The 144,179-nt window shown below is 36.7% G+C and overlaps 1 protein-coding gene and 1 long non-coding RNA gene across 2 annotated transcripts; one reads left to right on the top strand and one right to left on the bottom strand.

Annotated features, from left to right (window-relative positions):
* Nucleotides 1-1,711: 1,711 nt before the first annotated feature.
* Nucleotides 1,712-84,059, bottom strand: INTU (inturned planar cell polarity protein; the record flags this gene model as incomplete). Its single annotated transcript, XM_039224990.1, has 14 exons — nucleotides 83,866-84,059; nucleotides 60,516-61,054; nucleotides 49,505-49,590; nucleotides 41,795-41,998; nucleotides 36,712-36,830; nucleotides 29,823-29,912; nucleotides 15,926-16,003; nucleotides 12,229-12,418; nucleotides 10,718-10,771; nucleotides 10,021-10,083; nucleotides 8,996-9,217; nucleotides 7,890-8,375; nucleotides 6,238-6,335; nucleotides 1,712-1,901 (listed from the first exon to the last, which is right to left on the bottom strand). Coding segments are annotated over exons 1-14 (2,565 nt in total), but the record flags the coding sequence as incomplete, so codon positions are not given.
* Nucleotides 84,060-106,342: 22,283 nt separating this feature from the next.
* On the top strand, nucleotides 106,343-112,627 carry LOC120226820. Its single transcript, XR_005527096.1, has 3 exons — nucleotides 106,343-106,374; nucleotides 108,014-108,102; nucleotides 112,579-112,627. It is a non-coding gene; the product is annotated as an uncharacterized LOC120226820 (long non-coding RNA).
* Nucleotides 112,628-144,179: the final 31,552 nt, after the last annotated feature.

Consider the following 144,179-nt stretch of genomic DNA (forward strand, 5'->3'; position numbering starts at 1 on the left):
CAAATGGTGCTGGGAGAACTGGACAGCAACATGCAGAAGAATGAAACTAGATCATTTTCTCACACCATACACAAAAATAAACTCAAAATGGATAAAGGACCTGAATGTGAGACAGGAAACCATCAAAACCGAAGAGGAGAAAGCCGGAAGCAACCTCCTTGACCTCCACCGCAGCAATTTCTTACTTGACACAATTAAAGGCAAGGGAATCAAGAGCAAAAATGAACTACTGGGACCTCATCAAGATAAAAAGCTTCGGCAAAGGAAACAATCCATTAAACTAATAGGTAACCAACGGAATGGGAAAAGATAGTTGCAAATGACATATCAGATAAAGGGCTCTTATCCACTATCTATAAGGAACTCATCAAACTCGAAACCTGAAAAACAAATAATCCAGTGAAGACATGGGCAGAAGACATGAAGAGACACTTCTTCAAAGAGGACATCCAGATGGCCAACAGACACATGAAACAATGCTCAGTGTCCCTCATCATCATGGAAATGCAGATCAAAACCACACAGATACCACCTCATGCTCGTCAGAACGGCCAAAATGAATGAATCAGGAGACTATAGATGCTGGTGAGGATGTGGAGAAATGGGCATACTCCTACACTGCTGGTGGGAATGTAAGCTGGTGCAACCCCTCTGGAAAACAGTGTGGAGGTTCCTCAAAAAATTAACAGTTCTGCCCTATGACCCAGCAATAGCACTGTTAGGAATTTACCCAAGTGATACAGGAGTGCTGATGCATAGGGGCACGTGGACCCCAATGTTCATCGCAGCACTCTCAACAATAGCCAAAACATGGAAAGAGCCTAAGTGTCCATCAACTGATGAATTGATCAAGAAGATGTGGTGTATCTATAAATGGAATACTACATGGTAATGAGAAAGAATGAAATCTGGTCATGTGTAGCAACATGGATGGAAGTAGAGGGTGTTATGCTGAGAGAAGTAAGTCAGGTAGAGAAGGACAAATACCATATGTTTGCACATATAGGTGGATTAGGAGGAAGTTAATGGAGGATGATGTGGGAGAAGAAGGGGAAAAACAGTTGGGGGGATGGAGGGAGGCAAACCATGAGAGACTCTTGAATGCTGAGAACAAACAGGTCTGAGTGGGGTGGGAGAGAGGGGAAAGGGGGTGATGGGCATGGAGGAGGGCAGTTGTTGGGATGAGCACTGGGTGTTATATGGAAACCAACTTGACAATAAACTATTTAAGGAAAAAAAATAAAGTAAAAAGCAAGCAAGAAATGAATCAAGTGGCTGAAATATTTGCAACAGTATTGTGTCTACTGCTGTATTTTATCCTATTATATTACAAAATATATTATTGATGGAATATTTAAAGAATTATCACAATTACCAACTGGTAGATACTATTGGCAAGTAATGGCTGACTCACAAATATCAAATATGGAGGCTAATTTACATTACAAACTACCAAATTCTACTTTGCAATAGAAAAACACAGGTCCACCATTTTCTGAAATAGTAATCCTGGACATCACACTCAGTATTATCAAACAAAGACTTGAAGTTAAATATTGTGAGTATAATCCTTTGGGCACTCAAGTTAGATTGGGTGACTTAAAAAATTTTTAAATAAAAACTGTCATTATTGGAGATACTAATTAAAGAACTTTTAGGAGAATATTTAGAGATCTGGGAACAGAAAACTATATTTATGGCAGTATCCTACCTCTTCTACCAATGTCTGTTGGAAAATTGCACGAATGGAGAGACAACACTGATGGAAATTCTTTATTAGTTGAGGGTGGATAGATCCACTTAGCTGTGCCACCTCTTCATGGGTAGGAGTAATAAAGATCCCTTGCACAGTTTCTAAGGCAACATAGTGGAACAGTGTGTTCTCAGGACCAGATGTTAATCTTGAAAAGAAGAAAAAAGATATTTAAGTAAACTTAAAAATATTCTTTCATTATGAATGTTTGTAGACTTGTAAGCTTTTATCTACAATATAATATTAGGAGTGTAATTAAGGCAGGGAAACTAGTCCCATTTCTTCCCTAGCTAAAGTACAAGGTAGGATTATTATCAATTCCTTAATGGAGGCAAATACTACATGACAACTTAATTGTTCCTTTGCTAAACAACACAGATTGGCTAAACCCTTCTTTTTCCATGGCTGGTAACAAATAAGTCAGCCACTGTCTGGCCCAGATAGCTACACGTCATAAATAAGGTATGAGTCTAGAGTGGACCATATACAAGAACACCTTCCAACGAAATGAACACATTTAATTTAGTAGCATATAACAGTCAGACTGATGATCCTGAAGAAAGATAAAATTATTATTATTGACTGTAAAGCGGGGTTAATAATCTAGAATACTATGGCAATTAATGGTAGTATTCTACTACTCATCATCACAGTCTTCCTTCCCTTCCATGTTCTCTTACTATTTTCATTTCTCCATTCTTCGTCTAAATCTTTCTTCCCCTATTTCTATTTCAGACAGGCCAGTAGAATCTACAAATATGTATTTCTACCAGTGGTAAGAAGAGCTAAAGAATAACAGTGACAGCAACAACAAAATACTAATAGTTATCACATACTATACTGAATGTCCTCTCTGTGCCAGAGAGGGAGGGATGGTGTTTTAAAATACCTTAGTCTTAATTCTCATAATGGCCTTGTGAGATATTAAAGAGTATTACTCCCCTCATTTTAACCATGGGGAAACCAGTGTTCAGAGATCTCAGATTACCTTGCTTGAGGTCACACAGCTAAGTGGTTAAGCTAAGCTAACTCTGAAGCTTACTCCACTATACCTTGTTTTTTCCTTTCCACTGATGACTTCTGATTGGCAACCTTTAAACATAGAGACAGCATTTCTCCATTTGCATCTCAAACACTCAAGCTGCCCCCCCAGTTTATTTTTTTTCCAGCCATAAGCACAGAAACAGAGAAAAGGCATATTTTAGCTCTTAGCCTAGATAATGTCTTTGATCATCCATGCTAGTTAAATTCCTGTTAAACTGTTAATTAGGCAGCATGATCAGAATAATTTCTCCTTCTTATTAGTGATTTATGGCCTTGGTTCTCTTTTCAGACCAGGGATAGACAGGGAAGGAGATCATCTGCAAATTTTTCTCATAGTTTACTAGAAGGTGGCTGGCTCATTAACAACTCAACTGGTGGCTGATACTTTTCGATTAATAACTCAAATAGTCAAGAAGAAAGGAGTTATGATTATTCAAAAAGGAAAAAAATTAAAACATATATTTTAGTTTAGAGGTCTTCAAAATTAAGAAAAATACAGAAGAGAAACAATTCCTTAAAAAGAGCAATTAATAAGATTCCTTTTTTTTAGGTTTTAGAATCTTTATTTTTTAGTGATTATTTATTTTTGAGAGAGAGAGCATGAGCATGAGTGGGGTGGGGGTGGGGCAGGCACAGAGAGAGGGAGACACAGAATCTGAAGCAGGCTGTAGGCTCTGAGCTGTCAGTACAGAGCCCGATGTGGGGCTTGAACTCACAAACTGTGAGACCATGACCTGAGCCGAAGTTGGACGTTTAACTGACTGAGCCACCCAGGTGCCCCAAAGATTCCTTTTTAGGGAGGTTTACAATTAATATTTTTGTTGTCTTTTTTAACGTTCTCTCAAAAAAAAATTAAAACCCACAACACAGTGAGTAAATTTAGCTCTTGAAAATCATAAAGTCACTCAGAGTATATTAACTCAGTATATACACTGCAAGTTTAAAAATCATCAAACAATTACCCAATGTGAAGACAAGATATTTGTGAAAGCACAGATTAAGTCAGATTTATTATTGGAAAAGGTCACTGCTGCAGCAGAAAATGGATTCATGGTAGGCTGGGAGTTGAAAGACTGTTGCAGTAAAGCTGGGTAAGACAATGGGAGCCTGATCTACAGTAGGAACAACAGGGGCTGAATGGATTACATAATTATTAGAATGTAGAATAGCTAGGACTCAGTTACTAAATGAACTGTTTTGTGTATGTTATTTTTAATATGTTATACATTTTTATTTTGTAAAAGTATGCACATACAAATTAGGATAATCTATACTGTTTATGTCACACCTTTAAATTAACTACATAGTATGAACATCTTTCATGTCAATAAAGAAAATAAATATGCATCTGTAGCATCTTTTTAAAAATTTAAAAAAAATCTTTATTTATTTTGAGAGAGATACAGAATGAGAGTGAAAGCACATGAGTGGGAGAGGAGCAGGGGCAGAGGGAGAGAGAGAGAGAATACCAAGCAGGCTCCATCCTCAGCACGGAGCCCCAGGCAGGGCTTGATCTCATGACCTTGAGATCATGACCTCAGCCAATAGCAAGAAACAGATGCTTAACCCAGTAAGTCACCCAGGCACCTCTATAACATATTTTTAAATAGAGAGCCTATGATTTACATCACATATGAATTTATGTTTAAGCCTGAACTGAACTTGGAAAACATTTCCTTTTACTAGAGATAAGGCCAAAATAACACACACATTTAAAAAATAAGATGTGGAGGTAACAAAATTTCAGAGTGGTAGTTGTTAAATGGAAGACGACGGTTTGGGAAAGTATTTCATAGCTCACAAAAGGTTTGATGTAGATTTGTTTAAAAAACATTTTTAACTATTAAAAACTTAATCATGGTTTTTGAAGACATTAAATACCAAATTTAACACATTAGATTCCCACTGCATTATTTTATGCAGACAAGTTGCCATTTTTTTTCTAATGTCAGGGAAAAAAAGCTATTTCTGACAACTCTATGACATATATATATACGAACTTATAAAATGTTTTGGAGTGCCTGGACGGCTCAGTTGATTAAGTGTCTGACTTTGATTTCAGCTCAGGTCATTATCTCACGGTTTGTGAGTTTGAGACCTGCGTCCAGCTCTATGCTGATGGTGTGGGATCTCTGCTTGGGATTCTCCCTCCTTCCCTCCCCCCTCCTCCCTCCCTCCCTCCCTCCCTCTTCTGGTTCGCAGTCCTCCATGCTCACAAAGAGAACAGCTCTGAGNTTCCTTCCTTCCTTCCTTCCTTCCTTCCTTCCTTCCTCTCTCTCTTTCTCAAAGATAAATAAACATAAAAAATAAACATTCATAACCTCTAAAAAAATGTTTCATGGTTAAGAAAGTAATAGTGCCGAACTTTTTGTGTGTGATTTGTACTTCTGTGTCTGCTTGTTCAAATAAAAGTGTGCAATTGAGTTGTTATACTAACTGATCCCACACATGATATCATAATTAAACATCAGGCAGAGCTCAGAAAGACCTGTTCGTCACCACATAATAGATGCACAAGAAGTGAACATGTAACATTTTATATTTTAATAATTATAGAGTTTAATAATTATAGACATTTTATATTTTAATAAAATCTTACAGGTATGCTCCTTTCACTCAGTTCCTTTTACTTCAAAATTCCCTACTTAAGTTTGAGGTTTCATCTCTTTCCTAAAATTGGTGTGATAGGCTCAGTTCCTGCCCTTGGACTCTGAGGGAGATGCAGTGAGGAAGTTTACTAGGGAGAACTCTGGGGAACAACACCTATGGGGGGAAGTGAGAAAGAAGCAGGACTGACCAGAGGGAGAAGCTGAACCACACTGCAGTTGAAACAAGATCTCAGCAGATATGACTTGGAACTCTGAGGCTTGGATGGCCTTTTAGAGTTGTCTTAAATTTAGGCCAAGTCATTGTATTCAGCTTATCTATTAGTTGTTAGATGTGGGCTATTCCCAGGAAGAATTTGTCATCGTGGCTGAATTAATAAACTTTGAAGCAGAGCAAGGCCAGGGAGGGACTCAGCTGTGAGCAGTTAGCAGCCATTATCCCCAAACACTGGGAAGGAGTACCCTGGGCTACGGAGTATCTATGCAGCAGACCACAGCATCCACCAGAGTCTAAAAACAGTAGATCCTATAATTTAAAAATTAGACATACAAAAGGGAGGTTATCTGTGGGTAGGAGATAAAGGGGGACTTTCACATTTTGATACACTACTCTGTTTTTTTTTATCTCTTGTAATAGAAGTACAGGTTCCCTTTTGTATAATGAAAAACATTAGTGAATTAGCATAGACATTTCCTTTAATATGTAAGAAATATCATAATTACATTTTTGAATTAAATCTCTATATGTTATGGATTCATACTTTCTTTTTGTAAAATTTCCTCAGACATGATGTTCAAAAAAAAAAAAAGAATTATTATAAGGAAGTTTCTTACTTCATTGTATTATATATTTCCAGTTCTTTTTCTGAAAAGTCCTTTTTCAAGTTCCCCAAATGAAATGGATTTGGTAGAGCAGACTTCTTTTTGGTGACCTGAAAAATGCAGTTAGGTAGATCAGTTTGTATCTAAGAATGGAATCAAACAGCAAAAATAGTATGAAAACTGAAAATCCTTCTAAGAGAATTATTTGCTATTTTGCAATGCTTCCTTTAACTATGTTTGATGTTAACTTTTATATCTTCTGGCTTATTCTTTGCTAACAGAGACCTCAGGCCATGTCATAGAAGGACATGATAGTTCTTCTGAAAATCTACCAGAGCCGTTATCAAGTTTTGTTATACTTTTTTTTCCAATTTTTTTCTTTTCTTTATCTTAGAGAAAAAGGGAGTATGAGAGGGAAAGAGGGGCAGAAGGAGAAAGAGAGAAAAATCTCAAGAAGTCTCCAAGCTCAGTATGGAGCCCAATGTGGGGCTTGATCCCACAACCCTGGGGTCATGACGTGTACCAAAACCAAGAGTCAGACACTTAACCAAATGAGCCACCCACGTGCCACAAATTTGTTTACATTTTATATGTAAATGTACTTGTCTTCCTCTCTAGACTCTGCACTCCACAACAGGGGCTGTGTCTTATCCAACTTCGTATCTTCTCTGTGTAGCATGGCCCTTAGCACATAATAGGTGTTCAAATTTGTTGAATGGCTCAATCGTAGAGATTATTTAATATCTCTTCAGAGTTATTCATGGCTCCTTAAATCTATTACTTCTTAAACTATGTTTCCTACCAATTTCACCAACTGGGATAATGAATATAGAGTATGAATGCGAGTACTTTCTAAATATATCCACTTAAGACACCAAGACACACTGTTTGGAATTAGAAGATGGAATCAATGGCTATTTATGCCATGACACTCAGACTCTCACATTTTATTTGTGCCCCTTCTCAGATTCCACATTCTTCATGCCCTGCCTGACATCACCTCCATCAATCCAAATGACAAGTTTCAAAAGTGTTCTGAAAGTGGAGCATCACTAGAATAGTAGAAAACCTCCCAGGGAGATAACTTTGATGATCGTTTGGATATATTATTATATCCAAAATCATGGGAAAATGATAAAAAATGAACACTCTCTGCTTTATAATCACATTTTAAACTCTTGACACAGAGATCAGACCCTTATAGATGCAAATAAAAACAAAACAAAACAAAAAACCTATAAAAACCTATAGAGTAACATGTATACACACAAATACTTACGTAAATATTCTTTTAAGTTTCTGATTCTCTTTTTGTTTCTGTTGAATATTTTATTGGTTATTTAGTCAGATCAGCCTTCTAATCACCCCCCCCACCCCCCCACAGCTAGGATGTTCTCTGTTAACATTGTGAATACAGAAGAAAGATGAACAGGGAAAGCAGGATTAAAGAATTTCCCTACTTGTAAGTAACGTCAAGCAGCTGTCCTGGATGCTACTATTTTATTACTTAATATTCTTTTTTTGGTTCTAAGTCACTGATCTGCTAACAATAACCAAAACAACCACTAGATCAAATGAAGAATTATTTGCCATTAAAATTTTCTTGCAATCATAAGAACTTGAAAGACAGCTTAGCTTCCAAATGTACTCAGGTGAACACATACCTTAAGCAAGGCCCCACTTTCTTCTGAACCATCAGAGCCCTGAGATTCTCTTTGTTGTTTCTGTACTGCATCTGGTGTAGTGTGGGGGCTCAGGCCAACACCTTCTCCACCTTCACAACCATTGTCTGATCCTCCACTGCTTCGGGAAGGACTGGGCTTACGTGTCTTTAAGGAATAGTCACCAAAAAGAATTCTTCTGCATGTTGGAGAGGTTGCTACTTTGGAAGTACCTGGTAGCCTACTGAGGATAGGTGAGGTTGTCAAACTATCTAATTTTTCATGTGATCCAGTAAGGAACCAGTCAGCACAGGACAAACAGGGGCTTGGAGAAGATGTTAGTTGTTCATTTATGCGACAATCTATTCCTTCCAATTGGTGAAGAGTTGTTTTGACCTGATCCACATATAAACAGTCTGGTCCAGGATTCCCAATAGCTTTAGATGCACAGCCTCCAGCTTCTAATAGTACACATAACATATAATGCTTCTAAAAGAGAAAAATATTAATAGAGGTTTAGCTACATGAAAATGATTCTGTGGAATGTGAAAATATAAATTAATAAATACTAAAAACATGGTGTAATCATATGACTATTAAAAATTCCCTCCATTTCTTAGGTATTCTCAATGCTTCTTGATCATCCTTGAAAACGAATCTCATATTGCCTCTTCCTGGTATACCATCAAACACTACTTTCTGATACATGGAATTCCCTAAGGTGGCTTTCAAAGAGCCACAGTGATAGGAAGTCCTTTCATCTACAATCACATGTTTTTTCTGATTCTATATTCTTTTTATGTTTCTATATCCTAAGACAAACCAGAGGATAAAACCGCTACAGAAATGAGAACAAAAGATCTTAAGAACCTGATAAAAACTTATTATAGGCTTCATTAATATTTCTCCACAAGTATTAAATGGATATAAAAGAAAAGGAATAAGGGACATATAACATTTTCTTGAATACTGATATCTAACATGCTCATAATTTTAAATTACCATGTTTGGGTATTTATTTAGATAGTAAATGGTCAAAAAAAAAACCCCACAACACACACACACACACACACACACACACACACACACAGAAAACAAAGTAAACTTACCAAGCCAACAATTAGCAAAAAATATCTTCCTTCAGGTTCCTGAAAGACTTCAGTGTTTGAGTCTGTAGAAGGTTGGAGGTGATGTCGGGGAAACACTTCTCTCCATATAACCAACTGACCGATTCTTTGTTTTGCTGCTAATGGCAGTAGGCAGTAGTGGCGACAGTATACGGCAATATCAATAAGGTCATCCTTAGGTAAATGACTGCAGATCAAATAACCCTTGAATTTGACCACAAAGAACAAAAGTCAACTATGCCATAATATATTTCTAAGAGTTTTATAGGTACTTCAGTTAGCTTAAAATATTCCAGTTTCAAACAGAATAAAGACATAGCAAAAATAAATGGTCTTTTCCTGAGGTCAGTTAGAGAGCAAATATTTGTGATAAGTTAAGTCTACAACAGACTTTAGCACAAAGCAAGATGATCTGAGTAGTATAAGCCTGAGTGTTTGGCAAAGTTAGAAAAGAACTGAATTCTGAGGATGGGAAGTGGAAAAGAGAAGTTATGGTGAGGACAGACTTTTCACTCTGTACCACTCTGTACTGTTTGATTCTTTTTTAGATATGTTTTAAATTGTGTTTAAAAATCTTGAAGTACCAAAACTTCAAAATGAACTTAAATTCATTTGATGCTTAGTTTGCTTTGCATGGAAGTTAACAAAATGTCAGAAGATTTGCTAAAAAGATACATGGTTATGTCTGGGGATGAGAAAAAAAAGTACACTGCTGCAAAAAGAAATCAAGAAAGTGTTGCTCTTCTCTCATCTGAACTTGGTTCCTCGAGTACTGTTTCTCCTTTATACATCTGCAAATGCTTGAGAATGTAATAAAATCAGAAATATTTATTGTATTTATAAATATGTAGGTACTGGTTCTTTTTAAGACCTTAATTTTATGGTAACTATATTCAAAGGAAAAGAGATAAATGTATTTTTCATGTTTGTAGAAGTTTAAGAAAATTTACTTTAGGTCTGTTCATATAGCAGTTGGACATTTATAAAAATTTCAACTTTCAACTTACCTTGTAAAATAGTGAAGATCCTAAAATTGTATACAGCCGCCTCATGTCATAGTAGTCCTCAGACTGGAGGAGCAAAACCACAGTGGATTTATAGTCTTTGTTTTCTTTGATTAAAAAAATCCTAGTTAAGCTCTAATGACTAAAAATGGCAACTATATTCTTTAGTAACTGAACTTTTCTTAGTGCCTTCTTTAGAAATGAATATGCTAGGGTATTAAGGTGAAAGGTAATGTGCATATATTTTTGACCGAAAACAATCTTATTTTTTCTTATAAGATATTGTTTTTTAGGGACATTTAGAAGGATAGAACATAAGTGGGGCACCTGGGTGGCTCAGTCGGTTAAGCATCCAGCTATTGATTGCAGCTCAGATCATGATCTCATGGTCTATGGATTTGAGCCCCATGTCAGGCTCTGTGCCGACAGCTCAGAACCTGAAGCCTACTTCGGATTCTGTGTCTCCCTCTTTCTCTGCTCTCTCTCTTCTCAAAAATAAATAAACATTAAAATAAATAAATAAATAAAAATTAAAATAATAAATATGAGTTTTTTTTAAGGCAAGCAAAATAGAAACGTTTTATTCATGTCCAATGCTACCTATTTCAAGATTACATACCCATTGAAAAATATTTAGAATAATGGCTGATTTACAATATATGAAATCAACATTACACCTAAAAGCCACTGGTTTTCTTACCAGTTCTGCAAAATCTGCAGACTCCAAGTCACTTAATGCTGTGTCTAGTTCCATCTAGGTGGGAAAAAAAAAATAACCATTTAACTCACTTATTGTTTAGTAATGGCCTCGTAAAAGTGCTTAATAATTTCTTGAATAATTGAGTAAGTATCTTTCTCCTTTGTGATATTTAAGAAATGTTCAAAAATAGAACATGTTGTTTTAAGCTTTGCAATTACAGGGAAAAACATTATTCAACATATTGTCATTTTCCAATTAAATCTTATTACAAAATGAGCTTCACTCTGTGTTCAATGCAAAATAACTTATGAGGTTAAAAAACTGCTTTCTAGTTCCTAGTTAGAAAATTTCTGAACCTATTAAAATTCTTACAGGAAAATAATCTCAACGTACCCAATCTATTTTGAGGGTTTTACCCTCTTCTATTGCTGCATATTTCTCAACAGATCCCTGGAAAATAAACATTCTTCCCTGTTTCTTTCCTATGCTCTATATAAAAGGACTTTTAATCTTTATTTATGGATTAAAACATGAAGACAAGTGTTCCCCTGGAACCTGGCACAGTTTAGCTTCCCTACAGAGTTATTAGAAAAATCTTACTTAGGATTTAGCTTTTGTTTCTATGGAAATTGCCCAAACTCTTTTATGTGTTTGTTCTTCCATAAAACATTCAGAATTTAAGAACAGAATAAATTTAATCTGTGGTTTAATCTATAATGCTTATATATAAATTGAAAACTATTGGCAATTAAAGCTCATAGCATATACGCAATTTGTGGTAAAGAATCCTTTTTTTTTTCTTTTCCTTTTTCTTTTTAAAGGCCAAGGCACTCTCTGCAGGACTATTTCACAAACTGTGTCTTACTGAGATGACAAAAGCTTTGGAAACATTAGTCATGCCTTTCAATGCTTTTCAGTCACTATGACTTATTACTCATTTGTGACCTGCATTTTTCTGTATCTAGCAAATATTTCATGTACTCCTTTTTGTGACTGTAGTTTCTCTTGTAAAAACTAATGGACAAAAAGAAAAATACCCGCTTGTGAATTTTGATCTCACAAATATTAATGTTTATAGGCTGCTATTCCTGCTACTGCACTCTGCAGGCTAATGTACAAGGTTACTGTAATTGTTTCTTCATATTCCTTAAGAGAATAGGCAAAGTATCTGTTCTCTTAATTATTCCATTGTACCTTAAGGAAAATGACATTAAAAAAAGAACATGTGACAAATTAACAAAAGCAAGTCACACCATATAATTACGATTTCTGAGAAGTATTACAAATTTAGAAAACGCTTAAGTGTTTAAGTTAGATAAGAGAGCTAATTTCTGTTTAGAAAGAAATATTTGTCTTTCTAAGTTCACTATACTGGATCACCTACTTCATCAGTCAATGGCTTCAACTCTTACCCACAATCCTGAAAATAACAAAAAGGTTAAAAAAAAGAGAGAAGATGAAAAATTACAAGGCAACTGGTTCTGATTTTTATTCATGACACCCAGGATTACCTTGATTTCCTGTGGAAGTATGAGCCACCGAACTCCGGGGAGGCTGTCTAAAAGCATTGAACTGGAAGCATCATATTGTTGTGCATTCAAACTGGCACTGGAAGGTAGTTTAGCAGGCTGGAGTGCTCTTTGAAAGAACAAGCTGAAAAAATGATCCAAACGAGGAACATTCTCAACCTGGCAAAAGGCACTGAAGAAACAACAGCTGTAAGTCAGAAAAACATATGGAAATGGTGGTCGTCTTTTGTATGTTCCTAAGAGACTGGATCTTTCCTAAATACATAGGCTCTCTTCCTTCCTCCTTTCCCTTATGAAGAATTACTGCTATAATGTTATTGCACCGAAAACCTACTTTCAAATGCACTGAGTAGATGGTATTATGGAAGAACTACAGGGTTAACACAAGCAGTAAATCTACAATAGCATAGGCTTAAGTACCCTTTTTGTAAAAATAAGTAAGTTGCTTTTACCTTATCTCTTAATTATTAAACCTCTCAATATCTTTCAGGCAAGATGAAAAAATAAAGAGATCTTGAGCTTTGTAATAGAACATATCTGGCTTTGAATCTTATAATTGCTTTTACCAGGGAAAGTTCTTTGAACTTTTGTTTCCAACTCTAAAAATGGGGATAATACAATATGACTTGCATGCAAAGTTGCTAGTACAAAGTAAGTATTTATTATACTTATTACTTACTGAACACAGTAAACACATAATTAGTCTAAGTTATTTCTCCCCTCTTCACTAATGTAGGCAACACTACTGAAGAACTCAAAAGAGAGCAGAGGGAGAAAGAGACAGACTAAACACTTGGCTTTAGTTATGTAAAAATAATAAGAGCATTGCCTACAACCATTCACTGGAATAGCCTGCTTGATAACACAATAACTAGTACATGTACCATTAATACATCAGAATAATATTCATGGATTCATTCAACAAACTGCTTCAGTGCCAGCTATGTTCCAGGCACTATTCTCATTGCTGGAGGTACAGCAGTAAAATTATCAAGACAAAAGACAAGGTCTCTGCTCCCATGGAGTTCGTGTTCTAGTGGATAAAGACAACTAATGAACAATGAGTAAACACATGAACTTGTACAAAGCACTATACAGAGAATAAGATCATGTGAATGGGTGATGTGACTGATTGGTTACTTTAGATCAAAAGTTGGGAAAGAATCTTTGAGAATGGGCATTTAGCTGAGACCCAAGATCAAGAAGATCTGGTGAGAGAAAAGAGTGCAAAAGTCCTAGGGTGGAAAAAAGTGTGACCAGGGTGTCCACAGAACAGCACAGAGGAATAAATGTGATTTGAGATCTGAAATCAGAAAGGTATGTAGGAGCCAGATTATAATATAAAACTACTTTAACTGCATTTGGAAACTTATTAAAGTTGCAAGAATGGAGGCAATGAAAATTTATTAAAGTGGCAAGAATGGAGATTGTTGTAGTAGTGAGAGATGGTTGTAGCTGGACAAGGTGATAGTGAAGATGGAGAAGTGAATGGATTTGAGATATGTTTCGGAGACAGACTGTTTAGAGCTTGCTGATAGTTTGGCTGAGATTAGTAAGGGAAATATATCTTTAATATGATCACAACACTAAACTTTTTTTTTTGAGAGAGAGCATGAGCAGGGTAAGGGTAAAGGGCGAGGAAGAGAGAGAATCTTAGCAGGCTCCACATCTAGCCCGGAGCCCAATGCAGGGCTTGATCTCATGACCATGAGATCATGACCTGAGCAGAAATCAAGAGTCAGACACTTAATCCACTGAACCATCAAGGTGCCCCTTAACTTTGTTAATATATAGTTTAGTGATTAATACATAATCACTTTTCTGTGGCTCGCAGGAACTAACCAGTTAACAACTTAAAAAAATAAATTAGGTCTTTGAACTTTTTAGTCTCTTCATAATTTTTCATAATGGGCCTTTAATATCTTTAGTAATTAGAAAAAACCTTATTAAAAATTACTGCAAAATGACTAATAACAACACCTTGGATACATACTGCTTCTTGGTCTTAAGAACTCAACGGATCTTCATATTTACTATCTTAGTTTGCCTTTCCAATTCTCACTAGAACAAGAAGAAACTAAAAATGCTGCCATTTTGGTGATATTTTCAAGTAAATGGAAGCAAAATTTCAAAACGAAATTCACAGAAATGAAGAGTCTCTCTGCTCCCAACCTAGTCCATTGGAATTTGCAGAATAGCCCCAAATGATTGTCTTAAGGTATAGAATTCATCACAGGAATTTAATCTTTATTTATCTCTGTTTTTATGAAAACATAAAGCTTCAGTTAAGGCAAAACATAGCAAGGTTTGCTCACCCAGTGTAAATTTAAGGAAGTAGTTTACAACCATATCCTTACTGTTCATTGGTTAAAAGTTTCCGTATTAGTAAAAGGTAGAAACAATGGCTGCCTGGGCTTTTGTAGTTTACACATTTGGAAAAGGCTCATTAGTAATTGGGTTTGAGAGGGATGCGTCTCCTAAGAAGCTCTTTGAGGAGAATTCTGATGGCACAATCACAGAAAATTCTTTCAGGCTGCTTTGAGAACAGTGACAACAAAGATTCATAACAGATAAAGAGAGAGATGATACCACTATGGTTTGGAAAGATATAAACTGTTTTGGATTTTTATACTGATATAATCTTAAGGCTTTGAAAGCAAAGGTATCATTTTAGCTCTCTGAAGTGCTGGGACTCAGAAAAATCCCATAAACAGAAAAATATTTTTCATCCATAATTTTATGTATTCAAATGTTGAAGTTACCCCAAATTGCCTCCTTCAGATCAAGAAAGATGCATCATATTTTACTGTAATGTTAAAAAAGTAAGAAGCAGGAAAACAGGCATAACAATAGCCTACATATATTCTAAAAGGGAATATATATATTGTATTCATATTGAATAGGAAATATGTAACACATATGAAACAAAATAATACATTCTTTATTGTGTCATTTATTTATTTTAATAGTGCATTTTTTTACTAAAATTGTTTTTTAAGAAAGAACAATCAAATTTTAGGATACTAATTAGACAATGGTCTTATAATCAGAGAAAAACACAATTTAAAATCTTCTTACTCTTTTCTGTATTTGTTTTGAAGAAATGCCCTTACATTTGCTTCTTCCGTAATATGTCAAATCAGAATATAATTATGGTTTCATCACTATTTTACTTTATTTCACTAAACTAACATGAGACCAAAAAAGAAAAAGCAATGAATGGATCAAGTGAAAAAGTGCCCAGAACTATAAAATATAGCCAGTAATAAAAGATGAGAAAATTAAAGGAAAAAAGAAAAAAAAAACCCAAATAACTAACTTGCCAAGCAAGGAAAAGTATTAAATGCAAACGGTGATTTGGAATCATGTACTTAAAACTTAAGGTTCATTTTTTAGGAGCCCTGGTATCTTTTTTTTTTATATTACTTTTTATTAAGGTTTTATTTTAATTCCACTATAGTTAATATTCTGTTATATTAATTTCAGATATGCAATATAGTGATTCAACACCTCCCTACATCACCCAGTGCTTATCACAGCAAGTACACTCCTCAATCCCATTCACTTATTTTTCCCATCCTCCCACCACCTCCCCATAGATAACCAACAGTTTGTTCTCTATGGCTAAAAGTTTTTTTTTTAAATAAACAAAAAAACTTGTGATTCAATTCATACTTACCTATCTAAAGAACCATACATAAATGTTAAGGTTTGGACAACATCTTTTATCATACTCCTTAGCTGAGGGAGAGGAACTCTAAAAAGAGTAAAAACACATTTGTTCATTTATAACATAACCAAGTGATACATATCTAAATGAGGCAGAACATCGTTATATTTTATATGTAAAGAATGTGAAAAGTCTGTGTGTCAACTGTGAGTATAGCTGCATGAAATGGTTCACTGAATTAGCATTTGAAGACTCTGATATCTAGACTTGGAGTTCTACCATGGGTCAAGTAGGGATTTTTATATCACTACCTACATGGTAATTATTTATGCCTCCTTAGGGTTCAGTTTCCTCACGTATAAAATGGGGGAATAATCACTAAGCCCTTATCAGGTTCATTTTGAGGATTAAATTAATGCATATAAAGTACTGCAGTACCTGGGCCTATAGAAAAAAGTGCTAAGTTCCAACACTTTCCAGTATTACCCAGATCTCAACTGAATCTCCAGCTCCTGTGACAAAAGACGTCCCTAAACAAATGGGAGAAAGGAAAGAAGTAGAGGAAAGAAATGGACTTACCAGTGTTTTCATGGTAGCCTGATAGAAATTCTACAAACTAGGTCTGATTACTCCTATTATAGCAACGGGTAAACTGAGGTCCAAGAAGTTAAGTAACTTGTACAAGAACATAAAGGGAGTAGACCTGCCTGTGGACATCAATCTTCTTAGCTCTGAAGTTACTCTTTCTACTACCTCACAATGACTTCCTGGTTGGGTTCCCACTATTCACTGCAGCCATCACAGGAAGATGATCCCCCCTCTGAAAACACATATTCCTGGATTATACATCTGGCCTGATCTTCTGTGAGGTAGCACTTTTCTCATCTTGCTCGTAAAAGGCATAGTGGCAAAGAAGGAAATGCACAGACTATGGTATTTAAGACAAATGAGAGAAAAATCCCAGGCCTTCCATCAATTACAAACCACATGTACAGTGTTGGAGATACAAAGACCTGTTAACTGACACTGAGGAGGTGCTTGTGCATGATCTCTCATACTCTATTTCTCAGTTTGAACAAAGTAGAGTAATAATTCCTATCTTTGATCGCTATGTGAAACAAGGTTGGATGAGGAAAACAATCAGGTACAGAGTGGAATAAAGGGGATCTTCAAATTTATCAAGCCAAGTTCTCCAGATAGGAATAACTAATATTTAGGGAAGACAACTTCTATCCCCATCACCCAGTAATAAAGATTGTGAAATTGGCTAGAGCATTCCTTATGCAGCACAACCTTGATCCAGAGCTCAGCTCCACTGGGACAGCCTTTTATTGTTTTCTTTGTTTTGTTTTTGTTTTTGTTTTTTTAGGTTTTTTTGTTTTGTTTTGTTTTTTGTTTTTTTGTGGGTTTTTTTGGCTTCAGAGTAAAACCTTGCCTGGAAACTGTCTCAATCTGCATAATTAATTTGGGTGATAGCATCAGAATGTGGCTGAGCAGCGTCTGTTCAGTTTCTTAGCTGGGCCTTCCTTTTCACTGTCTGTCTACACTACCCTTTAGCTTACCATTGTATTACCTGTTTTCTTTCATTTGCCGTTTGGGCTACTATCAAAGTTTAAGTCTTATGTTTTATCCTAAAGTAATTTATAATGGGTGTTCTCCAATTCTTGTAAGCCCATACTTACAAAATAACTCAGTTTTTTCATAATATGACCCATTGGCATAAGGCAGTATCCTAGCAGGGTTCATCATAGTCTCTTTTGAGACAGAAAAATACAAATTAACTGGTTAATTTGAGAGTCACCATGTAGTATATGTTACAGCATCATTGTCCTGTGCAGGTTAAACATTTTGAAACACACAGGAAATACATGGAGACAAATGAAAATGAAAACACAATGGTCCAAAATCTTGGGGATGCAGCAAAAGCTGTTCTAGGAGCAAAATTTATAGCAATACAGGCCTACTTTGATAACTAAAAAAGTATCAAATAAACAACCTAACCTTACCTCCTAAAGGAGCTAGAAAAAGGAAAACAAAGCCCAAAGTCAACAGAAGGAAAACAATAATAAAGATTAGAACAGAAATCAGTGAAATTATAAAATTTTGAACCATACATTCATGACAGATTATATCACTTTTTGTCCAAAATTAGACAGCTTTAAAGCATAATCATTTTAATATTTTTTCACTGTAGCCTCTTTTGGAACTCCTGTTTGTGGTGTGAGAACATGTATAGATTGCTCAGTACTCTTCCTCTCTAGAGGTAGAGCCTAATTGCCCTCCCCTTGAGTGTGGGCTGGACTTAGTAACTTACTGCTAACAAACAGTTATGGTGGAAGTGACTGCATCATTTATAAGACTAAGTCAGCTTCCCCTCTTTTCTTTGTTTTGGAGAAATCTACTTCTCTGTCAGCTGCTTTGGAGGAAGACAGATGACATGTGAGGACACTCCAGCAGCTCTACAGAGAGATCCACTTGGCAGGGAACTAAGGCCTCCAACAAAATCTATGTGTGTAAGCTATCTTGGAAGCAGATGTTCTAGCTTCAGTTAAGCCTTCAAATAACTGTGTCCTTGGCCAACATTTTGACTGCAACATCAAGACAGGTCCTGAATCAGAACCACCCAGCTAAGTTGCTCATGAATTCCTGACTCACAAAAACATCTATGAGATAATAAATGTCTGCTGTTTTAAGTCCCTATATTTTGGAATAATTTGTTATCTAGGAATAGATAACTAATATTTTGTTATATAATGAAAGAAATCTGGTTAACAAAATCATTAATAATACAAAATAGTTATATTCATGTTTGGAGTGGCTGTATAATGCATTTTTTTTTTTTTTGAGGTCTACTTTTTTCTTCCTTGGGAAGCATAAGGCAGCAGCAAAAGAAAAGGTATTTAAACTGGTATTCTCTAAAACTATCCCAGTCAAATATTATAGTATTTATTTTGATATTTGATTACTATTTGGTAGACAATATATGATGGTTCTATGGACCAAAATGTTAAAACTAAAATGTGTTAATAGTTTAATAGAGGTTGCCCAATTTTTGTTTTAAAGCAAGGAAGACTCTAAATTACAAGTTTTTTAAAAAAATCATTGAACAGGGACATAAGACTAGTCTGACAATAATTAAAAACTTCTCCTTTGGGCAGTTATCCATATTCCTACCCCAATTCCCCCCAGCTTTTAATGTCTTATAACATTAGGGAAGCAATGTAGTTTCAGAAATAATTCAGAAAGTCTCTCCTTTAATTTCCAATTCTGCTTCTTGTTAGTTTTGTGTCTTTAGCAAGTTATTCAATCTTCTCTTGGCTTTACTTTCCTCACTTATAAAATGGGGCCAGAGATCATGAAGTATATCTGGAGCTGATTTTGAAGATTAAATGAGATAAATGAATGTAAAATACCGAAAGCAGTCCCTGGGTTCACAGTCTACTCATTATAAATGTCAATCCAGCTCTTACCTCCAAATATAAAAATAATATATATATCAAAATTAAAAGTTAAGAACGTGAAAATAATAATATGAGACATGCCATTAGAGAAGTCACTTTAAAGTTAAATATTCATTACAGTTGACTCTTGAACAATGCAGGAATTAGGAGTCACAACACCCCAGGCAATTCAAAGTCCAAGTATAAATTTTAACTCCTCCAAAACTTAAATATAATAGCTTACTGCTGACTGGAAGCTTTGTGATAATACAAACAGCTAATTAATACATATTTTGTATGTATTATATACTGTATTCTTATGATAAAGCAAGGTAGAGGAAGAAAATCTTATCAAGAAACTTGTAAGAAGAGAAATTGATACCATAAGTTTGTATCATCTCTTTATAAAATGAATCATCTGTCAGTATGTATGTCAGTAATATCTTATATAATACAAAACACTGTAGATATTACACATGTTGCTAAGACTAGACACCCAAAGTGAAAAGATGTTAAAAAAACTCATATTATTTACAGACAATTTATGTGTTGATAATGAAGAAACAGCAATATGATTGCTTTATGGTAGCCTAGTATAATTGATAGTATTACTTCATGGTGGCCTAGCCTATATACTAGAGAATGAGTCATTAAATTTCTTTAGGGAACACTGTATTATATTCATAATACAATATGGAAACACTGCTACAAAAAAGCAAGGTTATAAAGCAACAAGAAAACTAACACATTATCAATTTTATAATAAATATCAATCATCTTATGCCTCTGTAAGGATAGACTATTCCCTTCCACAGAAATCTTGCACATAATATTTTACAAGATGAGTACTTAGATGACAATGATGATGACACAGTTCTTGCTGCACAATTATTAGATTTTCACACAAAGACACACACATGCACAGTTAATAAGTTCATTAACTGTATGCCATGATGATTATCTACTATTCATTAAGTAGAAGGAGATCATCATAAAGATCTTCATCTTCCTCATCTTCATACTGAGTAGGCAGAAGAGGAAGAGGAGGGGGGGTTGGTCTTGCTGTCTCAGGGATGGCAAAAACAGATGTGGGGGTGGAAAGGGAGGAAGGAGAAGCAGGCACACATGGTATAACTTTACAAAATATAGTATAGTTTCTTTCTGACTTTTTTGCTTTTTTGTTTCTCCAAATATATTCCTATATGATATCAAAACTTCTTCCACCATTTGTTTTATTATCAGTGCCCATGTCAAGAAGGGTTCATGTCATAAAGAGGTCAAAAGCAGCCCTGAATAATTAGAACGTTTCTGTCAGATTGTCTAGTATCAATTTGTTTGCTGGCACTGGTTCAAAAGTACTCATCTCCAAGAGGGGGCAAGATGGCGGAGAAGCAGCAATCTCCGTACATTGCACTCGCCGCCATATCTCACATGGAGAAGGTCTGAAGCCAAAGGAATCCTTACAGAATCCAGGAGTTCGGGAGGAAAAGGAGACAGAGTCCGCTGAGAAAACCTTCTAGCATGAGTGCGAACTGGGGAAAATAAAATCGGGCCAGGACCAGAGACACAGAAGGATGGGAGGGATCCCCCTCTGCAGGGAGTCTAGAAGGGAAAGAGAGTGGCTGAAACTGCTCAAGACACTATCCCCGTCGCTGGAGAAGAGAAAAACCTCCACTCAGGACACAGAGGGATCCAGTTTCCTCCTCTCCAGCTGACCCTAGGCAGGACGCACTCATCCCAGGCGACCCAGGAGAAACTGCTCCCTGCTCGCCAGTTTGACCTGGAGGGGACGCATGGCGGTGGCTGTGCCTTTGTGCTTCTGGGTCGGCTGGATCCCTAGAGGGGAGGCAAAAGGCTTAAAATTGGGAGATTTGCCCGCAAGTTTGTGTTTTGGGCAACAAGACACACAGGGACCCAGTTTCCTACTCTCCAGCTGACCCTGGGCAGGACGCACTCATCCCAGGTGATCCCCGGATGAAACTGCTCCTGTCTCGCCAACCCAACCTGGAGGAGACGGGAGCAGCAGCTTCTGACTCAATCCCCAGGGGGAAGGCAAGAGGCTTGGGACTGCCCTGAAGGGCTCAACTGCGAGTTTATGTTTCTGGCAATTACAGTGGGGGGCACGGACTGGGATCTGGAAACGAGGCCTGGCCTGGGATATATAGCACAGCCTACCTTGGCTGTGCCCCCAGCACAGGGAGATTACACACCCAAAAAAGTGAGTTGCAGTGCTTGGTTCAAGAAGGGACTGGAGCACCACCACTCTTCTCCCCACAACCGCCAAGTCAGAACTCCTGCTGGACGCACTGGATCAAACCACACCCATCCCTGCTAGAGAGCTGCCCTTTTCCTTTTTTTAATTTATTTTTATATTTTTTATTTTATTTTATTATTTATTTTAATTTTAATTTTTTTACCGGAGTCGGGGCAAGACCAACATGGATGCACTGCCCTGATTAATTCTGGTCACCGCCTTGCTTAAACAGCCACATTTAATCCATTCTCTAGATGTAAATTCTACACCTACCTACCTTTTCATCTTCTCTGTGTAGTAATCAGACTATATAGTTTCTCTGGGTAACACCATCGTCGTTTCTTTCGCCTCTTCTCCAACCATATTCCACTCTTCCACTCTTTGAAAAAAGCTTCTTATTCCTTCTGACTGCTCATTTCATTTCTAATTTCGCCTCAACCCCACCCTGTCATTTCTCTCTTCCTCTATGCTCTTCAACCAGCACGGCATACACCCCAGCTATTTATTTGTAGCTGGGAAATCTGGTTATATGCTTTAAACTGTTCTTTGTCTATTGGGTTTTTTCTTTTTTCCTTTCCTTTTCTTCTTTTCTTTTTTATATATTTTTATTTCTAATTATTCGCCTTCCCTCCTCCCTCTTTTCTTTTTTCTTTTCCCTTTCAGTTTGTGTGTTTCTTGGATTTGTCTGTGCGTTTGTGTGCCTTTGTTCCCTGTGTGTTTGTCTGTTTTCTTCTCCATGGCTACCTCAAGAAACAAGCCAAAGTACACATGGTGGAGAGTCCTAAATACCACTATGAGTAGGAAAATAAAATAACCAAGGTATCAACAAGAGAGACCAAGAGATACCATCCAACGAACACTTTCTGAACGGATAGGCCCTGGACAAAGAGCCTTCTTTGGTACAGCAGCCCTCAAAGGTGCAGAGTGCATAACAACCTTTTTAAACTACCAAGAGACAGAAAGCTAACCAAAATGATGAAACGAAAGAGCTCCCTTCCAAAGAAATTCCAGGAAGAACTGACAGCTAAAGAACTGCTCAAAACAGATATAAGCAACATCACTGAGCAAGAATTTAGAACAATAATCATAAAATTAATCGCTGGGCTTGAAAAAAGCCTGGAGGACATCAGAGAAACTATGGCTACAAACACTATGGAGCTTAAAAATAGTTATGATGAATTTTAAAATGCAATAAATGAGATACATAATAAACTGGAGGCATCCAATGCATGGATTGAAGAGGCAGAAAGGAGAATAAGTGATTTAGAAGACATAATTATAGAAAAAGAAGAAACTGAGAAAAAAAGAGATAAACTGATCCAGAAACATGAATTCGAGAGCTCAGCGATACAAGCAAATGGAACAATATCCATATTTAGGAATCCCAGAAGAGAAAGAGAGAGGGAAAGGTGCTGAAGGAGTCCTGGAACAAATTATAGCAGAGAACTTCCCCAACTTGGGGAGGGAAGTAAACGTTGAAATTCAGTGGCACAGAGAACTCCCCTCAGATGTAACTTGAATCAATTTTCTGCATGACATATTATAGTGAAAATGGCAAAATATAAGGACAAAGAGAGAATTCTCAAAGCAGCTAGGGAAAAAAGGGTCCTAACATACAAAGGGAAACCTATCAGAGTGGTGACAGACCTATCTACTGATACTTGGCAGGCCAGGAAGGAATGGCAGGAAATCTTCAATGTGATGAACAGAAAAAATATGCAGACAAGAATCCTCTATCCAGCAAGCCTGGCATTCAGAATAGAAGAAAAGATAAAAGTTTTTCCAAATAAACAAAAATTGAAAGAATTTGTCACCACTAAACCAACCCTACAAGAAATCCTGAGGTGGACTCTCTGAGGAAAATGTTGCAAGGAATGCAAATGCTAGAGACACACCACAAGCATGAATCCCACAAATGACACAATGACTCTAAACCCATATATTTCAATAATAACACTGAGTGTAAATGGACTAAATGCCCAATCAAAAGACACAGAGTAGCAGAATGGATAAAAAAACAAAATCCATCTATTTGCTGTCTACAAGAAACTCATTTTAGACAGGAGGACACTCAAATTGAAAGTAAGGGGACGGAGAAATATCTATCATGCTAAAGAAGTAAAAAAAAAAGCTGGAGTAGCTATACTTATATCAGACAAACTGGACTTTAAAGTAAAGACAGTAACAAGGGATGAAGAAGGGCATTATATAATAATTACAGGGTCCATCCATCAGGAAGAGCTATCAATTATAAATGTCTACTAACCAAATATGGGAGCACCTAAATACATAAAACAATCACAAAAAGAAACAGTCTTATCGATAAGAACGTGCTAATAGCAGGGGACTTTAATACTCCACATACAGCAATGGATAGATCAACCAGACAGAAAATCAATAAAGACACAATGGATTTGAATGACACATTGGACCAGATGGATTTGACAGATATATTTAGAATTCTACATCCTGAGGCTATGGAATTCACATTCTTCTCAAGTGCGCATGGCACATTCTCAAAGAAAGATCACAAACTAAGACATAAAGAAGCCCTCAATAAATATAAAAGAATTGAAATCATACCATACACACTTTCAGATCACAATGCTATGAAACTCGAAATCAATCACAGGAAGAAGTCTGGAACACCCCCAAAAACATGGAGGCTAGAGAACACCCTACTAAAGAACGAATGGGCCAATCAGGCAATTAGAGAAGGAATTAAAAAACATATGGAAACAAATGAAAATGAGAATACAACAATCCAAACTCTATGAAGGCAGTAAAAGCAGTCCTAAGAGGAAGGTACACTGCACACCAGTGTATTTCAAGTAATTAGAAAAAGTGGAAGTTCAAAATCTAACGGCGCACCTAAAGCAACTAGAGGGAGAGCAACAAGAGCACCCCAAACCCAGTAGAAGAAAGTAATAATAAAAAAAAGGGCAGAAATAAATATAGAAACCAAAGAAACAGTTGAACAGATCAATGAAACCAAAAGTTGGCTTTTTGAAAAAATAAACGAAATTGACAAACCTCTAGCCAGGCTTCTCAAAAAGAAGAGAGAGAGCACCCAAATAGACAAAATCATGAATGAAAATGGACTTACTACAACCAACACCACGGAAATACAAGCAATTATCAGGGAATACTATGAAAAACTATAAGCCAACAAACTGGACAACTTAGAAGAAATGGACAAATTCCTAAACACACACTCACTACCAAATTCACACGAGAAGAGATAGAAAACCTGGACAGACCCATAACAAGTGAGGAAATCGAATCAGTTATCAAAAATCTCCCAACAATTAAGAGCCCTGGGCCAGATGGCTTCCCTGGAGAATTCTATCAGACATTTAAAAGAGAATTAATACCCATTCTACTCAAACTATTCCAAAAAATAGAAATAGAAGGAAAACTTCCAGACTCCTTTTATGAAGCCAGCATCACTTTGATTCTCAAGCCAGACAGAGACCCAGGAAAAAAGGAGAACTACAGGCCAATATCCTTAATGAATACAGATGCAAAAATCCTCAACAAGATACTTGAAAAATGAATTCAACAGCACATAAAAAGAATTATCCACCATGATCAAGTGGGATTCATTCCACAGTTACAGGGCTGGTTCAATATTTGCAAATCAATCAATGTGATATAATACATCAACAAAAGAAAAGATAAAAATCATACAATCCTGTCAATAGATGCAGAAAAGGCACTTGACAAAATACAGCATCCCTTTTTAATAAAGACCCTCGAGAAAGTCGAGATAGAAGGAACTTATTTAAACTTCATAAAAGCCATCTATGAGAAGCCCTCAGCTAACATCATCCTCAGCGGGGAAAAACTGAGAGCTTTTCCCCGAGATCAGGAACACGACAGGGATGTCCACTCTCACCACTATTGTTTAACATAGTGCTGGAAGTCCTATCATCAGCAATCCGACTACAAAAGGAAATAAAAGGCATCAGAATTGGCAAAGAGGAAGTCAAAACTTTTACTTTTTGCAGACGACATGATACTCTACATAGAGAACCTGACAGACTCCACCAGAAGCCTACTAGAACTGATCCAAGAATTCAGCAAAGTTGCAGGATACAAAATTAATGTACAGAAATTGGTTGCATTTTTATACACCAATAATGAAGCACCAGAAAAACAAATGAAGAAACTCATCCCATTCACAATTGCACAAAAAACCATTAGATACTTAGGAATAAACCTAACCAAGGATATAAGAGATCTGTATGATTAAAACTATAGAAAACTAATGAAGGAAATTGAAGAAGACACAAAGAAATGGAAAAACATTCCATGCTCATGGATTGGAAGAATAAACATAGTTAAAATGTCATTACTACCCAAAGCAATCTACACGTTCAATGGAATTCCAATCAAAATTACACCAGCATACTTCTCAAAACTAGAACAAACTATCCTAAAATTTGTATGGAACCACAAGAGACCCCAAATAGCCAAAGTAATATTGAAGAAGAAAACCAAAACGGGAGGCATCACCATCCCGGACTTTAGCCTCTACTACAAAGCTGTCATCATCAAGACATATGGTATTGGCACAAAAACAGACACATAGATCAAAGGAATAGAATAGAGAACTCAGATTTGGACCCAAAAGTATACAGCCAACTAATCTTTGACAAAGCAGGAAAGAATATCCAATGGAAAAAAGACAGCCTCTTTAACAGATGGTGTTGGGAGAACTGGACAGCAACATGCAGAAGAATGAAATTAGATCATTTTCTCACACCATGCACTCAAAATACACTCAAAATGGATAAAGGACCTGAACGTGAGACAGGAAACCATCAAAACCCTAGAGGAGAAAGCAGGAAACAACCTCCTTGACCTCAACCGCAACAATTTCTTACTTGACACATCCCCAAAGGCAAGGGAATCAAGAGCAAAAATAAACTATTGAGACCTCATCAAGATTAAAAGCTTCTGCACGGCAAAGGAAACAATCCATAAAATTAATAGGCAACCAATGGAATGGGAAAAGATTGTTGCAAATGACATATCAGATAAAAGGTTAGTATCCAGAATCTATAAGCAACTCACCAAACTCCACACCCGAAAAAAAAACAACCCAGTGAAGAAATGGGCAGAAGATATGAACAGACACTTCTCCAAAGAGGACTCCAGATGGCCGACAGACAAATGAAACGATGCTCAGCATCCCTCCTCATCAGGGAAATACAAATCAAAACCACACTAAGATACCACCTCACACCAGTCAGAGTGGCTAAAATGAGCAAATCAGAGAACTCTAGATGCGGGCGAGGATGCGGAGAAACGGGCACCCTCCTACACTGTTGGTGGGAATGTGAACTGGTGCAGCCCCTCTGGAAAACAGTGTGGAGGTTCCTCAAAAAATTAACAAGAGAACTCCCCTATGACCCAGCAATAGCACTGCTAGGAATTTACCCAAGGGAAACAGGAGTGCTGATGCACAGGAGCATCAGCATGGGCATGGAGGAGGGCACTTGTGGGGATGAGCACTGGGTGTTGTATGGAAACCAACTTGACAATAAACTATGTAAAAAAATAATAAATATGGCCATTAATGCAAAAACAAACAAACAAACAACCCAAAAAACAAAAGTACTCATCTCCATCAAGTCATCGTCTCTCCCTTCCTCTGGTGTGGTATCTATTAGCTCTTGAATTTCTCTCTAAGATCTCTATCTTGAAGTCCTTCACCTCCCCTGCCCTACCCCCTTTTTACCATATCCAGAATATGTTTCACGATTTCCCTGATTGGCTCTGTCTTTAATACTGTGAAGTTATGATATCTGGACACCATTTCCTTCAGCAGGAATTTATGTTTCAGGCTTGAGGGCTTTCATGGCTTTTTCTATAAGAACATTGGCATCTTCAGTAGTGTATTCCTTCCAGACTTTCATGATGTTCTCTCTGCTGGGGTCCCCTTCCATAGCAATGACAATCCTTTCCATAGAGTACCATGTGTAATGAAGTCTAAAGGCCCTTGTGACCACTGATCTAGAGGCTAAATTGGAGATATTGTGTTTGGGGGTAAGCAGGCTGACATCTTGGGTACTGAACTCATGAACTTTGGTTCTAAGTGGCATTGTCCAATATCAAATCAACTTTCAAAGGCAGTCCCTTACTGGTGAAGTACTTCCTGACTTCAGGGACAAAGCATCAATGGACCCAATCCATAAAAAGGGTTCTCATTGCCCAGGCCTTCTTGTTGTACAGTCAAAAAGACTGGCTTCTGGTATTTATCTTTTCCCTTCAAGATTTGGGATTTAGCAGCTTTATACATAAGGGCAGTCTTGATCATAAACCTGACTGTTTACACAAAACAGAATAAGCATATTCCTTCCCACCTTTAATTCCGGTGCTCACTTTTCTTCTTTATTAATACCCTATTCAACATTTTTCTTTCTCCCAGAATAGGGCACTTTTGGCTGTGTTAAAAACCTTGAGGGGCGCCTGGGTCGCTCAGTTGGTTGAGCATCTGACTTCAGTTCAGGTCATGATCTCGGTGTTCATGAGTTCGTTCAAACCCTGCATCAGGTTTGCTGCTATCAGTGCAAGACCTGCTTCAGATCCTCTGTCCCCCTTTGTCTGCCCCTCCCAATTTGCATGCTCTCAAAAATAAACAAACATTAAAAAAAAAAAAACCCAAAAACAACCTTGAGACAGATATCCTTCCTCTTCACTGCTTTTTTTAATGGCATCTGGGAAGTCATTTGCAGTCTCTTAGCAGAATCTGCTTCTCCTGTTATCTTGACATTTTTAAAGCTAAACCCCCTTCTAAAATTGTCAAACCATCGTTTGTGCTGGCATTAAATTCTCCTGCTTTAGATCCTTCACTTTTCCTTTGCCTTAAGTTGTCATATCATGACTGTTTTTTCTTAAATCATATTAATTTATAGAGATGCCTTCCTTCTAGCAATCCTGCACCTACATAAAAGCTGCATTTTTAATACAAGATAAAAAGATCTTTCACAAAAATTGTGATGTTTTTGCACCTGCTGGCCTAACTGTAGTGATGGCTTCAGGAATTTTTTTTACAATGGTTCTCATGTAGGATTTATTTATCCTGAAATTGTGGCCAACTGCAGCTGCAGATCTCAATCTACAGTACATATCAAGCAATTTTTTTTTTTTTTTCTTGTAATGTCCTAACTTTTCTCTGCTTCTTGGGAGCACTTCCAGCATTACTAGTGGCACTTCATATGGGTCCCATGGTGCTATTCAAGGTTTATGCTATTGCTGTGAAGAGCTCCATGTAAGTGTTTGTTTAAGTTTTGATAAATTTTAACTTTTAATAATAGATCTATGTATATTTTATGGTAGTAAATGATAAAACAGACTAGTATCTACACATATTTTATGCATTCATGACATCCGTAACTTTTTCTCATTTTTTAAATATTTCTAGACTTGATCTTCTAGCTTTTTCATAGTCACAAATCTCCAAAAAACTTTCCAATACATTTATTGAAAAAAAGCTGCATATAAATGAATTAGCACAATTGAAATCCATGTTGTTCAAGGATCAACTGTATTTTGTCAAAGGTGCTCAACATCAGGGCCAAGCACCTTTTTCCTTGACCTTTAATTCTCCAAAACCTCCAACAGTAAAAAGCCGAACACACAAAATCCAATCCACGATCTTGTCAAAAGTTTGAGCAGAGAAGGTAATCTCTCAGCCACCTTTGTACTGGCCACATCTCAGAAGAAAGTGTATTGAAAGCACTTCTCCTTACTAATTGGTCTAGCTGGGTGTTCCCAGCACCTTTCTAGTTTTAATATCAAATTAACATAGGTAGCTATTGCACTGGTGGAACAGATCTTTAAAACATAGACTGTTTTTTTGAATTAAACTTTTTAAAAATGCTTATTCATTTTGAGAGAGAGAGAGAGAGAGAGAGAGAAAGAGGGAGAACACAAGCAGGGGAGGGTCAGAGAGAGGGAGACACAGAATCCAAAGCAGCCTCCAGGCTCTGAGCTGTCAGCACAGAGCTCAATGTGGGGCTCGAACCCACAAACCGTGAGATCATGACTTGAGCCAAAGTTGGATGACTGAGCCACCAAGGTGCCCCAACATGACTGTTTAAAGGAGGTTGGCTTTTAACAAAAACATCATACTTTTAATGAAACAGACTTTGTTAGCAGTATGTTTGAAATGATTTTAAGATGAACAAAGATCTCAACTTACTCTTCAGCAGGCAGGCCAATTAACAATAATTTGTCAGATTCTTTCCAATAAGCCACGTGGAATTGTTTCCCATTTAAAAGAAGGGATGAGCTAATAAAAAAAAAAAGAGTTGAATAAAGTTAGAATATCTTTAAATGTCAAAAAATTATAAACACGTCACTCATAAAAGATTACACATGGTATGACTTAAGAACCACATGCTTAATAAACAAGTTTCTTGGCATATATCTGTCACACAGAGAAGGCAAGGAATTGCATAACAACAATAATGCATTCAGAAATACTTTTTAAATACCTATAAAAAGCTTTAGGTCAAACAAAAATAGACATGTCATAGTAAAAAGTATTGACATTCGTTTGCTAACATTAAGTGACAATATGCTATTTTTTTTTAGAAAGCTTCCATTACAGTGCTAATTTAACAAATCTTTTCTGATTGCCGATTTATTAGGAGAAATAGCCTATTTATTAAGAGAACAAATAGTCTATTTATTAAGAAAAATTATTAAGATAAATTACCTATTTATTAAGAAAAATTACAAAGAAAGGAAGACATGATTCCAGCTCACAAATGATAATTTAATATGGGGCATAGGTACATAACAAGTAACCAAAATATAAGTCAGATTTAAACATGTACTCAAGGAAACCTTTGGGATAATGTATATATTCACTGTGGTAATGGTTTCAGGGTCATATACCTCTGTCAAAACTGATAAAATTGTACATTTTACATATATGCAATTTATTGTACTTCAATCAAGTTAGAAAACATATTAAATGTGTTCTAAAAAGAGATATAATAAAGAACTATGAAAACAGAGTATTATGATTCCTTCTTGTAAATGAGGGTAGATGATGTGAAGAAAATATATTTAGTGTTTGTTTTTTCTTTAAAGTTTATTTATTTCTTCTTGAGAGGGAGAGAGCATGTACACGTGTGTGAGCAGGGAAGGGGCAGAGAGAGAATCTCAAGCAGGCTCCGTGCTGTCAGCACAGAACCTGACATGGGGTTTGATCTCACAAAATTACCTGAGCCGAAATCAAGAGTCAGAAGCTTAACTGACTGAGTTACCCAGATGTACCCCCTCCATTTTTTTTCTTTAAATGAAAATACACAAATCAGTTTTCATCGGGTGAATCCTTAGAATACAATGTATATTCTATGCTGCAATAGATAAGTGTGTGGAATTTTAAACATGAATTGCTAAATAGATTTCTTCAAAAGGAATATTACTTTTGCCTTAATAAAGTTTAAAAATATATATGCTTTTTGACAAACATTAGATTCTTTTTATACTCAGACATTAATATCACTATAGTTTTAAAACCGTGTATGTAAGACATACATATTGCTAAGGAACCCTGAAATAATTATCATTTTCATATTTACTGTTTCACAAAAAAGTTTTTCTACTTACATTTATTGTTTTCCACATGTTTAATCCATATCTTAACATTAATAACAAGATCTGAACATCAAGTAAAATAACATCTGTCCTTTAGAGTAAAAAGAAAAAAATCAAATCCACATGGAGAAACTTAAAATTTCTTTCCAATATGATTAAAAAGGAGGCCTGAACCTTGAAAACATTATCCTAAGAAGCCAGTCACAAATAAGCATGTATTATGATTTCATTCACATGAAATGTCCAGTATAGGTTTTTATTTGGGTGTGGTGAAAATATTCTAAAATTGACTCTGGTAATGGTTGCAAATACCTGCAAATATACAACCACTGAATTGTATACTTTAAACGGGAAAATTGTATGATATCTCAATAAAGCTGTTAAAAAATAAATAAAAGGAGGGCACCTGGGTGCCTCAGTCAGTTAAGCAACTGACTCTTGATTTCAGCTCAGGTTGTGATCTCATGGTCATGGGATTTAGCCCTGAACTAGGCGCCATGATGAACATGGAGCCTGCTTGGCTCCCTCTCTCTTTCTCTCTGTCCCTCCCTGTGTGCACTCTCTTTCTAGAAAGAAAAGAAAGAAAGAAAGAAAGAAAGAAAGAAAGAAGGAAGGAAGGAAGGAAGGAAGGAAGGAAGGAAGGAAGGAAGGAAAGAAAGAAACATTTAAAAAAATAAAAATAAAAAATAAAAGGAGGCCTGCAACATGTTTTTTCACATCATTTTAATTATTTTCTTTAATTCTTAATACAAATTGTTATTATTTTTCTTACAGTCAAATGCATACTATTTGTTATTTTTTAATCTTTTTAACATCTTCTTCAGGCATTACCATCATTATATTTTTAAAATTTTTGTTAAGTTTTATTTAAATTCCAGTTAGTTGGGGCTTCTGGGGCTCAGTTGGTTAAGTGTCTGCCTCTTGATTCAGATCAGGTCATGATCTCATTGTTCATGGGATCGAGCAATGTGTCAGGCTCTGTGCTCATAGCAGAGACTACCTAGGATTCTTGTCTCTCCCTCTCTCTCTCTGCCCCTCCCCAACTTGTGCTTTCTCTCTCTCAAAAATAAATAACTTTATTTATAAAGATATAAAATAAATTTTAAAAATCCTTTAAATTCCAGTTAAACATACAGTGTAATATTAGTTTCAGGTGTACAATATAATGATTCAATACTTCCATACATCACCCAGTGCTCATCAAAGCAAGTGCATTCCTTAATCCTGATCACCTATTTACCTATTTCCCCCACCAACTTTCCACCTGGTAGCCAACAGTTGTTCTCTATAGTTAAAAGTCTGTTTCTTAGTTTGCCTCCCTCTCTCTTTTTATTTTTTCTTTGCTAACTTGTTTTGTTTCTTAAATTCCAAATATGAGTGAAATCACTTGATATTTGTCTTTCTCTGACTTATTTAGCTTAGCAAATACTCCCTAGCTCTATCTGTGTCATTACAAAGGTAAAGACTCCACTAAAAAAGAGAACATTAGGCCAATATCCCTGATGAACATATATGCAAAAATTCTCTACACACTACTAACAAACTGAATCCAACAACACATTTAAAAAAAATCATTCATGGCATGCTTGGGTGGCTCTGTTGGTTGAGAGTATGACTTTGGCTGAGATCATGATATCCTGGTTCATCAGTTCGAGAGCCATATTGGGCTTACCAATGTCAGCATGGAGCCCACTTGGGATCCTCTGTCTCCCTGTTTCTTTCTGCCCCTCCCCCCACACCCCCCAAAATAAATTAACATTACAAAATACTCATTTACCACAATCAAGTGGGATTTATTCCTGAGTTGCAAGGGAGGTTCAATATTTGCAAATCAATGTCATAACATCATATTAATAAAAATTTTAAAATATCATTTCAATAGAGAAGGAAAAAGCATTTGACAAAGTACACATTCACTCATGATAAAAACCCTCAACAAAGGTTTAGAGAGAACATACCTCAACATAATTAAGGCCTTATATGAAAAACCCACAGATAATATTAGCCTCAATGGGGAAAAACTGAGAGCTTTGCCTCTATCATCAGGATAAGATAAGGATGTCCACTCTCACCATTGTTATTTAACATAGTACTGGAAGTCCTAGCCTCAGTAATCAGACAACGAAAAGAAATTTAAGACATCCATATCGACAAGTGAGAAGTAAAACTTTATTTGCAAATGACATGATACGCTGTACAGAAACCTCCCCCCCAAATACCAAAAAACCTGCTAGAAGTGACACACAAATTGAGTAAAGTCACAGGATACAAAATCAATGTACAGAAACCTGTTGCATTTCTATACACCAAAAATGAAGCAGCAGAAAAATTAAGAGGAATATCCCATTTATAATTGCACCAAAAATAAAAAGATATCTAGGTATAAACCTAACCAAAAAGCTGAAAGTCCTGTATTCTGAAAACCATAAAACACTGATGAAAGAAATTGAAGACACAAAATAATGGAAAGGCATTCCATGCTCATGGGTTGGAAGAACAAATATTGTTAAAATGTCTATACCATCCAAAGCAATCTATACATTTAATGCAATTCTTATCAAAATACCACCTGCATTTTTCAGAGGTACAACAAATCCTAAAATCTGTATGGAACCACCAAAGACTCTGAATAGCCAAAATAATCTTGAAAAAGAAAAACAAAGCTAGAGACATCACAATTCTAGACTTTACGTTTTATTACAAAGCTGTAGTGATCAAGACAGTTTGATACAGGCACAAAACAGACACAGACCGATGGAACAGAACAGAAAACCCAGAAATGAACTTGTACCTATATGGTCAATTAATCTTCAACAAAGAGGAAAGAAAGAATATCCAATGAGAAAAAAGACCATCTCTTCAACAAATGGTATTGGGAAAACTGGACAGCAACACAGAGAAGAATGAAACTGGACCACTTTCTTATACCATACACAAAAATAAACTCAAGATGGATGAAAGATCTAAATGTGAGACAGGAGACCATTGAAATCCTAAAAGGGAACACACAGGCAGTAACTTCTTTGCCATTGGCTGTAGCAACTTACTTCTAGATATGTCTCCCAATTGGGATGCCTGGGTGGCTCAGTCGGTTAAGTGTCTGACTTCGGCTCAGGTCATGATCTCACGGTTTGTGGGCTCGAGCCCCAGGTTGGGCTCTGTGCTGACAGCCAGCTCAGAGCCTGGAGCCTGTTTCAGATTCTGTGTCTCCCTCTCTCTCTGACCCTCCCCTGCTCATGCTGTCTTTCTTTCTCTCAGAAATAAATAAAACATTTTTAAAAAGTAGATATGTCTCCTAAGGCAAGGGAAACAAAAGCAAAAATAAACTACTGGAACATCATCAAAATAAGCTTCTGCACAGTGCAGGAAAACAGTCAACAAAACTAAAAGGCAATCTATGGAATGGGAGGAGATACTTGCAAATGACATATCTGATAAAGGGTTAGTATCCAAAATATATAAAGAACTTGTAAAACTCAACACCCAAAATCCAAATAATCCAACTAAAAAATGGGCAGAAGACAGAATAGATATTTTCCCAAATAAGACATAAAGATGGCTAACAGACACATGAAAAGATGTTCAACATCACTTATTATCAGGGAAGTGCAAATTAATATTACAATGAGCTATTACCTCATACCTGTCAGAATGGCTAAAATCAATAGTACAAGACACAATAGGTGCTGGTAGAGAAAAGGGAACCCTCTTGCATTGTTGGGAGGATGGCAAACTGGTGGAGGTGCTCTGGAAAACAGTATGAAAGTTCCTCAACAAGTTAAAAATGGAACTACCCTACCATCTAGCAATTGCACTACTATTTTCCCAAAGATTATAAAAACACTAGTTCAAAGGGATATATACACCTCAATGTTTATAATAATGTTATCTACAAGCAACATTATCCACAATAATTAAATTATGGTAAAAGCCTAAATGTCCACTTACTGATGAATGGATAAAGAGGTGGTATGTATATACAATGGAATATTACTCAGCCATAAAAAAGCAATCTTGCCATTTGCAATGACATGTATGGAGCTAGAGTATTATGATAAGTGAAATAAGCCAGAGAAAGACAAATGCCATATGATTTCTCTCAACACATTTTTTTGAATGAAAATTTACACTAAATATAGCCTCAGTTACTAGTGTCTGGAAATGAGTCCCAGAGTTAAACCCAACTTTTATTTAGAAAACAAGGAAATTCTTCTTGTTATTGTCTTGCAGATCTTATCTTTTAGAATCTTAGAGGTGTTATTTTTATCAAAAGATGGGAAAAGTTAAAGCCTTAGAAAATCCAACTTTATATTTCTAAAACTTTTGAAATATTAAGGAAGAAAAATGGTTTGTAATCCCTAGATTTATTTTATTAAAAAAACAAACTGCAACTCAACAAAGTTTTGAGCCTACTCCTCCCATAAGTCAACTGTGGCATTTCAAAGTCAGGGCTTACTAAATTGACACTGAATGGGATATATGGCTCTATAACTGAGTATATGCTATATTTTATTTTTCAAAAAATTAGTTCGTATCAGTCTTGTTTATCCATCGAGTGAACTTGCACAGATGATACAAGGAGCGTTCTGGCTCTTCTTCTCAAAGTGTATGTGGATTGTGTTTTTTTCTGTCATTGCTGTAGAAAAGACTATTTTGAACTACATGAAAAATTCAGTGTTCAGTCATTCTTATTAACCACAGGAGTATTGGCTAGCAAGTTAATGATCAAGACAAAAACATGAAAAAGCCCAGACGCAAAATAATGCCATGCTTAAGAAATACCACCTTCATGAATAAATGCTAAATTACAGGTCATTAGTTCAAATTTGTTATTTAAAGTTTGCCAAACACCCAGACTTAACAGTGTATTGAGAACCTACACCTTATAGGTGACCTTTAGAAATAACTTAGGCAATAAGTGTCCATCAACGGACGAATGGATCAAGAAGATGTGGTTTATCTATACCATGGAATACTACATGGCAATGAGAAACAATGAAATCTGGCCATGTGTAGCAACATGGATGGACCCTGAGGGTGTTATGTCAGGCAGAGAAGGACAAATATCATATGTTTGCACATATAGGAGGATTAGGAGGAACTTAACGGAGGAACAAGGGGGGAAATGGTGGGGGAAAGGGAGAGAGGCAAACCATGAGAGACTCTTGAATGCTGACAAAAACTGAGGACTGATGGATGTAGGGGGGGAGGGGGGATGGGCATGGAGGAGGACACTTGTGGGGATGAGCACTGGGTGTTATGTGGAAACTAATTTGACAATAAACTATTTGTAAAAAAAAAAAAAAGAAATAACTTAGGCAAGAAACAAAATATCTGCAGGCATCATAACTGCTATATAGATTTCTACATTAGAGATACAAATATATTTGTATAATAGATACTTGTAGTAGTATTTTGTCAGAACCAAGGTACAGAACTTGAAAGAAACAGAAAAAAGCTAAATAAAAATCAATTCTTACCTAGTAACTTGTGTCCCAGTTACATTTTCCAACATGTCACAGAGTGTGAGAAATATCCCTCTCACACTTTTCAGTTTCTGAGATGCATCAGAAACTGGACAATGATAAAGAATTTCTTGCTGTTAAATGAAAAGAAATGGAAGTGATCAACCCTCCAAATTTCCCAACCATTACTTTTGTCATGGAAAGTTCAGACTTTGTACTATTAAGAAAAGAACAAAAAATGAATCCTTTCAGCTTCAGGGGAGGTTTTATTCAAACAAACACAAGGAGGGAAGTATGTCTGGAATTTTAACACATTACCTAGTATTTAAAACACTACATTTGAAAGTCAATTACAAACTGTCAAAATTGGTCATAATACCAAAATGTATACTGAGTAGGACACTGAATAGTGTTAGAATAATTTTAATTAATTTCATTGTTTTAAACTTTAACCTCCTTTACAATAAATTCTAAGAATAATATTTTATTATATTTCATTACTCAAATTTTCTTATCTCCTGGAGTAGCATATTTGTACAGATACCACATGTAACTTCTAAGAGTCTTTAAATTTAATTATTTGTATTACTGACATTTAAATGATAATCATCATCTTTGGTGAAATCATTAAATCTCTATTTAAACATAAGACAGTACTACAATTAAATTTACAAAGTAAGAATACAAAATCAAAGTAGTGCAGATAAAGAGAAAGTAGTATTATGATATAATATCTTATCTATCTTAAATTTAAAAGGGTTTTGCTCACCACAAATTAATCTGAATTCAAACCTTAAAAGGAAGCACATTTAAATTATGGAAAAAACTAGATCTATAAGGTAATTCACAAAATGCTTAATACTTTTTTTGTTTTCAAGAAAAGCATGTTCCCAGGAAACAAATAGTTTTTATAAAATAAAATAAATTTCAAAATCCGGATATGCATTGTACTAGACCTTTTACACAAAGGGATGAATCATTCTGTATCTCTCTTTTTTGCTGTTAAAGTAACATGCTGCTTTTCTCACAAGGAAAATTAAAAGCAGGAAAAATTTAAAATAAAAATTTTGGATGGAAACCATAGAGAATTCAAAGTAGCTCCCAGTTATGCTATTTAATATTTAATACCTCTATTAATCCAGTCACTATTGAAAGCCCAAATTCCTAACATAGATCTTTTCCTTGGCTCTCTCTCTAAAGAGTGTTCTATATCTTGTTTTGATCTCTCTTTATAAGAAATAATTGTGTGACTTAGAGTCCATGTGTTGGCAACTTTTACGTCAAGACAAATATAATGACAAACTGGACACATCTTTTTTAATACTTACTGAGCACATTCAATATATGCAAATTGCTATAGAATATGTTGGTCAAATACACTCTGCCTAACCCTCAAATTTTCTTGCAACATTTCTAGTGTAAAACAGTTACAAAAATCCTATCTTTAGAAATTAAGCCAAACATAGTTAAGATCTTCTGTTATGCTTACTAAGTAAAGTTTAACCTTGACTAGTAAAAATACTTATTCCATTCGGCCAAATACCAAACACCACTTTAAACAAAAATCCATATACTCCTTGATTAGGTTTTTGAAATTTTCTAATCTTATAGCTTGGAGAAGACAAGTTATTAAACATGTAATTCACATGAAAACTAAATGATCCTATGACATTTTATTGTAAACGAAGTCATACTAGTAAAAAAGGTCATTTGAAAAAGTCTCTATTCCAACCTCTGTAGCAACCAGCCTAGAAGGCCTCACTATTAAGGACCTGGCAAACTCAACAGTTTCTAACCAGTTTAATTAGCTGTATTTTAGGCACTTGTTAGCGGCATGCATTTGCAGCAGCTTCCACTCTGATCAGTAAGAATAAAAAGCCTCTCCTAATTACAGTGTTGATAAAGGGCTGTCAACAGACAGAAACCTGTTCATTTGAGAAACATCTACACACTTTCCCATGGAAAGAAAAGCAAAGATGACAAAAGGCCTCAGCGGTATTCTACTCCAAGATGACCTAGAAAGTTTCAGGGTGTTACCATCCCAGGATTTTGTTGTGTGTTTTATATGATACATGGTTAAATTTCTCATTTGTTTTAAAAGTATAACAGATAGCAATACATGTAAGAAATCAGAATAATTAACTTTGGATCTGTTTTCAGAACATAGAAAATTACAAAAAATACACGTAGGTAAATCCTTTTTCATTTCAGTTATTAAGTTTTGATATACAAAGAAGCAACATTTTTGAAAAAAATTAAAACAAATAAAGAAGCAAGACGAGGAAACACACTCCTTGGATAAAATGGCTTTGGCAGTGAGAATATAGGTTGCAAGGACTTCAAAAGCAAAGAAATGTAAATTAGGTGAAACCTTTTTAGATCTCACTTGTGCTTGAAAAATGGTAAACTAGATGCTTTGAGAGGTCCTTATGTTGTAAAACAAGTAGGGTTATTGCTAGAACATAACTTGTATAACTGCTAGATATGTAAGAAGGACATCTCCATATACTTTCATTCCTCTTCCCCAGAACTGCAAAGAAATTGGGAGTGGTGAGTGGTTAGCCAAAGGACAGAGGCAAGGTTGTTTTGAGGGTTGATACCTACAATACTGTCAGTGAGAACACTGAATATTGGGCCAGTGGCTAGGTAGGTAAGCTGAACCTAGTACCATTGTGTTAAACCTGGATTCATGAGTAAGGCTGAAGTACCCTTGGTCAGTGGCAGAATCAGAAGCAGCAAATTCTCTCTGGAGGAAGGCATTCCCACTTTTAAACCACAGGACTCCCAGAGATAAAATCAGACAGTAAGTTTAGTCAGTGATCACCAAGGACACAAGAAAGCAAACCACCACAAGTATGAGGACTTAGGGTTGGTAGAATGGGCAGATAAAGGATACAGAAGAACACAGAATATGCATGAAATACTTAGAGAAATAAAGTATGGAATCACTAAGACAAGCAAACAACAAAAGACTACCAGGAATACCATGGCAGATTTGAAATAATACATTAAAAGAGTTTTCAGGACCTCTTGAAAATAAAAATATGATTATTTAAATAGAAAACACAATAGAGAAATTAAAAACAGTCCGGACACTGTAGAAGCAAGAAATTGAACAAATAAGATTCCTTAGAAAGGAATGACTGACAGCAGACTTCTTAATAGCAGTTATTGAAGTCAGAAGCCAAAGGAATACTATCTTCAAACAGATTAAATAACTTTCTACCTGAATGACATAAGCAATAGCACATGTTAACTTCATCTTCTTCTCGGCCACACAGTAAAACTACATTTCCTTACCTCATTGCATTGGGAGAGACCATATAACTAGTTCTGGACACTGGAATATGGGCAAAAGTGATGTTCCAATTATTAACCTAAGACTCTGAAATGTCCCATGAGATATTAAATGTTTTTTCTCTTTTCTTATTGGTGAACTAGGTGTAAGTGATCTAGGGCTCTGAAGCCTTTGGAAATCATGAAACCACTAGAGGAAGGGCTCTGACCACTGAGCAACATGAGCAGGAGCATTATATTGAAGAAATAAACTATTATGTTAAGACACTAAGACATCAGGGTTGTTAATGGCAATTGGCCTCTTTTGACTAACACAATGTAGAATTATAAAGTACCTTTCAAGAAGAGGTTAAAGCAACATCATCAGATAAATAACAAAAAGAATTTATCATCAAGAGACTTTCACTAAAAAAAAAAAAATGCCTTGGGGCGCCTGAGTGGCTTAGTAGGTTAAGCGTCGGACTTTCACTTAGGTCATGATCTCGAGGTTCGTGGGTTCGAGCCCTGCGTGGGGCTCTGTGCTGACTGCCAGCTCAGAGCCTGGAGCCTGTTTCAGAGTCTGTGACTCCCTCTCTCTCTGACCCTCCCCTGCTCACGCTGTCTCTCTCTCTCTCTCTCTCCTAGAAATAAATAAAACTTTAAAAAACAAATAAAAAATAAGTGCCTAAAATATATGTCTTAAGAAGAAGAAAAATGATCAAATAAGGACAGTCAGAGATAAGAAAGATAGTAAAGAAAGTGGTAAGCATTTAGGTAAATTTAAAGAAGGTTCATTTGTATGAAGTGTAATGTATAAAATATGCATTTTATAATGTATTGCTTATATATTTTATAATGTATACAATGTAATAAATAATTAATAGTAGTAACATTAGTATATTTACACCCAATTTCTGGAATTTTAAAAAAGTGATAGCACTGAAATACTGAGGAAAATAGCATGTATGTGAAGAGGAGAAATTGGAATTAAGGTGTACCAAGGGCCTTGAGTTATTTAAAAAATTTTTTTTAATTTTTTTTTATTTTTGAGAGAGAGACAGAGAAGACACCATGAGTAGGGAGGGTCAGAGAGAAAGGGAAATACAGAATCTGAAGCAGGTTCCAGGCTCTGAGATGTCAGCACAGAGCCTGACGCAGGGCTCAAACCCACAAACTGTGAGATCATGTCCTGAGCTGAAGTAGGACGCTTAACTGAGCCACTCAAGAACCCCTTGAATTATTTTAAAAAAGAGTTAAGATACTGTTTTAGAGTCTGCTAAGATAAATATGATAAAAATTTAAGAGCGATCACTAAAAATAAATAAAGACTACCGCAACCAACAATAGGTAAGAAAAATGTTTTGGAAAAAGTAGTTCAAATAGAAATTTTTAAAGAAGATGGAAGAGGGGTGCCGGGGTGGCTCAGTTGGTTAAGCGTCCGACTTCAATCATGATCTCACAGTTCTTGGGTTCAAGCCCTGCATCAGGCTATTTGCTGACAGCAAGCTCAAAGCCTGGAACCTGTCTTTGGAGTCTGTGCCTTCCTCTCTCTCTGACCCTCCCCTGCTCAAGCTGTCTCTCTCTCTATCTCTCTCTCAAATAAAGCATTTACAAAAAAATAAAGAAGATGGAAGAAACAAATTTAAATATTTCAGTAATCTGTATAAATGGATTCATTAGGCTTGACAATTAGACTTATGTCTTGTGTAAGAGACATACCAAAACCATAAAGACACAGAATGACTGAAAAAAGTGCTTAGTATTCACTTGGAAGATTATAATAGGTCCTTCTTTCCCTTTGCGCTTTTGAGAAGGCACTCACCTCTTCCTTTGATGTTTCCGAGTCAAGCTGTAGTGTGAGATACATAACAATATGAGGAGTGTTGAGGATATTTTGCTGGATACCTTCAACCTCTTCTCCCCATAGAAGTTTGACTAAATCACTTGTGTTTGACTGTGCCTTTTTCTGTTTTGGTTGAGTCGCTTCCTTTTTCACAGCGTATGCATTCTCAAATGTCAATTTTACCTTTAACAATTAAAACAATGTGTTTATTTTTTCAACAAGGAAAAGTCAGCTGTAGTTTTCACAAAAAAGGGCCTGCACATGCATATATATTCAGGTACACACAGTATATCTAAAAATCATCCTAGAATGTGAGCTCTTTATGGCAGGGACTATGTAGTTTATTTATATTTCTATCTCTGGATGGTAGCCTAGCACATAGTATTACAAATATTTATTGAATAAGAATTTATGTGTACAAAAATTCATTTATTTAATTACTGTATTCTAAGTTACTGACAACAAAAGAAAATGCGATGGAAAAACAAGAATTTGTATGATCTCATAATTTCAAAAAGAGCAACACTATTACAATGAATGCTGATAGCACTGATTCATCTGGGGAAGGGAAAAGGAAGATTCAGGATTAAAAGGAACTTCATAAAGCCAGATTAGCTTTCCTTTCAAGTGAGGTGATATTCAAACATTTTCTTAGACATTCTTTGAGGTCCTTTAAAATAAAGACCAAGGAAAACTATCAATGTGCGGGACCTTGAATCATGACCTTGAGGAGATTATCAGTTTTATCAAGATAGTTTTTTTTTTCATGGTTGACAAGACTGGTAAGAGTCCAGAATGTGGCATTTTCCAGTTGTTGAAAGGAAGCTTCCACTTCTCAATTAGCTTTCCTTGAAAAAGATGTATGTAGACGCTTAATTGGCCAAAGATAACTCATTCATTTTAAATATTTTTTAATGTTTTATTTCTGAGAGAGAGAGAGAGAGAGAGAGAGAGAGCATGAGCGGGGGAGGGTCAGAGAGAGAGGGAGACACAGAATCTGAAGCAGGCCCCAGGCTCTGAGCTGGCTGTCAGCACAGAGCCCGACGCGGGGCTCGAACCCACGAACCGTGAGATCATGACCCAAGCGAAAGTCGGACGCTTAACCGACTAAGCCACCCAGGCGCCCCTGTTTTATCATTCCTTGTTGTGGGTCTCTCCCGAAACATTTTTTGGTGTGTGTGTGCAATTTGCCCATCCTTCCTTCCTTTCCCTCCAGTTCAGGAGATGATGTGCCTTTCCTCAGGGTCTGGCAAGCTTTCTATAACTCATCACTTCCAATATCTTGTTTTCTTAATTACCACCTCTCTACTTCTATCTCCAACCCGGAATGTAACCAGCAATGTCTCTTCAACCTCTGTCAAATAGCCAAATTCTTTCTCTCCATGCCATCCTCTTCGCAGATGGGAACCAGGGAGGTTGTCAGAATCTGAAGCAGCTCCAAGAGCTGACCAGTCTCTCACCTCTACCTCATGGCCCTCGCAGTCTCTCTCACAACATCTGGCTACTATCTGCATGTCTGATCCTTTCTGCTTTGTCTGACAGATGCTTTGAAAATTCCTCCATCAAAATTCTGAAGGCATTGAGTCTATTTGAGTCAGCAAATTCTCTCTCCTTGATCCTCTTCTCTTTTGGGCAATTTCACTGAGTTACTCAAGACAAAACCTGGAAGGCACCTTGGACTTTCCTTCAGTCTGCAGGAAGTACAGTCTTCTTCGATTCACATCATTTTAAACCTGATCTACTCCTACCTCCATATCCACAGCCAACACCTTGCTCAGGCCTTTATCACCTCTCTTCTGATTGCTATGAAGCCAGCCTGGTTCCTCAACCTCCGATCCCATTCAGAGTGAAATATTCCTAAAGTGCAAATCTGATAAAGTCAGTCCTCCACTTTAAATTATGAAGCCTGGGTAGCTCTCAGTCAGTTAAGCATCTGACTTCAGCTCAGGTCATGATCTCACTGTTTATGAGTTCAATCAAACCCTCCATAGGGCTCTCAGCTGTCAGGGTGCAGCCTGATTCAGAAAATAAGTCTCCAACTCTCTGCCCCTCCCTGTTCATGCTCTTTCTCTCTCAGAAATAAAAAACATTAAAACATTAAAAAATAAAATATCAACACAGGTGGTTAATTCTGGGTTCTGAGAATAGAGAAGATTTCACATTTTTTTAAACTTTATTTCCTCATTCTGAGTGAGAGAGAGCACTAGCATGCTAGCTGGGGAGAGGCAGAAAGGGAGAAAGAGAATCCCGAGCAGGCTCTGGGTTATCAGTGCAGAGCGTGACTTGGGGCTTCATTTCATGAACTGTGAGATCATGAAGCGAGCCAAAATCAAAAGCTGGACACTTAACCAACTGAGCCACTCAGGTGCCCCTAAATATATATATATATGTATGTATATATTTACATACATATATATATATTTTTTAAATTTTGACAGTCTATTTCCTAATTTTTCCACAGCATATGTGACTATCACTTTTGTATAACATAGAAATAATAAATAATAAAATAAATTAAAACATTCCACTCAACTATCATTTCCTTTAAGAAAACTTTTCCCCCTCTCCTGGACCTAAGATGTACTTGAGAGGTATGAGTCCAGGACTAATGCTCCACAGGCTGATCTCCTAGAAAAGGAGTTGGCTTCCTCCAAAGTTCTAGGAAAATGAACTGTGGCCCAGTGCTTAGTGCTAACAACCCTGCTCATCTGCAAAATTTGGACCCAAGATCTCTGATCAAATCAGGAGTGGGTGGTATACTACCTGCACAATTATGTGCGTGTTGAATAAATGAGTGCACAGAGCTGTGGCAAGATCTGTGAGCTCAAATTCACAAAAGTAGATAATTAGAAGGGTACTTGCACCTTTGTTTTCCTTTCAAATACCTAAAACCTCTTTTTTTCAAACCTACAACTTCTTAATTTAACACATTTCAAGCCTACAGAAAACTTGCAAGAATATAATAATTACCCATGTATTATTCCTCATCCAGTTTCACCAATCCTTAACATTTTGTCACATTTGCTTCTCTTCTCTGTCACATTTCCCTCTCCTTCCTTCCTCACTCCCACTCTATGTATTAAAAAAAATTGACTGGGACACCTGGGTGGCTCAGTCAGTTGAACATCCACCTTTAGCTCAGGTTCGTGTGTTCAAGTCCCACATCGGGCCCACCGCTATCAGTGCAGGGCCCACTTCAGTACCTCTGTCCCCCTCTCTCTGTTCCTTCCCTCTGTGCACTCTCTCAAAAATAAATATTTTTTAAAAATTGACTGAATCACTTCAGAACTATTTGCAGACATTTTAATGCTTCATTGCTAAATACTTGAGCATGTATGCCCTCTAGACGGAGGCATTCTCCTACACAACCAAATATAATTATCACATTTGGGAATCTGAATATTAAATACAATACTGTTTTCAAAGTCTGTGCCCAAATTTCCCCAATTGTCCCAATATGGCTGTTCCCCACTGCAATCCAGGATCAATGAAGGATTAGCCACTGTATTTGGTTTTATGTCACTTCAGTCTGCCTTAGTCTAGAACAGTTCTCCAGCCGTTTTTTCCTTTCATGATAGTTAAATTTTTGGAGACTCTAAGACAACTCTTTTTGCACAATGTTAAAACTTGGCTTTGAAAGAAAATGATTTGGGATTTTTACATCTCACCTAGCATACAGGCTTCACTTCTGCATCTCATTCTGGTATTTGTAATCTATTTATAACAGAACTTATTTAAAAACCAAATGCAGAACTGCAGAGTTGGACCTGTGCTCAGATATATTTGCTCAAATCTCCTCTGATTATAGATGAGAAAACCGAAACCCAGAAGAGTCTAGCAACTTGCTCAGGGCAAGGTTTTAAAATGGAGATCTGACCTCATCCTACCACATTACCACATTGTAGGTATCTCCTAGGCCATCTTCTGTCAGACGACACAAAGCTTTCAGACCATTTTATACCCTGAGTAGCAGCTGAAAATGTTGCTGATATTTCCAAATATAAATGTTAAAAAGTCTCCTATGCATTCCTCTTCTCTTATCGCTTAAACAACTGTTTCAGATGCCATAGATACAAAGCAGGTAAAACAACTTTCTCTGGAACAAGTTCACCTCAGTTAGTTCTGACCCAGCAGGAGTGAAGACCCCCCCCCCCCCCCGGGTTTTGTTACAAAGGGAAGGATTGTGCACTGGAGCCAGTTTCAATTCCTTGAGTTATTAATTCTACTACCTTGGAGAAATCATTAAATCTCTCTTAGATTCTTCTTCTTCACATATAATATAGAAATACTATTATTGGCATCTTAAAGACTGTTATATGGAATAATAAAGAATAAATAAAATTACTAAAGGAAATGAAATTAACAAAATACCAACATATGCCTGAAACGTACAAAGACTACTTCCTTTCCCAATTCTACTCCTACCCTCTCTGAACCTCCTAGTTTACATGGCTGGTAGTTAGAAGCTTATAGTTTTCCCTACTTTCAACATTAATGATGTATGAAAAATGTGGCTTACCAATTAAACGTTATTTCTAGTTAAAAGAATTTTAACTATGTTCTAAATCATTATTAAAGGCATATCACCCTAAATGCTGGTGCCTGCTTTTGAGTATGACACAGCTATAATACCAATTCTGCGTAAAACAAACAAATGCATACATGTTTATATTCAAGAAGTTAAACTAGAATAAAATATTCCAAAATATTAATAGTAGATATCCTCAGATGGTGGGATTTTAAAAGATTTTGTCCTTTACGTCTTCATATTTTCCAGTTTTTACAATGAACATGTATTGGCTTTATAATAAGAATAATTCATTTTCTTAAATAATAAAAAGATGTTAATAATATACATCTTTAGACAGGATTATATTTTCAAATTATATAGTGTCAAAACCACTTTGAACTTACATTAGGAAAGGTAAAAATGTGCTAGAGTACTGGGGTATAACATATTCACTCAATATGATAAATTCAAACAATTCAACACAGTTTTCCTTCCATTTTCAAAACAAACTGCTGTTTCTTCATTCAGGCACAAGATGTACATATTGGCACATAAAAGCTGCGTGTGTGTGTGAGTGTGTGTGTGTGTGTGTGTGTGTGTGTGTTTAAATCCAGAACCACATTTAATGCAGCAAGATGCTCATGCTGTAAAAGGCAAACTGGGCAAACAGCAGATACAGGACTCCTACTTCACACTTAATAAGGACATGTAAATGGTGGGTGGAATTGGACCAAAATATTTAAATCATTATTTCTTCCTCTTTTTATCTTGTGGTGTGCATAGCTGACTTTGCAAATGCTAATTAAACATAAGTATAATGGGACTCACTGTAAACATAGTTTTTCTTTTTTGGAAGACGGAAGAGACATGGTTGCACTGTGGCAATACTGGCAGACACCTGCAGGTGACCGAGGCAAGAAAAGAGGAGCTCTTACTCAGGGCTGACATATAGACAGTTTACTTGGGTGAGGCTGTTTCAGTTGTTAAAATACTATAATTCTTCATTACTGATTGGTAAGAAGCTGCTATCTGAGCCCCCTGAGAAACCCTCGTACCATGGCTGACCTCTCCACATCTGGCAACCAAAGGTGACAGCAGTATACTCTATTTCTGCATTATGGCTGGTGTCTGCCTGATTGTTAATATTTCGACCACCACCTGGTCTCCATCGATATCTCTCTATCCATTCCTAAACACTGCTGGTCACTAGCTACCATAGTTATTCTAGTACTTTCATTTTGCATTTCCAAAGATAGATACTTTTATAGAGCATCCATAAGTGTGTCTGGTGTATGCGTGCTTTAAGAGAAAAAATTGAGCATAAGGAAAATGTTATTTCTTAGAAAATAACGAATTGCATCATGGATCTTATTACTTCAGGATCTTAAATCGGATTCAGGACAATTCTGATTTATCAGGGAATCTGTTCTTTATCCTTACCAATCCAGAAAGTTGCTTCATTCTCTCATAGTCTAATAGAATATCTAACCTATCTAAAGCGTATCATCCTCCCTATCCCTCAAAAGAGAGAAAGCTAATTTATTTTTTTATTTTTTAAAAAAAGTTTATTTATTTTTGAGAGGGAGAGAGAGAGAGAGAGAATCCCAAGCCAGGGAGGGACAGAGAGAGAGGGAGAGAGAGAATCCCAAACAGGCTCCACAGCATCAGCATAGAGAGCAATGCAGGGGGTCAAATTCACAAACAGTGAGATCAAACCCTGAGCCAAAACCAAGAGATGGACACTTAACTGACTGAGCCATCCAGGTGCCCCAGCTAATTCCTGAGACTAACAAGAGCAGACAGAGCATTCACAAACAAAAGTATAGCACTTTCAAAATATATCTAATGACCTAAAAATGTCATCTATGATACAAAATGTCAATGCTTAGACTATCAAAATAACTATTATGCAAGAGATATATTTTTACCTACAAGGAATGAAAAATAATTCACTAAATAGCTAAATATAAGAGCTTGGGAATAAGGTTAAACTATATAACAGAAAAAATCAACAAAATAGTGTAGTTTTTAAAAAAAATAAACAAAACCACACTTAAAAAAACTTAATAGTGATTTTAATAAATCAGAGAAAGAAATTCCATGACTGTTAAAACGACTTTTCTAGGAACTGGATTTTCATCAACATATATGGTAGTTATAATGACAGGTTAGTCATTATAGATCTTTTTATTATTGTCATTTTATTATTATTCCTGCTTTACTTAGGAGAAGTTTTTTTGTTTAATTTTTTTTAAGTTTATATATTTATTTTGAGAGAGAACAAGCAAGCACAAGCCGGGGAGGGGCAGAGAGTGTGGGAAATAGAGAATCCCAAGCAGGCTCAATGCTCAGCACTGAGCCCAAAGTAGGGCTTGAACCAGCAAACCATGAGATCATAACCTGGGCTGCAATCAAGAGTCAGACAAGATGCTTAACCGATTGAACCACCCAGGTGCCCCAGGGGGGAGTTTTATTTGTAGATATATCTCCTCTTTTCAGAATAATCTCAAAAGCTAAAAATGTTAACAAGAGCTAAGTTTTTTAAAATAGTCAAGTATATAGGGGCGCCTGGGTGACTCAGTCGGTTGAGCTTCTGACTTCAGCTCAGGTCATGATCTCACGGTTTGTGAGTTCAAGCCCCACATTGGGCCCTGTGCTAAAAGCTCAAAACCTGAAGTCTGCTTCAGATTTTATATCTCCCTCTCTGTCTGCCCCTTTCCTGCTCATGGTCTGTCTCTTTCTCTTTTAAAAATAAACATTAAAAAAAAAACCAAAACCCTTAAATAGTCAAGTATGTAGTGTAACCCACATTATACGTGGTAAATTTCAGGATCTTAAAAAAAGAAAACACTGCAAGATATCCTTAGTTTTCGTAAGGACATTTCATCATAAAGGACATTTCATCATGTCAGGACATTTCATCATAAAATATAGAAAAAGACTGTCCAGGGGCGCCTGGGTGGCTTAGTCGGTTAAGCGTCCGACTTTCGCTTAGGTCATGATCTCACGGTTCGTGGGTTCGAGCCCCGCGTCGGGCTCTGTGCTGACTGCCAGCTCAGAGCCTGGAGCCTGTTTCAGAGTCTGTCACTCCCTCTCTCTCTAACCCTCCCTGCTCATGCTGTCTCTCTCTCCTAGAAATNAAAAAAAAAAAAAAAAAAAAAAAAAAGGACTGTCCATACTTGCATAGGTCCAGGAATGCAAGACAGAACCCTCTCTATGTTCTCAGAAGTCACATCCACATCATTCACGGCAACAAGGACATCACCTGAAAACAGAGTAACAAAGGTGGTTGGATAAGTATCCAAAAACCAAAAAGATCTAAAATTAGAACATAAAAAGCATCTATTCTGACCTCTTCAAAGTAGTATGGAACTCATTATATATTATTATATATTTCATTAGCAGCAGAGATAAGCTCCCACTCTACTCTTTTCTGACATTATAATACAGCTCAGCATAGTGTCATAACTAACTACAACCTATGGATATTTAAAGAGATGAACAGTCTCATTTCAGATATAATTTGAGAGCATTATGTAAACTCAAAGGACAAGTACTGCACTTATTATAACGGACTCTACTCACTTAACCCACAGTAAAGAAATTTAGCTACAATTTTAACTGAATCCATGTGGCATATCATAACTCAGTATGTTGCAGTATTCACTGTTATTATTGCTCTGTGCCTTTGTTTCAAAGGCCCCAACCATAACAAAACACACAGCATGCTTTGGTAACAATCTCCTTCTCCATGGCTTTTCTTTAAATGTGTATGTTTATCAAATTTGGTGGCTTTCATAAAATAAAGATCAATGTTAAAATCAAAATTTACTTTTACAACAAAATTAGAGATAATATCAAAATACCAATGGGCTTTATTAGAAATATATGTATATCAATATTATTTTTTATCACTCCTAATCAAACATATCATTAGAAATGGACCAAATAATTATTATTCATCTAACAGATATTTATTGAGCACCTACTATGAGGCAATTACTGTTCTAGGCACTGTGGATAGAGAATTGAACAAAACAGACAAACATCTCTACCCTCGTGGAGCTTCATATCCTTTGGGGAAGACAGATAATAAACATGTAGGGGCGCCTGGGTGGCTTAGTCGGTTGAGCGTCCGACTTTCGCTTAGGTCATGATCTCACGGTTCGTGGGTTCGAGCCCCATGTCGGGCTCTGTGCTGACTGCCAGCTCAGAGCCTGGAGCCTGTTTCAGAGTCTGTGACTCTCTCTCTCTCTGACCCTCCCCTGCTCACACTCTCTCTCTCTCTCTCCTAGAAATAAAAAAAAAACAAAAAAAAAACATGTATATAGATAATAGTGTTCACAAACAATTCTCCATCAGTTTCTCTTTTGTACATCTTGCAAGCTAAGGCATTGAAAGTCCTTGCTTGCTCTGAATTATTTTTCAAGGATGTTTATGTAGTGAACAACAGAAATAGTGTTATAGGGAGTAATCATCTGAAAACATGTCTAACAAAAGTCTAAAAGAAGGAGCCATACATGTATCATCATAACAGATATGAAAATTAATTTTAGAGTGACTGTAGTATACAAAATATTTTAAATGTTAGGTAGAAAAATTTCTTTCTTTCTTTTTAATTTTTGAGAGAGAGAAAGAGAGAACAGGGGAGGGGCAGAGAGAGAGAGAGACAGGGGGAAACAGAATCTGAAGTAGGCTCTAGGCTCTGAGCTGTCAGCACAGAGCCCGACGCAGGTGTCAAACTCATGAACCAAGAGATCATGACCTGAGCTGAAGTTGGATATTTAACTGACTGAGCCACCCAGGTGCACCGAAAAATTTCTCATATTTCTGTAACAGAAGAGTTATATCCACTTCTCACTCTCATAGATATTTGTTTTCCTCAAGTTTTGTCAGCATTCCTGTGACTCAGAAATGGCAGGCTTACTGGACATCATACCACTGCAGTGGGCAGTATACACTCTGGGAAAGTTCTTTCTCAACAAGGACACAGGAGTCATTAGTATGCATTGTTAAAGGCTGAAAGTAAACGAAGTGCATTAATTGGTTTGTACCGCTAGGTAAGAAATGGTCTGTGAATTGCTGATGCAAAATTTTATCAGGTCTGTGAATTTCTGATGCAAAATTTTATCAAGATAAATTCAAAGTCTAATAAAATATAAAGAGGCGAAATCAGTATATCACAGTGCTTAAATCTGTTCCTCAATGTAAAATTTGAGAAAATCCATCAATTTCTCAGCACCTACTTAATATCAAATGTGTAGTGAGGGGTACCAAGGCCTATGAAAAAATATATGCCAAAGTTTGCTACTGTTCTATTTATACTATATACAATATTAAGAAATTATTTTTAATATAAAATTATTACCCATAAATGCAGAAAAAAGAAAAGATACACATAAAATTTTTGCCTTTGGGTATATGTGCTTTTTCTTTTTTTTTTTGCTTAATTATATTTTCTAAACTATCTACATTAAATAAATACTACTATTACAAAGAGAAAAAATTAAAACTCATTATTTTACATAAAAAACCCCACTGTGGTAGGTAGGTTAGTGGTCTCCCAAAGTTGTCCATATCCTAATCGCCGAAATCTGTGAATGTTACCTTACGTGGTGAAAGGGACTTTGCAGATGTAATCAAGTTAAGGATGTTGACATTGGGAGGTTACCTAAGTGGGCCCAATGTAATCAGAGGGTATTTATAAGAAAAGAGGCAGGAAGGTCAGAGTCAGAGAGAGACTTGAGGATACTACGATGCTGGCTTTGAAGATGGAGGAAAGGACCACAAGACAAGGAATTCAAGAGGCCTCTGAAACCCAGCCGAGAAAAGGGATTCAAGAGAATTCAGAGGAATGCAGCCCTATGGATACTTTGATTTTAGTGCAAGAGGGCACATCTTAGACTTCTGACTTCCAGAATAGCAAGATGATAAATTCGTGTTGTTGTAAACCACTGAGTCTATGGTAATTTGTCACAGCACAAATTACCTGCTTAACAATACAAAATGAAAATGAATACACCTGCCTAACAATACAAATCAGTCTTGGCTAAGCACCAAGTGAGAATCAGGAACTATAATAATAGTAATAATAATAATAATAATAATAATAATAAAGGACAGATCTGGATACAAAAGTACATAGAGGAAGCTGGAGAAAAAAATAAATCTTGTTGGAAGGAGGGATTTATGCACAAAAAGACTGGGAAATATGTACGTGCCAGTGGTGTGGGATCAGATTGTGAATTTAAATTGGTTATTTAAATTAAGCTGAATATGAGTTCAGGGAGAAGAGAATCTGGCTTTTGAAACATAGTTACCATACTGCCATTTTACATCTTCAAGTTAATTTATTTACCATGAAGACATGTACTGAAAAATTCTTAAATTTTAAGAGAACTAATTTAACTATGTATTTTTTGAGTCTCAATACCAATCCCTCATTTATAATATGCAGACATAAGCAGAAAATTAAGGTCTCTCCTATCATTCTAGAAATCTTGAGTAATGGTGACTCATGTACTGTAACTATGGTTGAAAACATTTGATTAAGTAAAATATCACATTCCCTGATCAGGCTGGAAAAGAAACTAGTATAAGGTTTTTATTTCTCATTAAAATAGAAAATAATACTACAGAAATGCTGGAAAAGGTATTGATGACCCCGGCACACTGTAACCAAAATTATTTTTAGGTCTCTACCTAAAACCAAATTATTTTTAGTCTTTACCTATATTGACACAAGTTATAGCAGAATTTCATCCTTTTAAACCTCTCAAGTAGTAAGAATTTTAAAGTTAATGTATTGGTTTTATGTTTTAAATATTTTAATGTTTATTTATTTTTGAGACAGAGAGACAGCATGAGCAGTTGCGGGGCAGGGAGCAGAAAGAGAGGAGACACAGAATCTGAAGCAGGCTCTAGGCTCCAAGATATCAGCACAAAGCCCAACACGGGGCTCAAACTCATGAACTGTGAGACTGTGACTTGAGCTGAAGTTGGCACTTAACCGACTGAGCCACCCAGCTGCCCTGCACTGTTTTACCGACTTAGCCACCTAGGTGCCCCACACTGTTTTTGGATTATAATTTTAGTAGTCAAATAATACATACATTTATTAAATTATAATTCAAAAAACCATACTCCAGCTTGACATTTTCATGTTTATTTTTTATTACTAAAAAATGTTTAAATAAATGTTTTTCTTACTTTTTTACAACTTTTCATATGTTTATTATTTTTGAGACACAGAGAAGGAGAACATGAGCGGGGGAAGGGCAGAGAGACACACACACAGAATCGGAGCAGGCTCCAGCCTCTGAGCTGTCAACACAGAGCCCAACATGGGGCTACAACTCACGAACCAAGAGATCATGACCTGAGCTGAAATCGAACACTTCACCAGCTGAGCCACCCACGTGCCCCTTATATAAATGTTTTCACGCACGTAGTTTTTCCTTCTTTTACACCTGGGGACAGCAAACATTTTCTGTAAGCGGCAAGATAAGTAAATACTTTAGGCTCTGCAGGCCATATGGTTTTTGTTGCAGCAACTCTTCAAATATGCAGCTGTAGCTTGACAGCAGCAATAAACAATAAACAAATGTGGCTGTGTTCCAATACAATTTTATTAATTAAAATTAATATCTGAATTTCTTAAAATTTTCATATGTAATAAAATATTGTTCTTTTGATTTAATCATAGAAAAGGTAAAAACCATTTTCAGTTGGCAGACTACAAAAATGGGTGGTAGGCCTAATATGACATGAAAGGCCATGGTTTACAGATCTGTTTTAGATTATTTCTTTTGGATAAGTGTCTCCAAATGGATTAAATGGGTTAAAAAGTACATTGTTATAGCTTAATCCTTATTTCCAAATTACAATTTGAAGGGATTAAATAATTTCTTTTCCTTTTAGTTCAAAGAGAAATCCTTTGGCACTTTCCCACCCATTCAAGTGAACACTACAGCAAGTAAAAGAACTCTGTGAATGGAAATCGAACTTGTAGGTCCCAGCTTTATCACCGACTGCCCTCTGCTCCTGGGTAAATCATATAATCCCTCTGGTACTTATCTGTGGAAGGAATTAATTGCACCAGCTCTCTAGGAAGGCCTAAAAACTCTAAAATTCAATCTTTCCAATGAACTCACTGCTTCCATTTTATTTCTTTACTGCTGAGTCAAGTACCACAGGTAAAATAAGGGAAAGAAATGTGAGGAAGGAAAGACAAACAGAGTTCCCTTCAGTGAGAAAATTGAAATGTTGCAAGCATTTCAGAAGGGGAAAATAAAAATGTGTGTCAAATAACAACAAGCAAAATATTAAAGGATAAAACCAGCTATTAGGTACTCATAAAAAACAAATCCATCTTTTTTTTAAATGTCTTTATTTCATTTTCAGAGACAGAGACAGAGAGAGAGCGGGGGAGGAGCAGAGAAAGAGGGAGACACAGAATCTGAAGCAGGCTCCAGGCTCTGAGCTGTCAGCAGATAGCCTGACGTGGGGCTCAAACCCACGGACTGTGAGATCATAACTGGAGCCGAAGTTTGACGCTTAACCTACTGAGCCACCCAGGCGCCCCACAAATCCATCTTTTTAAAAAAGCACATTGGGGTGCCTGGGTGGCTCATTGGCTACATGTCTGACTTGATTTCCACTCTGGTCATGATCTCATAGTTCATAAGGTCGAGCCCTACCTGGGGCTCTGACAGTGCAGAGCTTGCTTGGAATTTTCTCTCTCTCTCTCTCTGCCCCTCCTTCCCTGCTCACGTTCATGTACACACTCTCTTTCTCTCTCTATCTCAAAATAAATAAATAAAGATTTTAAAAAATCTCCTTGGTTGTTTTTTTTTTTTTTTAAGTACTTCAGATGTTTTAACCAGAATGTCCATCAACAGTGAAATGGAAAAGTAATAGTGTACATTCATACAATAGAATACTACATAGCAACAACTTTGATATTTCTCACAGATTGTAAAATAAGGAAAATAAACACAAGGGAATACACACTGTATACTTCTATTTATATGAAATTCAAGAAGAGGTAAAATAAAACAATAAAAAAAGAGGAGGAGGCAGAATCAACTCTGTTGATAGAAAACTGGACTTTCAGATTACCTTTGGGAGGGGGTATTAACTGGGAGGAGGCACCTTGGAGTTTTCTGGGTACTGGAAATGTTCCATATCTTGATCTAGATGGTAGTTACACAGGTATAGACATATGACAAAATTCGATGAATGTACACTTAAGATTTGTCCATCTTATGAATGTATACCTCAAAAAGATTTTTAAAAAGTAAAAAAAAAACCCAGAAACTTTAAAAAATTTAAAAGAGAAATAGCACAAACATGTCATACAAAAAAAAGCTATTCAGTGATCACAGGTGAGAACATGAGAAGTTACATAAAAAGAGCTTAAAATAAAAATTTTAGGGGCACCTGGCTGGCTCAGTCAGTAGAGCATTTGACCCTTGATCTCCAGGTTGTAAGTTTGAATCCCACATTGGGTGAGAGATTACTTAAAACTAAAATCTTCAAAATAAAAAAAATAAATAAAAATAAAAACTTTGTGTTAATGTTGAACTAAAACATTCTATACGGGTATGTGTATCTAGAACATTACTGTGTGATTTCTCTAACCCCATCCTTCCCAATTCTAAAAAAACACCTAGTTAAAATGAGCAAAAATGGGTCATCTTAAAGAAAAAAAATCACCAAGGTGACATGCAGTTTCTAGGATATAGGTGAAAAGAGGATTTGCTTTGGTCTGGGGATGGAGGCTGGCTATTGGTAGTCCAGAAGCAACCAACTGTCAAACTTTAGGAAAAACTCAGAAATAAAAATAAAAAATAAAGATGCAAATCAGTGGTAAGAAGAGCAAAAATGGCACTGAAAATTTCAGCAACCCCCCTAAAATCCCAGTACAGAATCAGAATAGAATAGAGTCCTGCTGTCTTGAAAGGAAAGAATGCAAATAGTCCCCGGTCTCAAGGTGTTGGCCAACGGATTTTAGTCAAAGGAAGTCATCCTCCAGACAGACAACGACAGAAGTCACCCCAGCAAACTGCATTACCATGACAAAGTTTTCATGATCCTCCTGCCTACAGGGTTACCTCACAACTCACCCACAGACTTCAGTGTGAAATGAAATTATGAAGAAAACAAGTGAGAAAATCTCATCTTGTGAGATTATCAAACTCACCATGACATTAAAATAGTCCATTATTTATTCCCAAAGTATGCAACTTTAAAAATATACAACATAATCATAAAATTAAAAACCTGAAAAAGGAGAGAAAACAAATCACCCATAATGTCTCCGCACTAACCCAACACTATTAGCAGTTTGCTGTATTTATATTTACATCTAATTGTTTTCCCTACGCATATTTTTTACACAGTTTATGGATTTATTCAATAAATGTTTTTGGGGGCTTATTTATCAATCAAGCGTTTTGCTATGCACCAAAGATCAAATAACCATTTTATTCTGACAAATGTTTTTTTTAACTTATTAGTAAGTCAGAAATGCTTCCATTATGAAACTGAAATCATGAGCCTCATTTTCCTAACTTTTTATTGCCATTCCATAAACATGCAGAAAAGTGCACAAATTGTAGCAGTATAACAATAAATTATCAAAAAATGAACACATTCATGTAACCACACTCAGGGTCAGAAAGTACACTTCTAGACCTGAACGTGAGACAGGAAACCATCAAAACCCTAGAGGAGAAAGCCGGAAACAACTTCCTTAACCTCAACCGCAGCAATTTCATACTTGACACATCCCCAAAGGCAAGGGAATCAAGAGCAAAAATGAACTATTGGGACCTCATCAAGATTAAAAGCTTCTGCACGGCAAAGGAAACAATCCATAAAACTAATAGGCAACTGACAGAATGGGAAAAGATAGTTGCAAATGACATATCAGATAAAGGGCTATCCCTATAGGTTTTGGATACCAAACTCCACACCCGAAAAACAAACAAACCAGTGAAAAAATGGTTAGAAGATATGAACAGACACTTCTCCAAAGAGTACATCCAGATGGCCAACAGACACATGAAACGATGCTCAGCATCCCTCCTCATCAGGGAAATACAAATCAAAACCACACTGAGATACCACCTCACACCAGTCAGAGTGGCTAAAATGAGCAAATTAGAGAACTCTAGATGCTGGCGAGGATGTGGAGAAACGGGCACCCTCCTACACTGTTGGTGGGAATGTAAACTGGTGCAGCCCCTCTGGAAAACAGTGTGGAGTTTCCTCAAAAAATTAACACTAGAACTCCCCTATGACCCAGCAATAGCACTGCTAGGAATTTACCCAAGGGATACAGGAGTGCTGATGCATGGGAGCACATGTACCCCAATGTTCATAGCAGCACTCTCAAAAATAGCCAAAACATGGAAAGAGCCTAAGTGTCCATCAACAGAAAAATGGATCAAGAAAATGTGGTTTATCTATACGAAGGAATACTATATGGTAATGAGAAAGAATGAAATCTGGCCATGTGTAGCAACATGGATGGAACTTGAGGGCGTTATGTTGAGCAACATAAGTCAGGCAGAGAAGGACAAATACCATGTTTGCGCATATAGGAGGATTAGGAGGAACTTTACGGTGGACTGTGGGAGAGAAGGGAGAAAATAGAGGGGGGAGGGAGAGAGGCAAACTACGAGAGACTCTTGAATGCTGAGAACAAACTGAGGACTGATAGGTGGGGTGGGGAAGGGGGGTGATGGGCATGGAGGAGTGCACTTGTGGGGATGAGTACTGGGTGTTCTATGGAAACCAACTTGATAATAAACTATTTGTACAAAAAAAAAAGAAAGTACACTTCTAGCATCCTATGTATCTTTACATTATTTTAAAGATAAACAACAATACTACCTAGTAGTTTCTTCCTCTCTACAGTTCATTCTCTTTCCTCCCAATACAGTTAGTGCAGAAAGATCAGGCCTAGAGGCAAGGTCTAGGTATTAGCATTCCTAGAGGGTTCAGGAAACTGGAGTGAAGATCATGGGAAAGGAAACATGGAAGAGAATGCTCACTGATCAAATCACCTTTCTACTAGGTTTCAAGAGGAATGAGTAAAAAGGATTTTATAGATGTGTCTATAAATCAGTCCAATTAGGTACTGAACAGAGGCCCCAGATAAAAATAGACAGTACATTAGCTGGAGTTACCCATCACATGGTACCTAAAATTAAGGTGGTTGGCAATCCAAGCAGGATTTCATAAGCATGAATTATGGCCTCCTTTGATAGAATGAAAAGAATAAAACTTAGAGATATTTTACAAAACAGAAAGTTGAGAACTTGAGAGAATATAAGCATGCATTAGCTTCTCTTCCAGCTTTCCGTTGCTGCATAATGAATGACCCCAAAACTAAGTGGTTTAAAACAACAACCACCATTTATTATCTTTCCCAGTTCTGGGGTTGACTGGGCTTAGTTGAGGTTCTCACTCAGGGATCCTCACATAGTTGCAGCCACATGGTGGTTGGGGCAGGAGTTATCTGGAAGGCTTCTTCACTTGTGTGTGGTAGCTGATACTGCAGGGTGGTTGAGGCCTCAGCTGGGGTGATTAGCTAGAGTACGGCTCATGGCCTCTTCGTGTACACTGGCTTTGCTCACAGAATGGTAACTGGATGCCAAGAATACCAGGCAGAAGCTGCATCACCTTTTATGACCCTACTTCTGAAATCACATAATACTCTTTGAGCTGTAGTCAGAGGCCCATGGCAGAGGCCAGGGGGTATGGGAAGTGACACAAACACTGTAACTCTCCATGGCGGGGAGTATCAACATTACACTGTAAGAAGAGAACATGGAGATCTTGTTGCAACCATTTGGAACACACATTGCACAGATGCTCTTCCTACATGATTCATCCTTGTAAACCTCCATGACGGCACTTATCATACTATGTGAAACTATCTGCCTGTTTCTGACCCATCTCTTCCACCACACTATGAGCTTCTTAAGATGAGTAACTGGACCATTAGAGTAATCTTCGTATTCCTGACACTTAACAGATGCTCGAAAATTTTATTGAATCAATGAACGAACAAATGCAACTCAGACTTAGAGAAATACATTGTAGGGGCGCCTGGGTGGCTCAGTCAGTTAAGCATCTTACTTCGGCTCAGGTCATGATCTGAACCCATGATCAGGTTCATGGCTTCAAATTCTGCATCAGCCTTTGTGCTGACAGCTTAAAGCCCGGAGCCTGTTTTGGATTCTGTCTCCCTTTCTCTCTGCTCCTCCCCAACTCTCGTGCTATCTCTCTGTCTCTGTCTCTCTCTCTGTCTCTCTCAAAAATAAACATTAAAAAAAAAGTTTTTTAAAAATATTTTTAAAAAAATGTTTCTAAAGTATTTATAAAAGTTCCTTTATATAAATCTTATAGGCTGAGTCAACTTAAAAGACTGTTAGCTTTCAGATTTGTTAATAACTTTTAAGTTTCATTAATAACATATTTTCACATTTGACTAATACAGCTTTCCCTAAGTAATAAAGTTGCTACTGATGCAAGAATTATATCCAACAGCTAAAAATGTATTAGCAATACAAAATGTTCACTTTAATATATATCCAGAATAACTATTGGATTTATTTTTTCCCCTTGAAATTGCTGAGATATTTTATGACAAGCACCCTTTTTAAAGGAAATTTACGTATAACATCATTGTGGCTAAATATGCCAAATGAAACAGTTTAAAACCACTTTAAGAACTTAGTGTACTCAAGTGGAAACATACAATTTAAAAGTATTTTTATTCATAAATTACATATTTTTATTTTTATATTATGCTATTGGGAATAAGTCATTGAAATCTAAATTATCACTATAAAATCAACTTATTTTCTTTTTCTTGTCAGCAAATATAACCAAGATGAAATAAAATTATATAATTCAAAACTCAAAAATTAGATAAGCTATTCCTTGGCTTAAACAAGGCACACACAAATTCAACTCACCAAAGTACTTATTTAAATAACACTATGCCTTGCAGTACACCACGCTTAAACAATTTCACTACTGTCCCAAATATCATGGAGTAGTCCTTAATCTGTTGAGACTCTGGATATAATTCTGTTTTGATCACATGTCTCAAAAGGCATTATTAATCCTGAATCTCTGCAAACAAGAACTGATGTTCACCAACACACTTACCAATCAATATCTGACCACTCTTCATAGCAGATCCTCCTGGCAATAGGCCGTGGACCACAAGTCTCTCTCCACTGCCCTGTTTTCCAGCTTTTTTCCAGCTCCACTTGGTCTGATGAATAATCCCAACCAGTACTTCCAGAAGCTTCAGCTGCTCTTTGGCTTTGGTCACAGTTAACTTTTTGGGGTTTACATAAATATTCACATCTTTGTACTGCTGTTGGACGACCACTCCTGTTTTCTGGTTGGACTGATGCTTTAGAATGGACACTGGCTCACTGTCATTGCTATTTTTTTTATTATAGCGCTTGGGTAAAAGACTTTTACTTTTTAAAATTTTGGTAAACCGCTTGAGTTTAGGTTCATACTTTCTTCCTTCTTTGTAATCATCCTCTTCAATTATAATCTCATTTTCACTGAACCTGACATGATTCACAGTAGGAGTCTCAGGAAGGAGGCTTTCTTCTTCATCCTCACTCAATTCCAAATAAAATAATTCTCCATTTTTCTGCACACTGTCCAGCCATTCCGGTTCAACATCACTATGGAAAAGAGATAAGATAATCTGAATAGCAGCCAACATAAGAAAAATAGTTACATCTTTTGGGCACAGGTGGTACAGAGAAGTGGGAGGTGGTGAAAATTCTTTGATTCTTTCAAAGTCTCCTTACTATTTATAATTTATTGTAAACGTCAACATTATTTCCTAGAACACTTTTTGTAGAATCTTGAAGAAATGGGGTTGGAGAACAGGAAATATAAAAGGCATAGTGATAGAAAAGAAAACAAAAAGGAAATGGCCTCCTTCTAGAATCTAAGGGTATTTTTTATTATTATTTTAATTCAGCCCCTGTATGGTCATTGTTCACTTCAGACAATCTCACTGGACAATAATTTACATTAATAGTTGATTGTGCAATTATATCCAGACATAACCCATTTGGAAACTGGACATAGAAATATCCTATTGGCATAAAAATTATTCATCATAGTTGTCATGTTAAATGAAAGCTAAAGCCTACCACTATTAATAAGATTTCTTTATACAATAAATTTCCAAAAAAAGAAATATTCAACTCGCCATAAAATATTTGCTGAAAATGACCAGTTTATAATCACAGTTAATAACAATCACTTCCATTGCTTATAATTTCCATAAAATTCCTTTTTATGAATAATTGTAGTAAGAAAAGTAAACCACATATTACATAATTTGTCATGTGATTGTTTAAAAAGTTTTAACTAGGGGCGCCTGGGTGGCTTAGTCGGTTAAGCGTCCGACTTTCGCTTAGGTCATGATCTCGCGGTTAGTGGGTTCGAGCCCCGCATCGGGCTCAGTGCTGACTGCCAGCTCAGAGCCTGGAGCCTGATTCAGTCTGTGACTCCCTCTCTCTCTGACCCTCCCCTGCTCACGCTGTCTCTCTCTCTCTCTCTCTCTCCTAGAAATAAATAAAACATTAAAAAATTAAAAAAAAAAAAGTTTTAACAAAAAAAAAAAGTTTTAACTAGGAAGTAGGCCACTGGAAAAAAAACAAGTATTGCTATTAAAATGACTGAAAAAATATTAAAAACAAAATGCTCATCTTAAGGTAACAAACCTAATGATGAACTCCAACCTCCGAGCTGTTCAATAGTATGAACACCTTACCTTTCAAACTGCTACTTTTTAAAGCAAAACTGGTTACAGTGGAAAATATAATATGTAAAGAGAGTCTTTCAGAAACACCAGCTGTAATATCCTAATGTAAAAGGGTATAATTTGTGTTCTAATCATTCCAACAGACAGATGACATTTCTATTTTCTGCAGTGTTTATTAGCAACTCTGGTTCTTTTAAAAGTCAACTATCTCTCTAAGAACTGTGAAAATTAATCCCCCCAAAATGCACTCCTCTATTACTCAACTCTGGAACTAACCACTGATCTCGTTTGTGGTTGGTAATTAATACCTAATTTTCAATTATACAATAATGGCTAAAAAGGCATAACTAGTCCTAAATATCAAATGTGCTGCATCATTTTGGTACCACTTAGCACCAGGTACTAATCATTTATCAGTTGATTTAACCACATCTATCTGTATCTACATAAATTAGTATTTAATAACTCTGCAATTCTACTCTGAAGAATCTAAATAAATGTCTCCAACCATAAAAAATTTAGATAACCATGTATCACAATTAAAAATGGCACAATGTACAGATCATAATTATATACAATTACTTATGAAGATATGTATCAATTTAAAAAAGAAATGAAATTATTTGCTTTATAATCTCACTCCTTTAATCTGGTATATTATTTGTGTTAGAGTATGTGACCCCAAAGAAATACTTTTCCCCCTATGCTAAACATGAAGATGTTTCATCTTAATCTCTAAAACCGAATGTCAAACCACTTTTAGGCTATAACTTAAAGATCTCTGTAGGTGGGGGGCAGGGGACACAGGGCATTTAATCATGAGCAAATGAACAGTGTCAAGTGCTTGTAAGGTACTAGAATTATAAGGATTAAAAACATCAGTTCCATCCCTTGTCTTGTGGGAAAGAGAAAGTGAAAAAGAATTCACAATAATACACAAGGTAAATTCAAGATAGAGGTCACCTAGTTTAGCCTGGGAAAGAGGGTGAGGTCATGAGAATTTCTAGTAGAGGAAACACAGAAGTTAAGTCCTAAAAGAGTTAAGTGGTTGGAGAGGGTATATGGTGTGAGTGAAGGGGAAGAGAAAAAGAAAATTCCAAGCAGAGGTAAAAGCATAAGCAGAGGGGGCGCCTGGGTGGCTTAGTTGGTGAAGCGTCCGACTTTCTCTTAGGTCATGATCTCGCGGTTCGTGGGTTCGAGCCCCGCGTCCAGCTCTGTGCTGACTGCCAGCTCAGAGCCTGGAGCCTGTTTCAGAGTCTGTGACTCCCTCTCTCTCTGACCCTCCCCTGCTCACGCTGTCTCTCTCTCTCTCCTAGAAATAAATAAAAAACATTAAAAAAAATTAAAAAAAAAAAAAAAGCATAAGCAGAGGTCTTGAGGGACAGTCTCCATGGCCTATGTGGACAACCAAAGCTAGTTGATGGTTGCCAAAGTAAGGATAGAGGGAACGTACCTCAATGTCATAAAGGCCTTATATTAAAAACTCACACTAATATCATCCTCAATGGGGAAAAACTGAGAGCTTTTTCTCTATGGTCAGGAACAAAACAGGGATGTCCACTCTCACCATTGTTATTTTACAAAGTACTGGAAATCCTAGCCTCAGTAATCAGACAACAAAAAGAAATAAACGGCATCTAAATCAGCAGAGAAGTCAAACTTTCACTATCTGCAGACTACATGATACTTTGTAGAAAACCTGAAAGACTCCACCAAAAATTGTTAGAACTGATTACAGCAATGTCATAGGATATGAAATCAATGTACAGAAAGCTGTTGCATTTCTATTCACCAATAATGAAGTAGCAAAAAGAGAAATCAAGAAATTGATCCCATTTACAACTGCACCAAAACCCATAAGACACCTAGGAATAAACCTAACCAAAGAGATAAAAGATCTGATCTGTATGCTTAAAACTATAGAAAGTTTATGAGAGAAATTGAAGAAGACACAAAAAATTGGAAAGACATTCCATGCTCATGGATTGGAAGAACAAATATTGTTTAAATGTCTGTACCACCCAAAGCAATCTATATATTTAATGCAATTCCTATCAAAATACCACCAGCATTTTTCACAGAGCTAAAACAAACAATTCTAAACTTTGGAACCACAAAAGACTACCCAAATAGCCAAAGCAAACTTGAAAAAGCAAAGCAAAGTGGAAGGCATCAAAATTCCATACTTCAAGTTTTATTACAAGGCTGTAGTGATCAAGACAGTATGATACTGGCATAAAAACACAGAGATTAATGGAACAGAATAGAAAACCCAGAAATGGACCCACTATTTTATGGTCAACGAATCTTTGACAAAGCAGGAAAGAATATCCAATAGAAAAAAGACAGTCTTGTCAACAAATGGTGTTGGGATAACTGGACAGCAACATGGAAAAGACTGAAACCGTACCACTTTCTCACACCATACATAAAAATAAATTCAAAATGGATGAAACACCTCAATGTGAGACAGGAAACCATCAAATTCCTAAAGGAGAACACAGACAGTAACCTCTTTGACCTGTGCCATAACAACTTTCTCCTGAGGCAAACAAAACAAAAGCAAAAATGAACTATTGGGACGTCATCTAGATAAAAAGCTTCTTCACAGCAGAAGAAACAATCAACAAAACTAAATGGTACCCTTCAGAATGTGAGAAGATATTTATTTGCAAATGACATATCAGTTAAAAGGTTAGTATCCAAAATCTATAAAGAACCTATCAAACTCAACACCCCAAAAACAAATAATCCAGTTAAAAATAGGCAGAAGACATGAATAGACAGTTTTCCAAGGAAGACATACAGATGACCAACAGACACATGAAAAGATGCTGGATATCACTCATCATCAGGGAAATACAAATCAAAACTACAATGAAATAATCACTTCACACTTGTCAGAATGGCTGCAGTTAACAACACATGAAACAGATATTGGCGAGGATATGGAGAAAGGGAACCCTCTTACACTGCTGGTGGGAATGCAAACTGCTGCAGCCACTCTGAAAAACAGTATGAAAGTTAAAAACAGAATTATCCTACAATCCAGCAACTGCACTAATAGGTATTTACCCAAAGGATACAAAAATACAGTTTTGAAGGGATATATGCACCTTGATGTTTAGAGCAGCATTATCAACAATAGCCAGGGGCGCCTGGGTGGCTCAGTCGGTTAGGCGTCTGACTTCGGCTCAGGTCATGATCTCATGGTTCGTGTGTTTGAGCCCCATGTCGGTCTCTGTGCTGACAGCTAGTTCAGAGCCTGAAAGCTGTTTCAGATTCTAGGTCTCCCTCTCTCTCTGACTGTCTCCTGCTCACGCTGTCTCTCTCTCCTTCTCAGAAATAAATTTAAAAAACCATTTAAAAAAACAACAGCCAAATTATGGAAAGAGCCCAAATGCCCATCGACCAATAAATGGATAAAGAAAATGTGGTATAAGTATATATATATACATAAGTATGTATATAAGTATATATATATATATATTATTCAGCCATCAAAAAATGAAATTTTGCCATTTGCAATGATGTCAACGGAGCTAGGTATTATGCGACGCAAAACAAGTCAGTCAGAGAAAGACAAATACCATATGATTTCACTCATATGTGGAATTTAAGAAATAAAACAGATGAACATGGGGGGTGGAGAAGAGAGAGGGAAATCATAAAACAGACTCTTAAATATAGAGAACAAACTGAGGGTTGCTGGAGGAAAGGTGGGTGGGGGGTGGGCTAAACTGGTGATGGATATTAAGGAGAGAAGTTGTGATAAGAACGGGGTGTTGTAAGTGATGAATCACTAAATTCTACTCCTGAAACTACTATCACATATGCTGTGTGTTAACTAACTGAAACTGTAATAAAATCTTGTACACAAAACAAAGCTAGTCTACAGTTGCCAAAGGTGGGGCATGACAGGAAAAGTAGTCAAGTCCTAATTTTGCAAGGCCTTTTAGACCATGGCAAAGGGTTTGGATTTTGTAACATAAGGAAGAGGGCATCAATGAAGAGTTTTAGATAGAGATTTAGGTGTCAGATTTCCCTAGATAGATCTACTTTGACAATAAAATGAAAGAAGAATTTGAGTAGACAAGACTCAACTCAAGAGAATAGTTAGGGGGCTATTTTAGTAGTCCAGGCCGAGATGGTACCTAAAGCAATGGCAGAAAACATGAAAAGTAAGAATAACATTTGAGAAATTCTTAAAAATCACTGGACTTTGAGAATGATTAAATGAGATGATGAGAGGATTAGTAGAGGCAAGATAGCGGAGAAATAGGGAGCTCTGTGCATTTTGCTCGCCCCCTGTCTCTGAAACAGAGAAGGCCTGAAGCCATAGGACACCGAATCGCAGGAGTTTGGGAGGAAAAGAGAGTACAATGGAAGGCAACCTCATAAGTGTGTGAGTGCGAACTGGGGAAGATAAAAACAGGTCAGGACCCGGAGACACGGAGGGAAGGGAGGGAACCCCCTTCGCGTGGAGCCACAGTGAGTCAAGGGGAAAAGAAAAACTGGCTGAAACTGCTCATAGAACTAACTGTCCCTGGAGAAGAGGAAAAACCTCGGCTTGGGACAGAGAGTGATCCTAGTTCTAGCTGCGGTGCTGACTTTGGGCTGGGTGCCCCGGTCCCAGGCAACGCCAGGAGAAACTGCTCTACTGCCCTCCCGGCTCGACCTCCTCTGGCGGGGAGGCGCCCAAGCTGAGACTGCCCCACTGCTCTCCCAGCTCCATCGGGGGGTGGGGGGGGGGGAAGTAGTTGGCCTGAGACTGAGCTGCTGCTCTCCCAGCTCAAAACCGGCAGGGAAGCGCCCGACCTGTGGGATTGTGTTTCGGGTGGCATCAATAAAGCACAGTCTGGGATCTGGAAATGAGGCAGAGCTTGGGACATAGAACACAGCCCACTTTGGCTACACCCGCGGCAAAGATTGGACCCTAATGAGTGATTTGCAGCGCTTGGTACCAGAGGAAACTGGGACTGCCATTTTTCTCCACACAACCACCAAGACAAGACCTCAGGGAGCGGCAAGTGGGACTGCAGTGGAGGCTAAGACCTGTCCTACAAAAAACCAAGCCCATCCCCACAAGAGAGCTGCTTTTTTTTTTCTTCTTCTTCTTATGGAGACCGGGGCAAGACCAACATGGATACACTGCCATGATTAATTCTAGATCAATTCTTTCTATTCAGATTATATTTTCCCTAGTCTCATTTGTATCCCTCACCTCTGTTGGACTGGGCACTCTGGTCATTGGTTTGCTCAAACAGTCACATTTAATCTATTCTCTAGATGTATATTATACACCTCCACTGCTACCTTTCTATCTTTCTCTCTCTGGAGTAATCAGACTATAGAGTTTCTCTGTGTAACATTATCTGTTTCTTTCTCCTCGCCTCCTACCATATTCTCCTCTTTCTCTAAATTAAGGCTCTTAGTCTCTGTCTGGTCATTGTCCAATTTCGCTTTCTCCCTGCCCTGTCATTTCTCTCTTGGTATATATTCTTCCATCAGCACTACATACACTTTGCTCTTTACTTGTAGCTGGGAATTCTAGTTCTTTGCTTTTAGACTGTCCTTTGTCTTTTGGCTTTTTTTTTGCTTTTCTCTTTTCTTTTCTTTGTTTTTTTTTTTGTTTGTTTGTATGTTTCTGTTTCTTTTTCTTATTTTCTTTTTCCCTTTCAGTTTGCTCATTTGTTTGATTTGTCTGTGTGTTTGTGTGCCTTTGTTCCCTGTGTGTTTGTCTGTCTGTTTTCTTTTCCAGGGATACTTCAAGAAACAAGACAAAGTACACATGATGGAGAGTCCCAAACACCACTATGAGTAGGGAAATAAAATAACCAAACGATAAGAGAGACCAAGAGACAACATTAAAAGAACATTTCCTGAATGGACAGGCACTGGACAGTCAATGAGCCTTCTTCATTTTTATTTTTATTTTTTTAATAGTTTATTGTCAAGTTGGTTTCCATATAACACCCAGTGCTCATCCCCACAAGTGCCCTCTTCCATGCCCATCACTCCCTTTCCCCACTACCCCATCTGCCCTCAGTTTGATCTCGTCATTCAATAGTCTCTCATGGTTTGCCTCCCTCCCTCTCTCACACGATTTTTCCCCTTCTTCTCCCCCATGGTCCTTCGTTAAGGTCCTCCTAATCCTCCCATACGTGCAAACATATGGTATCTGTCCTTCTCTGTCTGACTTATCTCGCTCAGCATAACACCCTCAAGGTCCATCCATGTTGCTACACATGACCAGATTTCATTCTTTCTCATTGCCATGTAGTATTCCATTGTAGAGATAAACCACATCTTCTTGATCCGTTCATCAGTTGATGGACACTTCGGCTCTTTCCATGCTTTGGCTATTGTTGAGAGTCAATAAGCCTTCTTTAATACAGCAGTACTCACAGGTACAGAGTGCATAACAAGCTTTTAAAACTTACAAGAGACAGAAAGCTAGCCAAAATGATGAAACAGAAGAACTCTAAAGAAACTCCAGGAAGAAATGACAGCTAAAGAGCTGCTCAAAACATATATAAGCAACATAATTGAACAAGAATTTAGAACAATGGTCATAAGATTGATCTCTGGACTTGAAAAAGGCATGGAAAACATCAGAGAAGCTACTGCTACAGAGACTATGGAGCTTAAAAATAGTTGTGATGAATTAAAAAATGCTAAAAATGAGGTGCATAGTAAAATAGAGGTGTCCAATGCACAGAGTGAAGAGGCAGAGAGAATAGGTGAAATAGAAGACACAATTATAGAAAAAGAGGAAGCTGAGAAAGAGATAAACTGATCCAGGAGCACAAAAGGAGAGTTCGAGAACTGAGTGATACAATTAAATGGAACAATATTCATATCATAGGAACTCCATAAGAGGAAGAGGGAGGTAAAGGCACTGAAGGAGTACTTGAACAAATTACAGCTGAGAACTTCCACAATCTGGGGAAGGAAACACGTTGAAATCCAAGAAGCACAGAAAACTCCCATCAGATGTATCTTGAATAAATCTTCTGCATGACATATCATAGTGAAACTGGCAAAATATAAGGGCAATGAGAGAATTCTGAAAGCAACTATGGAGAAAAGGGCCCTAACATACAAAGGGAGACCTATTAGAGTAGTTACTGAAACTTGGCAGGCCAGAAAAGAATGGAGGCAAATCTTCAATGTGATGAACAGAAAAAAGTATGCAGCCAAGAATCCTCTATCCAACAAGCCTATCATTCAGAATAGAGGGAGAGATGAAAGTCTTCCCAAATAAAGAAAAATTGAAAGAATTCATCACCAATAAACCAGCCCTACAAGAAATCCTAAGAGGGATTCTATGAGTGAAATGTTGCAAAGAACACAAGGTACCAGAGACACCACCACAAGCATGAATCCTACAAAGAACACAATAACTCTAAACCCATATTTTTAATAATTAACACTGAATGTAAATGGACTAAATGCTCTAATCAAAAGACACAGGGTAGCAGAATGGATACAAAAACAAAACCCATTTATTTGCTGTCTACAAGAAACTCATTTTAGGCCTGAGGACACCTTCAGATTGAAAGTAAGGGGATGGAGAAACATCTATCATGCTACTGAAAGTCAAAAGAAACCTGGAGTAGCCGTGCTTATATCAGACAAACTGGACTTTAAAGTAAAGGCAGTAATAAGGGATGAAGAGGGACATTATATAATAATTACAGGGTCTATCCATCAGGAAGAGCTAACAATTATAAATGTCTACACACTGAATACGGGAGCACCCAAAGACATAAAACAACTAACCATAAACAAAAACAATCTTATGGATAAGAATGTGCTAACAGCAGGGGACTTTCATACTCTACTTCCAGCAATGGATAGTAAAACTAGACAGAAAATTACTAAAGAAACAATGGAGTTGAAAGACACATTGGACCAGATGGATTTGACATATATATTTACAACTCTACATCCTGAAGCTATGGAATTAATTCACTTTCTTCTCAAGTGTTCATGGCACATTCTCTAAGATAGATCACATACTGGGTAATAAAGCAGCCCTCAATAAATATGAAAGAATCAAGATCATACACCAAGCACACTTTCAGATCACAATGCTATGGAACGTGAAATCAAACACAGGAAAAGGTCTGGAAAACCTCCAAAAACATGAAGGTTAAAGAACACCCTACTAAAGACCAAATGGGCCAATCAGGCAAATTAGAAGAAATTTAAAAATATATGGAAACAAATGAAAATGAAAATACAACTATACAAACTTTTTGGGATGCGGCAAAGGCAATCCTAGGAGGAAAGTACATTACACTCCAGGCCTATTTCAAGAAACTAGAAAAAGCGCAAATACAAAATCTAAGAGTGCACCTAAAGGAACTAGAAGAAGAGCAACAAGAGCACCCTAAACCCAGCAGAAGAGAAATAATAAAAATCAGGGCAGAAATAAACAATATAGAATTAAAAAGAACAGTAAACAGATCAATGAAACCAAGAGTTGGATTTTTTGAAAAAATAAACAAAATTGACAAACCAGGCTTCTTAAAAAGAAAAGAGAGCATACAAATAGACAAAATCATGAATGAAAATGGACTGATTACAACCAATCCCTCAGAAATACAACAATCATCAGGAATACTATGAAAAATTATATGCCAACAAACTAGACAACCTAGAAGAAATGGACAAATTCCTAAACACACACCCACTACCAAAATTCACATGGGAAGAGAGAAAATCTGAACAGACCCAAAACTAGTAAAAAAATTGAATCAGTTATCAAAAATCTCCCAACAAATAAAAGCCCTGGGCCAGATGGCTTCCCTGGGGAACTCTACCAGACATTTAAAGCAGAGTTCATACCCATTCTTCTCAAGCTGTTCCAAAAAACTGAAATGGAAGGAAAACTTCCGGACTCACTCTATAAAGCCAGCATCACTTTGATTCCCAACCCAGACAGGGAACCAGCAAAAAAGAGAACTACCGGCCAATATCCTTGATGAATACGGATGCAAAAATCCTCAACAAGATATCTGCAAATCATATGCAACAGCACATAAAAAGAATTATCCACCATGATCAAGTGGGATTCATTCCTGGGTTACACGGCTGGTTCAATATTCACAAATCAATCAACGTGATACATCACATTAACAAGATAAAACACATTAATAAGAAAAAATAAAAACCATACGATCCTGTCAACAGATGTAGAAAAAACACTGGACAAAATACAGCATCCTTTCATAATAAAGACCCTCAAGAAAGTCGGGATAGAAGGAACTTATTTCAACATCATAAAAGCCATCTATGAGAAGCCTTCAGCTAACATCATCCTCAATGGGGAAAAACTGAGAGCTTTCCCCGAGATAAGGAACACGACAGGGATGTCCACTCTCACCACTGTTGTTTAACATAGTGCTGGAAGTCCTAGCATCAGCCATCAGACAACAAAAGGAAATCAAAGGCATCAAAATCGGCAAAGAAGAAGTCGAACTTTCACTTTTCGCAGACGACATGATACTCTACATAGAGAATCCGACAGATTCCACCAGAAGCCTATTAGAACTGACTCATGAATTCAGCAATGTTGCAGGGTACAAAATCAACGTATAGAAATCAGTTGCATTTTAATACACCAATAATGAAGCAAAAGAAAGAGAAATCAAGTAACTGATCCCATTCACAATTGCACAAAAAACCACAAAATACCTAGGAATAAACCTAACCAAAGATATAAGAGATCTGTATGCTGAAAACTATAGAAAACTTATGAAGGAAATTGAAAAAGACACAAAGAAATGGAAAAACATTCCATGCTCATGGATCAGAAGAATAAATATTGTTAAAATGTCAATACTACCCAAGGCAGTCTACACATTCAATGCAATCCCAATCAAAATTGCACCAGTATTCTTCTCAAAGCTAGAACAAACTATCTTAAAATTGGTATAGAACCACAAAAGACCCCAAATAGCCAAAGTAATATGAAGAAGAAAACCAAAACGGAGGCGTCAGCATCCCAGACTTTAGCCTCTACTACAAATCTGTAATCATCAAGACAGTATGGTATTGGCACAAAAACAGACACATAGACCAATGGAACAGAAATAGAGAGCTCAGAATTGGACCCACAAATGTAGGGCCAACTAATCTTTGACAAAGCGGGGAAGAGTATCCAAGAGAAACAAGACAGCCTGTTTAACAGATGGTGCTGGGAGAAGTGGACAGCAATGTGAAGAAGAATGAAACTAGATCACTTTCTCACACCATACACAAAAATAAACTCAAAATGGATAAAGGACCTGAATGTGAGACAGGAAACCATCAAAACCCTAGAGGGGAAAGCAGGAAACAACCTCCTTGGCCTCAACCACAGCAATTTCTTACTTGAAACATTCACAAAGGCAAGGGAATCAAGAGCAAAAATGAACTACTGGGGCCTCATCAAGATATAAAGCTTCTGCATGGCAAGGGAAACAATCAATAAAACTAATAGGCACTGACGGAATGGGAAAAGATAGTTGCAAATGACATATCAGATAAAGGGCTAGTATCCAAAATCTATAAGGAACTCACCAAACTCCACACCCGAAAAACAAACAATCCAGTGAAGAAATGGGCAGCAGACATGAACATACACTTCTCCAAAGAGGACATCCAGATGGACAACCGACACATGAAAAAGATGCTCAGGATCCCTCATCATCAGGGAAATGCAGATCAAAACTACAGAGATACCACCTCACACCAGTCAGAGTGGCTAAAATGAGCAAATCAGAGGACTCTAGATGCTGGCGAGGATGTGGAGAAACGGGCACCCTCCTACAGTTGGTGGGAATGTAAGCTGGTACAGCCCCTCTGGAAAACAGTGTGGAGGTTCCTCAAAAAATTAACACTAGAACTCCCCTATGACCCAGCAATAGCACTGCTAGGAATTTACCCAAGGGATACAGGAGTGCTGATGCATAGGGGCACATGTACCCCAATGTTCATAGCAGCACTCTCAACAATAGCCAAAACATGGAAAGAGCCTAAGTGTCCATCAACGGACGAATGGATCAAGAAGATGCAGTTTATCTATACGTAGGAATACTACACGGCAATGAGAAAGAATGAAATCTGGCCATGTGTAACAATGTGGACGGAACTTGAGGGTGTTATGCTGAGCGAAAGACATCAGGCAAAGAAAGACAGATACCATATGATTTCACTTATAGGAGGATCAGGAGCAACTTAACGGAAGACCATGGGGCAGAAGGGAAAAATAGTTGGGGAGAGGGAGCAAGGCAAACCATGAGAGACTCTTGAATGCTGAGAACAAACTGAGGGCTGATGAGGGTTGGGGATAGGGGAAGGGGGGTGATGGGCGTGGGGGGGCACTTGTTGGCATGGGCACTGGGTGTTAGATGGAATCCAACTTGACAATAAACTATGAAAGAAAATAAATGAGATGATAAGAGAAGGAATTAATGTTAACTAGATTTCTAGTTGGTGACTGTACTTCCATGCATCCTTTTATACACACATATGCACATACTCGTTTTATATAAATGGGAAAATAACTGTAATACATGTTATCTTCCCTTCCTACTTTTTACAGACATAAACAAATAGCCATGATATGCATGTTCTTAAAATCATAAAATCATAATAAAATATACACTGGATTATTCTGTCACTGTTTTTGAAAAACTATAATTATTATATATATATAATTGCAGTTATATATATTTTCAGAAGTGTATATACATATGTACATGTATATATACATACATACCTTTATTATTTATCACTGAACAAATACAGTTTAGAAACTTCTAATGGCTGCAATAATAGTCTCAAGGATGTAGCACTTCCAGTCATTCACCTCCTGATTAGCTTTGTGTTGTTTTTGTTTTGCCCTTATGGATGATGATAAGCTATCTATGTATCTGTGTATCTATGTATCTATCTATGTATATATCTATCTATATGTTTTTTCCCAAAGACTACACCAATTCACATTTCCACCAGAAATGAATGAGATCCATTTTCCTCACCTCTAAATTTAAATGATACTTCATTTTAAGAGGAAGAGGAAATTAAAAGAAGGGAGATGAGAGAAACAAGTATTAAGATAGAGAAATGAATGTACAAGGCTCTGAGAAAAAGAAGGTAACATGTATAGTAGAAGGAAAATGAACTGAGAAGTCACAAAGACCTGGATTTAAATTTGGTTCTGCTGGCATTTTTACTTTTCTAAGCTTTACTTTTTCTCTTCTCGAAAACAGATTATAGCAACGTCATATGGCTGTTACCAACAGTAAATTAAAAAATGTGTTTAGGATGATGTCAAATAAAAATCCGTTCCTTTCCTCTTGCCCAGCAGAGTCAAAAATGTAGAGAAACTTAACAACTTTATTAGATTCAGCACTCATACTTCTGCACTCTTCCAACCCCTGGCAACAAATGAAATTGTCTCCAGTGACCTCTATTTGTTGGGTTCCAGGCTAAGTGCTGTTGGCATAAGGAGCAAAAGATGGCTATGGCTCCCATAGTTCAGTATTCCTGGAAAGTTTCTTATTCCTACTCTGGATGATTAATTTATTTAAATGCATCAAGAGCATAACTGATTAATGTGTTAGAAAGCTTAACAGAGTTGTAAAGACTGTACTCCAAACTAGTTCTAACAGGAGGGGGTATATTAAAAACAACTATAAGAAAAACCCAACATTTCACTGCAACTATTATTCATAATAAAATTAAAGAAATTAATATTATATGTTGATACTCTTTACTCCAGGAGATGGAGCTTAATCTTTCCTCCCCTTTAATGTGAACTGGACTTAGTGACATGCTTCCAAAGAAGAGAGTATGGAAAGTAAAAAATAATAACTTCACGGTGACGAAAACTTGCAGACGTTAACTTAACCAAGAGATCCAGGTTATGAAAAACAAGGAACAACTAAGAAGCTGTCACACCAAAAGAAACTAGGGACACTTAATGACTAAATGCAATATGATATCTTGGATTAGATCCTAGAACAGAAAAAGGACCGAAGTAGAGAAATGGTGAAATCCAAATAAAGTCTAGAGTTTATTTAACAGTACTGTACTAATGTTAATTTCTTAGTTTTGGCAAACATACCATAGTTGTGTAAGACATTAACATCAGGGGAAACTGGGTGAAGGATATATGTGAACTCTGTACTATGTCTGCAACTTTTCTGTAAATCTAATCTTATTCCAAGATAAAATGTTTATTCTTAAAAAGGCATTAACTCTAGCTGCTTTAATTCAGATTTTTATAAGAATGCTTCAATCTCTTTTCTGAGATCCTAAGGTACAAGCTTCAAAGTTGCCATTGTGTAAACATCTTTCAATGAGATTCCTTTGTTTATTCTACTTTTTTCTAAACAGAAATAACTGTATATTCAGTCTGCTTGCAAAGTTTGAGAACACTTTAATTGGTTTTCAAGGCTCTAACTGAGGTAGTAAACATAAGCAGAGTCCTTCTTCCCAAAGAAAGATTTGTTAATTTGCAAATAAGCAAGTTCGCTTACATAAACTGTATTATAACTATATTAAAGAAAATGAACTTCAGACAATGTAAATAAGTTTCTCAATTCATACTCAAGAATTCTACACTAACACTAATTTTTTTCTTCTAAATTGTTGAATCTCTTAGGCCTTTATATTATCAGTATTTTTCATCAATTGAAATAGTATTAGAATTTTCTTGGCTATCACAAGAAAAGTTATGAATAGCCAGACCTATTGGTTCATTTCCTTACAGAAAACAGACTTTTGCTACTACTCCAAACCTGTTAGAGAATACTTTTTGTTTTTCCTTTTTAGTAGGCAAAAGCACACCAAAATGGACAACACACATAGTTATATGGTGCTGATATGTACAGCAAGACAATTCTAGGGATGGAGAAAAACCACACACAATAAAAACATCATGACAAATGAATACGGTTTCTCTCTGGTGTTTGTTCAGTACTGGTCTGTCCAATGCTTTTCTGTGCTCTGTCTACAACTAATATCTAATTTTCACCCCTGAAATCTTTTGATTGTTTTCTAAAAGATAGCCACTATTTTAATGGTTAAAATCTATGTTAGGTGTCATAGCAGCTTGAAGGGTGGGGAACCTGGGATGGGCTGGTGTTCTTTCTAGCCTAGCCACAGTCACCACTGGAGCAAATGTGAAACATGTTAGAGAGAAGGAAAGGATCAATCAGTAAACTTGTCACTGTGTGCTCACTGCACGAAATAAATTTTTATATCAAGAACGCATCTCCATTGGAACTATGCTAATGACCCTGTTCCAAGGACCACATTCCCTACTTCCAACCCATTCAGCTTCATGGAGCATGTTACATATCACTAAGTTAGAGATAAGATCTGACCCTGGCAGAACTTAAATAATAGACCAGCAAAAACATTTTTTGATAGGGCATTTTTGTACTTTAAAGATCTCAAATGGACAGAAGGCTCATCATCTAGCTTAAATGCAAGTGCCAAAAATGAGGAACAAAAACTGCTCTAAGAAAGTTGAGTTTGGAGAAATTAAGTCTAACAGGTATCAAAAAAGGCTGTAGGAGAAGTGAGCACTTAAGTAGGACACTGAATGATTTTGACAAGATAGGAAGGGTCTTACAGAGAAAACAAAGTAGGTAAAAGTGTAGGTGTGAAAGTATATAACAGGTATAAGAGTGGGTGTATATGTCAGTGTAGTAATGTTATGTATTGAATGTCTGTGTCCCCTCAAAATGTATTATGTTGAAACCCTACCACTCAGTGTGATGGTATAGAGATGGGAACCTTTGGGAAGTAATAAGGATTAGATGAGGCCATGAGGATGGAGGCCTTATGAATGCGATATGCCCTCATAAGAGTCTTGAGAAAGCTTGTTCATTCCCTCTGCTCTCTGCCTTGTGAGGATACAAATAGAAGTCACCAATCTACAACTTGAGAGGAGGGTTCTCACCAAAACCTGACCATACTGGAATGGTGATCTTGGACTTCCAGCCTCCAGAACTGTGAGAAATAAATTTCTGTTGTTTATAAGCTACTCAGTCTATGCTGTTTTTAAAACAGCAGCCCCAGGTAAGACAAGTTAGGAATACAGGTAGCTTTTAAGAAGGAAGATCATCAAAAATGAGATCAGAGAGGCTTGGGACAGATCTAAAACAGCTTTATAAGCAACTATGGAATTTATTTGGGAGACCACCAAGCTTTTGAGTACTATAGAAAAATGATTTAGTACACTCTTTTTTTTTTAGAACCATTTTAGGTTCACAGCAAAACTGAGCTAAAGGTACAGAAATTTCCACTATACTCCCTTCCTCCTACATGCATAGCCTCCTCCATTATCAACATCCTCCACCAGAAGGATACATTTGTTACAACAGATAAACCTATACTCTACTCCTACATTATAATGATCCCAAATCCATAGTTTACATTACAGTTCACTCTTGGTGGTGACATGTCTCATGTATCATCTGCCACTATAGTATCAGAGTAGTATCACTGCCCTAACACAATTAGCCCTATTACTTTAAATTTTAAAATAAAAGCCAGAATAAATGAAGCTCCATAAAGCTTTTCAATACCAGGAAGATAGTTTTCATGTTAAAGAAAAGCACATAGGGGTCTTCTTGCTTCTTTTGTGCATATTTCAAATTTTTAATCAAAAATTTGATTAAAAAGAGGAAAAGCATGTCTCTACTAGGTCAACTACACAAAGATTTCATAGAAATCCTTGCACATTCAGCCTTTAGTTTTCTCTTTAACCACACTGCCCTTTAGAATACAAAGCATTCTCCATCCCGCAGATATGGAGGACACTGGGAAACTTCTGACGAAGATGAGAAAATTTGTTACAAGAGACAACTCTGGAGCACCTCGGGGGCTCAGCTGGTTGAGCATTTGACTGTTGACGTTGGCTCAGGTCATGATCTCACGGCTGTGAGACTGAGCCCCACATCAGGTTCTACACTGACAGTGCAGAGCCTGCCAATCTCCCTCACTCTCTGCCTCTTCCCTGCTTTCTCGCTCTCCCCCCCTTTCTCTATCCCTCCCCCACTCCCAGGTGTGCACGCACTCTCAGTAAATAAATAAACTTTAAAAAAAAGAGACAGTTCATAAAATGATAAGTTATAACCAAGATTCTTCTAATTCTGAATCCCTCAAGACCAGGGAAAGCCTGATGAAATGAAAATGTTAACACTTTTAGGCAAGCAAAATAAACTCGCAAAAGGGAATTTGCATTCCTCTTAGAGAATCTACTACTGTATGCATCAAATCACCACATTGTGTATCTTAAATATATTCAATTTTCATTTGTCAATTACACTTCCATAACGCTGGGTGGGGGGTGGAGGAAAAGAAACTCAGCTTGGATTAATCCTCTTCCAAATCAGATACATGTTACCTCTACCATCAACCTCCTCTATGTCCTCCTGTCAATCCCTTATTACCAACTGTTCACAATTTTCCTGTTCCTAGGATTTAAGTAAACCTTCTCTCAGTCCACAAAATTCAGAGTTAAGTAAACATTCTCGTTCCATTTCAACACGTGAAAATTGATGCTTAAAGTCAGGTGACATGGAAGGCCACATGGTTAGTGGCAGGGATGAAGAGAACACAGGCTGTCTGACAATTACTCTTACTCCAGTACTCATTATGCTGCATCAGGATGACTATTTCAGGCAGCATTATAAAGAAATGCCATTGTAATTAAGGTGGCTGAATTCTTTGCACGATAAAATCATCAGCAATCGAGCCTGACATTATTAGTTGTTTTTAAAATCCCAGCCTTGTCCTGCTGATCACAGGGATGACCTAGTTTAAACATATGGATATTTGTTTCATTTTATTTAGCTTCACTGGTAGTATTCATGCATGTGTTTAATTCTATTTTTGATCCAAACTGCCAGAATATATCTTTTTGTAGTAGGTTCTCTACGAGAAAAATGATTTAGAACTGTGTTTTAGAAAACAAACTCTGGCAGCTATATGGAAAAAGACTGGAAAGAAAAGAAATTAGAGGCATCCAAATCAGTTAGAAGGCTACTCCATTCGTGTATGGCAGAGGCAAGCCCTTTAAGTCAGGCAAAACCTCTAAAAAAAGAAACAAGAAGGAGTGGATATGAGAAAAGGAAGTCAACAGGATTTATTAGATGTAAAGACATGAACAAGGAAAGAGTGATGACAGTAAAGAAGATGGGCAACACTAGAAGAAAAACAAGGAAGATAATGAATTTTCTTCAAACATGCTGAGCTGGAAGTAGAGAGAAAGGGTAGCAAAGACCTGCCATTTCTCTTCCTTAATTTAGTTATATACTGTTTGAATTTTTAATATATTTAATTTGATAAAAGAGAAATTAAAAGAAAAAAGAAGTCAGGGTTCAGAGCAGGAGAAGGAAAGGGAGTTATCCTAAACTAGATGTTAATACAGAATATAGCATCATAACTTTGAAATATTTTGATTCTTCAAATATAACATTCCCAATTTAAAACCCAGGAAAAAAATAAATTTTGGTATACTCATACATTAGAATACTGTTCAGAAATTTAACAAAAAGAGAATGAACTACATGTAGGCAACAACATGGAAAAATTTTAAAATAATTATCATGATTTAAAGAAGTCGGACAAAGAGAGTCTATATTGTTTGATTTCATTTTTATAAAACTCTAGAAAATACAAACTGATCTATACTGACAGAAAGCAGGTAAGTGGTTTGCGAGACATGAAGAGTATATGAGCAGTCTGGAGATGCATGGGGAAACTTTTGGATGACATAGTTATGTTCATTATCTTGACAAATGTATACATATAAAAGTTACCAAACTGTACACTTTATTTTTATTTTTATTCTAGAGAGAGAGTGAGAGAGCGCTCAACTGGGATAGAGGGATAGAGGGAGAGACAGAGTATCTTAAGCAGGCTCCATGCTCAGCACAGAGCCTGAACTGGTGCTCAATCACATGACCCTAGGATCATGACCTGAGCAGAAATCAAGAGTTTGACTCTGAACCAACTGAGCCACCCAGGCACCCTTGTACACTTTAAATACATGCAGTTTGTTGTATGTTTAGAAAATATCTCAGAAAAAAACCTGTAAAGGACATATTTCCCTTCTTCTCCAGTTATTCTTATTTTCAGTGGAAGTTCCTAGGCTTTTTATAGCTAAATTCTCTTTTTAAATTATCCCTTTTTCTATAAGTAAAGCTTTTAAAAATAACTAGTAACAACAAAAAATTCACTTTGAAAAAACAAAAATCTAAGTTACAAAATTGAGAACTCTGACCAATCTGAACAAATGTTGCTTCAAAAAGCTGGATAACTGGAAAACCACAGCAAAAAATGCCAACCACAAACCCAAACTCTAACCTTAATCATGACCTTAAATTTAACTCTACCACTAACCAGTATCCCCTAAATTCTAACCACTAACTCTAACCACAAACTTAACCTCTGGAGACATCTCTGACCTGCAGGATATGAAGCACCCTAACCCTAGCTCTAAACCTAACTCTAACCCAAACCCAAACACTAACCCTAACCCTAACCTTAAACCCATTCCTCTGAAGAGATCTCTGACATTCAGGATAACAGGCACATACCCTCACTCTGGCCTTAACCCTAACTCTATTCTAGCCCTAAACTGAACCCTAATCCTAGATCTGAGGGGAAAAAAAGAGTTGGTATATATTTACATACATACATACACACAATGGAATATTATTACTCAGCCATAAAAAAGAATGAAATCTTATCTTTTGCAATGACATGGATGGAACTAGAGAGTATTATTCTAAGTGAAGTAAGTCAGAGAAAGACAAATACCATAACATTTCACTCATATGTGGAATTTAAGAAACAAAACAAATAAGGAAATGGAAAAGAAGGAAGGAAACAGAATTTGTAGTATTTCTGAAAATGAGTGTGTAGAGATCAAAACAGTTAAAAGAAAAGAAAACCCCAGCAAAGGAACTTGGCATTACTGAAAGTAAATGTATGATTTCCATTATTTCAATACCGAAAGTAGTCACTGATTTCCTCAACCCAACTCATCCACCAGTATTATCTCTAAAGTATCCCCAGGGACTCGCCAATGTGTATTCTAATCTAAAATTGTCCTCTTATGTCTTCAACAAACCTACTAAAAGTACTTCACTAGTAGGTACCCTAAAGTAATTTTATCCCCCAAATGATCAACTTACTCTGTACAATCACATGCAGCTCAAACTGTTTTTTGGTTAGAAAGCAAGTATGAAATAATAATTACCAGAAAGACTATATAGGTAATTAACTATTTCAACACTGACAGTTCAGAATAAACAACTATCATAAGCTTTCTTTTTAAAATTTTTTTAATGTTTATTATTTATTTTGGGAGAGAGAGAGACAGAGAGAGACAGAGTACAAGCAGTGGAGGGGCAGATAGAGAGAGACACACACAGAATCCAAAGCAGGCTCTAGGCTCTGAGCTGTCAGCTCAAAGCCCGAAGGAGGGCTCGAACTCAGGAACTGTGAGATCATTTACCTGAGCGGAAGTAGGACGCTTTAACCGACTGAGCCACCCGGGCGCCCCTAGCATAACTTCTTTAATGACCTCCATGTAGGCAATGAAAAACAATGGGCAATTCATATCTCTTAGCTTCAATGAGAAAGATTAAGTTCACATCCCTCTGCCTTGATCAAGAAGAGATCTTGTCCTTGGGGTGCCTGGGTGGCTCAGTCGGTTAAAGCCTCGGACTTCAGCTCAGCTCATGACCTGGAGATTCCGGAGTTCGAGCCCTGTATAGTGCTGACAGTTCAGAGACTGGAGCCTGCTTCAGATTCCATGTCTCCCTCTCTCTCTCTCTGCCCCTCCCCCTGCTCCTGCTCTGTCTCTCTCTCAAAAATAAATAAACATTAAAAAAAAGAAAAAAAAGAAAAAAAAAAAGAAGTGATCTTGTCCAAATTGGGAAGATCACCTCTGTATTGCTGACTGCAGGTTAGATAGGTAAATAGGAGCAGAACAGAAGCCTACATGGTCAGATCAGCAAATCAATTCTCAAGTCCTACACATCAAGAAGGGACAGACATAAAATTTGAATCTTGATAAGACTTAAAATGTAGACCAACAAACATTTTACAATAGGGATTTACTGTACTTTTACTATTAGGAAGATAAAGACACTGGAACATCTGGACTGATGAGTAAATGACTACTGTAGAAAGCTTAATGATCATTTAAATATATATGAAATATATACATATGAAATACATACTTACATGTATTTTGATTTACAAAATGCTATGAAATAACAAGCACTCCTAACACAAGGCCCTCAAATTAGTCATTTCCTGGAACTTAAGTGAGAGCTAGTTCATTTGCCTTCATTCCATTAAAATCAAGGTACTACATTCGAAATGAAGACTCCTAAATCTCTACACTGGTAACACTCAGCAGTGAGACCATGGGCAAATCATAGATTCTCTCTGGGCTGAAAGTGTGTGATTCTAAGATGTAGAGAAACCAAGAGCTTGAGTCACAAGATCTATGACTCTCACAGCAAGACCAAATAAGGTTTCCCATAATCCATACTTCATTCCAGTGCCTCTCTCGAAAGCCATAATTTTGTAAATATTTTTTAAATGGCCGCAGATGTTGATTACACAAAATACTTGATACTGTAAAATCTGTTCAAGTCTTCAAGAATATAATCTGTCTTTATCAAGCCTCCAGTGTATATTAAGCAGCCATTAGTGACTGCTCTTCCCCTATGCTTTAAGAATAATGGTAAAAAAATGTTTACATACCCATAGGTGAAAATAATTGTCAAGTAACTTTTACTCTTATACGCACATTAAATACTTGTAACCGTTATTCCTAAATACACTTAAAATGTCATCCTAAAACTGAATGTGCATGGTAGTCTATTATGGGATTGGTTAATGTTTTGGCACCTAAACCTTTTCACTGTTAGTCACTCATTTTAAAGCTACCACTAATTGATTTTTCCAAAAAGGTCTTAATCCACAGCAGTAAGGGATAGATTCCTTCAAAATTGAAGAGGCACTGGGTCTTATGAATCAAAATAATTTTTCCTTATTATTAAAGATTAAAAAGTGGAAAAGAATATTTAGGTATTTTGTATTTTAAAAATTACGTTATGACATTAAATAGAAAGCAAGAAAATCATGAGAATGTGTAGGAAAATATAGCAGAAATATTTCTCAGCATTTCCCAAAATGTTGAGAGGTTAGTCCTTGATGGTGAAGATTATCGGTGGGATTTTCTTTCTTTTATATATATCAATTTTTATAACGGGGAAAAAATCTAAATAATTTAAATAATTGACTCATAAAACGCGTAGGGTATCCCTCCACTAAAGTCACAAAGATCATAACACCAGAGAAGACACTGAAATAGGAACAAAGAGTTTTGTGAATATTCTAACAGATATACCCTTAAATATTAGAACCCTCCACAAAGAGAAGAACCTCCTTATCTGATAATAATAAAAAGAATAGCAAAGAACCGCATGTCATTTCGCCTCACAATACCTCACAATTGGAACGTGGCTCAAATAAATCCCACTAATTATAGAGCCTCAAACACTCATTCCCAACTACTCCAGCACTCTGGCAGCCTCCCCCTCCCCACCGCCCCGTCAAGTGTACGCTATTTGGATTGAAAGTATGGACTTAATTGTCCCTCTTCAAGAATCTTACTCATAATCACTACTCGTTGAGGAATATGAACCCGAGTCGCTGACCCGATCTTCATAATCGCAATTCTCATCTTCTTGTGACGAGGGATCTCCAGGGACCTCATCTGGGCTCTGACGCGAGCCACACGAAACCGGAGACGCCATCATCACGGATGCAGTAGCTACCAGTAATGTAATTCAAATCTCGCAGCTACCGCTCGCCATGGCCGCCATGTTGTCTCCGCTTGGAAAGGCGCAGAGCTCACGTGACCGCCAATCCTTGGCTGCAATTGGTGGCAGCTTGAGTTGCCAGGGAGACAAGGAAGCTTTCCCGAGAGAGAGAACTGAAAGACGCCAACGAGGTGAAATTTCTAGGAGGGCGTCTCACTTGGAGGAATATAAGTAGCTAAAACTTCACCACTTAGGCTCTCCCAAACGCACTCCTTGGAGCAGTATAATTTATTAACAGCAGAGACCCATTTTTTTCCTTCCCCTTTTCTTCTAGTTTGCCCTTTGCCCTGTGTTTCTAAACCGAACAGCTGCCCAAAGCCTTAGAGGCTTTCCACTTGGGGTTCCCATGCGGTAAAGGAAACTCCTACGTACCTTTCCTCAGGGCCTCTGCATCTGTGCTGGGAAGAGAGCTTTTAAGCAAATCCACTAGGTGTTAATGTAAATAGGCTCCATTGTTTCTTTGGTTTTCTTATTGTTTCACAATTGCAAACATTTTTATAGTTTTCCAAGCAGATACTGTAAATTGCTTAAAATAGGAGGCAATGTGAAATCAACTGCGCGTTCATTTAGTAATTGTATAATTTGATTAAGTGTTATCACTGAAGTTGGAAGTGTATACTGGTAAATTTTATCGGTATTTTACGAATACCTACAAGTATTTTTTTTCTAAGTACAAAATAATAGCCTTTATTGAGAATCAGCCATTTCTCAAATTACTTGTTCTATTGAGATACTATGCTGGGTATTCACATACTATGAAGTAAATATCCGTATACTAAAATAAGAAAACTGAAGGTTGGGTTATTCATCTTAATGATCACATGGGTAGAAGGCAGCAAAGCCACATAAGAATTGAACCTAGGTTATGAACTACTAGATTATATTTCCTCCTCAGGATCTAGTAATTCAACTATTACAGATCTAAGAAAATAAAGGATGCAAAAAATTTTATGAAGTTTGTGAAAGTGGAAAGCTGAAAGCAATCTAAATATTCAACAATAGGGGAAAAGTTAAATAATATACTTTTCTACATGAAATATAAATATTATGATAGAAGTATTTTCAAAGAATAATTCAAGGGAAATATTCATGTTATAGCAAGTTAAAAGATATAATATTTTATGATTTCAATGGATGGATGCTGGAGATTCAACTTAAATTTCATGGGCAGATGGTGGAGACTGAAATGGGCAATTTTTAACAGTGGTAAGTATCATGATAAATAGAGTTCTAAGGAATTACCCAAAGGAAGATAGACTGGGGCATGGAGAGCCATAGCAAATTTCTTGCAGTAAGTCTGAACTTCTCTTGTTTTATGGGGTATTATGTTCCAAACAGAGAAGGGTAGAGATAAGTAAGTCTTCCCATGGCCCAAAGTGGTTATATGCATGCAGAATTCAAAAGAGTCTGAGCAGTAGCAGGCCAATAGTATTTAAACTTTCAAGCTGCAGTTTAGTTCCATTTGTCACATTAAACTCTGTACATTCAAATAGCCTAAATTTTAAGGTTTTGCTGTACTAATTTCTAAATGTGCTTTTTCATAGTTGTATCCCAGCTATTGAATAGTTTTTTAGCTTAATTTGAATTTATAAAATTGTTTTTATCTTATATGAGAGCTATAGAGCACAGAGCTTATACCTGTTTATTTAAAATTATAATGTAAAAAAGTTTAAGTCATTCCTGGAAATCCACATCCGTTTTTTTCCTTAGGAGAGGTCTATATATGACTCAGATTGGAGAACAAGGGACTAATCCATAAAGGGATATTGGGGCAAAGGAGGTCCTTGAGGTGGCAGGAGAATCTGGCACCTATAGCACAGATGGAAGGACATGACCTTACTGACATATCTTCCTCCAACGTGGATCGTAAAGGAAGGTGCAGGTGCGGATGCTGATTTGCCAGTTTTAGTCAGGAAGTTGAAACATTCTCCATTACATAATGGTGTTTATTTTCTCAGGTAAGTAGAAGGCAACCTTGCCAGGTGAAAATGAGGTAAGGTAATGGAGTTAGAAGTTTGAAGAGAATGGATCCCAGAAGGGAGGGAAACAAATATTTCCATCAACACTGAGGTCCAAAAACTGTACTTGAAATCAGAGAAACAATATTATAAAAAAAAGTTGGAATCACTGCAATAGTTATACTATGTTTCATGTTAAAATATACATACTTAACTCTCACCACAATCTCAAATGTTAAGAATTTTAACATTTTAAAAGCATCTTATTTGGAAGTAAAAAAAAAAAAGACATTCTAAATAGTAACAAAAAAACCCCACATTTTCTTCTATAAATGACACTCTTTTCTTTATAAACATCTAATGATTTCATGCACTGCTCAAAAATGTTCCATGCCACCCCATTAGAGAATAAACTCCAAACTATGTAGTCTCTTTAAAAAAAAAAAAAGATTCCAATTCTACAAACAATTGTGCACCACTTAGAAATTAGATGCTTTGGGGCGCCTGGGTGGCTTAGTCGGTTAAGCGTCCGACTTTCGCTTAGGTCATGAACTCGCGGTTCGTGGGTTCGAGCCCCGCGTCGGGCTCTGTGCTGACTGCCAGCTCGGGGCCTGGAGCCTGTTTCGGTCTGTGACTCCCTCTCTCTCTGACCCTCCCCTGCTCACGCTGTCTCTCTCTCTATCTCCTAGAAATAAATAAAGCATTAAAAATTAAAAAAAAAAGAAAGAAATTAGATGCTTTATTTCCTGCATTAATCAAGTTAATCAAATGTGCCCAACTTGCCAGATCAAAAGATCCTCTCGGGTTCTTGTTAAATATAGAGATTTTGAGACCTGTCCCACTTCTGAAAAATCAGAATCTCCAGGGAAGTTGGCCTGGAAATCTCTATTTTAAATAAATGGTCCCACCCCTCAATGATCCATAGATTTAGGTAAACTTGGGAAACACTGCCCCAAGCCTCCCCTCAGTTCTAATGCTTATTATCTGCAAGCTCACTGACCGTTTCCACAATGGGCTAGAACTTACTAGACCTCCTGATTTTAGGTCTGGCAGACAGACCTCTCCCTTGCTCCAGAACCTACCATCTATAGAATCTTGAGCAAATCAACCTCTCTGAGCCTCACTTTCCTTATTGGTAAATTCAGATATTGATATGTACTTCATAGGACTGTTTAGAGGTCTAATAAGTCAATGTATGTAAGATACATAGCACATAAAGTGTCAAAAAAACTTAAGCTATTTTATAGATCATTTATTTACTCATGCAGTCTTGCATTGCAAAAGCCTATATTTTCCTTCAAGATCCAATTTGCAAGAAGCCTTCACACACTCTTTTTCTATGTCAGTGACAATTCCTCTTTCCACCTTCCCCTTATATCCAATACAGTTTTGTTATAACAAGTATCAGTCTTCTTAGTATCTAAATTATTTAGGAATCTTTGCTACCAAATGACAAATTCCTGGAAGATATGACCGGGTCTTTTTTGTTTTTGTTTTTGTTTTTTTTTTCAATCTTTCATTTTACGTAAGGTTGAATAGGAGCAAGAAGTGCCATATAAAGGTATCTTTTAAGAAATGTTCTTCACTCTAGATATGTCTCTGAGTTAACTTCCTTGGTTAGTCTATTTCCATATGTTAGATTAATAGACAAAATCTGCACCCCCAAAGGGTTATCACTTTCCTGATCTTTCACAAAAGAAAAAAATAATAGCAATTATTTTATATTCTTATTTAAATTTTCAGGGTGTGACATTAACTAATCAGATTTCCTGCTTTATGTCATATTTGTACTAAATTAATATTTTACAACCTTAGATTTACTAGAGGGAATGAAGAATGGAAAAGATTAACATGCAATTTTCAGGGCCTTTTAAAAAATACTGACTTTGTTTTATACTTAGCAATTGCTGGAAGACTTAAAAGAGACTGGGGTATATTCTCAATTTTTATTTTCTACTATACAGATGGCCAACCATCTCTAAGAACTAAATATGTTTAGTTTAGTATATATATGACATAAAGTCCTTATTTTCATAGTTTACTCTCTCAATTAGGCAAACAACAAAATTCTGACATAAAATAACCCAGATAAGAACATAATTAAATATTTAGCATTTTTAGCAGGTCCAAGAGTTCTTTGGCTAGTAGTAATGGAAGCTAGCAATGAGAAGTAAATGAAAACAGGGCCACTTGACGTCATGTCCATTAAAAAATTTTAAACTGCAAGGTTAAAATTCACAGAACTTTGCATTGTTAGATACTAATATCCTCTTAATTATAAACATGAAAATAATTCATGAGCCGTGTGGTAATCCTGACAACCCCAACCATTTTAAAAACCATGAATAAATAATTTGGTAGACCAGCAAAACAGCATTTTAAAAACTGAGGCATCATAATGTGGGATTTTTAGAATTTGAGATAGTCATAAATGAATAACATTTCAGCAGTTCTATGTTTATAGAATTGGATTATCTAAAATTCTAATTTTCCTATATAAAAATTGAATTACCAGTTAAAATGTATAGACCTTGTTCCATAGAAATCATGCATTCTCTATTTGAATAATAATGAAATACATATGAGAACACAGAGGTAAACATAAAAGTAACTGAAGTAGATGGCACAAAGCTCAAGCCCAAAACCCTTAATTTACCCCTATTTATCCTCATTTTATACTTTCATTTACAAATTATAAAAAGTTGATGAAACGTTCTACTGCCATAAATCAGTAGCTGCCAATCAGAAGGAAGGGAGGCCTCCTTAAAACAGAAATACAATAGCAGCAGAAATTGTTGATGGCTGACAATCTGCCAATGAAGAGGAAATCAGAAACAAAAAGCAGACACAGGAATTACCAAAAAAAATAAAAAAACAAAAACAAAAACAAAAATTCATAGCTTATAATTGAGTATCAATTGCCCTCAACAGCACCTAAAATTAAAAAAAAGAAGAAGAAAGAAACAAAGAAAATTACTGCATTGTCCAGCCCTACAGTAATTTGATAAGACTGAAAATGCTTGATAATCCCTAAGTGCCACGCATCCTCCAATCACATTCTCATCCTGATTTTGCCACTAATAACCAAGTGTATGTGGATAAAATCAGTTTCATCATCTGAAGCCTACAATAATAATCCCACCTAAGGATTATTGTAAAGGGTTGCTAAGAACAAAATACCCTTGGAATCTAATGCCCCACACTTAAAGAAATAGAAGACTGTGTGCTATATGCTATATTTAAATGTTTTTGATTTGGAAGCACCTGGGCAACTCAGTTGGTTAAGTATCTGACTCCTGATTTTGGCTCAGGTCACAATCTCAAGGTTAGCGAGATCAAGTCCCATGTTGGGCTCTGTGCTGACAGCAAGGAGCCTGCCTGAGATTCTCTCTCCTCCCCCCTACTCTCTCTGCCTCATGCATGCCACTCTCTGTCTCAGTAAATTTGAAAAAAAAAGGTTTTTTATTTCAGTATTTTCTTTAATTTTTACTTTTTGAGCTTAAAAGATATTTTATTCATCAGGAGTGTTATCTAACAGGGCACACCTTTACCCCTGAGGCTTCTGGATATTTGAGATATTTTAAATATGCCATTTTGCTATTGGCAAAAGTATGAAGTTCAGGTTATCAAACATTTTGAGAGACTCACTTCTTGCTCTTTTTTTTTTTTCGTTTGTTTTGTTTTTGTTTTTTTGCTGGCTTATATGTCAGAACCCACTAGCACTCTAGCCTGGACCATCCCCATATACTAGCCATTAGGCTTTGGCCAAAATTCAGCTGAATTTTCTGAGTCTTTAGGAATAGCTATTGTTCTGTGTTTTGTTTTGATTTTTTTAGGACACTTATTAACATAATCCTTTATATTTCACAGAACTTTAGTTTTTTAGAGCAGTTACATATCTGAAATTCACACCACCACCCTATGAGGTGGTTATTATCCCTTTATATTACAGGAAGAACAGAAAAATATAGACAAGTTAAAAATCTTGCAAGTCACACAACTAGGACATAACAGAAATAGGACTCCAAGGGAATGGTTAAACGGAAATAGCCTTGTGCATAGGTTTTTTATTTTGTAAGTCAGCCAAAATTCTTATGAGCCCTAATATAATTATTTGGGTACTTCTTGTAATCAAGATGACACAAATATATGTTAATTCACTTAAGAAAAAGTAACTGAGAAACAATCGTGAAGCTTTTCCTTGACTCTGACAACCTGTAACTTTTAATCAAAAGGCAGGATGGCTCCCCCTCCCCTGTTGTTATTTTAGTCTTGACCATATTTTGTAGCTAACACCTCACTCATGCAGAGAAAAATTTGCAACTTTGCTTCACTTTGGGTTTGGCTGAAGTATCTCTTTCAAAAGCACAGCGATTTAATGCTTTACATTTTGAAAACCATACTCACAACAGAAAATACACAGTAATTAAAAAACACTCAGAATATTTATCCCTTAAAATAATATGTAAAAGCAAGATAGAATCGTCTTGCTATTTCTCTTGTCTATCAATTTCCTATGGCTCAAGGCTATTGGTCTCTTTAATGCAATTGCCAGAATTTTGAGGATATCTTACAAGGGACGTTTTAAAGAAAACCATAAAAATTTTATAAAACTGATATAAAAAATAGGCCATGCTCTGGAGTAGTCAATAAGGGCTATAGTGAGTAGATAAACATGATTTAAAAGTTATCTGGTTTCTCTAAGTTCTATTAAACTATGTCTAAATTTATATATACAAGCAAAAGACTTGATGAAATAGGAGCTTGTGTGGTAATATAGCTTCATTAAATGAAAGAGAAACCTCTACAGATTTCTCAAAATTTTTAATAAATGTTTGAAAACATTAAGTAATAAATAACCACTAATGAAAATGACACATCACAAAATCAAAAAGACTTCCATACCATGTTAAAAATAAAGCACCGTTAGCCATGATACTGACAAACACATTTATAGTTTCAGATTCCATTGGTTCCTATAGCATGTGGGAGCAGTTATTTGTAATTCAGATAGAGTAGTAGAGTAGTTTTTCATATACTGAACAGGTTTGTTCCAGAAACACTCCACTATTTACTTCTGAGATAATCATTTCAGTCTTGATGACTATAGTTTAAACATATTCTTTTGCCCTGGTTCATTCAGACACGTTTGTGCTTTGGATCTGAACCCCGGTAGCGGTAATCAGTTTGGAATTTTTTGGCACCTGACATTTAAAGTATGAAATTCTGTTGCAGTAGAGTCTTAAGCATTTAAAACAAAAACCTGTCCCAGCTTTGTCAAAGTCATGCTGTGAATGAGTTTCTAGTTAATGTTTTGGGGATTACTGCTGGACTGTAATTTTATCAAATGCAAGGGGATTTGTCCTTGGGAAGTTAGCAGAATCCCCTTTTAGCTACTCATTTGACAATATTTTATAGTATATGGCAGGGGCTCTCTTCAGGGGAGGGGTGAAGGAAATCAACTGTGGAAAATTGCAGGTTTCAGAGGATGGCTTTTAAATCGAAGAGACCCAATTTCTTCCTTGCACAATGTCTTTCTTTTTAACTCACACTTCCAACAGAACAGGATTTGTACAGCTCATATGGTTTTGTACAAAGACTTAAAAGGGTCACTTGAAACGTTTACAGATGAGAGAATTCACATAAACCTCCCCCTGACAGATATGTACTAAGGGCCACTTACTCTTTCTCACCACAAATGTATTCAAGAGATACTTTTGATATATTTCTAAAAGTTTCCCCCATATTTTGTCTTAAGAAGGCCTGGCTTTCCTAGACTTAAAGCAGCATTAGCTGCCTAACATTTCATCCATCCTCTCTAAACCTTAAAATGGAAAGAAAATTCGCTCTTCATGTGGATTCTTATTTCTTTTCTATAAACCCATCAGAGTTATCATGTAACTTAATGTTCGTTGGTCTATTTTGCATAAAGTATAAGGTTGGACGAAGGTATCAGCAGTAAATTAATACACTAGCAGTTTACGGAAAGTTGGGGTTCTCCTCCTTCTTAGAGGAACTCTTAAATTTCCTTTGTGTAGTTGTGCGTGTAAACGGACGCGCGCGCGCGCATGGCATGTATGTGCGTGCGCGTGTGCCTGCGTGTGTGTGTGTTAGGATTCAGATTTGTTAAAAAGTGACTCATTCTAACTCCAATCACAACCAAAGTCCAAACAAAACTCTCAGCTATTTTTTCCTGGAGAAAGGCTAGAGGTGTTTAAAGAACAGCTTTGCTTAATTGTTTTTCTCTAAGTTAGAAAGTGGTGTTTCCTGGAGGAGGGTGGATAACCCAGTACGGGGGCTAGACTCCCAGCGGCAAGACCGAGTGGATCCGGAGCATCCAATTCTGGAAAGGGTGGGGCGCAGGTCCCAACGCCCTCCCGCGGCCAACACCACAATAGGGAGAATCCCGGGACTCCTCACGCTGCACCCCCGCAGAAAAGTTGCCCCTCCCCTCGCCGCAATCCCCGCGACCAGAGGGCGGTCTTTCCCGGGCCCCCCGGCCCAGCACTGACCTGTGTAAGAGGACGCGCTGCACAGAGTCCAGGTCCTCCAGGTTCCGGGGGGCAGGTTTGGGGATGCTGGACCTGCCCACCTGAAACATGCCCACTTGAGCCTCGCTGCAAAAGCGTACGATAGGTCACAGGCAGAATGCGGAGGGGGCGGCCAGGGCTCTCCCGCGGCACGCACGGCGCCGCCTGCCTCGGGCACAGCTGGGGCCGCGGCTGCGGAACCCCGAACTGAAAGAAAAGGCTGTCAGCTTTGGACACTTAAAAACCTGAGACAGAAGGGCAGCGGTGTGCAGCGACGGCTGTCCCCGTCCTTCGCCCTCTTGCTAACCCGCCTGGATCTTGGAGCCCCGAGGCGGGCTGCGCGGCCACCCTGGAGCGGGAGGCCCCGGGGCAGGTGGGTGCTCAGTCGGCAGCCACCGCCGCCGGGGCTGGTCAAGCCCTCAGTCCCCCTCTTCCACGTCCTGGTTCCTCCACCCTTCCAACTTGTCGGACCACGCTTCAAGGTCCCTTGCGCGCGCGAGGAGCCGGCCAGTGCCTCCGGCCCGGCGGTCCAAGGCTGCGCTCTTTCGCCGCCTAGTGCTTTTCACTCTCCCTTCCTGGACAGTAAGGCTGTCCTGGGCGAGGGACACCGGTGTCCAGGCACCGCCCCCAGAAAAGGAAGCTACCACCTGCAGCTTGGAGGACCGTGAGCAAAGGAGGAATGGAGGAGGCAATGAAAAGAGAGGCTCCTGCGGCTCTGGCTGTCCAAGGAGGACTGGAAAGGGCGTATGAAAGAGAGGTGAATTAGGTTTCAGTGGTTGGTGGGAATTTATATTCTGCCTAAGAAGCCACATATATTCATAAATTTTGGTAAACATATATTGGTTACCTGTGATGTACCAGGCTGAGTTCTAGTCTTCAGAAATAAAAGGATGAATAAAAGGTGGCTGCCGACCCGTCTAATGTCCGTATTCTCTTTTGGGATCTGTGTGCTTTAAAAAATACACTTCACCCTAGAAGATAACATAGGAGGGAAATGTAGGTGGCCTTGGATATGGCGATTTTTAAATGCAACACCAAAAGCATGTGCCATGAAAAAAAATTGATAAACTGGACTTCATTAAAATGAAAAACTCTGCAAAATAAGCTGTCAAGATAATGAGAGGAGAAGCCACAGACTGGGAGGAAATATTTGCTACAGACATATCAGAAAAAGACTGTTATCCAAAAAACACGAAGAACTCTTAAAATTCAACAATAAGAAAAGGGACAAACTCATTTAAAAAATGGCAAAAGACCTGACATGCACTTCACCAGTGAAGGCACACAGATGGCAAATAAACGTATGAAAAGATGCTCCACAGCATGTCATTAGGAAATTGCAAATTATCACAACAATGAGATACCAGTATACACCTATTACAATGGCTAACATCCAAAACACTGTCAACACCATACTGATGAGGATGTGTAGCAACAGGAGTGTTCATTCACTGGTGGTGGGAATACAAGGTGGGATAGCCACTCTGGAAGGGAGTTTGGAAGTTTCTTTCAAAACTAATTATATTTGTACCATATAATCCAGCGATCACATTCTTCAGTATATACCCAAATGACTTGAAAACTTATGTTCACAAAACAGCTTGTACATAGATGCTTATAGCAGCTTTATTCATAATTGCCAAAACTGAGAAGCAACCAAAATGTCCTTCAGTTGGTGAATGGATAAACTGTGGAACATCCAGACAATGCAATATAATTCATTGCTGAAAAGGAAATGAGTTATCATGCCGTGAAAAGACATGGAGGAATCTTTTATTTTTTATTTTTTTTTAACGTTTTATTTTATTTTTTGAGAGACAGAGCATGAGTAGGGGAGGGGCAGAGAGAGAGGGATACACAGAATTCAAAACAGGCTCCAGGTTCTGAGCTGTTAGGCTCAGCGCTTGAACCCATGAACATGATATCATGACCTGAGCCAAAGCTGGACGCTCAACCAGCTGAGGTACCCAGGTATCCCAAGACATGAAGGAATCTTAAATACATATTACTAAGTGAAAAAAGCCAATTTGAAAAGGCAACATACTGAACAATTTGAAAGACAACATATATAGTTGATACCAACTATATAACATTCTGGAAAAGGCAAAGCTATGGAGAAAGGAAAAAGATGAGTGATGTTTATAGCAGCTTTATTCATAATTGCCAAAACTGAGACTCAGTGATTTCCAAGGAGGATAGGGGGAGATGAATAGGCAGAACACAGAGGATTTTTAGGTCAGTGAAATTATTCTGTTTGATACCATAATGGTGGATAAATGACTGCTGATAGATTATAGATTACAGGATTAATTAAAAGTAGTAATAGATTAGTTTTAAGATATAGGGTTATTGGTTGGAACTTGGCTATTCATTGTAGGATTTCCAAATGTCACTATATGTAGGGCTTTTCTCTTGGGTTAGTTTCTTGAACCCTGGCTGCTAGTGTTCTGGGAACCAAGTGGATAAAGAAGATGAGGATTGGGGATGTCATCTCTTAATAAATATAGACTTTCACTTAATCCTTCTGTCTTATTTCACCTCTGCTCTATACTCTGCCTGGTCCAAGAGTTTCAAGAATCTAGAAATATCTTTTGATTCAGAAATTAATCTTTTTAAAAAAGGTTTATTTGTTTTTGAGAGAGAGAGAGAGAAAGTGAGCAGGGGAGGGATAGAAAGAGAGGAGGACAGAAGATCTGAACTTGGCTTCGTGCCGATAGCACAAGCCCAGTGTGGGGATTGAATTCACAAACTACGAGATCATGACCTGAGCCAAAGCTGGATGCTCAACTGACTGAGCCACCCAGGTGCCTTAATTCAGAAATTAATCTTTTTTTAAATAGTTTATTTATTTTTGAAACAGAGAGAGACAGAGCACAAGTAGGGAACAGGCAGAGAGAGAGGGAGACACAGAATCTGAAACAGGCTCCAGGCTCTGAGCTGTCAACACAGAACCCGATGCAGAACTTGAACCCACAAACTGTGAGATCATGACCTGAGCCGAAGTCGGCGCTTAACCTACTGAGCCACCTAGGCGCCCCCAGAAATTAATCTTAAAGAAATAATAAAAACTTAAGACCATATGTTCATTACTGTATGTTATCAAAACAAATATATAAAAGGTATAAATATCCAAAATTAGTGTAATACTTAAATAGGTTAAAGTCTGTTCATACAGTGAACTGATATGTGTTTACTAAAATGAAATTTAAATAGAATGCTTAATGGCATGAAAAAATATTTATGATTTAAACTTTAGCAAATATTCAGGAGGTAAAACCATATATTCAGACTTTGTTAACTATGTAAAAATTGGGAAATTGGATGGATATTCACCAAATCTTAAAAATGATTACATTTGGAAGTAGAATTGTGATTTTAACTTTCTCCTTAATGCTTTTCTCTATTTTTCAAAGTTTTATACAATAAATATATATTAATTTCAGAATCAGGATGTATTCCCATAAAAATATGTAAAAGGAATCATTTGAAGAAAAGTTGTAAACTGAATTCTACAGGTGAAAATTTTCAACAATCTCTTTTAGATTTCCATTCTCAGATATACATAAGTGGTTTTGTGGAATATTGTACTATTTAAGGATACATGGAAAACCTGCTTTTTAAAAAGGCCCATTACAAATCTCTTATATAGGGAATCATTATTGTGTAACTGTATTGAATAATTACTGCTTTATCTTAAATTTTTAGTAATTTACCTTTTGTTTGTAATTATTAGATAACTTTTCCTTCTGACATCAAATTTTGTGAGAAGTCTATGGTGTTATAGATTACTATTCAGTTATGTTTTCATAATAAATCTGGGTTTACATATGTTATACTGTCATAAAGTGAGATATATCTGTAGCTACTTGTTTGCTCTTAAGAGCAAAAAGCTCTCTGACTGATGGCAGAAGATGAAGTTAGAGAGTTCCACATGAGAAGAACTGTCCAAGATATTGTTCATTTAGAGAGGGAGGGTCAATTCATGAAGGAGAGTGGGGGGCCTCTAGAAGCACAAAGTGGCCCTGGCTGACTGCCAGCAGGGAAATGGGAACCTTGGCCCTACAACTACAAGCAACTAAACTCTGCCAATAACTTGAATTAACTTGGAACAGGATGTTTTCCCAGACCTTCCAGATAAGATTTTACCCAAAAGAAACCCTGATTTTGCTTCTGTGAGACCATAAACAGAGAACCTGGTTGAGCCCTCCTGGACTTCTGACCTATAGCATGGTGAGCTAATAAATGAATTTTGTTTAGGGACACCAAGTTTATGGTAATTTTTAAATGTAGGAACTGTTTGCATAATAGAAAACTAATGCAGAGTGTTTTCAAGGTTGGTTATGGGAAGTTGTCTATGGAACCCATGGCTCCTGTGGGTGGAAGTATCTCTAACAGTGCTTGGCCACTCAGATGCAGGCATGCTCTCCAAGACACCACACTCTCCTGGCTTTGGTCTTGTATGGTCAGGTTCCTCTGCTTTCTCACAAACTCTCAAGATTGGAGTGCTCCTCTTAAGACATACAATGAATGCCTTCAAATGTCTGAAAGGCCATCATGTGAAACAGTGATTGTTTTATCAAGTACAGCTTCTGAGGTTAGAATTAGGACAAGGAGACTTTTTTATATGAAAACAGATTTATACTTAATACATACTGCAAGTTGGGATTCTTGGGAAGCTGACTATGAGACGGAGATTTCCATGTAGGAAGTTTACTGGGAAGTGCTGTTGGGATCAACAGCTGTGGGGAGAGTGAAGGGAGAAGAACTGGGTAGAGTGAGAAGCTGAACTGCAGGGCAGCCTTAACAAGGGCCACACTCAATCCTATGGGCTCAATATCGGATTATCCTGCAGAGTTGTCCTGAGTTTAGGCAAACGGATAGGCTTTTTTTGTATCTTCTTATCATTTCAGAAAAGAGATATGTTGTTGGGCAAAGTGACTCTCCAGCCGATGGCAGTTTCTGAAGAGGGACTCAGCTGAGAGCCTCAACAGTCAGCATTCCCAGCAGGGTGGGGAATGAATGCCTCCCTCCTAAAAGGGGCAGAGAGTGTGTGGAGTAAGGATTGTGGTAGTACATCACAGCATAATACAGGAGGGTGACAGGGACCTCCATCACTGGAGGGGTTATCAACAGAGGTTGCAGGATCCTAGCAAGATGTTACACAGTTGGAATCTGATATTTAACAGAAAAATAAAGTGGAGTGTGAGAGCTTGGAGAGCGTCTGAATCCCTTTCCTTTGTCTTTTCTAGTATATCTGGTTGGTTCAGTTGTCCATGCCAACACTGCCTCAACCTTGCAGCTTTCAGGGGGTAACCATTTGTGTACTCTCTGACTTAGGAAAAAGACATACCATGGGTGAAAGTATGAAGCAGAGTCTTGCTTCTACGCCCGCAGACAATACATACATAGGATGTCTAGATGTTTTAAACTATAGAAGTATCTTGATCTTCACCTGGAGAGATTAGCTTTGTTCAGCTTTTCTAATTGGCAGAACAGGTTCCTCTATTTCCATTTACACCTTATCATTTAGGAGGGGCTTTTGGCTTAAAGGTAGATTGAAATTATTTTCAATTATCAGGGCAGTTTTATTTGTTGAGTAGGTACTCCTTTATGAAGAACTTGAGAACCTATATTGCACTAGAAAGTGGAACAAAAAATAAACTTTGAAAGCCCTTGACTACAGAAGACACAAGAAGGATGAATAACTGAGAGAAGAGAGGGAGGCTGGATAGGAGTAAGGAAGAAAAATAGGGCTTCTGGGTACACACCAGCCTATGCTGGATGGTAAAAAAAAATGTTCTGTACCCATTGGACTCTACGTGTGTTTATGATTGAATTGTAAGATTGTCTTTTCTGCTGTGCTCTTCCAAATATTTAGGGGGTAGAATGGCAAAGTTATAACAATTTAGCATTTCTGACTTTTTCTCATTTATTTAACAAATATTTAATGAGTACTCCTAAATGAATATTACTGTGTTGTCATTTAAAAATTCTTTAAGAACTCTCTATCACTTGGTTCCTTTTCTATCTTCCTAACTACTGGAGGCATAGTATTTGATGCTCAGACTCTCAGAGGGCCAGCCAGGCATCCTGGCTGCTTTTTTAGGAATTGGCTCAAACCTACCATGCTGCTGTGCCCTGTCTCAGGCTGTTCCCACTGCTCTCCTACTGCTAGTAGGAGCCTCTATTTGCACCTCCCCTATGTGACATTCTACTGATAAACACTTGCCATCCCCTGAGCCACTGAAGCCACAGTTAGGCTTTCTTATCCAACACATTTAATAAATGTGTGGAAAGATGGACAGAATGATAGTCAGGTAGATAAAGTTTCATTTGCCTGAATGCAAATCCTTTTTGTGTGCAAATCCTTAGAACAAAATAGGTGGGAAGAGGTCCTTCTCTCACCTGCTCCTCTCCCTGGGGTCTGGCATATACTTCTTTCTTTAGGAGCTGGGGATTATTTGAGTGGTAGAAAAATTGTTAGTGATACCCCCACCTTCTTGAGTTGGAAGTTACAACTCAGTCTTGGAATATAGGAAAGAGTTTTGAACATGTTCTTGGGTTCTGTGTGTTTGTGTGAGCTGCTGACAGTAATGATGTTGTTTAATAATGGACTGTACCATCCTTCATTCCACCCTTAAAGGGCTCCACAGAGATGAAGGTAAGGTTAGCCATAAGAACGTGTAAGAACCTGTGTGGGAAGGGAAAATAGACAGGGAAGTACTATAAAGCCTCTGTGCTTTTGTGAAGTACCTTTTAGTCAGTCATGGTCCAAATATAAGTAATGACAGGGTAAAGTGGTAAAAATAAAGATGATGTGTCCACATAACTGAGAATTAAGGAAATAAGGCAATAGCCTCACAGAAAGTCAGTGGTTGTCACATCTGACTCATGTTTATTTGGGGGGCACATTTATGAGTACAGACAGATAAAAACAATACACTGAGTTGAAGAGACAGAGTTAGAATTTGGAGAGATGAGAGTGGGGCAGAGTACCTGAAAAGAGAGAGATACATGGGGAGGAGGGGGCTGTGTTGCTATTACCAATGCAGTCTCTCATTGTCCTCCATGTACAGGGGCCAGATTATTTAAAAAAAAATTTTTTTTAATTCTTTATTTTTGAGAGACAGAGTGTGAGTGGGAGAGGAACAGAGAGAGGGAGACACAGAATCCGAAGACACAGAATCCAGGTTCTAAGCTGATATATCAGCACAGAGCCCAACACTGCGCTCAAACTCACAAACCGCAGATCATGACCTGAGCCAAAGTCAGACAACCAACTGAGACACCCAGAAGCCCCATGCAGGGACTAGTTTATAAACCAACAGACATTCATTAATGATTCATATTTATTTTCTCATTCTTTCATTATTTCCTCACTTAGCTGACATTCTTCTGTAAAAATGAGCTCCCTCTATGACCTTTGTCCTCATGGATTTAAAAAAAATTAATGTGTTATAATCTATTCTATAATTACTCTTTTTAACAATTTTGTTTGAGAGAGAGAAAGCAGAGGGGTGGACAGAGAGAGAGGGAGAAAAAGAGAGAATCTTAAGCAGGCTCTATGTTCAGCACAGAGCTGGATGTGGGGTCTAATCCCATGACTCTAGGGTCATGATCTAAGCCAAAATCAGGAATTGGATGCTCACCCAACTGAGCCACCCAAGTGCCCCTGTACTTACTCTTTTTGATGTTCAAATTGTTCTAGCTCCTGTGTTTATTTGAATGTATCAGTTTTTCAGGCTTCCCTTACTTTCTGACACACTAAGACATTCCAGACTCACCTGTGTTTTCCTGCCCTAAACTTATAATCAGCCCTTTAACAAAGTGGTCTTTTTTTTTTTTTTTTTTAAGTGGGGAGTGACATTTAGGCAGCAAGATCTGGGTGTTGGGAGACAATTCTCCATGGTTCTCTCATGTTTCTGTACATCTTGTGAGTGATGCAGTAACTGACTTTTGTTCTAGAGTCTTTTTTCTAGACTCTTTTTTCAAGAATGTTTGTCTAGTAAACAGCCTTAAAAGGTAGAGATAATGTCTCCCTCCAGAGCAAAAGACAAGTTTGTTTACTGTCCAATATAATAAAACCAATGTCTTCCTCTGGGGTAAATTATGTAGAATGGGAAGGCTGTTCCCATTCTACAAGACAGCCTTTTCATTCTATAAGATTTGGATTCCTGAGGTTCAAGGTCATTTTGCAACAGAGTCCATTGCATGTACAGACATCACCTGGCTCTTTTCATGTTGCCCTGCGGGAATTAGGGCTGGGGAGATGGCACAAATGCTGATACTCTGGTGATTGCTATTTCTGTGATAAATCCTCCTGCTAGCTCAGGAGTTCCTTGTGTTCTGCTAGCATTCATGAAAATATGGCAGGCTACCTTATTAAGTTGTAAGTAGGATAAAATCTCAGACCCTGTATAGTTCTTGACAAGGGAAATAAGAACTAGTATGCCTATGTCACTGCCACGAGTATGTCGTTGCTTCTATGCCCTTTCAATGACAGAACATAATATATTTAAAAAATAAGTTGATATATTAATACCTATTATTGCAAAAGAGTGCCACAAGGCTCTTCCTCTTCTTCCTCTAACCCATATTTACATTTTTCTTCTTCCACAGAGAGAGAACTTCAGTTCCCAGAATATCAATATATTCACTCTTTTATTCTCTCCTACAATTAGGATATGATATAAATTCAGATTAGAATTATTACGCCAACTAAAACCAAGTCTTCTAAACATTTCTTTTTGTCCTTGGAGTATGTCAACTAAGGATACATTCAGATTGCTATATTTTATTTTATTTTTTAAAATTAAAAAAATTATTTGAGAGAGAGAGAGAGAGAGAGAGATGCAAGCATGGGAGAGGAGCAGAGGGAGAGAGAGAGAATCTCAAATAAGTTCCACGCTCAGCATGGAGCCCAATGTGCTGCTGGATCCTGCGACCCTGGGATTATGACCTGAGCCAAAATCAAGAGTTGGATCCTCAACCTACTGAGTCACGAAGGTGCTCCAGATTACTATATTTTAAAAATACTTTAATTCTCTTTTTCTGTGATTATGTTATCAAGTCAATGTATAATTAGGTTAATTTCTTTTTATTAAAATACAACTTTAGAACTACTCAGTTGTATGGATGTTCAAATGTTTATTCAACCAGCCTCCTGTGGATGGGCATTTAGAGTATTCCAAATATTTTGTTATTACCAGTAATGCCACATTGAATAAACTTTTTTTTTTTTTTTTTGTGAGGGGTGTATCTTCAGGGTAATTCCTAGAAGTGAGAATGCTGGAACAAAAAATAAATGCACATACAGTTTTGGTAGACAATGCCAATCCCCACCCAATGGATTATATCATTTTGTATTACCACCTGGAAAGTTTGTATATGATTGTTTCTTCATAGCTTCAAGTGTGTATTGAAAAGCTCGTGGGACATTAGGGTGGCTCAGTCAGTTGAGCATCTGACTCTTGATTTGGGCTCAGGTCATGATCTCATGGTTCATGAGATCGAGCCCTGCATGGGGCTCACACTGGGCATGGAGTCTGCTTGGAATTCTCTCTCTCTGTCTCTCTCTGACCATCCTTTGCCTACATTCTCTCTCTCTAAATAAACTCTAAAATATAAAGAAAAAGAAAAGCTTCTGAATTTTTGCCAATATGAAAGGTAAAATTGGCATCAGTATTGTGCATTTATTTTTTTTTATTTTTTATTTTTTTTAAATGTTTTATTTATTTCTAGGAGAGAGAGAGAGAGACAGCGTGAGCAGGGGAGGGTCAGAGAGAGGGAGTCACAGACTGAAACAGGCTCCAGGCTCCGAGCTGGCAGTCAGCACGGAGCCCGACGTGGGGCTCGACCCCACGAACCGTGAGATCATGACCTAAGTGAAAGTCGGATGCTTAACCGACTAAGCCACCCAGGCGCCCCAGTATTGAGCATTTATTTTATTATAGGTGAAAATTATGTATTTTTAAATACGTTTAAGGGTATTTTTTTCTTTGGGTTTTCTCTCCCTTTTAGTTTTTAAAAACTTATTCCCCTCATGGTCTTATTGAGGTAAAATAGATGTATTATAAACTGCACACATTTAAAATATCTGATTTGTTGAGTTTTAACATATGTATAATGAATATTCTAATTACCCCCAAAAGTTTTGTCTTTGTAATCCATCTTTTTGTCATCCATTATTCCCATCCCTGGGCAAGCACTGCCTCCCTTCTATAACTTACAGATTCTTATTCTACCATATTTCCCATTTATTTTGAGGTTTCTGTGCCCTGGCTAGTGGGGACATAAACTCTCCCCAGTGCTGTAACAGCTCTGAGGATTGTTCCACCTGCTCATTACCAGTGGTTCTTTCTCTGGCCTCGGGAGTTTCCCTCACATGCATGTTATTCCTAGTACTTAGTTAAGACTCAAGAGGAATCCTCTTTAGATCCCTGGACTTGTCTATCTACACAGCCCTCTCCTCTCCATGCATCCTCTTTGGTACTCTGCCCTATCTTTACCTCACCAAATTCTAACTCTGTCTTCTCAACTCAGTGGAGACAGCTTGGCTTTGTTTGGGCTCCCCCTCTTTTTGTTGTGGCCTGGAAACTCTCTTCAGGCAGTAAACTGGGGCCATCAAAGGCATGACTTCATTTGTTTTGTTTCTCTCAGGGATCATGCCTTATGTTGCTTGCAGTCCAGTGTCTGAAAACCATTCTTTCATGTGTTTTGTCTGGTTTTCAGCTGTTTCAGATATGATAGTAATCTAGTCTCTGCTACTCCATTATGGCCATAGTCATAAAGTTTCCCTTATTTTTATGAATTTTTTACATATCGGAGAGATGAGCTCTTGATATATGCTATCTGTTCAAATATTTCTCCTAGTTTGTCATTTATCATTTGGTTTTGTTTATGGTGGTTTATTTTTCATGAAAAAAGCTTTTTATTTTAATGCAGTCAAATTTATTTAACATTTTCTTTTGTTGCATCTGGATTTCAGATCACTTTTACATCTTTTTTAATTAATTTTTTTTTAGGGGCTCCTGGGTGGCTCAGTCGGTTAAGCATCTGACTTAGGCTCAGGTCATGATCTCAGGATTCGTGGGTCTTAGTCCTGCATTGGGCTCTCTGCTGTCAGCACAGAGCCCACTTTGGATTTTCTGTCCCTCTCTTTTTCTGCTCCTCCCCCCATTCATTCTCCCTCTCTCCCTCTCAAAATAAATAAATAAACTTAAAAAATTGTTTTACTTAGAGAGAGAGAGAGAGAGAGAGTGAAGGAGAGAGAGAGAGAGAGAGAGAGAGAGAGAAAGGGGCAGAGACAGAGGGAGAGACAGGAGACAGAATCCCAAGCAGGCTCTGTGCTGACAGTGTGGAACCTGATGTGGAACCTGACGTCACAAACCCTAAGACCTGAGCAGAAATCAAGAGTCTGACACTTAACCCATTGAGCCACCCAAGTGCCGTCAGGTCACTTTTAGACAGCTTTTCCTACACTCAGATTATAAAAGATTTCCCCTTATTTTTCTACTGCTTGTATGGTTTCTTTGCTTTTTTTTTTATATATGAGTTTATTTTGGTATATGGTGAGAAGGATATATCTAATTTTTATCTTCTTTCAAATGATTATACATTTGAATAATCAAATGGACAGCATTTATTAAAAATCTCATCCTTTCCTTGTCATGTGAGATGCTACCTATGTTACGGTAACAAAATAACTTTCATATATACTTGGGTCTATTTCTGGAATTTCTGTTCTGTTCTACTGGTCTACTTCTCACTAACACCATGCTCTTTTCATTCTAAAACCTTTTATTATATTTTAATTTCTGGTAGAGCTATTCTCTTCTTATGGCTGTTACTTTTCAGAATTTCCTAGATATTCTTTTTCCACATGAGCTTTAACATCATATTTTCTAGCTAAAAAACAAAACAAAACAAAAACAACAAAAAAAACCCTGGAATTTTTATTGTGATCATATTATAGTTAAATATTAACTTAGGGAGAAGTAATATCTTTATTATGATGAACCATCTTATTCATTTTACCTAATAGGTCTTTCTATAAGTTCAGGCCTGTTTTTGTGTTCTTTAGGAGAATTTAAAAGTTTTTTTACATAAATTTATTCCTAGGTATTTTATATATTTTTTATTGCTTTATAACTGATATTTATTTTCCCATTATGCTAAAAGAGACTTTGAAAAGATTTTATACTTATTATTGGTCTCCCCACCCCTAAAATAAATAAATATGATTTGCACACTTTGCCTTATAGCCAGTACCTTACTTAATAGCGGAACACCAGAGTCATCCCCACAAAGACCTGGAACAAAGCAAAGATGCTCTTTTAACTGGTTGTTCTTTGTCTATATAAAGTCTATTGATTTTTGTATGTTAGTTTTATATCCTTCTGTATTATTGAGTACTTTTTAAAAAGATTTTTTTAAATGTTTATTTATTTTGAGAGAGAAACAGAGTGTGAGTGGGGTAAGGGCAGGGAGAGAAGGAGACAGAATCTAAAGCAGGCTCCAGGCTCTGAACACTCAGCACAGAGCTTGATGGGCTTGAACTCTTGAACTGTGAGATCATGACTTGAGCTAAAGTCGAACATTTAACTGACTGAGCCACATAGGCGACCTGAGTACTTTTTTGTTTTTGTGTTTGTTTGAGTTAGCTTTACTAGTGATTCTACTGGGCTAGCAGGTATACTATTATATCATCTGCATATAGAAAGCATTTTACTACTGCTATTCTGAGTAGTATGGTTGCTTGTTTTCTATTGCCAAATTTCATTGCAATATGATGTTAAGTAGTAGTGGAGATTGTGGGCATCCTTGCTTTGTTCTTGTTTTTTGCTTTTGTTTTTGTTTTTGTTTTTGTCAGAGTGCCTTCGGTGTTGCCTTACTAAATAGTGTTGCCTTACTAAATAAGGTACAGGCTTTAAGACTAATTCTGTAAAATTGTATCATATTTATTTGGAGGGGGTAGTGTAAGTTATATTAGTTTGTTAGAGCTCTCACAATGGAATACTGCAGACTGGTTAGCTTAAACAACAGAAATTTATTTTCTCACAATTCTGGAAGCTGGAAGTCTGAGTTAAAAGTGTTGGCAGTTTGGGTTTCTTTTGAGGCCTCTCCTCTACTTGCAGATGTCTAACCATTCACTGTCCTCCAGTGGTCATTCTGTCTCTGTGTGTGTCCTAATTCTAATGAGAACATAGTGGATTAGGACCCACCCTAATGATCCATTTTAACTTAATTATATCTTTAAAAGTCCTATTTTGAGATACACTTCTTGGGGTTTAGGCTTCAACATATGAATTTTATGGGGGGGGGGGACACAATTCAGCTCATAACAGACCTTATCTGGAATGGGTGTAAAATTTTGTCAGACTTTTTAACATGAATGAAGATATTCATAATTTTTGTCCTTACTTACATTATTATAATAAATTATAACAATGGATTTCCTAATACTGAATTATTCTTACATTCTAAAGTAAATCTCATTTGATCTCATGTATTATTTCTTTGATGTTTTGGATTCTGTGTGCAAATATTTTATTAAGGATTTTTTAAAAATATATATTTTTTTTATTTCTAAGAGAGAGAGAGACAGCGCGAGCAGGGGAGGGTCAGAGAGAGAGGGAGACACAGAATCTGAAGCAGGCTCCAGGCTCTGAGCCGGCAGTCAGCACAGAGCCCGACGCGGGGCTCGAAACCACGAACTGCGAGATCATGACCCAAGCGAAAGTCGGACGCTTAACCGACTAAGCCACCCAGGCGCCCCTATTAAGGATTTTTGCATTAAAATTACTACGTAAGGTTGGTCTGCAATTTTTTTTTTGCCTTATATTTACATGTGTACATATCAATGCTATACTTGCTTTGCAAAAGGATTTGGGAGTTTTGCTTCTTTCCCTAAGCACTAGAGCAACATATATGCCATTGGGATTATCTGATTTTTCATCTTTTCAGGAGAATTTGCCTGTGAAATCATATGCACTTGGTGTTTTCATTTGGGGTATTTCCTTAATAATGTTTGCTGTTTTCTTCTATACATCTTTTTAAACTTTCTGTCTTTACTGGGATCAACTGGGTAAACTGCATTTTCCTAGAAAATTATTCAGTTCATATAGTTCACATTCATTTGCAAAGTAACCTCTTATGATTTTAAAATTAACCTGTTTTAATGGTCATTTTCTTGTCATAATTTCTTACTTCGTGAAAGCCTAGTTACATTTATTGACATGTCTTAAGCATTGGTGATATTATTTCAATCCTGAAATCCCTACCGTAAAACATACCACAGGGGGTGGTGGAAGAAGGTGCAAAATAGCCGTTCCTGAAAGGCGCATCCTTCTTTCTACATGATCTTCATCAGTTTTACCTGAAGAAGCCTCATGGTTATTTTGCACTTAAAAATAAAGTTATAGCAATCAAAAACAACTTTGGGGCAAAATAAAACATTAGAGAGCTTTGAAACACATGGAAATAGCTGACAAACTGCAGAGCACAGATCTTTGGCATAGAAAGGTCTGCTTAGTAAAATACTGGATCATCCAGACATGGGGCTCAGTTCAAATGCTACATTTGAAATGTCCTAACCAGAAATGTAGTGAGTAAATTAGTGACTGTCTTTATAAAACTGAAACATTGAGGTATCACTATTTATAGTGAACTTAATTAGCATGGTTTGGGAATAAATATAATTATAACATTAAGAAAAAGAGAGTCTGAAAAGCAATATAACTTTTCAAGAGTTATTTTGATAAAAAGTCATTGAAATCATTAGTCATTATGTGAATTGAGTCTGTATTTCAATGTTATTGCCCTAATGGATAAGAAACGCTAAAATTATCATATGTAAGTAATTTATTTTGGTAGAGATTTTGACGATTCATCCAACATATTGCTCCTTTAGACACAACATTTTTTAGTCTGGTTATCACATCCTTTAAAGTTTTAACTTAGAACCTTGATTTATACTTCCAATTGTTCTTGGATAAATTTCCAATTTCCTAATTCATTTGAAAGATCTTAAATCTGGTTCTCACAAATCTCTCCAAATCTTTTATTTTTCCTCCCTTCCCTCAAGAACCTTGTGTTTAGCTATGTTGAGGTGCTTTTACTTTCTAGAATTTGACCTATTCTATCTTATCCCCAGGCCTTTGTAAAAGCTGTTTCTTCACCTTAAGCATTCTTAACACCTTTTGTTTTCCACCTCATTTTCTCTTACAAAGGAGTCTCAGCTTAAATTTCACTTATTTGGGAAGGTCTTGTCTGTCTCTTAGATTTAGGTCAGCCATTAGGTTCCCTTGCTCTGTGATCCCAAAGTACGCTGGTTTTTTTTTTTTCCTTAATTACAATAGCCTACATTATAACTGCTTCATTGTATGTTTTCTGAACTCTCAAGCTCAAAGACAGCAGGCACTGCTTGTTTTATTCCCTCCTATCTCTTCAGCATATGGCAAGCTCCCTGTAAGTACTGCCTGAATGGATGAGAGAATAAATAGATGTACAAACTACTGCAGTAAATATGTTCCTTTAAAGGTATGTCAAATCTGCTATTAAAAATTATTTTTTCATTGTGAAGTCTCATTTAATTGTATTGTATCTGTCACTCTGCAATGAATATGAAAGAACTCTGTGGCACAGGCATAAAGTAATGCCTACCAGCTGTCGCAAGTTACTTGTGAAACAGCATGTCTATAGCATAAACATAGTTAATTTAATCCTTTAGCTTCTGAGAATTGGCATAGGAAAGTTGTAAAAATATTATACTTTATCTTTATAACCTTAAAACCTGCTTAGTATCTGTCCTATAGAGAAGGTATTTTACATAAAAAGAGAATGAGTATGGAGCAACTTGAAGATTTGGAAGAGGATTTTCAGGAGCTGTTGATTTGTTTAAAGACTGACTATGATATTTAAATTAAGTTCTTAACTTTTTCCTTTAGAAGAATGTAGACATTTGAAGTGGTATTATTTACAACTTTATTTTAGCAATTTAACAGTATTTTTAGCCTTAGTGGTCTTATTTTAGTAACATTGCAGTTTGAGCTAGTCTGTGGTATTTGGAAAAAAGATCAGATTTACGATGGTGACATATATGGTGTGAAAGCACTCACATGATTTTAAAAGATGACTTAAGACCTATGCATAATCAGACTAAACCTGTATTAAATTAAGAAAAAAAATTATCTTTCACTGTTTTAAAAAGCAAAAGAGCTCCACCTGGTGTTGAACAAAACTATTGAACAATTTTTGTTTGAGGATTTAGAATTTTTCATTTTCTACAAATTGTGATTCAGAATGTTTGCTCAGTATTCTATTCTATTTATACTAATGCTAAATATTGTTCCTAAACTAATTAATTTCTGATAAAAATGGGCTTACCTCTAATGTTTCTTTTTTTAAGTTTATTTATTTTAAGACAGAGAGAGAGAGAGGGAGAAAGTGAGTGGGGGAGGGGCAGAGAGAGAGGGAGAGAAAGAATCCCCAGCAAGCTCCATGCTGTCAACACAGAGCCCAATGTGGGCTTGAACCCATGAACCATGAGATCATGACCTGAGCTGAAACCAAGAGTCAGATGCTTAACTAACTGAGCTACCAGGCACCCCTTACCTTTAATGTTTTAAAAAGCTTTAGAAAAGTTTTTTTTATCATGCCTGTCCTTCATATCTATCTGTGGTGGAACAGTAAGAATGCTCCTCACAGAGGGTGGAGCCCAGCAGCTATGATTTGAGATCCATCTGCCTCTTGGTTTGCTCCAAGTTACTTCCCATTGGTTGCTCCATCCAAAACTGAATACAGTGATGTACTGAGGCCCATTCTCAGTTCTGGAGGACAGGTTGACTCCTTTATTGGCCCACTTTGGCTCTAGTACTTCCTTAGGGTTTTGCCAAACCTTCCTTAGACTGCACAGCAGTCTCAGATGTGTCCATTCAACCATTCAACCATCAGTCAATCTTATCCTTTAAATTTTTGTTTTAAATTTTTATTTTTGAGAGAGACAGAGCATGAGTGGGGGAGGGGCAGAAAGAGAAGGAGACACAGAATCTGAAGCAGGCTCCAGGCTCTGAACTGTCAGCACAAAGCCCAACATGGTGCTCGAACTAAGGAACCATGAGATCATGACTTGAGCCAAAGTTGGACCCTTATCCGACTGAGCTACATAGGCGCTCCCCCAATCCTATTCTTTCAGATTAGACTTGCATACAGTCTGACAGCTCTCCCAACTTTACCCAGCTCCCTCCTTATTTCTTTGCACACAGGCATTTCCTTCTAATAAAGTACTTGCATTTTCCATTTATTTATGCATTTTAAATAAAGATTGGGTATAATTTAAGGTGTACCACATGATGATTTTATATATATATATGTATATATATATATGCATGGTGACATGAATACTAGAGTCAGGCTAATTAACATGTCAGTTAATTACCTCATACAGTTACAATTTTGTGTGTGTGTGTGTGTGTGTGTGTGATGAATGCCCTTGAAATATGTTCTCTTAGCATATTTCCAGTAATCAATACAGTAACATTAAGTATAGCCATCTGCCTGTACATTAGCTCTCTGGCTTATTCATCTTACATAACTGCAAATTTGTACGCTTTGACCAATGTCTTCCTATATCGTCAGCCCCTGATAACTACTCTTCTACTCTCTGCTTCTACTTTAAAAAATTATTGAAGTATAATCGAAATACATTATATTAGCTTCAGTATATATCAATATATGCAATATATTGATTAGAAAATTCTATGCATTACTCTGTGCTTACCACGGTAAGTATAGTCACCATCTGTCACCATACAATGCTATTAAAGTATTATTGAGTATATTTCCTCTGTTGTATTTTCTCAGTAACTTGTTTATTTTATATCTGGAAATTTGTACCTCTTAATCCCCTTCATCTATTTTGCCTATCCTCCTACCCACCTCCTGTCTAGCAACCACCAGTTCTCTGTATTTAAGAGTCTGTTTGTTCATTTGCTTTGTTTTTTAACTTCCACATAAAGTGAACTTATATGGTATTTATCTTTTTCTGCCTTATTTCACTTAGTATAATGCTCTCTAGGGCCATCCTAGAGATGTTGTCATACATGGCGAGATAGTATTCTTTTTTTTTTTATGGCTGAGTCATAATCCATTGTGTGTGTGTGTGTGTGTGTGTGTGTGTGTGTGTATGTGTGGGTGTGTGTGCCACATCTTCTTTATCTATTCATCTATCAAAAATACTTTGAAGATACTTCAGTTGCTTCCATACAGATAATGCTGCAATAAAGATAGAAGGGCATATATCTTTTTGAATTAGTGTTTTTGTTTCCTTTGAGTAAATGCCCAGTAGTGGAATTACTGAATCATATACTATTTCTATCTTTAATTTTTTGAGGAACCACCATACTATTTTCCACAATGGTTGCACCAATTTACATTCCTACCCATAGTTCACGAGAGTTCCCATTTCTCTACATCCTCACCAACTCCTGTTGTTTCTATGTTGTTGATTTTAGCCATTCTGACTGGTGTTAGGTGATATCTCATTGCAGTTTTAATGTGCATTTCCCTGATGATTAGTGATGTTGAACAACTTTTCATGTGTCCGTTGGGCATCTGAATGTATTTTTTGGGCAAATACATAATCATGTCTTCTGCCCATTTTAAAATCAGATTGTTTGGTTTTGGTGTTAAATTGTATAAGTTCTTTATATTTTAGATGTTAACGCTTGTTGGATACATCATATGCAAATATCTTTTCCCACTTAGTAGGGTGTCTTTTTATTTTGTTGACAGTATTCTTTGCTGTACAGAAGGTTTTTATTTTGATGTACATCCAATAGTCTATTTTTGCTTTTGTTTCTCTTGCCTAGGGAGACGTATCCATAAATATGTTGTTAAGGTTGATGTCCAAGCAGTTATTGCGTATGTTTTCTTTTAGGAGTTTTATGGTTTCGGGTCTCACATTTAGGTCTTTTTTTTTTTTTTAAGAATTTTTAATGTTTTATTTATTTCTGAGACACAGAGAGAGAGGAAGCGTGAGCAGGGGAGGGTCAGAGAGAGAGAGGGAGACACAGAATCTGAAGCAGGCTCCAGGCTCTGAGCTAGCTGTCAGCACAGAGCCCGACGCGGGGCTCGAACCCACGAACCATGAGATTATGACCTGAGCCAAAGTTGGATGCTCAACTGACTGAGCCACCCCGGCGCCCCACATTTAGGTCTTTAATCCATTTTGAGCTTGTGTGTGTATGTGTGTGTATGTGTTAAAAGAAAGTGGTCCAGTTTCATTGTTTTGCATCTAGCTGTACAGTTTTCCCAGCAACATTTACTGAAGAGACTATTTCCTCATTGTAAATTATTGTCTCCTTTGTTCTGGATAAATTGACCGTATACCTGTGGGTTTACTTCTAGACTGTTCTATTGATCTATGTGTCAATTTCTGTGCCAGTATCATGCTGTTTTGATTACAATACCTTTGTAGTATAGTTTGAAATCTTGGATTGTGATACTTCCAGCTTTGTTCTTCTTTCTCAATATTGCTTTGGCTATATTGCTTTGAGGTCTTTTGTGGTTTCCATACATATTTTAGGATTATTTGTTTTAGTTCTGTGAAAAATGCTATTGGTATTTGGTAAGGATTGCACTGAATCTATAGATTGCTTTGGGTAGTATGGACACTTAAACAATATTAATTCTTTGAATCCATGAACATGATATATCTTTCCATTTGTTTGTGATGTCTTCAGTTACTTTCATCTATGTCTATCCTTTCATTTTTTTAAATGTTTATTTACTTTTGAGAGAGAGAGAGAGAGAGTGAGAGAGAGGCAGAGAGAGAGGAAGACACAGAATCTGAAGCAGGCTCCAGGCTCTGAGCTGTCAGCATAGAGCCCAATGTAGGGCTTGAACCTATGAAGTGTGAGATCATGACCTGAGCTGAAGTCAAACACTTAACCAACTGAGCCACCCAGTTGCCCCTATCCTTGTACGTTTAATCCTGTCTATGTATTTGTTTCTTAGAGATCCTGGACTAACACAATACTACTCCTGGAAGTTTTATGGAAAATATGTAAGTGGAGCCATATTTATTAATACCTAATATTATTTCTAATATTAATAATAGTATTATATAATATGAAATATTCTAAGGTATGAGTTGTCTAACATCTGGTTCTTATCTATTAAATTATATTTTGACATCTTAAAGTCAGGTCTGGGTCTCTATTAGCTTGCCTAATTAGTGTATGTATGGAAAAGTGCATGTGTCCTTTGAGGCCACTCAGCTTTGAGATTCCCTGGCCACATGTTGGATTTCTAAGTTAATGAACAATCTTATTGTTTGTATCATTCAAAAGGGCATCTGGGCAAGAGTGATGATTAATCCAAGTAAATCCAATACCTCTTCCAGAAAAATACCTTCAAAGATTTTTTTAATGTATGGAGGGAAGGACTTGAACATCATCTTTGTACCCACACAATCAATTATATTCAGTATTACATTTCAATGTTAAGTGTGATGATTCAAATGTGGATTCAGATTTGTTTGGCTTTATCACTGAAATGGGGCATACATTATTGGAATATTCTAGAGAATAATCAATGTTATAGAGTGAAAAACATTGCAGCTCTTGATAGAAAGGCACTGGGCACTGGTAACTTACAACTCCAGGAAACTGCCCAGAGGGGTCTTGTGTCATGGCTATGTTCTTGGTTTACTTTTGACTCACTGATACGAAGTATTATTGATGGTGATTATAGTGATAGTATCACTAAGAGGTAATACAACTCTAGGAAAATAAAACTTCACACTACTTTGTAGTGTGATATAATGGAAAGAACCATAGCCTGAGAGATAGAATATCCGCATTTGAGTTGGCTTCACTACATGATAACTCTCAAGGCTTGGGTAAGCCACTTGCTTTCTTTTGGTCTCAGTTTCCTTATCTGTAAGATGTGGTACAAATCTTTGACTCACATAGTCATTAGATTTAAATAATTCACACAGAAACATTTGGCAAACCAAAGCACCATATTAAAGTTATACTATTGTTGTTTAATTGTATTTCTTTCTTTCTTTAAAGATTTTATTTATTTATTTATTTATTTATTTTTATTTTCTAATGTTTTATTTCTTTCTTTTTTTTTTTTTTACAAATAGTTTATTGTCAAATTAGTTTCCACATAACACTCAGTGCTCATCCCCAAAGTGCCCTCCTCCATGCCCCTCCCCCCACCCCCCCACATCCATCAGTCCTCAGTTTTTGTCAGCATTCAAGAGTCTCTCATGCAGAGAAGGATAAAGATTTTATTTTTAAGTAATTTCTACACTGAGCATGGGGCTTGAACTCACAACCTGGAGATCAATAGTTGTATACTTTACTAAGTCAGTGGGGCACCACTGTTGAATTGTCTTTCTAATGAAAATGTCTGCTAAAGAAGATCAGTAGGTATTCTGACCTTTGATAGGAAATATGGATTTTATAGTCCATGCTAAGAGATTTCTTAAATAAAAATGTTCTTAACTATTTAAATAAAAATTTTAAGTTGAAGTATAATTGACACACATAAACAGTTTAAATAAACAAAATTGGCCTTATTTTGCTTTGCTTCTTTCACATAAAATATATGAATTATTTAATAATGAAAAATTTTTTTATCATTGAACTACCCTTTGTAAGGCTAAGAATGTAAACAAAGTGAGTATAAATTCAAACTGAGTGAAAGATTTGGATGAAATTGAGAAATAATTCTCTCCCTTAAATTTTGAATTGTAGTGATGGAAGACTGAGGATATATTTATACCTCTTGACAACTGAAGCAAGGAATGAAAGAAGGCATTTTTATTTTTTTGAAAATATGAACAATAAAAATATTTTTGCTCTAATGTTTTTTTATTGTGCTTTTTGGGGAGGTTTTCATGAAAGTATATTGATAATGTAAGTTATCTCCACAAACTGTTTTTTAAACTGTAACTGACAATGTTATTTATTTATTTATTTATTTCTGAGAGAGAGAGAGAGACAGCATGAGCAGGGGAGGGTCAGAGAGAGAGAGGGAGACACAGACTGAAACAGGCTCCAGGCTCTGAGCTTGCTGTCAGCATAGACGCGGGGCTCAAACCCACGAACCGTGAGATCATGACCTGAGCCGGAGTCAGACGCTTAACCTACTGAGCCACCCAGGCGCCCCCTGACAATGTTATTCTATGATAATAAAATATTGCCTATGAATTATTTATTTGTAGTTATGAATTATTTATTTGTAGTTAAAACACAATTCTACCATTTTACTTTATTCTTCATTTTTTCTGCAACCTAAGTGTGATAAGTGTAACATTATTATTATGAAGTAGTTCGTTCGGTTAAGCATCCTTATTCTAGTTAACTTAAGGAAAGAATGAGAAATTAATAAGATACAGGTATCTCACACATATTCCAAGGAAAACCTGACCATCTGTGCCTTATGATGTGCAGGAACAGGCAGCTCTAGGGATCTAGGTGGCAATTTTGCATCCTCTCTTTGTTTTAAGATTCATATTTCTCAAATTAAAGTCTGGTCAAGGTTGCATTCTGTGCCCACCTCCTGCTCCTGAGAAGGTAAAATACCCTTCATGCAATATCAGATCCATGTACCAAAGAGGGGTGGTGCCCCCCAAAAGCAAAGCGATACTGGGAAAGAAAAAATAATACCAATGCTTGATGTATTCAACTCCAATGTTTTCCAATACATTTTTGTTTGTTTGTTTGTTTGTCGTAGTTATAATCATTTCCCTTGGTTATGGAGATAAGTATGCAGTAATCTGTTAAGTTGTGATGAACTCAGATGCCCACCAACATGCTTTTTGATGCATTTGTTCCTTTTCTCTAAGCAAATGTTGCATTAGAAAGATCAGAGACTGGCTCTTGACCATTGAAGCATTGGCATTTAAAAAATTTTTGATATGAGTGCCACTGGGCAAAGTTAAGGCAAGGTAACTGGAACATTGCAGGTTTTACACATGCTCAAGTAAATTGTGCTCCTTTGCTCCTTCCTATTTTCACCATGGCCGTTACCGACAGGGGGACAAGAGCAGAGGTGGAAGATGCTCATGGTTTCATCTCCATAGTTAGAAGTGTTTCATCTCCAGAGTTAGAAGCTCTGTACATGCATGTCCATGGAGAGTGCACAAGTGTGGCTTTTGGGACTAATTACTTGTATATTGCTGTTTTAAAAATAAGTCCTGTAATGCCTTTAGTTTGGAGTTAGCTAGAAAGGCATTAGAAGAAAGGCAGGATATATATATTCAGGAGTGTCAGCTGCCCCATAGCTGAAAAACTCTCAGAACAGCTCTGATTTCTATCACTCTTGTGTATGTATTATAATGATATTTATTATTTACTTAAGACAACATTTAACTAAATGTCTAGCCACTCCATTTTTGGTGAAATTTAAAGCATTATACACATTCAGATTCTACTGTTTGTGAGTTTACTTTTTAAGTAGTTATGAAAATATCATTTGCATATTCAATTTATCTTAACAAAACTGATATTCTAACAAGAAACACTAGGGGGCATTCATTGCTCTGTGCAAAGACATTTGTATGCTTTATTTTTATACTTTCCAATGCAATTTGTTCATAAGCTTGAGAAATAAAATATGAAAATTTTCATTTTCTAAAATATGTTAGCATAGGGAAAATTGAGAGTAATTACTAGCAGGGCAATTTGAAAATAATACATGTTAGAATATGTAAAAGTGTTGTTTAATGAATTTGTATTTTAAAATAGTTTAGATTTTTATAAAATTAGCAAAGCCAGGAGTTTACAAAAATAGTCAGCATACCACTGAATACTAAACCAACAAACAAAGGCAAAAATAAAAAATAGATGAGTGGGCAACAGGGCACAAAAATACTCAATATATCGTAACGCTTATAATGGAAACAAATCCTTAAATAATTTGACAATGTCTCTTAAAATATATCAACAAATAATACAAAATATCAACTTTTCAGAATTTCTAGCATAGAAGAATAAATCTGACATAACTTTAGTCTTATCTTTATTTAAATGCATATGGAATTTAAAAATATAAAATAAGTTACGATATAGAAGTAACATCAATGAGTTAAGTGAATTTATGTACTCTTTAATTGTCATTTTAATATAAAGTATCACTGAAGTTGTCCCACTCTTATTTCCATTCTAAATTTTTCTTATTTTATCTTCCTATTCTCTGGTACTTTATACCATTTAACTTGTTCATTTATGAATACAACTATTTTATAGGGTGTATTCTGCATTCACAAGGCATTGTGGCATTGTGTTGGGTATTGCAATTCTCAAATATTGTGTGTATACCGCAGCAAAATGTGCTCAAATAATTTGAGGATAAGTACAAATCCTCACAGATTTTTGCCTTGAGATAACTGAAAAAAGCAGTGATTTCTTTTAGCCTCAATTTCTTTTGGACTAGCCATATGATTAAATATTTATTTGCTTGATTTAGACCACAGTAGGGAAAGTCACACTAACAATTTTGTATATAGGTAACTTTATAAAACTACATGGCCTAACAAAAACCCAAGGAAACAAACATTGTCTTCGCGTTTTTAGCCATAAATTTTGCATATATGTGCATATATGTGTGAAAAATTTTTTGACCCCAAGTGTCATAACATGAATCTTAACATGTCTCACCTCTGCCTTTAGAAACCCATTTTTCAGATCAAGGAGGAGTCTATTGAAAGTAAATAAATTGAAATAATATGTAGAAAACCCCCTTAAAAGTATACTTAAAAGTATAAACTGCTTCTGTTAGGAATTTACCCAAGGGATACAGAAATGCTGATGCATAGGAGCACATGCACCCCAATGTTCATAGCAGCACTCTCCACAATAGCTAAAACATGGAAAGAGCCTAAGTGTCCATCAACAGATGAATGGATCAAGAAGATGTGGTTTATCTATACCATGGAATACTACATGGCAATGAGAAACAATGAAATCTGGCCATGTGTAGCAACATGGATGGACCTTGAGGGTGTTATGCTGAGCGAAATAAGTCAGGCAGAGAAGGACAAATATCATATGTTTGCACATATAGGAGGATTAGGAGGAACTTGACAGAGGACCAAGGGGGAGAAGAAGGGGGGAAATGGTGGGGGAAAGGGAGAGAGGCAAACCATGAGAGACTCTTGAATGCTGACAAAAACTGAGGACTGATGGATGTGGGGGGATGGGCATGGAGGAGGGCACTTGTGGGGATGAGCACTGAGTGTTATGTGGAAACTAATTTGACAATAAACTATTTGTAAAAAAAAAAGTATAAATGCTCTTTAATTGCACAACATTGTCACTTTGGGGTTTGAATTCTGACTTTTATATTTATCAGCACACTGTTTTTATCTGCAAAAAGCAGGGATGATAACTCATTTTATGACTTCTTCCCTCCCTTTTTGCTTCACTGCTTTTCTGAGAAATGACAATCTAGTTGATGGATACTTTCTAGGTAGATCAGAAGGTGGAAGAGCAAGGGAAAGCTAAAAGCAAGGGAAAACTATGTCAAATAAGGGAAAATTATAGAGCTATAAAAATGAATTTTTCAATTGTCTTATAATACTACCAACCTACAAGATGAGAAAAAGATGACAAAGGGACATTTCCATCTTTTAAGTCACTAACCTTAAAATATCTTGGATCTCAAATTTCTGTATTTGGGTTGTCTGTTTTTTGGACTATCCTAACATGTTTGGAACTTCCACTGGCTTCTTTCAATCAGTAGTGTTTCTGGTCTGTCTACTATATTATAAATTAGGGTAGGATTAGGAAATGCAGCAATAGATTAAGTTAAACATAATTGGAAAAGTAAATCAGTTAGAATTCCAAACTAAGAAATATGACTTTTGGATTACTCACTGTTATTTTTTCTTTTTGCATTTAGTTACCCTCTTTAGTGCAGGTAATTAGAAAGTTTAACTAATAAGTTTGCCCTCCTTTGAGTATGGCATTAGGTCTGAGGGAGCAAAGCACTCACTGTTTTTGTAAACAGTGGCTTTGTTTTAGAGTTAGTGTTTTTGTTCAAATATTGCAGATGTGTCTGGTGTAGGAGGGGGATAGGTTGTGTTCTGGGAAGTAGCTGGTGGTCATGTCAGAATCCAGAAGGGCATATTTAGTTTAGTTTAGTTTTTTTTTTTTACAGTTTATTTATTTATTTTGAAAGGTAGTGGGGGAGGAGTGAGGGAGATAGAGAGAGGGGGAGAGAGAATCCCAAGCAAACTCCATGCTCAGTGCAGAACCTGACACAGGGCTCAGTCTCAAATGGTGAGATCATGACCTGAGCCGAAATCAAGAGTTAGGCACTTAACGAACCCAGGCATCCCCAGAAGAGCATATTTAGTTTTAAAAAGTCTATTTAATTATATAATTACTTTGATGTATTCTTTTAAGTTTTATTTTAATCACTCAGTGCTCATCAAGACAAGTGCACTCCTTAATCTCCAACATCTATTTCATCCATCTCCCATCCACTTTCCCTCTGGTGACCATCAGTTTGTTCTGTAGAGTGAAGCCCAGGAAACACTTCTATGTTTTCTTGTGTAGCCAATCAGTAGCCACTACCACCACTTCTATCTCCACCACAACTGCCACCAAGTGTTGGCTGCATACAATAGGCCAGGTCCGATGCCAGGCACTTTATGATGTTTCTTCAAATCCTCACAAAAACCTATGAGGCAGGTATTATTGTCTCCATTTTATAAGTAAGAAAACTGGGGCTTGGCTATCCCAAAGTTAAATAGTAAGTAGCAGAGTCAACATAAAAAAAATATAAATCTTGGGTCATGCAGGTGGCTCAGTTGGTTACGTGGCCAACTCTTGATTTTGGCCTAGGTCATGATCTCAGGATTGTGAGATCAAACCCCCATTGGGCTCCATGCTGGGTGTGAAGCCTGCTTAAGATTCTTGCTCTCCCTCAGGGTGCCTTAGTGGCTCAGTCCGTTAAACTTTGGACTGTGGCTCAGGTTATGATATCATGGTTTGTGAGTTCAAGGCCCACATTGGGCTCTGCTGTCAGCTCAGAGCCTGGAGCCTGCTTCAGGTTCTGTATCTCTCTCTTTCTCTGCCTCTCCTCTGCTTATACTCTGTCTCTGTCTCTCTCTCTCTCAAAAAATAAATAAACATTAAAAAAAAAAAAGATTCTCTCCCTCTCCCTCTACCCTCCCCCCAACTTGCTCTCTCTCTCTGTCTCTCAAAAAAAAAAAAAAAAAGTCTTAATGTCGCCTAAAAGTAGGAAGGTTTTGAAGCTAAAATCTGTCACAAATATATTGCCATCTGGGGAATAAAAAATCAGACATATGAAAGTTCTTAGGGACTTTTGAGAATTTTTCAAAGAAAAACCCTATTGTTTAAAACTTTTAATATGTCCTTCTATTACTTTCAAACTTTAGCTGGCATTGAAGTGTTACAAAGTGCCCTTAATAGATCATTTAAATTTTTATGTTTTAAAAATATTTGTATTTTTTATTTCCTCTATAGTTACTTTCTTATTAAATTATTTATTTATTTTTATATTTTTACATTTATTTTTAATTAAAATTTTTAATGTTTATTATTTATTTTTGAGAGAGAGAGAGACAGAGCATGAGTGGGGGAGGGGTAGAGAGAGAGGGTGACACAGAATTCAAAGCAGGCTCCAAGCTCTGAGTTGTCAGCGTAGAACCTCATGCAGGGCTTGAACCCACAAACTGTGAGATCATGACCTGAGCCAAAGTCAGATGCATAACCAACTGAGCCACCTAGGTGCCCCTCTTTTAAAAAATCAATCAATTAATTTTACAGAGAGTGTGGGAGCATGAATTGGGGAGCAGGGTTCAGGAAGAGAGAGAAAGAGACAGAGAGAGAGAGGGAGACAGAGAGAGGGAGAATCCCAAGCAGGCTCCATGCTTAGTATGGAGCCTGATGTGGGGCTCTATCCCACAACCCTGGAATCACAACCTGAGCCAAAATCAAGTTGGAAGCTCAACTGATTGAGCCACCTAGGCATTCTTATAGTTATTATTTTTTAAAATAATTTTTAAAATGTTTATTTATTTTTAGGAGAGAGAGACAGAGCACAAGTAGGAGAGGGGCAGAGAGAGAGGAAGACACAGAATCCGAAGCAGGCTCCAGGCTTTGAGCTGTCAGCACAGAGTCCCACGTGAGGCTTGAACCCACAAACTGTGAGATCATGCCCTGAGCCAAAGTCTGACACTAAACCAACTGAGCCACCCAGGTGCCCCTAGTTATTTTTAACCAGTGAATTTGGAGACCATGTATAGAAAAATAACCTATTTAGCATAGAATAAAGTAAGTGACATATTTGGACAGTAAAAAGGAATAAAACACTAAAAAACATTTTTTTTTGAGAGAGAGGGAAGTAGTTCCATAATCAGAAATAGATAACTGACAAAGAAACGAAATTTCATTTAGTTCAGAAATAAGTATACTGATGCCAGAGTACTTAATCATATGTTACTTGATTTTTTCCCATGTATTTACTTATTATGATTAATTATGCAAAATCCATACACTTAATGAATTATTCTTTAAGGTTGATGAATATTTCATGCTGTAAGTACCTTTCAGCTAAAAATCTGTATGTAGATCAGAGCCATTGGGGGAATCACTTCAATTAAGTTAATCCTTCTAATATATACATAATATATGCTCTGGGTATGATCTGGAATCCATTTTTATCATAAAAATAGCATCTGAGATTTTAAAAATAGTAAGACCATTAAAATACACTACTTATTTTTAAAACTTGGAAAATTGCATAAATCTTAGGTCTTACTTACAGATTGTCCACTTATTTGCATGGTATAAAGTTGTTTAACCAGAGAATGGGGTTTAGTCGCATGTGTTCTATGGTTCTATTCCAAATGTACAACTATTGTGAAAGCAAATTATAGGTTTATATTGCACAAAGTTACTTGGTTATTGCCTGAAACTTGATTTTGACCATCTGTAAAATATAATAAAGTGGATATTTATAAAATATGTAATAATTTAAGTGCCGTATAACTGGTTTCACTATTGATTCTTACTTTTTAAAAAGTACATCTGACTAAGCGTTCTGAACCTCAAATCCCTGATAGTAACTATATTTCTTGAGCTTGAAACCATTTGTTCCTTTTTCTCTCCCACCATTCCGCTTATTTACTGTCATTTTGCATAACATTAATGATAATGTACTAATCAGTTGGTAAATGTGGCATTTTCCCTCCATCCATTCTTTCCTTTCTTCCTCCCTTCCTTCTTTCCTTTTGTAATTAGTTATTGAGCACCTACCATGAAGATATATACTTGGATAAGATGAAGTTCCCATCTTTCCAGAGGTCCAGGGTCTTACCATCAATGTATACTGAATTCCTCAGTTCACCTGTGGGGAGGTTGTGAAGTTTCTAGATTCTAATCAAGATTTTAATCATTTTATAGAATGATTCTTTCCAAAATCTTTTCCTCTATTTCTTCCCCCCCCCCCCCCCCCGCCCAGAATCCATGCAGACACTAAAGTATGTGAGAATGGGGGAATTTTGTGGAAAGCACCCTTGGTGGAAAGGGGTTTCTATACCAGCTGCTATTCACAGCTCAAATTGCTTATTAGAGGGATAAAACATGGACACATTCATTCAGCACATTTACTGATGTTTGCAGATCATGACATTAGGTACTTTAAACACTAAAACACATCCTCTTCTTGGTGTGGACATGTTAAAGTAATTAGGTTTCTACTGACCTCACATTTGCAGTCAAGGTCTAAATTTCTAATTGCCAGTTACATAATATTATCTGTGTGCCCTACAGGCATCTCCAACTTGGTAAGATACTTAGACTTCCACAGCTGTGTCCACCCTTTGGCCACCCATGGTGGGTTATTTCTTATCTTGTTCATTATTTTTTGTAGATGGAGAATCCTCATTTCATAATTGTTTCAAATGCCTAGAATCATTCACTTTAGAAGACAGAAGGAATTCTATGAGTAGTCCAATTCTTTTATCTGAGGTAAATTTTTTTAAGTTTATTTATTTATTTTGAGAGACAGAGAGAGAGAGAGAGAGAGAGCTTGTGAGAGTGGAAGAGGGGCAAAGAGAGGGAGAGGGAATCCCAAACAGGCTCCATGCTCAGTGCAGAGCCCAACGTGGGGCTAGTTCTCATTACTGTGAGATCATGACCTGAGCCAATATTGTGAATTGGATGCTTAATGGACTAAGTCACTCAGGCACTCCCTGGATATTATGTTATTAAAACAATGCTTTAAAATTATAAGGGGGATTTGGGATGCCTGGGTGGCTCAGTTGGTTAAGCGTCTGACTTCAGCTCAGGTCATGATCTCATGGTTTGTGGGTTTGAGCCTGTGTCGGGCTCTGTGCTGACAGCTAGCTCAGGGCCTGTTTCAGATTCTGTATCTCCCTTCTCTCTGACCCTCCCCTGATCATGCTGTCTCTCTCAGAAATAAATAAAACCTTTTAAAAAAATTAAAAATAAAGAAATAAAATTATACGGGGGATTTGATAATTTTTATAATGTTAATTAAAAATCATGAGACAACTTTTTAATCATTTCAATGGAAAAAAATGCATATTCAGCAAAATGTTAGAAAAGATATCTCGGTGTGGTATTGCTATCGCTAATTTTTTTCTTTCTACATTTACATTTTTCAGATTATCCTTAAGAAGCATATATTACTTTTATAATAGGAAAAAATAACATTCTAAAAATGATTATTCTGAATTTTTAAAATGTCACGCTGGACATTTTATTTTTGTCAAGGCAGTTAATTTTTAATTTTCTGCCAGTATTTTTATAAATTTATTATTATGGACATTAAACTTTTTATGGCACGGTCACTATCATTATAACATGGGAATGTACAACTTCCTTGTATGCCTTTTTATGAAAGGCAGGAAAAAATAAAGGTCTCAGATTTTAATGTTTCTTTCAATATACCTTCCTTGGTACCTTTTTATGAAAGGTAGAAAAAAAAATAAAGGTCTCGGATTTTAGTGTTTCTTTATTATAGGTGGAAAGAAGAAATTCTTGGGCTAATATATATCTATAAATTTATTTTGCTTTAATAAAATGTGAAGGAGAAAAGTTCAGAGTTATAACAGATGAATTCCTTAATGCAAATTCTACCTTTTTAGACTTGACAAAAAATTTCTTAAAGTGGATTGTCATTGCAGGTATGATCACATGGGAAAGTTGTATGTACCTCCTTTAGGATATTTCATATTTAATTTTAAGTGAAAACTGCACAATACAAAACTGTATGCCTTATATAATCCCAACTATATATAAAGTGTACGTTTGCCTAAGTTTGTATGTGCTGCACATGTATGGATTTGTGTGTGTGTGTGTGTGTGTGTAATACAATAAATTCTTTAAAAAATTTTAATGTTTATTTTTGAAAGAGAGATACAGACGGTGAGTGGGGGCGGGAGGACATAGAGAGGGAGACCTGGATCCGAAACAGGTTCCAGGCTCTGAGCTGTCAGCATGGAGCCTGATGCAGGGCTTGAATTCATAACCTGAGCTGAAGTCAGACACTTAACCGACTGAGCCACCTAGGTGCCCCTACAATAAATTATTAACAGAGATTAAGTGCGGGTGGTAAAATTATTGTTGTATATTCTTTCTCTTTTTTCCAAACACTTTGCAGTTCATTACTGGTATGATCATATAAGCATTTTTAAAATTAGTCTTTAAAAATTAATGTAACTTTTCAAAATGTGCACGTAACTTTTTTGGGATGCATGTGGTATGTAAAAAGAATCTATAATGTATTATGTAAAAAAGTGAGCTTTTGCACTTTGTAAATGGGATGCAGAAAATAATGTAGGTGGAACTCAAGGCTTTTGTAACCAGAACTAAGAATATTTGGTTATAACAATGCTTTGTAGATAAGCATTCAGTAAATGTTCAGTGAGTGAATGATGTCCACATGCCCCTGCCTGTGTGACACGCCACCTCCTTCCAATCCTATGGGTTGGTTACTCTGCACTAACCTTTACCAGCTCCTATCATCACACTCATCTGTTTCCCTCGTAGGCTGAAAACTTCTTATGGGCAGGAGCTGCTTCAGATATATCCATTGTTTCTGGTATCCAGCCCCAAACTTAGGGCATATGGGTGTTCAACAAAGGGTTGTTGAAACAAGCCATTGTATTTATCATTGATAAAATGGTAAATAGAAGAGGATGTCTATAAATATAAACATTCTTCCTTATGACTGCTTTTTTGCTTATTTCCAATATCAAGCACTCTTCTTTGTTGGAGTAATTAGCAGGAACTGCAGAAAGGCAAGAACCATAGGACAAGATCATAAAACTAGGAATTCTTTGAAAAGGTGTGTTTCTGCCAGATTTCGACTCCTCTTCATGCCAGCAGGAACATAATAAAGTCAATTCTCTCTATTTGGGAGTATATCTGAAAAGAATTTTCTTACAAATTTTCCTTGGACTTGGAATTAAATTTTTTTTGGTAACACTCTTTAAAAAATATTTATTTTGAGAGAAAGAAAGAAAAAGAAAGAAAGGGAGAGAGAGAATCCCAAGCAGGACCAACACTGACAGCTCAGAACCTGTAGTGGGGCTGGATCCCATGAACCTTGAGACCGTTACTCAAGCTGAAAACAAGAGCCAGAAGTTCAACTGACTGAGCCATCCAGGTGCCCCTGGAATTAAATTTATAACACTTGCTTAGACTATTAAAGCAAAAATAAATGCTTTCCTGGTTGTTAACTTAAAAGTTAAGGAAAAAAATCAGAAAATTTTATTATGAATACAAACTAAAGTGATTGTATTTCTGTGTTATAGGTTAGTTCCTATCATCTTCATTTAGCTCAAGGTAAAGAAGACCAAGAATATCAAAATCAATTTTTCCTCCAGCTTTCTGTTCAAAGAGAAGCAAGCAGACCCTTTAAGGAGAAAAAGACAGCAGGCCTCCCAGCTGGTAGTGTGGAGATGGACTTCCATATTTCCTAAAGACTCGCAACTCACAGTTTTCTCCTTTTTACTTACTTAGCAGGACTTCTAGAGCTGAGAGTCTTCACAAAGTTGGCTGAGTAAATTCTGGTCCAGAATGAAAGACATTCTGTCTTTCACTCTCTACAATCAAACGTATGCTTGAATTAAAACTTCTTTTTTGCTAGCTAGAAGGAAAAAAGGAAAGAAAAAAAAAAGACAAAAAGTGCATATCGGTGGAAGTAATTAAGTACAATAGATTGTACATTTTTCAGAAAGGGAATAATAGATCACCCTTTTAATCCTCGATCCATTCTTCATGGATCTTTATTTCTTTATTTCCTTCCTTCCTTTCTCATACATTAATTTATCCTTTCATTCAGCTATTCATTCAGCTGTCAAATGTTTACTGAGTTCCAACTATATACTAGGCATACTTCTAGACTCTGGGGATCCAGGTAGGGACAGGAACAAAATCTTTCCCATTGTGGAAAATACTTTATAATTAAGGACATGAACAAGAAGACATATATGTAATATATGGGGCAATAAATACTGAGAATATAGGGATAGAGACTGGTAACATAGAGGTTGTGGTCAGGGAAAGCCTTTCTCATGGGTTACTTGAATGAAATGAGGTGGTAGGACTTGTGAACATCTAGGGGAAGGATATTCCAGAAAGAGGGAACAGCCAGTATAAACACTCTGAGTTGGGATTGTGCACTGTGTTTTCAGTGGAATAAAAAGGAGGCTACTGAGGATGGAAAGGGCTAAGGAGAAAGGGTGCTGCAGGAAATGAGCTCAGAGAGGTAAAGACAGGGGAAGAGATCATGTGTTTGAATGTGTATGTTCTGGGGACAACTCGGTGGCTCAATTAAGTGTCCAACTTCAGCTCAGGTCATGATCTCCCAGTTTGTAGGTTTGAGCTCTGTATGGAGCTCTGTGCTGAGAGCTCAGAGCCTAGAGCTTGCTTCAGATTCTATGCCTCACTCTCTCTCTGCCCCTCCTGTGCTCACATTCTGTCTCTCTCTCTCTCTTTCAAAAATAAATTAACATTAAAAAAATTTTTTGAGTGTATATGTTCTATACTTCATTGGGTTAAATGGAAGTTGAGAAATCAGTTGTTAGTTATGGTGATAAGCATTTAACCATGATGATCTATTTAACTGAGAATAGTTTACAAGTGTACAACATATATATTTTTAAAGCTAAAGCTCTATAATTAAATCTTAAGTACAGGGCCAGATTTTGTACTTGCACAAAGAAAGAGTGTGAGTGGAAGAGAGGGGCAGAGGGAGAGAGAATCTTAAGCAGGCTCCATGCTCAGTGTGGAGTTTGATGCAGGGCTTGATCCCACAACCCTGGGATCATAATCTGAGCTGTAATAGAGTCAGATGCTTAGCCAACGGAGCCACCCAGGTGCCCCCCACCCCTTGTTTTACTTGCACAAAATTTTATTTATTTATTTATTAAAAATTTTAAAATTTGTTTAATGTTTTATTTATTTTTGAGAGAGAGAGAGAGAGAGAGGATGAGCAGGGGAGGGTCAGAGAGATAGGGAGACACAGAATCCAGAGACAGGCTCCCAGCTCTGAGCTGTCAGCACAGAGCCCGAAGCAGGGCTCAAATCTATGAACCATGAGATCATGACCTGAGCTGAAGTACGTCGCTCAACTGATTGAGCCACCCAGCACCCCCAAAGTTTTTTAATAAGACATTTATTTATCTGGAGACAGAGAGTGTGCACACATGAGTGGGGGAGGGGCAGAAAGAGAGGGAGACGAGAATCTCAAGCAAGCTCAGTGCTATAAGTGCAGAGCCCAATGTGGGGCTTGAAGTCATGAACCATGAGATCATGAGCTGAACTAAAATCAAGAGTCAGACACTTACCTGACTGAGCCACCCAGGAATGGTATTTTAAATGTAAGATATTTGAATTACAATTAAAAAATTGAATTAGAAGACATTGTGGTAATCATTAAGTAACATCCTATTTCACAGATGAGTCAATTGTGATTTAGTAAAGATATTCATATAATATAATCATAGCTATAGCATTCTGTGTCAAGCACTGTGCTGAGCACTTTATACATTTAATCCCCACACAACCATGTGGGGTGGACATTATTACCCCCATTTTAAAGATAAGTACACCCAGGCTAAGAGAACTAAAGAAACTTAGACAAGACCAGAGTCCCAATAAATAGCAGATATGTGATTCGTGATTCAGAGGTAGAGGCAATCTTCCTCTTGACTGGTAGTGAGATTGCTATAAAAAGAAACTTTCTGACAATTAATGTTTTTTGTTTAGATAGCCTCAAAATTCCAGTATCCAAACTCCTTGAGTTTTGGGACAAGGCTTTCCATTTTTCCTATGCTTGATTCCAAACCTGAGCTTTTGATCGCCATACTCTTGCTTCTAAGTGATAATGTGTTCGAAGTTGATAGTTGGAACAGTTGGGTCTCAAACCACAAACCAAAGCTGTTATATTCCAAGTTTGGTGTTCTTTACAGGATACCACTTCACTCTTTGATCACCCTCATGCTCAACTCTTCCAATGAGTAAGCTCTGGACCACTCAGGGAGGTGAAGTTTGAAGCCTTTCTCTATTAGTTGCTGCCACAGTCCTGCCTTCCAGTCACCATTTCCTCTGAAAGAACACACCATAAGTGATTAGTTGAATTTTGGTCAAGGTCAGCTTCACCTTTTCCACTTGCCCTAAATTATTTTGGATGTTGGTCTAGGACTGTTTCCAAATTAAACTACACAGAGATTATGGAAAATAATTCTATCAGTAAAATTTTTTTTTTTCTGGAGAGTTATTAACTAGGGGAGAAACTGGAGGAAAGACAGAGCACATTTAATGGAGCAGATCATACTGTTCTGCCAGAAATTCTTCCTTGTTTTTAATTCTTTTCTTTTCTCCAGAGACAGCATTTTGAAGAACATTTAGAAGGAAGACATAAAAAGGCTAACATCTTTGGAGAAGAGAAATACGTGTTATCTGAGCAGAATAACCTGGACCATCATTTGCAAATGACATAATAATCATCAGAAATGCTGAAACCAAAGAATAGCATGTTTTCGCTTTCCAAAGTTTTCTTTGAGTTTTTGCTGTGTCTTTGTTTTGTTTGTCTTGTGGGAGAAGATCATCATGCACACATCCCAAAGGATTCAGATTAGTTGGCTTGTTCTTTCTCTGTCCACACCTGGCTAAATACTCTTTGGCACTCTGTAGCTTGGTTAATACTTGGATTTATTGACCAACAGAGTGGGGGTGACTGTATTGAAATAATGAATTCAGTCATTTTCCAGAAAGTCAAATGAACAAGAAGATTCCAAAGAGTTAGAAATCTTGAAAATTGGAAAACTGACTTAGCACTACCACAGTTAGACATTTATACTAAGAAAATAGTGCAACAAGTAAACAAAGTTGTAAATACATTGAAGAGTTGTCTATAGTAGCAAAAATAAGAAACAGCTTAAATGTATATATAAATATTTAGGGAAATTAAAAATATTTGTAAAATTAATGGTGGAATAGGATGGTTCAATATATGCAAGTCAATAAATGTGACACTCCACATTAATAAAATGAAAGATCAAAATCACAAAATCATCTCAATAGCTACAGAAAAAAAACATTTGACAGAATATAACATACTTTCATGATAACAACTCTCAACAAGTTAGATATAGAAGAAACAACCCTCAAAATAATTAAGCCCATATGTGACAATACCATAACAAACATCATACTATACAGTGAAAGATTGAAAGCTTTTCCTCTAGGATCAGGAACAAAAAAAGGGTGCTCACTCTCACTACCCCTATTAATATAGCATTGGAAATTTAGCCAGAGCAATTAATCAAGAAAAAAAGGCATATGAATTAGAAAGGAAGAAGTAAAATTGTAATTGTTTGCAGATGAGATGATCTTATATATAGAAAATCTTCTACACACAAAACTGTTAGAACTAATTGATTAATTCAGTAAAGTTGCAGTATACAAAATCACAGAAATTAGTTGCATTTCTAGACACTAACAATGAACTATCTGAAAAATAAAGAAAACAGTCCCAATCATAATAGCATCAAAACCAATAAAGTACTTACGAATAAATTTAACTTAGGAAGTGAAAGATATGTACACTGAAAAACTATAAGATGTTGATGAAAGAAATTGAAGAAGACACAAACAATAGTTTGTTCAGTTTTTATATTCTGTGTTCTTGAATTCGGAGATTAATATTGTTAAAATGTCCATACTACCCAAAGCCATTTTATAGTCAATACAATATTAAAATTCCAGTGGCATTTTTCACAGAAATAGACAAAACAATCCTAAAATTTGTATGGAGTCACAAAAGATCCTGAGTAGCCAAAGCAATCCAAGAAAGAAGAACAAAGCTAGAGGCACTGAACTTTGTGATTTCAAACTGTGCTACAAAGCTATAGTAATCAAATCAATAAGGTACTAGCATAAAACAGAACATAGACCAATGGAACATAATTGAGAGCTCAGAAATAAACCCTCACATATATGGATAACTAATATTTGACATGGATGCCAGAATACTTAATGGAGAAAGGATAGCCCTTTCAATAAATGATATTGGTAAAACTGGAAAACCACATGCAAAAGCATGTAAAGAGATTGTTATAACACTCACAAAAGTCAACCCAAATTGGATTAAAAATTTAAACATGAAACCAGAAGCCATAAAACTCCTAGGAAAAAAACAGGGGGGAAAAGCTCCTTGACATTGATCTTGGTAATGTTGTTTTGGATATAACAACAAAAACACAAGTAACAAAAGCAAAAATTCGAAAGTGATACCACATTAAACAGAAAAGCTTCTGTACAGCAAAGGAAACTATCAACAAAATGTAAAGGCAACCTACCAAATAGGAGAAAATATTTGCCAGTCATATATCTGATAAAGAATTAATGTCTAAAAGATATAAAAAACTCATACAACTCAATAGCAAAAAACAACAACAACAATCTGATTTAAAAATGGACAGAGAATCTTTATATATACACATTTCCCCAAAGAATATATAGAGAAGGCCAACATGTACATTAAAAGATGCTCAAAGTCATTAGTCATCAGGGAGATGCAAATAAAAACCACATTGAGATATCCCTCACACCTGATAGAATGACTATCATCAAAAAGGAGAGAATAAAAATGTGGAGGTGATGAAGAAAAAGGTAACCCTTATGTACCATATGTGGGAATTTAAACTGGAACAGCCACTATGGAAAATAATATGGAGGCACCTAAAAAACCAAGCCAAACCAAAACTTCCCTATGAGCCAGTATTTTCACTTCTATGTATATTTCCAAATCGGGATCTTGAAGAGATACCTGCACCCCCATGTTCACTGCAGCATTATTTATGAATAGCCAAGATACAGAAATAATTTAAATGTCTGTTAACAGATGAATGAATAAAAGTATGTAATTATATATGTACATACAATATATATCAGGATTTTATATATAAAATGTGTGTGTGATATAAAGATATCACATATATAATCAGGATTGAGTATAATTGAATATTATATAATCAGGAGTACATATATGACATAGTTGAATATTATTCAGTCATGAAAAAGAAATAAATCTTGCCATTTGCAACAACATGGATGGACCATGAGGGCACTATGCTAAGTGAAATAAGTCAGAGAGAGAAAGTAAAATACTGTACGTTATCACTTATATGTGGAATCTAAAATAGCTGAAGTCATAGAAACAGAGTGTAGAATTACCAGGGTCTGGGGTGGGGGTGGGGGAAATGGGGAGATGTTGGTCAAAGTGCAAAAACTAAGTTATAAGATGAGTAAGTTTTGGGATATCATGTACAACATGGTGATTATAGTTAATAATACTATTATATACTTGAAAATTGCTAAGATAGTAGATCTTAAGTATTCTCACCACAAAAAGGAAATGAAAATGGAGGAGGGCACTTGTGGGGATGAGCACTGGGTGTTACATGAAAACCAACTTGACAATAAGCTATCTGTAAAAACAAAATAAATAAAAATAATTTAAAAAAAAGGAAATGAAAATTATGTGAGAGGTGATGGAACTATTACGTGTATTGAACAACACATTGTATACCTTTAACTTATATACTGTATCAATTATATCTCAATAAAACTGGAAAAAAGAAATTATAGTCCAAGTATTTAGTGGAATATTACCTAGCCATGAAAAACTAGTTTGGGTATATATTTGTTTGGATGGGAAATTTTGTAGTATATTAAGAGAAGAGTAGACTTTTTGTTTTTGTTTTGTTTTTGTTCCTTTTTCCCCCAAGCTTTTATTTAAATTCCAGTTCATTAACATACAGTGTAATATTAGTTTCAGGTATAAAATTTAGTGATTCATCACTTACATACAACACCCAGTTCTCATCACAAGTGCCCTCCTTAATACCAGTCACCAATTTAATACATCTCACCGCCCACTTCCCTCCAATACCCCTCAGTTTGTTTTCTATACATAAGAGTCTCTTATGGTTTGCTTTCCTCTCTTTTCTTTTTTCCTCCCTTATGTTCATCTGTTTGGTTTCTTAAATTACATGTAAGAATGCAATCATATGGTATTTGTCTTTCTCTGAATGACTTATTTCACTTAGCATTATATCCTAGCTCTATCTAGGTCATTGCAAATGGCAAGATTTCATTCTTTTATTTTTCTTAGGTTTTTTATTTATTTTGAGAGACAGAGAGAGAACATGAGCAGGGGAGGGGCAGACAGAGAGGGAGAAAGAGAATCCTAGCAGGCTTTACACTGCCAGTGTGGAGCCAAATGTGGGGCTTGAACTTGTGAACCAGGAGATCATGACCCGAGCTGAAACCAAGAGGCAGATGCTCAATTGACTGAGCCACCCAGGTGCCCAAAATTTCATTCTTTTTAAAAAATTTTTTTAAAAAATGCTTATTTATTTTTGAGAGAGAGAGAGACAGAGACAGAGCATAAGCATGGGAGGGGCACAGAGAGAGGGAGATAGAATCCAAAGCAGGCTCCAGGCTCTGAGCTGTCAGCACAGAGCCCGACATGGGGCTCGAACTCACAAACCATGAGATCATGACCTGAGATGAAGTCAGAGGCTTAACTGACTGAGCCATCCAGGTGCCCTAAGATTTCATTCTTTTTGATGGCTGAGTAATATTCCATCATATATATATACTATAACTTCTTTATCCATTCATGAATTGATGAATATTTGGATTTCTTCTATTATTTGGCTATTGTTGATGCTGCTGCTATAAACATAAGGATGCATTTATCCATTTGAATTAGTAATGTATTCTTTGGGTAAATGCCTAGTAGGGCAATTGCTGTATCATAGGGTAATTCTATTAACTTTTTGAGTAACTCTATACTCTTTTCCAGAGTGGCTGCACCAGTTTGCATTCCCACCAACAGTGTAAGAGGGTTCCCCTTTCCCCATATCCTCTCCAACATCTGTTGTTTACTGTGTTGTTACTTTTAGGTGTTTTGATAGAGGTGATATATCATGGTAATTTTGATTTGTATTTCCCTGATAATTAGTGATATTGAGCATCTTTAAAAAACTTTTTTTTTTTTAAATGTTTTATTTATTTCTAGGAGAGAGAGAGACAGCGTGAGCAGGGGAGGGTCAGAGAGAGAGGGAGTCACAGACTCTGAAACAGGCTCCAGGCTCTGAGCTGGCAGTCAGCACAGAGCCCGACGGGGGGCTCGAACCCACCAACCGCGAGATCATGACCCAAGCAAAAGTCGGACACTTAACCGACTAAGCCACCCAGGCACCCCAATGTTTATTTATTTTTGAGAGAGAGAGACAGAACATGAGCAATGGAGAGGTAGAGAGAGAGCGAGACACAGAATCCGAAGTAGGCTCCAGGCTTCCAAAGGTCAGCACAGAGCCCAACGCGGGGCTCAAACCCACGACTATGAGATCATGACCTGAGTTGAAGTTGGACACTTAACCAACTGAGCCACCCAGGTGACCCATTGAGCATCTTTTCATGTACCTGTTAGGCAGCAGATTTTTATATATCATATATTTACATATGGAGTAGTTGGGGAACAAGAGCATAATTTTTCATCCTGATTATCTATGCTTTTAACTTTTTTCTACCCAAAACTTAGATTGAGAAAGGCTTAATTAGCATAAAAGCAAATAATTAAAATCATCTTTCATGAGATTTCTTTGTCTCCCTTGTCCAAGTAAAACACATCTGTACATATATGTATATGTAGAAATAACATATTGGTTTTGAGGAAAGTTCTCTAGTATCTTAGTATTTAAATAAGGGAGAGGCTTTGAATTGTAAAAGTCAATTCATGTCATTTCTCTGCTCAAAACCCTCTAAAACCTTCACGTTATTCCAAGTAAAAGCTACAGGTCTTTAAAACAGCTCACAAAGTCCCACCTAAGCCCATTCTCCATTGCTTGTCTGACTCTATTTTCTAGCACTATCCCCCAGCTCACTCAATCTGCTTCAGTCCAACTGTCCTCCTTGCTGAGAGTTCCTAGAACTCTCCAACCTTATTCCTTCCTTAGGGCTTTTGCACTTGCTGATCCTTTTGACTGGAATGCTGTTGACCCAGATTCTGCATGGCTAACACCATCTCTTTCATGTCTTTGCTCAAATACCTTGTCAATTTTGTCCAAATTGACCACTATATTTAAAACTTTTTAAAATTTTTTTTTAATTTTTTTAATGTTTTATTTATTTCTAGGAGAGAGAGAGACAGCGTGAGCAGGGGAGGGTCAGAGAGAGAGGGAGACACAGACTGAAACAGGCTCCAGGCTCTGAGCTGGCAGTCAGCACAGACCTCGACGCGGGGCTCGAACCCACGAACCGCGAGATCATGACCTAAGCGAAAGTCGGATGCTTAACCGACTAAGCCACCCAGGCGCCCCAAAAAACTTTTTTTTTAATTTTGAGAGAGATGGCATGAGTGGCGGAGGGGCAGAGAAAGAGGAGCAAGAGTCCCAAGCAGTCTCTGAGCCATCAGTGCAGAGGCTGATGTGGGGCTTGAAACTACCAAATTGCAAGATCATGACCTGAGCCAAAAGGTCATGAGCCAAACGCTTAACTGATTGAGCCACCCATGTGCTCCTGACCAATATATTTAAATTTGCATCCTATCTCATTCTTCCCAGCATTCCTGAACCCCTTTGTTCTGGTCTGATTTTTCCTATTAGACAACATGCTATTATTTAAGTGGTGGATACAGCGGTGATCATCATTGCATTCCAAATCTTATGTATTCTTTAGTTGACAGGAAATATATTGACTAACTTCAGATTGTGTTAGATTTAATATGTATTTGAGTTTCTGGGAAGATGGAAGAAAAATAGAAATAGAATATACATATTCCCAGCCATTAGAAATAAAGGAAAGAAGAGGGGAAAAAAATCAATAAAAAACCCCCAAACAAACAAGACAAGGGAAAAAAAAAAAAAGTAACAGAAAAGCAGGATAAAATCAAAGTACAAAATAAAAAATAAATCCAAATATATGTGTTTTCCATAAATATATGTGTTTTCAATAAAAATAAGTTAGCTGAATTCTCCAGTTAAAAGCAAACTCTGTCAGCCTGGAATACACACACACACACACACACACACACACACACACACACACACACACTCTCACACATACATACTTGAGGGTGTAAAGATACCAAAAGGTTGAAAGTAAAAGAGTATGAGAAGATAAAGAAATATGTATGAAATGAAAGCTGGTGTAGCACATTAATGTTGGACATTACAGACTTTAATATCAAAGAATGGAAAAGAAGATCAGCATATAATTAATTTTAAAAGGTTTAAATTATCATTCCAAGCTTAGATGTATTTAATAACATAACTTTAAGTATTAAAGCAAAAATTAGTAGAATTACAATTAGAAACTGATATATTTATTATGTATTCATCATTTATCAAATTGGCAATTATCACTTAACACTAGGAAAAATTTTTAATGGTTCTTTCAGTAATTTATAGATTAAGCTAAAAAATTCAGTAAAGATATAAAAGATTTAAATAACACAATTAACAAGTTAAATCCAGTGTACATATATAGAAAATGAAACCCTACAATTGGTGTATATACATTCTTCTCAAGTTCCTGGGTCATTTATAAAAACTGATTATATTCTGGGTCATAGAATAAGAATTTAAGGAATCAGTATCACATAGCTCATGTTTTTCTGACTTCAAAGACTTGTTAGACATCAATAAGATGATAAAACAATAAAGTAACAAAATAAACACCTTATATTTGGAAATAAAAAAACCTTTCTATGTTCCTTGATCAAAGAAAAAAAATCTTGTTAGGAATGAAGAAAATTTGTTCTGGAATAAGAAAGAACTTGCAGGAAACTTATAGTCTTAAATACTTTGTATTATAAATGAAAAAAAATTAAAAACTATTGAGTCTATCAAGATACTTTAGAAATTAGAAAAAGAAAAGGAGAATAGTATAAATAAAGTAAAAGTAAGGAAACAATAAAGATAAGTGAGAAATTAATAAGATTAAAAATAAGATACTGCAAAGATAATCAAAAAGCCTAAAGTTGACTCTTTGAAATAATAGTAAAATTATCAAGTACTCAGGAAGATTTGTATCAAAAAGAGAAAGGTCACAAAGAATGAAAAAGAGGACTAAGTACAGATATAGTGGAGATTAAAAAGATATAAGAAAATCACAAACAACTTTATGCCAACAAATTTAAAAACAAAGTGGACAAATTCCTAGGAAAATGTTTAATTGACTTAAGAAGGTTTTAAAAACATGAATCATCATATAACTATTGAAGAAGTTTAATTAGTAGTTATGTATCTTTCCGCAAAGAAATCAGTTTTTCTATTGAGATCTAGAAAAAATTCAAGGAAGACAATTTCAATCTTAAAAAGTCATTTTGGATACTGTCTAATTCATTTTATAAGGATGGCACAATCTTGATTTACAAACCAAACAAAGGAGGAAAGAAGATTGCAGACTAATCATATTCATAAACATAGATATAAAAATTCTAAGTAGATTCAATAGTATATAAAAAAGCATAACACACAGATTATTCAGTGTTATATTTAAATATCTTTCACCACATTATGGAATAAAACATTACTCTATAAAGGAATACTACTCATCAACATGCTTGTATTAAAATCAAGATCTGTATATCAAAAGATACCTTAAGTGAAACACAAGACTTAATTTGAGAGAAGAATTTACAATATATATAACTGACAAAGAAATGTTGCATAAAGCATGCAAATTCCTTTTAAAAGATCAATAAGAAAAAAGTAAGCAACTAAACAGAAAAATGGGTCAGCACATGACCAGCCATTGCTCAGAAGAAGAAACATAGATAACCAAAAAATTATGAAAAGATGCTTAAATCCATAAGTAGTCAGGGAGATGCAAATTAGAACCACAATAAGATACAATATAGTACTATTTTATATCCATTTTAGTGGTAAAAAAAATAAAATGTATTATTCCAGTGGTTGCTAAGGATGTGAATAAAGCAGAAATTCTTATATACTGATGGTTAGAGATATAAATTTGTACAGAATCTTAGAAAATAATTTAAAATTATCTAGTATTGCTGAAGATGTATAAATCTTACAAGATAGTAATTGCACTCCTACTTTTATGCCTAGGAGAAACTCTTAAATATATGAATTGGGAGAAATATACAATAATATTTATAGCTGCATTGTTTACAATAGCTTCAACCTGGAAGCAACCCAAAGGTTCAATGTCAGGTGACTAGACAAATGAATTGTGGCAGATTCATGTTGTGAAATACTATACTGCAGTGGAAAATAAATGAAGTACAGCTACTCACATAAACATGAATACAGCTCACATACAAAACAGGGAGTGAAAGAACAAGCTGTGGAAGACTATGAACAGTATGACTTTGTTTAAAAATGATAAAAATTAGGCAAAATTAGGGGTGCCTGAGAAATCAATCAGTTAAATGTCTAACACTTGATTTTACCTCAGGTCATTATCTCACAGATTTGGGATCCAGCTCCAAATCAGGGCTTTGTGCTGGGCATGAAGCCTCCTTGGAATTCTCTATCTTCCTCTCTGCCTCTCTCCCACTTGCTCTCTCTCTCTCTCTCTGTCTCTCTTTCTCTCTCTTTTAAAATAAATAAACATTTAAAAATAGGCAGAATTGAAAAACATTTTTTAGAATAATAAAGATGCATGGTAAAGTATCAAGAAAAGTAAGATAATGAGAACATAGTTCAGAATCAAGAGGAGAGATGAGTTGGGGACAGGCTCTCAGGGAAACAACTCCAGGGGATATCCTTCCCACTATATTCTATGATTGCTACAGTCATGAAGCACAGTGACCCTTGGGGTGGAGAGTACAGGGATTTCAATATCTAAGCTAAGATCAGGTTCTTAAGCTGGGTGGTTGATAGTAATATACATCCTTTTGTACGTAAAAGAAAATTAATAAAATAGAAAAAGAAGTGTAAAAAATCTGTGGATAGAGAATGTGTTCTTGTTCCAATTCCACCTCTAATATAAAACTATGTCATTTTTGGCAAGTTACTTAGTCTTACTGAGCCTCATTTTTCTCATTTTAATAAATGGTTATAAGAAATCCAGTCCTACCTATTTTATAGGATTGTGTGAGGATCAAGTGTACTTGAAAGCATTTAATATGTTATTAATGAAATGAAATATTCATATGTAATACAGTTTTTCTACATATGAACTCAAAGGTTTATCTCTCCAAGTAATATTCAAAATCCACATGATGAAAGGTGAGAATGTTCGATGTAATCGTGCAGCTCTTCTGCCAGTTGAAATGTTCTGCACGGTTATTAGCCAAAGTCTGTCTAAGCTGTAGCAGCCTTGGGGTAGCCAGCCGTGGAGGAAACACTGACCTTGGAATTAGAGAACTGGGTTTTGAATCCTGGCTTTGTCATTTGCTAACTCTGAGATGTTGGCAATTCACTTCCCACGTCTGCCCTTTGGTTTCATTATCTGTGAAATAGTTTTATTGGCATTGTTCTGAAGAGGGAATTGCAGTATTTTCTTTAGATACTGTGGAGCTCTCCATCCTCTGAATCCACATGGGCAGCAAAGACGGCGGCGGCACAGCTTCCAAACTAGCGGTGGCTTTAACAATATACCCAACCTGATTGTTTCCTTCTGTGTTGGTTTATTCGTGAATCGGCTATTGTCCGTCTATAGACAAAGCCGGACTTAATTTCGACTTTGTGGACCCATTTGTAAGGCAGTGATCACACTCTTTTAAGAAGCTGCCACTTTCCTTTCTCTGCCCGTATTTCTCACGATTTTTACGCAGCAGCATACATACAATCTAACCAAGGTGATTCTAATTCTTTTGATTGTAATCATCTCATATAATGCTGCATAATGCAGCAACCCAGGACTGGGCAAAATTAATGAGATCTGGGATCCTTTCCCCAACTTCATGAGAGCTCTTATGGGTTAAGAGTATCAGTAGATTGCATTATTTTGATGACTAAAATCCAGAGATAATTTTTAAAAGTTAAGCTTCTTATTTTGAGATAAATATGGATTTAGACACTGTGGTAAGAAATAATACAGAGAGATGCTATGTTATCCTTTACCCAGTTTTTCCTAATGATAACATCTTGCAAAACTATAGTATAATATTAAAAGTAATCCACAGATCTTTTTCATATTTACTGGTATTTAGTTTTATTCAATATATTGTCACATCTGTAGGGTTGTGTAATCACACCAGAGATAAAAGTAAGATTAAAAAAAATAGTTTCATCACCACAAGGATCCCCTGTGTTGCCCTTTTACAACATTCTCCTTCCTCATTCTTAATCTTTGGCAACCACAAATCTGTTCTCCATTTCTAAAATTTTGTCATTTTGAGAAAGTTATATAAATTGGACCATACACTAAGTAATCTTTGGGGATTAGCCTTTTTACTTAGCATAATTCCTTGGAGATTCATCTATTGCTGCATGTATTAAAACTTCATTCTTTATATTGCTGAGTGCAGTTGCTAGGTCATGTGATAGTTGCATAAGTTTTATAAGAAACTGCCAAACTGTCTAGTTTTATAAGAAACTGCAAAACTGTTTTCCAGAGTGTCCATACCATTTTACATTCCCCCCAGCACTGTAGGAGTGATCTAGTTTCTATGAATCCTTGCCAGCATTTAGTGTCGTCACTCACTGTTTTTTATTTTTGCCATTCTGAGAGCTGTATAGTACCATCTTATTGTGGTTTTAATTTGCAATTCCTTAATGGCTAATGATGTTGATCTTCTCATGTGTTTATTATCTTTCTGCATATCCTCTTCAGTGAAATGTCTTTGGCCCATTTTCTATTGGATTTTTAAATATTATTGAGCTCTGAGAGTTCTTCATATATTCTACATATTAGTTCTCGTTCAGATATGTGGTATATAAATATTTCCTCCCAGCTTGTAGTTTCTCTTTGCATCTATTTCACACAGTCTTTCGTGGATTAAAAGTTTTCAGTTTTGATGAAGACAAATTTTCCATTTATCTTCTTATGGGTTGTGACTTTGGTGTCAGGTCTAAAAATTCTTCCTCATCCTAGATCATAAAGATTTTCTCCTATGTTTTTATTTTCTAATTTTGTAATTTTAGGTTTTACATATAAGTATATGATCCACTTTGAGTTAATTTTTGTATAAGGGATGAGGTTAGGTGTAACTTTGCTTTTTTGCCTGTGGACGTCCAATTGCTTCAGCACCATTTCTTTAAAAGGCTATCTTGTCTCTACTCAGTTAATTTTGCACCTTTGTCAAAAAGCAGCTATGTGTATTTGTATGGGTCTATTTCTGGGTTTTCTACTCTATTCTATTGATTTATGTATCTTTGTCTCTGCTAATACCACAGTGACCATAGCTACATAGAAAATTTTAATACTGGGTACAGTAATTCTTCTGACTTTAATTGCTTTTTTTCCCCAAAATTGTTTTAGCTAGTCTGTGCTCTGAGTCTTTCTATAGATTTTAGAAAAAGCTTGTTTATGTGTGTAAAAATACTTGCTCGGATTTTGATAGAATTTACATTACATCTATGCAACTTGAGGAGAGTTGATATTTTTACTCTGTTGATTCTTCTAATCCATGGACACAGTCTATCTCTCCATTTATTTAGGTCTTTGATATCTTAATTTTTTTTGATTAAAAAATTTTTAATGCTTATTTTTTGAGGGACAGGAGAAGGCACAGAGAAAGAGTGACCCAGAATCTGAAGCAGGCTCTGAAGCAGGCTCTAAGCAGTCAGCTCAGAGTCCAACGTGAGGCTCAAACTCACATACTGTGAAATCATGACCTGAGCCAAAGTCGGTATGCCTAACCGACTAAGCCACACAGGCACCCCTAGGTTTTTGATATCTTAGAGGTAACTTATGAACCATGCTAAGTGAATTCTAATACCTAAAGAACCTCACACTGGTTAAAATTAAAATACTATAGAATATGTTTAGGGCAATTCTATTACATTTTGGGATAAAACGGACTCTAAGCATATCTTTTGGACCATGAAATTGATAAAAACAGTTTGCAAGCCACTTTCCATGTTTGTAGCCTTTGGCCTTAGGTAGCATTAAGGACGGTTTTACACTAGTAGAAGTATAATGTAACACTTATTTTTAAAATTTCTCTTTTCACCTACTCTTCTTTGTTTGTTTGTTTGTTTATTGGTTGATTGATTAATATGCAACATAGAGTCAAGGGTAAATAATGAAAGAACACACTGTAGGTGCTGTGGCAATGGTTTTATGCTTCTTGCCACAAGTGCTTTCTATAGACAAAGCTTTTGCTCTGTATTTGCCTTTTTGCTTCTGTATATTCCCAGAGACTATAAACTGCATGAAGATATCAATATATTTCCAGTCCTTAGCACAGACTTGGCACATAGTAGACATTCATTATATATATTTAAATCTCTAGCAAATCATACTATTTGGGAATTCATTCTTGGTTCATTTCCTCCTTCACATGCTGGATTAGGTTTTATTAAGTTCTCTGTGCTATTTGAAGCCATCTCTATTACTTCTTAGATATTACATACTCTTGATTTAGTCCCTACTTGTAGATCTTTTCTTTTACTAGCCTTTTATTGTGAGTATTGTTTTAACCTTATTTTTGTAGCCACTACATTTTTCTCTTTCTCATACTTGTAGGAAAGATCTGTCATCACTTTGCCTGTTGGGCATCTTTTCTTTTTTAGGAATTGCCCTTTCCCATGACAAAGGATTATAGTGCGACTTTCATGGTTGGCACGTGAGCCAGATTAGAAAAGTTTGTCTTTCTTGAACATGATTATTGGTCTAGGAATGGATACATTGTGAAAGCAGGACTAATCAGAGTCCATTCGGGATTTTTATATGGATGCTGGGGGAGAAAGAGTCACTTTTTAAAATATGGGATTATAAACTGAAATTCAAACATTTAACAAATACTTATTGAGTCCATACTCTGTGCCAAGCACTGTGTGTGGACTCTGAATGACATGAACCAGGACCTGTCTAGAGCCATCAGTACTGCCACAAGGAGAGGGGAAGGCCTACCCGAGAATGAAGCTAACACAAGAAAAAGCAGCTTGAAGGAATAGAAAAGAACAGCTACGCTTATGACCTTTTTCAAGCATCCAGAGCTAGGTGTGCCTGATGCTTATGTTGGACTCCCAGTTAATGAGGAGCCATGTAATTAAAATTTTCATGTAGTCTTTATCACTGAGTAAAACACATGCCAAATCTAATCATTTTAAAATCTGAGTTTTCCAGAATTAATACCAATTCTTCTCAAGCTATTCCAAAAAATAGAAATTGAAGGAAAACTCCCGGACTCATTTTATGAAGCCAGAATCACTCTGATTCCCAAGCCAGACAGAGATCCAGCAAAAAAAGAGAACTACAGGCCAATATCCTTGATGAATACAGATGGAAAAATCCTCAACAAGATACTTACAAATCGAATCCAACATCACATAAAAAGAATCATCCACCAAGATCAAGTGGGATTCATTCCTGGGTTACAGGGCTGCTTCAACGTTCGCAAATCAATCAATGTGATCCATCACATCAACAAAAGAAAAGATAAAAACCATATGATCCTGTCCATAGATGCAGAAAAAGCATTTGACAAAATACAGCATCCCTTCTTAATAAAGACTCTAGAGAAAGTTGGGATAGAAGGAACCTACTTAAACATCATAAATGCCATCTATGAGAAGCCTTCAGCTAACATCTTCCTCAACGGGGAAAAACAGAGCTTTCCCCATGAGATCAGGAACACGACAGGGATGTCCACTCTCACCACTGTTGTTTAACATAGTGCTGGGAGTCCTAGCATCAGCCATCAGACAACAAAAGGAAATCAAAGGCATCAGAATTGGCAAAGAGGAAGTCAAACTTTCACTCTTCGCAGACGACATGATACTCTACATAGAAAACCCGACAGACTCCACCAGAAGCCTACTAGAACTGATCCAAGAATTCAGCCAAGTTGCAGGGTACAAAATCAATGTACAGAAATCGGTTGCATTTTTATACACCAACAATGAAGCAACAGAAAGAGAAATCAAGAAACTGATCCCATTCACAATTGCACAAAAAAACCCATAAAATACCTCGGAATAAACCTAACCAAGGATATGAGAGATCTGTATGCTGAAAACTATAAAAAACTTATGAAGGAAATTGAAGAAGACACAAAGAAATGGAAAAACATTCCATGCTCATGGATAGGAAGAATAAATATAGTTAAGATGTCATTACTACCCAAAGCACTCTACACATTCAATGCAATTCCAATCAAAATTGCACCAGCATACTTCTCAAAACTAGAACAAACTATCCAAAAATTTGTATGGAACCACAAAAGACCCCAAATAGCCAAAGTAATACTGAAAAATAAAGCCAAAACGGGAGGTATCACCATCCCAGACTTTAACCTCTACTACAAAGCTGTCATCATCAAGACAGTATGGTATTGGCACAAAAACAGACACATAGACCAATGGAACAGAATTGAGAACTCAGAAGTGGACCCAAAAGTATGCAGCCAACTAATCTTTGACAAAGCAGGAAAGAATATCCAATGGAAAAAAGACAGCCCTTTTAATAGATGGTGTTGGGAGAACTGGACAGCAACATGCAGAAGAATGAAACTAGATCATTTTCTCACACCATGCACAAAAATCAACTCAAAATGGATAAAGGACCTGAATGTGAGACAGGAAACTATCAACACCCTAGAGGAGAAAGCAGGAAACAACCTCCTTGACCTCTACCGCAGCAACTTCTTACCTGACACATCCCCAAAGGCAAGGGAATCAAGAGCAAAAATGAACTACTGGGGCCTCATCAAAATATAAAGCTTCTGCACGGCAAGGGAAACAATCAATAAAACTAATAGGCACTGACAGAATGGGAAAAGATAGTTGCAAATGACATATCAGATAAAGGGCTAGTATCCAAAATCTATAAGGAACTCACCAAACTCCACACCCGAAAAACAAATAATCCAGTGAAGAAATGGGCAGAAGACATGAACAGACACTTCTCCAAAGAGTACATCCAGATGGCCAACAGACA

Source organism: Hyaena hyaena, unplaced genomic scaffold, assembly GCF_003009895.1.
Source record: "Hyaena hyaena isolate Hyena2069 unplaced genomic scaffold, ASM300989v1 scaffold_1838, whole genome shotgun sequence".
NCBI classification, from domain to species: domain Eukaryota; kingdom Metazoa; phylum Chordata; class Mammalia; order Carnivora; family Hyaenidae; genus Hyaena; species Hyaena hyaena.